A 142,513-nucleotide genomic window follows, 5' to 3' on the forward strand; every position below is an offset into this window, starting at 1 on the left:
TATTTCAGCTCTGACAGCTCATTCTCCTTCTTTCTCCTTCTGTCCTCCTTTTCTGTCCTTTGTTTCTGATCCCATCCTTCTCCTCCACCTCCTCCACCCCTCTGCTCCTGGAAGGCCACAAAGGGGAGTATCCTCTCTTTTCACAGCAGGCCCTTGGTGGAGGCTCGGGGGTTGTATACATGGGAGGAGAGGGTGATCTACACTTGTTCAAGCATCCATATTTGGGCTATTTGAAGGGAGAGGGAGGTTGTTAAAGAGTCAGTGAGGAGGTGACCCCTGACCCTGAAGGCTGCTGTCCATCCGTTAAACAGAGAGGCCGGGTGAATTGACTTCACTGTCGATATCTCTGCAAGATGTACCAAAAAGATGGGATCTTAAGGGATATATTTTTTAACTGCATCACGTAGGCCAGGGCTCTTCACCTCGTGGCCCCCGGCCCGGATATGGCCCTTTTAAATTGTTTTCGTGGCCCACAAGTGGCTACCTAGCAACCAGGCTGGTGTGTCTGCGTAATGATAAATATTTACTAGAAAACAGGCATTTAGCATCTCAACCATAGACTGTTAGATCTGAACCGAGAGCACTGTATGTGCTGTGATTGGCTGCAACAGGATAAGCCCCGCCCTACACCTGCTCGGTTATGCCTCACTTAGCTGGAGAATCACAGAGAAACTTAGGTTAGCCACCTTTGAGCTAACAAAAAGCTACAAAATATTTCTTTTAGAAGCTAAAAAGACGTAAAGTTGATTGTAGAAAGTATTTATTTACTTTTCCAGCCACAAAAAAATAAATAAACATCATTAAAGTGAAAGAAAATGGATACCCATGACTGCTTTGCTTTAATTTTCTTCTTCGACTGCTTGAATTCATGTCGTAGCACCCACTTAGCGCTGTCGCAGCGTTGTTGTGTCGGACTGCATGCTCTCAGTGTGAAGTGTGGCGACCCAGAGGTTAAAGGTCACATAACAGAGCACTGAGACAAAGACTGAACACTGTGTCATCTGTCAGACCCCATGCTGCTGCTAACACTGCCAATTTGAGTTAATCTGAATTAACCAAACACACCCTATCTATCTATCTATCTATCTATCTATCTATCTATCGATCGATCTATCTATCTAGCTATCTATCTACAGGACAATGTGTGTGACAGTTGGAGACAGTGTTAGGGCAGATGTCGGCCTTTGTGCGAGGAGCAATAGACCACCTTACTGCTGCACTCTATTGTCATTCATTTGGTCCTCTGGGGTTTGTTCATTTTTACTGTGAGCAGGCAGACAGACTGCAATTCATCCCTCTGCTGCTGCATATGAACACAAGCAGGACACGACGCACACAAAGGGACACACACTGTACAATGCAGAGCCAATAGAAGAAACACACATGGAGGTATGCTTGCAAAGTCTGTGCAAAATGTTAAGTAAGAGCATTGATGGTGCATTATTTTACTTTTTTTTATGCTCTGGTGGTGAATTATAAAACTTTTTGGGAGAAGACAGCACAAAGTAAAAATGTTCCTTTTGCATTTAAATGTTTACACTTCTAAAAACTAATGCAACCTAACAAGGAGGTGTTGACTTTATTTGTTTGCTTTTAAAAGATGTATTTGTTCTCCAAAAATCCACAAATCAAAAACCAGTAAACAATCTTGTTTCCATGCGCTGATTTTTTATTTGTTTATCATGAAAAAGCAGACGCTTATAGACAACAAACCAGGACACTTGTGATTGCTTGTGCAGCCTTACACGACAGTAGAAAATATTATCATACATTATAAATTAAGAGATGGTATAACATTAATTTTGTACATAAATAGGCTCCAATCTACAATAATAAAAAAAGCTTTGCTTTTAAAGCATTATTCGATGCAAGAAATCTCAATGTTATAGTAATAATAAAACAATAGTTATTATTATTATGAATTACACTGGACTCAAAAAACCATTGCAGAGTGAAAGCTTTAAGCGACAAAACAGACAACATATTTTAACTTATTATAAATAGATATAGACACGTTTTTTCAGGCAATTTAAATGATGATGAGCCTATTTAAATATAGGCCTATTATAGAAGAACGTTTTTATTTATTTAAGCAGCAATTAAATAAAGGAAAACCACAAGATCCTACCTTATAGGCCCTACTTATTTATCTCTCATGGTATTACCACAATGTTCCTGTGTTTTTCTCTTCTCGTGATATTTGTCTGACGTGATCCTTTAAAATCGCCTTTTACACACGATGACAATGGTTCTATATGTCACCGTCAGGATTTAACAAGTAGGCCTACAGTCGAGCTCACTTGGATTAATTCCAGGGCCGATATTCCGGGTTTAAAACTGTTAACCCGGTGTAAGGAAAGTTTTGTCCGGCGTGTTTCTGCATTTTAGGATTGTCCTTTACAAACACGGAGTCCTCCGGTAATCCACTGCCCGGAGTAGACTGCAGCACCGTGCTGTCCAACATTTCTGCAGAGAGGAAATAGCTCGGTTAAATAAACATTTTCCAAGGCGGAAGTAATGCCTTTAAAAAACAAAAGTCTGCCTATAAATTCATAATAAAATAAAACGTGGAATTACACACACATATAGGCTAAAGCATTGAAATGTTTCATACATTTGCAGCCAGTATATTTATACAATACATTATAACTTTTTTTTAACCATTGACGTAATTATAAATAGCCTACTAAATTCAAGGGGTCTGCTAGGCCGATAACATTTTTTATTGCATTTTAAAAATGGTCCTATTTCTTACTTTTGTGACTGTTCATGTGCTGCTGAAGCTCCTTTTCCTCCTGAAAGGTAGCCCCGCACAGCTCGCAGGGGTGCGGCTTGTCCTTGGCGTGAGTCCGCCGGACGTGGCTGTCGTGGGCGGCGTGCGAGGCGAAGGCCTTCCCGCAGTGTTTGCACTTGAAGGGCCGCTCTCCGGAGTGCTGGCGGATGTGTGTGCGCAGGATGCTGGAGGCAGTGAAGGCCTGGAGGAAGAATAGTCCGTTAATATGATAATTTCGCTTTTTCACCCCTTAAGTATGCTAATTCTAATTTCAACAATAATAATGACATTTTGGTAGGCTTAAGTAAAGGGTTTAAAGGGAAGTAATAACCTGTAATTACAGGCTACCCTGTAATTTTAATAAGTAATTTTCGCGCACACCTATATTTCTATTCCTTTTTAATTAAGCTAACAAAGCTAATAGGCAAAAGTTAGTAGGCTACGTCACCTCCTGCACGCTAATTTTATTTTACCGTTTAATTACTTTATGAAAGTATCATTGATAAAACATAAAATGTCATCGAACATTTTTATTTTCTTTTTGGTATTTTTTCAAAATAAAAGCCACGTTGCCTTGTCCGTCTAAAAAGACAGTAAACCGCTGGTCTCGTGCGCATTGCTCTAAATGTCCAGATAAGGAGAAAGGAGATTAGCTTAAACAAAACCCTCTCCGGGTGCATAAAAAGGGGAGGATATCGAGAGAGAGAAAAACAAAAACACTTCTGCTCAATCCAGGGCCGTAGGTTAAAAGTATAATCTCGGCAGACAAAAGGGTGGGTGTGCATCTGGCGATAATTAAGCATGTAAGTGTCTCGGCGGAGCGTGCCCGGCGAGAGAGACAATAATGAGGGGCTCGCGCCAAATGCACCATGAAACGAGGAAGCAGTTAATGGATCCGGAATGCTGCGGGTTTAAGAGAACAGAAGAGAAGTGAGAAGTGGAGGCTTGTAGGTCCTGTGTATAGAACCAGAGGGGGAACTAAAAAATATATTAGAACCGGAAAAATATATTTTTCTTTAATCGTTTCTTAGGCTGTTGAAGCTATTATATCCTCTATTATAGGCCTATGTGTATCATTTAACAAACAATATATATTTTAATAAAACTCCAATTCAAATTTTACTGAATATTTAAAGACATTTCCGTTTTAAACTGTGGCTTGTTTTCTCTAAATAACTCCTTGCCCCCCCAACTTGTAATTGTGCATAAGGGCAATATAAAAACCCGTCTATGAAAGCTAAAGGCTAACATTGCAATAAAGCTTTGAAAAAGAAAAAGTCCTCTTACCTTATTACAGTAGACACACTTGTAAGGCCGTTCTCCAGAGTGCACGCGCATGTGTTTGTTGAGACTGGATGACTGGGAGAAACTTTTTCCACACACGGAGCACTGCGGAAAAATAAGACGTCAGTTTGAGTAAAAAAGATTCTTTCATTGAAATTTGCAATATATTTTGTGAGCTTAAATACATTTACATTTTTGGGAAAGAATTATCCACTTTTAAGAGTTAGATTGTGTTGCCTTTTAAAGGAAAAAAAATACGAGTTTAAATGTAGAATAACTGGAGTTTTCTGATGATAAAAAAATTCATAATTTAGGCTATAAGGAGGGATTAGAGGTCTTACAATAATCAACCTTTTTACAATCCCTTATAAAAACCTGAAGTGACGCTGCAGGGAGCTGTTCTTTCAGCACCACACAACTTCTGCACATAACCTTTACAGCACGATGCAATAATGTGCAGTATTGTATGGATACCCTGCACTAAATACAACATGCACGCACGCGCACACGCATTGTTTCAGTACCTTGTGAGGCCGGTGTTTCTCGTGCACGTGTAAAATGTGGATCCTTAATCTGTCTCTCTTCTCGAACGATCTGTTGCAGAGGTGACAGGGGAACTTCCTGTCGCCCTGGTCCACGCAGCGTGTGTACTTCAGGTGCTTGTCTCTGTAGTACTTGTAGGCGAACACCTTCCCGCATCTGTCACACTTGAAACCCTCACCTGTATCTGAAAAAATATGGACATTTGTTTAGATTAAAAGAGTAAAATGAGGCGATGAGTGGAGCAAAGGTAAAACAACAGAGGGTTAGATTCTAACCTTCAGCAGGTGGAACCGCGTTGTTCTCCTCTCTGGGGTCTTTCAGCGTGAGGGGGATGCCGAGGAACTGCATGTAGCAGTCTCCATACCACACCAGCAGCTCCTGCCCGGGCCGGATCTCTTTGCAGGCCTCATAGAAGATCTGACCCTGGACCTGCACTGCGATCAAGTTCTGCTCGTCCGGGAAGCGAGCGCACTTCACCAAAGACATCCAGTTTCCTGATCCTCCTCTGCCGTCCACAAAGTGACTCAACCGGCCGTTTTCAAACACCTGAAGGAGGAAAAAAGTTTAGTATTAAATAAGAAGTAAAACGACTTGAATAATACGGGGCTTTCAGAGCAATGTCCACACTTTACCTCCCACATTAAAGTGTTGTCATCGTATGTTTTTATCTCGCTGGTGTTGACCAGTTTTCCCTGGAAAGGTCCGAAGCGCGTGCCTTTAGGGATGCTGCTTTTTTCTGTGAAAACTCCACGGTGTGACACGTTTCCCCACGCTGCCTGGATGATGGTTAACCCTGCAAAAATAATAGGAAAACAGTGTCAAATCTAAGCCGAATGAAAGAATTAGCAGAATTTAAGATTATGTTTTGAATAGAAAGTCTTACCCTCTGGAAGTTCAAGCGCCTCTTTGTGCAATGGGAGAATGTGAGAGTCAGACACTGGAAAATAAAACACACAATAAGTCAATTACGAATAAAAGTCTATATGACTAAATATTATTATTAGATACAATTATTATAAGCAATATTATACTGTTAGATCTGGAGTCAACAGACTCGCAGAAACAACGCCAAATTACGCAGTTTTATCTTTTCATAAAGCCACATAAACATCCAATAACTTAAGAAGAAGTCTCACCTGACTTTTCCGGCAGGCTCAGTCCGGATATGGCGTGACCCACGTTCTTGTCCTGGTTGCCAGAATAACCGTACAGCACCATGAACAAATCATCCTCGCTGAAATTATAAGACGTGCGCGTTTTATCTGGCGAGACCTCCGCGCTCCTGACGAGGAACAAACTGTCTTTAGGCGGTGATGTGGTTGAAGAGGAGGCAGAGGAAGACCTCTCACTGGACGGGCTGCTGAAGTCCGAGGACAGCGGACCGGCCGCGTGCTCCGTCACCACGGCAGCCATCTCTTCCGGTTTGGAGTGCAGCGCGTGTCCAGCGGGCAACATCTGGCTCAGGTACGGGATCCCGGAGGCGCTCAACATGTGCTCGTGCAGGACCGAGGCGTGGTGGGGGAACTGAGGGGCTCCCACGTGCAGGCTGAGGGGCAGGGAACCCTGAGCGTCTGACACAAGACGCCCGAGGGATTTGAGCGGGTGGAGGAGGTTATGAGTCCGCGGGAAGAAGTCCATGTAGGGGTGGTGGTGACCGGGGAAGAAGCCTCGAGCCGGGCTGCCCTTCATCATGCCGGCGTGGTAGCTCCTGTCCTTCAGCATGACAGGGATGCTGGAGAGGGACACCGACATGACGGCACGAGGGTGAAGCAGAGGTGCAAATGGAGAAGGTGGTGTTTCCTTTAGAGAGGAGAGAGAGGAGGGGGTGGGAGTGGGAGTGGGGTGAGTTATAAAAGTTTAATGCAAGAAATCTAAAAAGGGAAACATGACATCAAGAGAGGTTGACCACACCTGAATTAATGATTGTGGGAGCTTTTATTTTGGTAAGTCAAGTAGTGCAATTTCCCGTAAAAACAAACAATGTAGTAAAAGTTATGTATTACACCTGATATTATAAAACTACAGATCCTGACTGGGGTTGAATTTGGTGAAACAATCGACTAGCGATGGAAATAATGGGCCGATATTGAACAAAGTTATTGCATACGGAGTAAAAGCATCCTCAGTGAAATTGGACAGCCGATTTTGCAATATTTCCAGCTGAGAGCACTCACACACACACACACACACTCCAGACACACATCAAATGTTCATCAGAGGCTTTAAATGACCAGCAAGGAACATGGTGTGTTTTTTGGGAAGCGTTCACCAATCAGCCGGTAAATAGAGAGACAAATCAGGGTCATGACACTCATTACAGAACAGGCGGCCGGAGCAGAGGTCAACATTAATGAAGCTTTTTATGGACCTCACAATTACCGTACGATCGTGGCTAAAAAGAGACATCAGCAGGGGAATTGTAGAATTAAGAAATATGCTGATTTAAGGAAATTATTTAATCAAAGAAGAAAAACTAAAAGGAATTTAAAAAAATAGTATGTCATGCTTCGTGTTAATTTCCAATGGAAAAACAAATAGGCCTATCATATTCCTGCAGTAGCCTATTTGTAAAACAGTATATATATATATATATATAAATGGGCCTTTCAAAATAAAAGAATGAGTCACAGTTACGTTAGTTAGTACACGGTCATTTGCTATGTAAAGTAGCAGCAGATTTAAAAAGCTTACCTTGTTAGATAAATTAGAGATGTTTCAGAGTGAAGTTGTCTCTGTCATGTCCACTAGCTTCAGTTTTCTTTCCCTTTTTCAACAAATACGGCCCACAAAAGTATGCAAGAAAAAAAAGCCCAGCAGGTCTAAACTTCAGAGTGAGCTGCAGGGTTCTTTCTCTGTGGTCATCTGAGGGCACCTTTACTGTACACAGCGAGGTCTGCAGGAGATGCTTCCCAGCACCTTCTTTCTATTGGTCAGGAATCAGCTCAGCCTCATGCATCTCAATGCCCCCACAGGAATACATCTTCTCAGGGACAACCCACCCCTTTAACTTCTCCACAGCAGTCTGCTTTCTCTGCTACAATGAGGCCGATTGAGAGAGGTCCCCCCTCCCCAACATACACATAGAAACACACACACTTGATACGATTTTATCTGGGACCCCCAGTGGAGTATAAGCAAGTGTTGCTGTAACTTGGATGTGGTGAATTACAAAGAGATAATTAAAATGTTCTCACTGCACCAAACCCCATTCAGAAAATGACCAAAACTGACACGAATCTTTATAAATACGTTCGTAAAGTTTAATTCGCGCATTATAGGGATGTGTTGCTCGTCAGTGATTTTTTTTGTAATTCGGCTTGTAATTGTTTGTGTTTTATGCGGTTTTCTTGGTCATTTTTGTCAATGCTATTTTTGTAGCCTAAGCTAACAACCACAGGTATTTCTTGGGCTACAGGCAAAATGCTGAGATGTTACTACTCTATAAATGTCCACATAAACCTCAAATTAATTAACGAATATATCAACACCCAAATTAATGTATTATTTGGGTATTCGCGTTGAATTAACGTGAATGTAGGCCTATATTAATGGAGAAATGTGTCGTAAGTCTGAACATCTTTATTTTTTCAATTTTTTTAAATCTTAAAATATACACATTTGTTACAGTTAAAAAGTTACCCATTTCAAATGGTACATTTTAATTTTTGTAACGAATTTTTTTTTTATTTGAATTTACAGTTTGTCCAAGGGCAAATTAAAAAAAAAAAAAAGCTGTGACGCAGTTAGCACTTCCGTGTTTAGCCGATAATGCTAAATGCAAAAAGCTCCGTCGGCTTTTATGTTGGAAAATTAAAGAAAATTGAGGTCGTATTTTTTGAAGCTACCTCTTCCTCTCTCAATCACAGAAATAAGAGTCACAATTAAATACTGCAATAACAGAATTCTTTATTTACAAGGCAAATAGCATCAGCGAAGCCATATTAGTTCACAACTTGCATAACTGTGGTTTTAACTTCTCTTGTATATCTAATTTTGCATAAAACGCTCACACACACTAGGGATACAAAGATGGATGCGGGTATACAGTGTGATTCCTGTGAACAATGCAGAAAAAAATATCTGGGGAGGGGGGGACACAACAGTAAGCTTTCTTCAGAAAGTCCATATAGTATTTTACATATTGCTTCAATATCCCTATGTATCATCTTTTCCATACAAACAGTGAGAGAGGGGGGAGGGAGGGGGTGAAATAACAGAGTCTTCAACCCAACACAGAACAGAGAGCAATGATGAGGGACAGAGTCTCCAGCAACTGCGAAAAAGTTGAACAATGTTGCACCCATTCAATATTGTACACAAGTCATTATACAAATTTATACAGACAGCGGTGTAATGTACAAGAACGAGAACGGACGAAATCTAAGGCATTATGCTAGGGTTTTTAGCATTTCAAGGTTGCATCTTAGCTCTAAGAAATTGGCAGACAATACAAAAGGGCATTTAAAGTTCTTCAAAACCATAAGTTAAAGAGAAAAAAAATACTTTTGTTTAGTGGGTCCAAAAGCCTGGATATTTCTACGGGGCAAAATCATTTATTTGCTCCTGTCCTCATTATAAATGCTAAAAAAAAATGCATTGCTACCACATGGCTTTAAATCTTTTTAAAATCTTGACAATCTTTGGAAATTTTGCAAAGGGCTGTGAATCATTCTTTAAAATGGCTCAAAAAGGCTTCTCCTGCACGACTGTATGATACAATCAAAACAGCATTTATCAAAACATGAGATCTCCTGTTGGCCTGCAGCGAAACAGATGCAGGGCATCTGCAATGATGAAAACCAAAACATGAATGCAGACTTGCTTTGTCCCAAATGCTCACCTGCTACAGCTTCAAATTTAATGTTTATAGAAAAGAACAGAAGCAACAATGGGCAACATCCTACCTAAATGCTGAGAAGAGCATGGTGTAACTGCACACCACGCTGTCAACATCATCAGTAACATCCTTAGGCCTTTAATGACAATACATTCAGAATGATTCTCTTCCTGGTTATGCTGCAACATCTACATTTGACCCTGTTTAGTGACATCATCATAAATTTCTTGGTTTTTTTTCCCGCAGGCCTCAAAGCATGCAAACCAACAGGTCGTCTCTCACTATGAAAATAAAAGCTGGTAGAATTCAGAAATCCAATTGAAAGGTGAGGATTATTTGGCTTGCTCCGAGTTTGTCCTGGGTTAAAATAGTTGATATAAAAAGTTTTGTTGTTTGAGGAAAATGTACTTTTTGAGGTTAGAAGATGACTTGCTTAAGATCTTGTGAAGGTCAAACCAAACCCCTACAGGGGCACAAGAACAGCATGTCATTACTGAACACTTTATACTGCCTGAGGTCATAAAATATGGCTAAGTGTTTGTCAGAGCAGGTCTGGTGAACCGTGCAGTCTTAACTCTGACCTCTGCGATAGAAGTGGCTGCATAATCTAACAGGAACGCTGTGTGTGGATGTAGACTTTCTTGGTACAAACTGCAATAAAAAACTGTGTTTAATACTGCATCCAAATGTGGAGCAAAAATGTGTCCTTTTTTTTTTATTCAGGAAACTGTACAAAAATTACAAAAACAAAAAGACAAAAAAACCCCAAAGTGATTCTCAAGTAATCGTTATTGCTTGTTTACATCACACCAGAACAGTTTGCACCTAGCAGCTTGTATGAAGCATTTTTCACTCCAGACAACATAGAAAGCACACTTCTGTTAATTTTTTTGAGTTATTGTATGGCTGTGTTGAAGTTGTTTTTTTTTTTTTGACTTTTTTTTTTTGTGGTGTTCTATGCTAAAGGCAGAGAAGCAAGCGATAATCTGTACACTGTATACACAGCACACCCCCTTACAAAACGTACCCTACCTCCCGCACCCACCCGTGTCTGCATCGTACCAGAACGCGAAGGCTCCCTCTCCACTTCCCGAAAAGAAAACAAATACCTGCTCTGCTTCAAGAGGCAGCTGAGACCAGACGGGGGGGGGACCAAACCCTAAGGAATAAAATAAATAGGAAAGAAAACGTTTTTCTTATCGGTATGTACAATCTCTGTATTTCATTTTTAAACCATATATGATTTTGACATCTTCTTCTGAAACTCCAGGACCAAAGTAGAATCCATTATTCAGGTTAATAGAAGAATCTTCTCAGAAAGAATACAACCATTACTGTTAAAATTATAAAAAAAAGTGCTTCTTTCACACTTTGAGAAATATTTTTTCTTGTTGCTACTAGGATAAAGAATCATCTACAATAATTAAAATGAATCTATACAGAAAAATAAAACTTAATTTAATACACTATATAAACCTCTTGACTAAATTAGTCTAATCATACAAATCACCATTCCACTCAAACCATTCTTCTGCAGTGTTTTTCAAGATCAGTTTTTTCAACCATATCTTCATTCTACATCTTAATTCTCACAACAAGAAAATAAAACAACAACAACAACAACAACAACAACAACTAAAATAATAATAAAATAAAGAACAGCAAAAAGGCAAAACCGGCTAAGTGTTTGAGCTCCGTCTGTAGATTTGAACACAACTTGGAGTCTTTGCTGCCATTTTGGAACTATGCGGAAATGTCACAAATGAGTGAGAAAAAGGTCGTACGTAAAAGAAAAAAAAAAAACATCAGTGTACGTCATTTTTGAGATGAGATTGTAAATGGCCGCTGTCCACTGAGAGGAATACATTCATCAGAACAAGGGATCCCACCCACTGCTGCCCCCTTTAGGTCAGCGCCCCCTTGTCGAGGAGGCCTACAGTAAGTCACACTACGGTGAATGCAGCTGGACAGGCAGACAGATTGGCTCATCTCAAGGCTCTCCTCCAGGAGGGTTAGGCATGTTGGACAGAAATCCACGATCCTTCCCCCCCCCCAGCCCTATTCACGCTCCGGTCTCTGAAGGCCGGGCTCCTCCAGGGGGCCGCTGAAAACGCCCGGCTGGGGGGACAGGCGGCAAACTCGGGGCTAGGGGGGGGACTGACCGGGTCCGGGCATGGCCTGGCCGGTTCAAGGGGCAGTCGGTTGGTTACGTGTTTGTACAATTTTTAAAGGGCCGACGTGCTCCTTGGACCAGCAGATCACTGAGGTTCAGGTTAAGATCTCCATGAGGGTCAACAGTACTTCTGCAGAGAGAAAAAACACATGTTAAAGTTTTTCATCACCCAGCAGTGGTTGGTCTGCCAGAGAGGGTAGGCGGAGCTAAGGGGCCGCTTTCCGGTCTCTACAAGTGTTGTGAGTAAACAGTAATCTACTTTGGCTGAACAAACAAAGAAAAGATGGATGACTACAGATACAACTTCAAAAATAAGTGAAAATCCAAAGGAAAGGAAACGTATCATTATCTCCATAAGGTGCCACGAGGGAGGATGACACTAAAATCTTTGAGAACTTTAAAGTCACGGCGAAACGCAACCCACCAGCACACGTGTTTGGTTAACTTGCAGAACTTCTCTGCAGTAAATCAGCCACATGTGCAAAAGACTTTAAACAATTAGAAACCATCTCCGAACACACCATCAAGCCTTAAACAAGTCGGTCAATCACAAAAGCCTGCACTAATGGGCAAACGGTAAATAATTGAAATTATCTAAGTGCCAATATATTTCTATAATCCTGGAAGGAGGATAAATCAGGTGACAGATATACTGGTGTGTTACAACAGTCTGAAGTGCAGACAATCAAACAGCAGCTCCTTGGTTAAATATTCATGCGCCTTTATTGGGCTTAAAAGCATCACGGACAACAACAGTACAATCCACGCACCGAGCTAACAATACCAGGGAGACAAAGGGAGAGGGATTAACTCAGTCGACATTAAACAATCACCTGAAAAGTAGTTGGCAAATCAAATGGTAATGTGCTTGTTTATGCGCCTAGAGTGTTTAAGTTTCCTATGCTCAGCAACCCAGCTGATCAGTCCAGACGGTCCCGCCTTTGCACACCATACAGTAACGTCCATATAGTCTAAATGGTCTGCCTCTAAAGTGCCCTCTGATAATTACATCATTGTCCTCTAAGTTCAAGTGAAGCATCAGAACTCCAGCTGGAGGACTTGTGTAAACTACTGAGTAAATTATTCACTAGCACGGCTGTTCAATAAGTGTACCCAAACACTTAGGGCCTTACGATAACACAAACAGAAGATAAGCAGCCCACGGTGGAGAGAAAGAAAGATGGACCTTTTAGTTTTTCTAGCTCCCCTGACTGCTGTGTGAAACTTTAAGGGGGCTGATTTGTTGACCTCTAAGGTTTAAACTCTGAAAGTGTTTGACTATAGAGGGCTAATGTAACGGGATATTACTCAGCCACTTGAAAACCTTTAGTCTGGACCGGCCAGCGGAGAAACACTGGGTAATTGTTGCTCTTACCAGCTCAAAATCATATCATCTTTTACCCTTATGTAGAGAATAAATGTGTCAATATTGCCCTGGTGTTTACCTGTTCTTGTCCCATGGAGGGCAAGCCGGGCGAGGGCCCCGAGGGCATGGACGTGACACTCATCTGCCCGCCCATCTGGCCCATGCTGCTGGTAGCCATGTTTGTGGCCATGGGGACGTTGTTGAGGTTCATGCCATTACCGTTGTACATGTTGCTGTTGTTCTGCTGGGTGAACTGCGGCGACGCCTGCTGCTGTGAGAACATACTGGGAGAGAGGAGGAAGAAAAACACAAAAGAAGAAGAAAAGATAGAAAGGTTTGAGATTGAATATTCACTACTGGAGCACAAAAGTGAAGGAAAATTCTATTTGATCCAGAGCCTTTCTATAAGGGCCTGTGTCCACTTCCCACTAACTTTCTATATCTTCTATACAAAACAGCTTTTGGAACACCGACATGCTCATCAATGTCACTTCTCCCTCACCAACCAAAGCGTTCTGAAATGTAGTTTGTTTGCGCTGCCAGCGTAAAAAAAGCGGCAGCAGTGGACACAGGCCCCAACAGTATTTGTGTTTTTTTTGGTATGTGGTTCACATGTTGTTTGTTGTCACAGTTTTTTTTCCCTTATATTTATTAATACTACTGTGGATGTGTGTAGCACTCATATCCAAGACAAATTTACAAACAGGGACAATAAAATTATCCTATCATATAATATCATATTGTATGTTTAGAACTCATTTTAATTTTTGGACATTAGCAATGAAGCTCTGCCATTATGCAGCCTTTGCCATTTTACATTGGACCACCAAGCAACGCCGAGGTAAAGCTGCCGCAGTGTGTGTTTTACATTGTGTTCCGGTGTAAATAAACCGTAACTGTTACTACCTCAAACGACCTCACCCTACCATTCTGTTGGGAGTTTTACATAGAAGATAGAACGTAACAGAGGCGTAATAATCCCACCTTGAACTGACAGTGTAAAAGAGGCTATTGCGTTGAATCATTGAACCACCTGTAATCATAGCGATGTCAATATATGGACATCATATTTGGTCTAGTCTAGTCTAGTCTAAATTGGGCACTATACATGTATTTAAGTCCTCTCCATCTTTACCTGTTACCTCCCATGTTGCCTTGTGGCCAGCCGTTCATGTCAGGGGAGCCCTGGAAAGCAGCGTTTCCTTGGCCCTGCTGCATCATGGGGGACTGCGTGTGGGCCATGCGGGGAGAAAGCATGGGGCTCTGTGGCGTGCCGGGACCTCCGAATCCTCCGTCTGCTTGTTGGCTCATACCTGCGGTGGACGCATGAAGAAAGGTCAACCAGAGCGGACCTGCAGAGACTCGACTACAAACCGATGTGTTCAGTGGAGGAGGAAGTGTAAGTAAATGTCATGCCACAATAAAGACGAGCGGTTTGGCAGAGAATGAGCTACGAAGCAAGCGTGATGATGAGCGTTAGATCACATATCCTTCATGCATATATGCAGAGAAAGGGCAAGGAAGTAGGAAGAAAGGGAATAAGGAGATTAGGAGGGAAATTGGGGAAAAAAAGTTATTGCTCTGTATGATCCCACAGCCAGAATCAGATTAAGAGTTGAGGATAAATCAAATATGTCTTTATACAAATCAATTTAACATGAGATGATCAGATTAAACCCCGATTACAAGCTGCGCTGTTAGACTGACAGGAGGGGCTTTGATTGTTGCTCCTCCTGCTCACAAGCTTAAGAGAGTCAGGCGTCAGTGCGTCTTGAGAGTTAAGCTTTGATTATTGTGCTCCTGGCGCCCTCTGGTGGAGAAGGAGAGTACAGCCAGGACACCATTTTAACAATGCACAGAACAAAGATTATACTGTATGATCACACTCTCAGATAAGAGCTCATGTAATGTAATTTAAGGGTCAAATATGCAGCATGATTCGGATCATTAAATGGCAGCTGATTAACGCAGTCATCAGTGCAGAACATTTACAAATCAGATGATTGCCGCTACTGAAAAAGCATGTGATGCTGTGCAACTAAGTCACACCAACACAGACACAATGGCGCGCGCACACACACAGGTTGTAGGGTGAAGTGTGTGTGAGGCTGGGGGTGTTGGAGCGGGTACCTGAGTTGGGAAACTGAAAGGCACTGTGCTGCAATTGGGGGCTGAGTACGGCCCCGTACTGTCCGCCCATCATGTTTGTGTTTCCCATCATCATCTGTGAGGAGGAGGAGGAGGTGGAGGAAGAGGAGGAGGTGCCATGCAGGTGGAGCTGGGGGTTGGGGGGGAGAGAGGGCAGGCTGGGGGAGAGAGGGGAGGAGAAGGGGCTGGTGGGGGGAGGTGGCGAGGCCAGGCCTGTACTGGTACCGTAGCTGGGCGGGTAGGGGAACTGCTGGGGGTTGGCCTGGGGGATCCGGGGGTTACTCATGCCTCCGGCGGCCATGTTGGGAGGCAGGTTGAGGCCCTGGGCCCTCATGGCCATGCTCCGCTGCTGCTGGACCTGCTGGGCCTGCTGCTGCTGCTGCCGCTGTCGCAGGTGATTACTCAGCAGTTCCCGCTGACGCTGCGCCAACATCTGAGCATTGATGGTCCCCTGAGAGCGGGAGGAGCGGGACGTGTGAGAGGAGAGAAACACAAAAAGAAGGAGCGTCATGGATATTAAGTAAGTCTGCTTGTGCGTCAACATAACAAATACTGATATTAAAGCCTTTAATTTTAGTCATCTGCACACTAAACACTACCCACAGTCATAACAACATGTCCGTGCAGACAGATCAGGCTATGACCTCAGTGACATACCTGGTTTGGGGCACTAGCTCTGAGAGGTAGGTTCACATTCGACACACTGCTCATCTGAGTCATCATTGGCTGACGGTTCTGTGGGAAAAGAGACAGTTAAATGTTATGCATAATGCTATACGAAAATCAGGAAGTTTCCAGATACAGGCGGTGTGTTATTTATGTACAAATATACAATTAAATATGATATCCTTTTATCATTTGGAAGCTTAATGAAATTTATTCAAGTAAATTCCACAAAAGACCAGCAGGTGGCAGGTCGTCTAAAACCTCCAAACTCTTCCTTGTGTGCACAGAAGACCTGCCAAAATGTCAACCTCAAGGATAAACACTCAACTCCTATCTGCATGTCAAATCACACAGCTGCAGATCAAACAGTGAAGTTACATCACACACTAAGAGTCACTTCACAGTCTAGATCCACGTGTACCTGCTGTGACTGCAGCCGGTGCTGCAGCTGCAGCCGTAGTGTGTTGGGCTGGTTGGGGACGACCCCGACGGGCCTGAGCCCGGGCCGGGCCTGCATCCTCATCATGGGGTAACCGGGCCGAGGACCAATCTGGCCGGACATGGGGTGGAAACCTTGCTCCTGCATGGGGGCTCCAGGGTAGCCCCTCTGGGCCATGTGGGAGGGTGGGGCAAACTGCTGCGTGTACATGGGGGGCTTTTGGTCTAACATCATGGGGGGGTCCTGGGGGAACTGGTCCGGCTCCAGAGTTTGGCTCTGAAACAGGCAGACACAGAAACAGATTTAAAACATGTAAAGTCATACAGGAAGGAAAATTTAATGAAGAACAATCAATGATATAAAAGTATAAGTATAGTGTAATAAAAGTGTTTGACAAAGCAGGTTCAGACCATAGCCTGTATAAAAAGATGGGCGACATGACAGCTCCCTAGAAGTGAAGCCAAAACATCTCCCTTTGCAGCATCATCCACATTCTCTCTGCCCCTGTTTCTGTCACTATCCACTGTTCTCTCTCTCAATAAAGGCAAAAAAGGCTAGGTATCCCAGCATGCACTGAGCAGCGAATAAGCCACTTGCGATACACAATGAATGCCATGTTAGTTCGCATTCAGGAGGTACCATAGACTGTATAAAAAGATGGACGACATGACAGCTCCCTCGAAGTGAAGCCAAACCCTCTCTATTGCCCCCTGCTGACTGGCTGCAGTATAGGTAATAAAGCCCGCCTCCTCCATGTTAACAGATGGGACATGAGTCAAACTATAAAATCAAAATACACATCAAATAATTTTTGGTTTCTGTCATTATAGTTAGTTCTCATCATGCTGATTTACTTCCAAGTGTTCATTTTTCTGACAGGTTTATTTTTAATTAGTTATTTGATGCTGTAAAAAGGATGATTGACAGCTCTGTTGACTAATACGGCTCCTGCAGCCGATCTGTTCCGGATTAGCAGAGTCAAGGAGGAATGGTGGGAGGAAACTAAAACAATCACTACAGTCATTTAAGTTTACATATCTGTAAACGTCTGTATCAGACCAACACAAATAAACTGTTCTGCTGTTAAACACGCTGACGTGCCGGATCCTTGCTGTCTTTATCTGTAAGTTAAGTGTGTGTTTTGGTTAGCGGAAGTGGCTACGGTGGCTCCACCTGCTGATCTCTACTGCGCAACTCTGGCTCCAAATGACGTCACCATTGCAAGATGGCAGCGCCCGTCACAGGGGGTGTTTTGGCTTCAATTTCGTTCTATGAGAGCAGATGGAGACGCGCCACCCATCTATATATACAGTCAATGGTGAAAACATATAAATCTCACATGTTCTACCAGAGCAGGGATCCCCAGAGCGCGATCGATCTCCTCAAGGCCGTCGAAGTCTTTTAGTGCCGTGTACAGCTGGGACATCAGGGCCCCCTCGTCTACTGCACTGCCTTCCCCAGAGCTGAGCCCCGCGCTGCACAGCATATCCTCCTGAGCTGCTGAGTGCACCGGCCTGGGCGGAGAGGACACAGAAAATAGACTGAAAATATTTTCTCTGTTAGGACATTTTGTCCTGTACAAACTGTGTCAAACTCTCAGAGGCAGGAAAGATTTTTTTGGTGTTTTATTGATTAAGCTAGGGTAATTTGAAAGCAGGTAGCGTACCTGGTCTGGTTTACAAAAGCTGTCTGATCGATGGGCATCATGCTGTCGGGCCAGGGGGCTGTCTGGTTGGGTGGAGCCTGTTGTTGGGAGAAATGGTGGCCGGCCATGCCGATATCCATATCAGGCTGGGCTAAAAAGAGGAAAAGAAAGAGATTAAAGCAGACTGCAAATTTAACTTTAATGAGTTAAATGATCTGGTTATCTAGAACCCTGAAAAACCGGGACACGCAGCTTCAGGTTGGATATAACATTATGTTCTGGAGTGCTGTACTTTGGTCGCCCACCAGGTGGCAACCACAAGCAAATAACATACTGTCATATGAGTGAGTCGAGGTCTTTACTTGACCTTACTTGAGTTCAGTAAGGGTGAACCTATGACATACAAATACTTTCATTAGGATTCTTTATTAAAATGCATCAGCACCTGATGTATTCTTAAGGAGACAGGAAAGAGCAGATAAAGAAATGGGGGCTTTATTGTTTATAGTTCAATCTGTGTGTCTTTAGGGCACACTGAGCTCTCACCATTGGCCATCATTGGTGACTGGAGCATCTGTCGGGGCCCTGGCTGACTGTTAGGCCTCATGGGAGCACCGTTGGGCCCCATCCTGCCCTGCATGGCACCTTGCTGCGCGGGGCCGGATGCTCCCAGAGGAGGGGCAGAGGACGAACCCACCCAGCCTTCCTGCTGCTGCATGCCCGGCCGTGGACCACTGGGAGTCATCAGTCCTAGAGGAGCAAACAGGAAGATGAGTGAGAATGAGAAATGCTTCAGGATAGACCTGGATCACCTGTGTACCCATGATGCAATTTGTAAAGTAGGTGGGGAATCATCGGTGTACCGTAGGGGGATGCTGGAGGAATGCTAATACGAGGGAGTGACAGTGAGAGAAACTTTGTGCCAGAGTGGGTGACTAAATATTTCCTGTCACAGGAAGTGAGTCACTGTGCCATGACTTGATGTCACAGGCTGAGAGCGCACACACACACACACACACACACACACACACACACACACACACACACACACACACACACACACACACACACACACACACACACACACACACACACACACACACACACACACACACACACACAGAGAAATTGTATTTCCTCAGAATTATAAGAGCAGCAACAAGTGTTAAAAAAAACATACAAAATGAGGCAACTGTGCTTCTTTTCCTGGTTTGCCACCGCAAAGTTACCAACTACACACTCTACATCCTACTCATTTACCCGATACTAAAATATTACAGCTTGCTTTTTCAGTCACTATGAAGAACTTAAGTCTCTTTGTATGGTTGTCTGTAAAGTTAACTGTACCACCATTTTATAATTCAGAACATGTCTTCTGTGATAAGTTGTTTTTGTTTGGGTGTCTGATTTGTTTCATGTTTTGTGACATGGATGAGTGGTGTTGTTATATGGGGGAAGACAGGAAAAAATATTTCAATGTACATTTTACATGTTCTTCATTGCTGACTATCAATAAAAAGACCTTTGAAAAATAGAAAAAAAAAAGGTCAAATTCTGTTGTTCTCAGCATCCTTTGAAATTATAATCTAAGCTTTACAATGATACATGACTTCATGATATTCTGTGTAGATTACCCTCTTTTATACTGTTGAAATGAAAATTAGAATAAGGAGGTATAAATGATCATTCCCTTTAACAGCATGAACCTTATGGAAATTGCGATCTATGTCAATATAAGCAATAAAATTAATCACAATTTTATATTTTTACAAAATCGTTCAGCCCTACTCAGGAGGTTTTCAATGGGGTGCAGATCTGGATTGGGCTACCCATGACATGAAGAGAGAGGTACTGATTTAAGGAACATTTGAAGTGGCCATTTTTATTTGAGTGGCATAATGTAAGTGTTCAGACCCCTAGCAACAGTGATAATAAAGCCCACATTCACACAACATGCCCACACCCACCTGTGTTAACCATGCCGGCCTGGTTAGCCATCATGCCGTGATTTCCCACCATGCCTTGCTGCTGTTGCTGCTGCATAAGAGTGTACGGGCTGGTAGCCCTTATGGGGTACTGTAACGAGGGCTGCTGGGGGGACACATTCATGTCCAGAGACACGCTCCTCACAGGCAGACCCCGGCCTGGCTGGCCTGGTCGAACACCTCCAAAGTCTAAAGAAGGGAATATAAGGATTGATGTGTGGAAAATGAATGAATGAATCAAATTACTTTCAAAGCTACATAAACAGGCTTTAGTTTAAACATAGGCAGAAATCTACAGAGTGCAGGACTCACTCGTTGGGGCCATAACAGTCCCTATAGCCCGGTGTTGCTGCTGTACGGCCACGGCAGGATTGTTCTCGGACATCTGCAGAATGTCATTGATGATGTTCTGTTTGTCCATGGGACTGGGCAACGACACCGACCGAGATTCACAGAAGAGCTGCGTCTGAGCATTCTGCAGGTCGTTCAGGATGTCGTCCAGCTCCGACGACTGGAGAGAGGAAAAGATGTGAAAACAAGAAACAGATGAGCCACTTAACAAACCAATTGCTGCTTTTCCTGCATACATTTACCGAGAGAAAACTTGAGACTGTAAAGACAACAACACTTGCATGAGGAGTCTTTATCCGGGAGATGGTAACAGCAGGCTTGGCCTTGTTTATAATACAGCAGTAACCCCGGGATAAAGTGGACCAATTTCCCTTAAATCTAGGCCACACTTCACTTTGACTTAGCTCGTCTGACACACTCCTCTTGCTTACCGGCTGGTGTTTTACAAACAGTGTCTGGTCTGCTTTTGAAAGTCCCCAGTTTTTACGCACATATTTAAAAATGTCATTAAACATTTTATGACAGTTTTTGTCCCCATTGAGAGAAAACATGTGGCTACAGAAGCTGCTTTCTGCTGAGTAACATGGGTGAGCAGCGTGCGGCGGCAGGAGTTCAGCTGGTGCCAAAGTTTGAATGGCTCCGTGCCCCCCTACCGCAAACAGCTGGGACTGAGCGTGCTCAGTACAGCCCAAGGCTGCATTCATACGCAGCTGAGCTCTGGACTATCTGGACACTTTTTGTTTTTGTTTTTCACACAACTATCTTAAACAAAGACAAGGCCATGCTGGGGTCTGGCTTCACTCGCTGAAGTGAAGAAATGCTCAGACTGTTTTATGTTTTAGGATGCTGCACTGTCTCTTCTGGGGGCGGACGAAATAAACAACCACAAAGAACCTTTTTTAGTCTGTCCTTTCAATTAACTTTATTTATATATATAAGTTTAATTACTTATCAGATTTTTCCTGTATTTGAAAGGACAGTAAAGAGAGACAGGATATAAGGGGAAGAGAGAACGGGGAATAACATGCACCAAAGGGCTGCTAATTGGAGTCGAACCTATACCTGAGGCACATGCTCTACCAACTTAGCTAAACCGGTGCTTTTAACTGTTGTTGTACTTCTGTCTGCATCCGTCAATTTCATTTGACCTTTTTAGTTTGGATTTCTCTTGAGTTGTGTTATTTTTTCGGATGATTATTTTTAGTGGTTAAATTTACTTCTCGATGTGTCTGCAGGTGTTTACAAAGTTAGAGTTTTTCATTCTTTCTCACTCGGGTGTTTACAATCGGTAAATCGATAAGATTTCTGTTTCCTCACTTCTTGTTTTTATCTTATGGCTGAGCTTGTGTACTGATTACATTAGATTTTTCAGGTGTACCAAATGAAGTGGCCGCTGAGTGTACTTTACGACTGTACTGAATACTTACCATACTGTATTTATTTCCAACTTTTATATTGCACCTTACATATAATGCACTATATCTTTTGAATTATCTCTTACTGCTAAAATGTAGCTGCTATTACCCACACATGTCACTTTACATCACACACGTCCGTAACCTTGGTGTCATTTGAACATCACGTCAACCACATCTCAATAACATTGCCCGTCTTCACCCCTCCCTCTCGTTCTCAGCAGCCTCACCACTCGACTACTGCAACAGCATCCTGTACGGCACATCCTCCAAAATCCTCAACTAACTACAATACATTCAAAACTCTGCCCGCCCGTCTTCTCACCCACCCCCGCACTAGAGATCATATCACCCCTGTCCTTCAGAACCTCCGCAGGCTCCCAGTCCAACAAAGAATCCAATTTAAAATCCTCCTCATCACCTACAAGGCCCTCCGCAACCTGGCCTCTACATCACCTCCTTCACCAATACACTCCCACCTGCAAACTCGGATCCGCCGACGCCAACCTCGTCACCCCTCTCACCCGATCCAAGCAGCGGACCTGGGGGGACAGAGCCTTCTCTATTGCCACCCCCTCTTTCTGGAACTCTCTCCCCCATCACCGCAGACACTCTCCCTCACTCCCCTCTTTCAAAACTGGACTCAAAACTCACCTGTTCAAAGCTGCCTTTAATCTGTGATCGGTCATTATCTCACTGTTGTAACTGTTTTCTATTATATGCACATTTTAACTGTATTTTCTGCACCTTGATCGTCTTTTCTGTTTTGTTTTAACATGTAAAGTGTAAAAGAGTGCTTTTTAAAGCGCTATATAAATATTATTATTATTATTATTATTATTATTATTATTATTATATTGTATTTACTCACTTGCTATTTTGTCTTTGAGCTGCTGCAACACCTATTTTCTCCTCAAGGATCAATAAAGAATGAGCTTATCTTAAAGTCAGATTGATTGATAAACAGTCCAAAACAACATAAGTAACACAATTTCCCAACTAACTTTACAAAAGCATGACTGTATTGAATTTCATTTCACGCACAGAAATCAAGGTGGTTAAACTTGAAGAGGAACGTAAACACAGGTGGCTGTAAAGTGGCTGTAGTGCTTTCCAGCGAGGCCTCTGGGACTGAAGGTAAATAAGTCGCAGTGGCAGGAAGTGGCCACAAGAGTGCAGCACACTTGGAAACACAGACAGCTCCCGATCGTGACACACTGTACTGTACAGCAGGAAAACAGACCTGATGTTGTACTCCAATGTTCCAGACAGTTACATGTATCAGTTAAGCATTAGAATGCTACTGAAGATACCCACGGTGCTTAAATGTCTTTATGTTTATAATAAGGAGCAAAGTGTTTAATCTGTCAGTGAATCTTTTACATGAGTATATTGTGTTGGAATAACACGTCCAAACGCACAGCATCAGACAAGACAGCAGCACAACACTGACCGCTGTGAGCCTACAGGATATGTAGGAGAGCTAGAGAGAGCAGCAGAGCGAGGGGAGGGGGTGGGGGGCGGTGGTGGGAGAGAGAAAAGCCCTAATGAGGTCAGGAATGATGTAATGCTCCTGTACGCTCTCAGTTTGCTCTTTTCCTCCTCCTCTCCGATTCTCTCTCCTCCCACTTTCTATTCTCTCGTCTTCTCCGGTTGCTTTTACCCTTAATGGGTCCTATTTCTATCAATCCCAGTTACTCTCCTCTCTCAATGCATGTCAGTGCATGTGACGCAATCCACGGCCTTCCTCTCTCTGCATTACAGGCTGGTATACTGCTGGGTCGAAACGGCAAGGATCTGTAAGGCCGAATGAGCACGATCAAATATTTAGTCTGAAGCTACGTCTCATTTGGAGATCATGATTTAAGGTTTTGGCGTCAGAGCAGCTGAGGACGGATAATGTACGTTTTAGGAAGCAGTTTGTTTAAGGGCATACATGCATATTTTAAAAGTCCTGTATGTGTTTCGCCTCAGGCTCTCTCTCTCTTTGTTAAACCCCCACACCCAGCAGACAAATAACAATCGCTCTATAGTTAAAAGACATTACAATTTAACGTCCGTATGTGGCCCAATGTCAGCGCGCAGTTCAGGTCAGTCGGACCGCTGTGCTGCTCTGGTCTGACCCGTGCAACTTCATAGTAAAAAGGGAACTGAGAAACAGGGCGGGTAAAGCAGAACTGCCACCAAGAAAAGCAAAAGTTATTTCACTCCAGAAACAAGGCTGGAGATTTGTCAGCTAAATAATACAAAACAATTAACACACTATTTTTGGAACTCTAAAAATAGCTACAATTCAATTTGCACTGCAATATTTGATGCTCGGCTGCCGTGTAGGAAGTGTTACCAGTGAGTGCTTCTACTTTCACTGCTATTAGCTTCTTACGTAATGACTGGTTTGTTTCGGATATTTTGGTGCCACCAAAAAGAGAAGTTAAACGCAGCAACTTCAGCAGCACTTGGAGGGTTTTGTTTTCATGTCGGCTTGTAAATAACAATTCCAAGAAGTACGATAAGTCTTAAACGTTCCCTCCCACTGGTACACTGTATTTGGCCGTTGTTGGACCCGATAACATCTGATCAAGCTCCTCTCAGACCCTCCCTCAACCACACTCTCATATATGTAGCTCTTAAGCCCCCCCAACCCTGCAACCCCAACCTCACTCAACCACATGACTTATCACCTGCCACACCACAACAGGGACATAGATGTATATTTACCCACAGAAACCCCTCGCATTTCACTCTCTCCCCTCTCAAGGCCAGCGAGCAGAACCTTTGTTTTCTTTCTTTCTGTGTGATAATTGTGTCGCCTTCACTTTCCAACTGTCTTTACCGCCCTCAAACACCATGTTTTGTATGTGTTGTTGTGTGCATGTTCACATTTTCACCTGCCATATAATGCCCTTATTCTTCTGCTGATGGCAGCATCTATTCTTCAAGTTACGAAGGAGGAGTTACTTTTTCTACACTAGCATCCGTCCAGCCTCGCTGGTCACTTGTTGACATGAACTGAGAGTCTTTTTCAATCCGAACAGCTCCCCTCAAGTTTGTTTTACTTATTACTTAAACAAAGTTTTCTTAAAATGTATTATTATGACATAATGAGACAGAAAAGCTGTTGTTTATGGTACGCGCAATTTAACTGCTGAGCTACAACAACAAGAGGCTATAGTTCTCGATGCAGCAGCCCTTGGTTCGACTCCCATACCTCGGCCGGCGCTTTGCTGCGTCATCCCTACTCGCTCTTCCCGTTTCCGACACTATCCACTGTCCTCTCTGTCAATAAAGGCCAAAAAGGCTAGGTATCCCAGCATGCATTGACAGCTCCCTAAAAGTGAAGCCAAAACATCTCTATCGCCCCCTGCTGACTGGCTGCAGTATAGGTCATAAAGCCCGCCTTCCCCATGTTAACAGATGGGACATGAGTCAAACTATAAAATCTAAATACACGCCAAATTAATGTTTCTCAAACATGGTTTCTGTCATTATAGTTAGTTCTTATCGTGCTGATTTATGTCCAAGTGTTAATTTTTCTGACAAGTTTGGTTTTAATTAGTTATTTGATGCTGTAAAAAGGATGATTGACAGCTCTGTTGACCAATACGGCTCCTGCAGCCGATCTGTTCCAGATTAGCAGAGTAGAGGAGGAACGGTGAGAGAAGACGTAACTAAAACAATCAGTACAGTCATTGAAGTTTATATATCTGTGAACGTCTGCTTCAGACCGACACGAGAAGCTGTTCTGCTGTTAAACACGCCGACGTGCAGGATCTTTGCTGCAAGTTAAGTGTGTGTTTTTGGTTAGCGGAAGTGGCTACGGCGGCTCCACCTGGCGATCTCTACTGCGCAGCTCTGGCTCCAAATGACGTCACCATCGCAAGATGGTAGCGCCCGTCACAGGGGTTATTTTGGCTTCAATTGTGTACACTAAGAGCTGTCCATCTATATATAGTCATTGGTGGGTAGGCTCCGTGATTCAGATGATTACTGGCTCACCAGCTTTTTTAAACTTTTGACATTTACTGTACAAAACACCTGCGTGATGTCTGATACTGTCGGTATATTTGACTGTGAGTGAGCACCAGCGGAAATGACATGTTTGGCATGCAGTTTGACATTATACACCCTCATATATATAACATTAACGGGGGAACTGTAGTATTCAAACCAGCTGAATAAAACAGAGGACCTCTTAAAACAGATCAGACTGTTCTGGATGCAATAAATGTAGCTCTCTTATTCAGGGTTGTTGAGGGTCTGTGGCTATTTCTGTTTATATCTGACATACTTTTAGGAAAAGAAATAGCTAATACTAAGATGAACTGCAGAGACTTCACAAGACAAAGCAATGAAAACCTCATGTTACTCAGTATGTTTACATGACACCATTTGCAGATAATCCTGCCTCCCACAGGACCACGGAGCTAAACGACCATACCTACACTTCCTTTAGCCATCAGCGTCGCCCCTATTACCGCGCTCTGCTCTGATTTCTCATTTAGCTCTGCTCCAGCCATCAATAATTCAGGCCTCAAACAATCATGAGGAGGAGAGAGGCGGAGGGAGGGGAGGGGAGGGAGATACAGCGAGAAAACAGTGGGTGAGGTTAGTACGGAGAGGGATGAGTGGACTTTTTAACTAGTACAGTCAGCTTTCACGCATGGCTGTGCAGCGATTCACCAGCAAGGAACAGAAACCCACTCACACACATGCGATGCCTCTAATGAAGTCATGGCTGTAGTTCATGTCTAATAAATGCCCTTGTTCTGGGCTGGAAACCACAGTCACTGAAATCTGTGAGCACCATCGCTGTTAAACGCTCCAGGTGCTTTAATCACCACCTCTCTGTTACAGCCGGATTTTCATTATGCTACGTCCTGACCTATTAAAATAAAACCTTCAGTATCAAGACACACATATAAACTCCGGATTTTTATCTCCTTCTATTGTTTCTCGTACGTTTCCTAGTTCCACACACGCACCACTCCCTCTCCCCTCTATCTCCATGGCAGCAGAGAGGACATGCAGGAGCATATGGCTCATCATTTTCACTCCGCCTGCCGAGGCTGGGCTCTCCTGGGGGTATCTACACCTCTCTCATCTCTCCTTCTTTGTTCAGTTCAACAGCAGCTCTTATTATCCGTCCAATCACCTTTTTCCTCTTCTTCATATGTACCCGAGTGGCCGAGCACACGCTGTACGTTGTGCACAGCTAGCGTGCACAGCTAGCTGACATTGTGTACCTTCTACGGAAATGTGCAACAAAGACGATGCAAACAATAAGATGGCAACAGCAATGCTACAAAAATGAACCTTTTTTTTAAATGTTATTGACATTTAAATTGCATTTATCTCATCTACTGTCTTGTCTATGAAGAAGAGAAAAAGGGACATCGAAGGTTGCATTTTTTTTTGTGTAATTATGTTTGTGAGAGAACTACATGTGCCAGACTTGTGTCATTAATGTGTGCTTGTTAAAGCGCCTAATACACACGTTTCCGGTACACAAGATAATGGGCTCAACACATATTGATTTGTATTTCCTGCATGAGAGAACGAGCAAGCTAAAACCTCCGCTATGCACAAATTGTGACTTTTACCAGCCGTCCTCCCGACTCACTTCCTTCTACTCTTCCCCTCTCTTTCAGCGCCAGCCCTGACCCGAGCTCGCTGCCAAACCTGAGGACTCCCGGCCAAACGCCACCAGGATCAAATGGCTGGAGAACCGCAGGGGCTCCTTCCAAATGTCACAGTCGTTTGAAGCCGGGCGGTCAGCTTCGCTCGGCTTGTGCTGCCAATGCGTCGGCAGTGAAAGGCCCGGATACGTTTATATATGTGATGTCTTAAGCGTGGAAGACAAAAGTGTGAATGTGTATGCGACTGTATATAAGCCACACATGCTACCTGACCTCTACGCAGCCGGAGCGTATGTGTGTTTAGCTGTAGCGTCCTGTGTGGACATGGGACTTAGAGGAGCAAACATCTGCTACCTAACCCAGATTATCTCTCAGAGACGGGAGGCAAGTGGAGCAAACAGGGCGAAAAAAGTTCTGCATATGGCTACAGAGAAGGAAGTTACAGAACTGACCTGTTCAGCCCGGTCGTATCCTGCGTCTTGTTTCTCCGCCTTCACAAGAGGGTGTTTGCCCCCTTCGACCTTTACCTCCCCAGGCTCCAGCTTAGGCACCTTGTCCTTCAGTACAGTGTCATCTTTATCCAGCAGGTAGCGCAGCAGGGCATTGTCTTTCTTCTTGGGGCTCAGGGGCTCCTGCTTGGGAGTAATATCAGCCCCAGAAGCGGTGCCACCTGCCCCCTGCGGTTGGTCTTGGCCCAGCTCTTTGCCCGTGGCCTCTGCCGTGAGCTTTGCCAGGTCCACAGGAGATGTACTGTTCTGAAGCAGTTGGTGGAGGATCTTGTGTTTCTCCTTAAGGGACGTGGCGTGAGTGTTCCCCCCAGCGTGAGCGCCCCGGACCCCCGCACCGGCCTGGTCCTTGCCGTCGCCTCCCGCGCCGGGGGACAGGGGCGTCTCCAGAGGCTCAGGCTTGGTGGTGAGCAGTTGCAGCAGCTTGGTGTGGCCCTTGTTGTCGTGGAGACGGTTGAGAGCGTCGTTGCCCTCCGAAGGTCCTTCTCTCTCCTCCTTGGGCTCAGTTAGGTTGCCCTCCGTCTGGCCCTGGCTGTGCCCCTGACCCCCCTCTGAGTGAGGTCCAAATGAGTCTCCTGAACCACCAACAGCACCGCCGACACCTCCTCCTCCAAGTTTTGACATCATATGTGTGTTTACCCCTGACCCTTGTGTGACCCCAGCTGGGGAGCCAATCTTTCTGTCTGGAGACCCCAGTGTGTGTGCATGAGGGGGCCCGTGCCCGTGTCCCACACCGTGGCACTCGCTAAGAGCCTGCAGAGCTGACAGAGAGCTGCTAGTGTAGCTGTTAGGATGGGCGCTAGTAGTGCTACTACTCCCTGCGCTTCCAGGCCCTCCACCACACATCCCCACCGGAGAGGGTGAGTGCAGGCCTCCTGCTACACGAGGGCTGCCAGCCCCGCCAGGACTCCCTCGGTGCCTGGGCGACAGCATAGAGTTCTGTTGAGGTGGATGAGGCCCACCGGCCGGGCTGGGGCTAGCACGAGACGGGCTGTTCATCCTCCAGTTGGGGCCCTGCTGTGGAGGCTGCATGCCCCCAGTGTGGTTGTGTGGCGGGGGACAGCCAAACCGGTAGCCCTGCATATGGCCCCCCATGGCTGCTGGCTCTCTGGGGCCAGCTGGGCCGGGAGGGGAAAAAGGCGTGCTGTTGCTGCTGATGGCAGTGTCTTGGCCCTGAGGCCCCGAACCTGGCAAACTGCCTGGGGTTGGAGGAGTCATGGAGGGAGTGGAGGGGTTCATCGGTTTGGGAGCCATCCCAGTGGCCTGACTGCCAGGACCCATATCCTGGCCCATTCCACATACTGTCTGCTCCCTGGAGGTGTTAAAACACACAGGAAACACAGCTGATTAGATTAACAGCTTTAACTACCAAAGAAAGTTTCAAAGAAGTTAGAAAACACAGAACATGAGCTGCTGCATGGTCTGAGTAAGTGCAACAAAGAAGCATGAGCATAGATAAACCCACACAGAACGAATGAAGCCAACAGGTTGTGCTGCAGGGCATTAGCAGGCTAAAACATGTAACCACGTTCACGCAGCAGATTTCTCTCTCTCTCTTCCTGACACAGGTGTAGGTAGCGAGGCATACCTCTGAAGAATGTGCAGGGACATGTAGAGCTGGGGCTCGTTGGTGGCGGGCGAGCGCACCAGTTTGCTCTTGGTGTGGGCCGACACGATGGTTCCATCGGAGAGGGAGAAACGGTAGATGGGGCTGAACGCCTGGCCGTGGCGGAGCACTAAGGACACATAGAACTTATATCAGTAAAAGCACACTTAGACAACTCACTCCTGGTTGCTTATATTTTATGGTTTACATCATCCGTTCAACCGTTATCTTTGTTGAGGGGGGCACGATCCAATCACCACTGAATGAGCATGCAGTTTTCTGTCAACAGCACCAGACAAACCAAAGGAAGTAACTACCAAGAGCAAAGAATTAAACAGGTTCTTTACCTTCCTGCTGATGCCTCTTGGCAAAAGACATCTCTCCATCATTCTGCAGGTGAAACCTCTGGATGCAGCGCCTCACCAGATCCTCCCAGCCCGGCTTCATGGATGCTCGTAGGAGACTGGTATCCAGGGACGTTATCTTACCTAAACACAGAGGAGCGGATTAGAGAGGCCTTAGTCAGACACGCAAGTGTGGGGCTTTTAAACACGTACACAAACCGACACCAGCTGAGCCGACGGGGATTCAGTGTCTCTCTTAAATACAAATATGTAGAGCTGCTTGTTGACAAGAAGATGCTCTTTACTCGGCCACTCTGCTGCGCGACAGCTCTGTGGTTTGATATCAGTTGCAGAAAATACAGAGGATTTACTCTGTTAAGATTTTAATTACAGCTTGTCATAAAGCTTTAGCTAGAAATTTCTTATCTGGAGAAAGTTCTCAGGTATCTTTGGCACTGACACTACCTCTGTATAAACACACGCTGTCATAGTGTAACAGTAGTCCCTCGCCGGGTTGCAATTTAAATGGAGGCAGTGGTGCATTTAACGGGCTGACAAGCAGAGTGCTGCTTGAATGACAGCCAGAGGGACTGACTAAAGACTTGTGACACTAACATTCATAACAGTAGCCTTTCGCAGCACAACACCGCATCAATTTCATGAGCAGAAAGATCACAGTCGTGCAGCCGTACCAAACAGGTAGTCAGATGTAGGCTTGCATTCGAGCACACCTACAGAAGTCTGGGTGGGGAACTACACTAAATTACTATATGCAAGTGAGTAACTATGTGTGTGTTTGTGAATGTGAAGAGCACATCAAAGAGAAGGTGAAATGTAGACATCTGTCTGCATCCATGCATCTGTGTTCAGATGGATACTTTACCTCCCAGGGTGCAGAGAGGTGGGCACCGGGTTCAACGGGAAGTGCGTGATCTTAAGGGCCTTTAACAGGGATGTGATCGTCTTTTAATAAAGTGATGTGCTGTGTGAGGTGATTTATGGGCTGATGACAGGGGATCAGGAAGTGCTGCCCGACAAGAGGAACTATATTTTGTGTTTTTAATGAAGGGCAAAGACGTATTCAAACACCTGTGAGTGTGAAAGCTTGTATAATCGGCACGTTTGTTTTGTCCGTGTGCTCTGGACAGTCTTCACTATATAATTTTGTACTTCCTGGTTGTGTGGCTGACTCGTGTACCTTGCAGGTCCTGGCGCGTGGTAAAGCTCTCATGCGTGGGAAGCATGGGTCTTTCCTTCATGGGCACCCTGCGCGCCACACAGATCAGGCACGACTGGAAGTCTAAAAGAGAGAGAGGAAGAGAGAGAGAGAGAGAGAGAGAGCAGAGGGAAGGTGTGGAGGATAAAAAAGATGAGGTAGAGGATAAAACAAAGAGGACAGGGCAGAGACAGAAGGAATGAAGGGGGAGGGGATTGGAGGGAGGAGTATGGGGGTGTGAATGATAGAGACGGAGGGAGGGAAAGAAAATGAAATGCATGTTATTCCCAGGCAGCATAATTAATACAGTTATTAATGAGCATGGGGATCAGGGCTCCGCTGCTTTCATGAGGAGGAGCAGCGATCGCTGGCAGGGGAAATGATGAAGTGTGACCTTTGAAGGTGCGCGCGTGTGTGCGCCCGCATGCTGCATGTGTGCTTGACTGTGTGCGTCTCCGGCTGGTCTCACCTACAGTGCCATCTCACACCGATGACACCTCCCCTGGCTGAACATTAAAGATTGCCATCGCTCAATAATGACAGTCGCCTCCAACACACACACACTGATGACACGCCAAGTCCAGGACTGGGGTGACCCCGAAAAGTCTGCCATCTGACTTTCCTGTGCCAGTAATAACCACAATCCAACACATGTTTCTTGGAGGAACTCATGCCAGAGCTGACACGCACACGCACACACTTACACGCACACACACTCTTGCATTCCTCATTTTGACTTGTAAACAGAGCCTCTTGGGTGGTCCGGCCCCCTAGAATCTGTGAATCTCTCTAAATTCTCCTGCTTTCTCTTCTCTTGCTCTCCTTCCTTCCTCTGCCTCTGTCTCCTGCTGGACAAACTCCTGCAACTGTAACCGCTGATCCTGGTTTGCTGCTCACACACACATGTACACACACAGAAGCACTCACACACACCTCTGGCCGGGGTCCTAGTCAGTGCATTTGCCAAAGTATGGCTGGCAGGCAGCTGGTGCACAAAGGAAGCAGTGAGGGAGGGAGACAGGTTGGAGGGAAACATTTGCATTTTCACTTATTGTTTCAATCAACCACTAAGTAACTGTTGTTACATGGTTAAAGTGGAAAATTATAAAGCCACAAAGGGAATACATTGATAAAAGTTTTATATCCAAACAACAGGATCTCAACTTCCTTTATAAACACACTTTAAAGCCCAGTGACTCCCCTCTTCTCCTTCTCTGCTAGCATGCTTCCAAACATGTCCAAAGTGTCGATCAGCTCCTGTGTTGAGACTCCTCTAAAGTTTTTATAGAGGATGTTTCAGCGTGATCGTAACAGCTTCATCCTCTCCCTGCAGTCGTACGCCCAGGTTTGTGAGGGATGCGCATGAATTATAGATGGGCTTTAATGACAGCTGCCCAGCCTCACGTCTCCCTCGTGTCACTTAACTTTTCATGGATGCGAGTTGAGTGGCACTGGCTCTGCTCATCATCAGCTGCTTATAACGTCGGTTATAGGGCTGAAAACGGCGAAAGCTCCATTAGCTTATCTTAAGATGTCAGCTGCAAGTGTTTCAAATTCTGCAGCAGGCATGTTGTGGTGCTTTTTAGACCCATGCAATCACATTAACTCTACTTTGTCCTTCAAGGTTTCTGAGCTACAAGATGAGCAATCAGCGCCGTCAGCAGACATCGTCTTTACACTATTTAAGAATCCGACTCTGTAAACCTTCATTCATTCATTCAACGTGCCAGCGATCACTCTGATGTCACGTAAGGTAGAAAGCACACGTTTGTATTCTCATTTAGTTGTCTATTGATAACTTCCAGACCACTTTGGGTTTATTCTCATATTCTAGCTGCTTTTTTCTTTGTGTAATCCAGTGTCAGGGACGATCACAGGCTAATTCTCTGTGAAGCAGTCTTTCATTCCTCAGTCATAAAAGTCTCCTTTTCGTTTGTCATGGGCCGACTCTCATAATGAGCGCACTGTTTTAGAAATGGTTTCACTAATGAGTTGTTATTTCAGGATGTTCATTCACAAGCTCAGAGATCCTTATCCTACAAAGCTGCTTGCATTTCTATTCTTAAAGAGGGGGTGTTATGCTGTTACACATTATATATATATAGATATATATATCTATATATATATAATGTTACAATGTTGGATGTCCAGACTTAACGTGGGTGAAGTTTCAAATCTGTAGGTAAAAGAATGAGCTGAGAAGCCTGGGGATTACTTCAACAGTCTGTAGGCTGCTGTGAACGCCAGGTGTCACAGTTTTTTTCTACATGCTGCACTTTGTGATGTCACAAACTGACCGATTAGAAGAAAGTGGTCTTGTAGGGGCAGGGGCTTCTTAAAGGAACAGAGCTGACAGTTTTTTTTAACTGTAAATTATGCTAAGCTACTCCACAGGAATCACAGAGTGAAATATGAAGCTTGAAATTAGCATAATACCCCCCCTTTAAGTTTCCCTAATAAGAATGAGATTTTAAGATTAATTCTAGAGCAATTTTAAACATTAAAAGATTAAATCTCGAAGATTTTAGTTTCGTTGTCTTTGGCGCCTCTTATGGCGATAAACATTAATTGCAGGAGGACACTTCCTAATTTAACCAGACATCCACTCTTGATTTTCCTCGCTGACGGTCGCTTTCTTTTTTAGACTGTTTGCCTTCATCTGAGCGTCCAATTTGTTTCTTTTTCTTTGGATTTTCACTTCTTTTTGAAGTTGTATCTGTAGTCATCGATCTTTTCTTTGTTTGTTCAGCCATAGTAGATTACTGTTTACTCGCAACACTTGCAGAGACCGGAAAAGCAGCTGCTTAGCTCCGCCTACCCTCTCTGGCAGACCAACCACTGCTGGGTGATGGAAAACGCGTCACTAACTGGGCGCCGCTTTTTTCTGCGAATGTCGGCACAGACACCCAGTGCATAATAATACTATATACTCCAAATGCAAAGGCTTCATCAATCAGTGGGCCATAGGCTCATTCAGTGATAGATAATGACTTAACAGACATTTATATACATGAAAATCTTCTAGATTATCTCTTCAAAATAAGACAAAATGGCATTAAAAACACTGTAATGCAGCTTATTCAGAGAGTTTCAACAGATCCCGTACCGTCTCCTTCCTCCTTGATTGACTTGGGCTCTGACACGGCGAAACACTGCATGGTCTCGTATTTCTGCGGCTGAGGCTCGTGCTCGTGCTGCTCGTCCTGGCTCTCGCTGTGCGGGTTCACCAGCATCCGGCAGTTGAACGTGTGGCTGTTCCTCCTAGGACCCTCGCTGGACCACGGGACGCCGTTCACTGCAGTGGGAGCGAGAAGGAGCATTCTTTAGAGATTTACAATGCGGCTTCCTGGGGGAATTTATTGGATGGATTTTTTTATTGCAGCCAAAACTGAACAAGAAGGGAGAAAAAAAGGGGGGGGAGATAGGGAGCCAAGAGAGGCTACCACACTGCGAGTGAAAGACATAATGAGAGCAAGACAGAGAGAATGAAGGCGGAAAGAGTGTAAAAAATGAGAGAGCAGTTGCTGGGTAGAGATCAGTCATAATGAGCAGTTGGAACCCTGAGCCCTGCGCCATCTATCCACAGCATCACAGCCAGGCCTCCATATGCATGTCCTCTAAAACACTACTGCCAGTCTTTCTTCTGCTCTCAAACACTTACACAGGCGCGAGCATGCGCACACACACTTATACACACACAGTAATAAGAAAAGGAGACATGTACAGTCACACACGCACACACACAGAACTCATTTAACTCGAGCAAACTCCCATCACACTCCATCTGGTTTGTGATCTCATTCGGTGCATTGATAATCTCCCAGTATCTGGGACACAGCCCACTGATCGTTTCCAGGGTGCTCGGCTCTGCGCTGCTCCCCCACCCAGATGGCCGGGCACTCAGACCTCAATCCGAAGCACCGGGAGAGGAGAGGAAGAGGAAGAAGGGACTTAGAGATGCGGTGCGATGACATACATTGAAATCAGATGTGTAGGAGGAATGGAGAAAGGGAAAAGGAAGAAGAGGGCGGATGATAGTCTTGCAGAAATAATCGACCTGTTGTCATGACGTGAGCGACGCTAGGATGAAGACAATGCTTTTCAGGGAGGCTCGGAAGTGGGAAAGCGAGAGCTTGAAAAAATGGGAAGTTGGCGAGGGTGAGAATATCACACAAAGTGAAGAGGGAAGGGGAAGGAAGGGCATGAGATGAGAATATAGGAAGGGAGCGATGCTGCTGACAGGGGAGAGATGCCGAAAAAGGAAGTTAATTAGCTGAAAAGGGAGGGAGGAAGGAGAGCGAGAGCAAATGTCTGGGCTGAGCATCAGCAGGAGAGAAACTGAAGAAGCTATAGGTCTCATGCACGGTGCCAACCCTGTATATAAAGCTTAGATTAACACTTTAATTAAACTTTTATGAGTATAAAAACAGCCTTTGTATTCAACCATTCCGAATACGGAGAAGAAGAGAAGGGAGAGAAAGCAGACAAGCGATGAGGCCGGCGTGTAAATGAGAGAGTTATGAGGAGAGGTGGGAATGATGCAACATAGAGGACATACACGCCGAGTTAGGAAAACACAGAGAGATACATGGAGCGCGAGTGACATGGCGAGACGGAAAGTGACAGGTGGGAAAAAAAAAAAAAAACGAGAGAGCAAAGCGGGGAAAATAAAGCCGGAGGCTAACCGAGGGATTTGGGCAGCAGGTTCTTGATGAACTCGGCGTGATCCCCGACGTGCAGCACGCTGTAGACGCTGGTGTTCATCAGCTCCTCCTGGTTGTAGCGCAGGTACTGGGTCACGTTCTCCGACACGAAGACGATGTTGCCTTCCATGTTCACCACAAAGAAGAAGCCGTCCAGGGCCTGCAGGGGCGAGAGGGTGGAAAATAAGTGAGGAATTCAGAACAGAAATCTGATAGGGGAATAAAAGCAAAAATCTGAGCGAAAAATAGATTCGAACACCTTCATTATACCCTTATACTGCCTGATAATTTGTGTGCAGAACTTCTGTAAAGTTCTGTAATATGCAGCACATCTACATTATGTCTAAAGAGAGGTGATTAGTGCACTGAGTGCTGGGTACATCCATCACCGCTGCAGATGCTCAACATCGGCGTGCCTTATCGAGAACAGGATAAAAGCATGTGCCTGCAGAGATCGGAGGATGTGCACGAGGAGGAGCACTTAATTGAAAGAATACAGCCCCAGGTCAGCCATTACACACAAGATGGTGTCAATTAGGCCATCAAATCACACAGAGCTCTTAAAAAAGGGATTTCTGCTGGTTGTAAAGTTGTAAAATCTTGTCCCAAGATAAGACACTCCTGCCAAAGTGTCTGCTCAACACCTCTGCGTAAATAATCTATACACACGCAGTTTACATTAGATGCATGTACACGAAGCAACGACACACCTCCTTCTGTCTCTTGTAACCACACTTTAGAACATACCTGTAATTAAGCAGCAGGCTTTTGGGTGTAGCAACCTCCTCCATCCCAGATTACACATGATCACACTGGGACAGGAGTTTCTCCCCAGCCTGCATTAACACAGCACGAGCTGAAAATAGACTTAAGGAGATCTCATCTATCACCGCGTGAAGCCCAGCGTGTTCCAAAATGCAATGTTGTGCAAGTCAACCCTGTGTGAAGAAAGGCCGTGTACGCCGGACAAGTAGGGCAAACACCGAAACAGAGCAAACACTCTTTCGGTGCCAACTATTGCCTTCTTCCAGACACTCTTGCATAATGCAGTTAGCCAATAGATGAATTTACAATACTCTGTAGATGTGAGTAAAGCTGATACTAATTAATAAGACGCTCCGAGCCACCATACTCTCAACTCTCCTGCTCTGTTTTGCACCCAGCCTGTTGTCTTGATATATGACTCCATGTTGCTTCACCTCCCACAGCAATATAAAGCAGGTAGTGAATGTTGCAGTTTGGGGAGCAGGGTCCGCTCAGCTCCCCTCTCTGGGTGTTTCCGTTATTTATGACATGATAGTGCTTTTCAAATAGGGTCTCTTGCCACATAGATTCCTGCATTTACAGCATGACAAAGCATCAGTCTTTATGAAACAATTCAAACAGGCCCTGAGTAAGGTAGGAAACTACTAGAACTGAAGCTTAAGACTTTTAGGTACGGACAGAAATGTGTCAGAAGCACTGAGTGTATCTAGATCTTCTGATTTAAATAATAAATTTGCTATTTTTCTAGTTTTATTTCATAACAAATGTACTTTTGTAAATAGGTACGTGTCAAAGTAACATCGACATGAATGGTTTCCCAACCCAAAGCATCACACTGCCTCTGCCAGCTTTCCCTCTTCCTATAGTGCATCCTGGTTGGCTGCCTGGCCCACTCTAAAACAGTTGCTGAAAATGTGAAAGACCCAACACACGATGATATATACAATCATAGATTTATCAGTTTTGCTCCTACAGTGTGTGGAGAGCAACGATTACACCAAAACAGCACACCGCACACAAACAGAGTCCCGACTCTCGACACTGGAAATCTCACTAAATCTCACTAAATCTCTTGAGGTCAAACAAGACTTTAGAGGAAACAAATATTGCGGACGACGGGCAGGAAGATTTTTTGGGGGAAAAAAGAACAAACTGCGGATGAAGTGGTGGAGACGGCGTGAACGTAATACTTAGGTTACTTAATGCTCCCTGTTTGCTTTTGTCGCCATGGCTGTGAACCTTCTTCAGTCAGCTTGCTTCCTCATTGGCTATTGTTTTGTTCCACGTGACGGTTCACAGAGTGTGTGCTAGGTAGTCCTAGTCCCCCCCCCTGGACTCTGTGGTGGCCAATCCATGTGTGAAAATGATGACGAGTCACATCTTTTCCACGACCACAGGATGTCTTCCGACATGGTTGTTTAAGAAATGAGAAGCTACTCACTGCATCAGTTTGGCTTAAATAACTTGTTACCAGCTGAAACATATGAATCACTGCAGTTATTTTCCAATGTTAGGCTCGTACCTATTTGCTTAGTTAAATCGAGAAGGTGACTTTTTTGGCCAGGCAGTGTACCTCACACCACAGGAACATCAGGCAAGACAATCTTTAGAACCATCCAAAAATCAGGACTTTGCTTACGATTGTTGGATAACCTTGTAGTGTGTACCCCGCTTAAGTTACTCTCACGCACCTGATCATCCACATGATGCAAAAGAAAAAGTGATTCATCAGACCAGGCCACCTTCTTCCATTGCTCCGTGGTTCAGTTCTGATGGGGTCAGCATGTGCTCCCTGACCGGTCTGCGGCTACGGTATGCTGTGCCTTGGCCGCCCATGACCCTGACGCTTGGACTACTCCTGGTAGCTCCTGACCACTGCAGACCGGGAACACCCCACAAGAGCTGCAGTTTTGGAGATGCTCTGACCCAGTAGTCTAGCCGTCACAATCTGGCCCTTGTCAAAGTCGCTCACATCCTCACGCTTGCCCAGTTTTCCTGCTTCCAGCACATCAACTTGGAGGACAAAATGTTCACTTTCTGCCTGACATATCCCACCCCCTCAAGGGCCATTGTAACGAGATAATCAAAGTTATTGACTTCACCTGTCAGCGGTTATAATGTGAGGGCACAGCTACATGTGATTAGATGTTTAATGTTTGAGGGTTTTGTAGAGAATCAAGTTTGTAATTCAAAATTCAGGCATCATATTAGCAAAAGTATCAAAAAATGTCCAAACGTGCTCTGCCCTAGTGTCTGAGTGATTCACTGCTGATGTCGTCATACCACACACAGTCACTGTACACAGCAGTCGTAGGAATGCAAACTGTACCACAGTCACGTGACAGAACAAGACCCGCTCCCAGGAGGTTAAAACAACAGCACGCTAATGTTTTTTCACGGCCTTCTCCGTCTGCATGAGAGTGGGCGGCAGAGAGCCTAGGAGCTGGGGGTCACGGGGCGCATTTCCTGCCGACAGCCATTCTCCTCAGAGCAACCTGTAATGAGCCCGGGGGCCGGCGGACGGGGACGAGGCCAGAGCGGAGCGGGTGTGAATGGCCGATCGCTGTGATTTGGGGCCGCTGACAGATGGGAAAGCATGCAGGCTGCGCTGGGCTATATTTAGCCGCGAGTTAGTATGTCGATTTGGTGACGCTGGACCAGGAGAGCTATAAATATTCCATGACAGGACAGATCTAGAGGCAAATGAAGAGGAGATAGGGAGGGAGAGAGAGAACTGCAGAAGAAAAGAGAGAGAGAGAAAGGGAGGGAGGAAGTGAGGGAGGGAGGACAGGCTCAATGGACTGATTCATTCCCCAGGCTGTTGCTTTCTTTCCCATTATACGTAAGCACTTCAGTGGCCCTCCGTGGGACAACGAGGCCATTGCTCCGCTCGGTGATTTACAGCCAATCCAGGGCAGATACAAGATGCTGGCAGCTTTAACTCCATGCAGCTACACCACCACTACCGGCCCTTTTGTGATTGTTCTCCGTGGATGGCACTCTTCATTACATCGCAATCGTGATTTTAAGAGGAGAGTTTATCGGACGCGAGTGTGAGTGTTCAGTGCGAGCGTGTGACACTATGAATAAGCAAGGAAAACCTACCTCCAGCATCATTGGTCCCAAGGCATCTTTGTCAATCACACTTTGGCCTGTTGATGAGACATCAGCCTTCTGCACCTCCTCCTCGTTTGCTGCTGCAGCTTTTTCTGTTCACAAGAGAGTCAAGATAAAAGAGAATATTGATCTTTATGTACTTTCTGTTGTTATTGGGAACAAAACATGACACCGAAACACGCACGTCACACAGATGAACCAAGAAGAAACGATTTTTCTGCCCCCCCCCCGAAATTGACCCACATTCTTTAAAAAGAGGTCACAGCTTGACAAGACTTTTAACAAGTTATCTTTCCGGCTGCAAAGCAAACGCACCTCGTCCTTTTGTCAAAACATGTTGCCATGGCTCAGACCCAAGCAGCGAGCAGCGATCGGAGTGAATGGTTGCTGTAGATGAGTGTGTCAGAGCACGCAGCTGCCACGCTGGTGGCAGCCACTGGATGGATTGCATTGTCATGTGCAAAAAAAAGGGGGCTATTATGGAAACAGTGAGAGTGTGCAAACAACTAGCACCCCTGTTAGAGCAGTAACGACCAGAACTCCCTTTTATGTTAATCAATATATTGTGTGATCACAGTTTTGATAATAGCTTGGGGTTGCCTCGCTTTTGATACGGAGTCTGTAGCTGTGTCCCGATCCAGGGGCTGCAGCCTTCAGAGGAGGCAGTCCACAGAGGCCATAGCGTGCGCAGACCGTTAAAGCTGAACTGAAATGAGACGGTCCGGTCGACCCTTGCGTCCCCAAACGTCGCTTCTGTCGCCTAGCAACAGGTAGCTAGCAAGCATAACTAAAGTCGAGTAAGTTAACCTATTATCTTGGGCCCGGGAAACAGAGGACGCATTAGTCTTAGCCTTCAAACACGGCCTTCAAACGCTGCAGCCCCTGGATTGGGACACAGCTTATTTCTCATATAACTTAGCTGGCAGCGTCTCCTCCTCATGATACTCCTATTGCATTTCCATGCATGGATATAGAGAGCACAGCTGCTGCACATTCAGATACTTATGGTTGATGTTACCAAGCTAGATCTTTGCAGGACATAATAATTTTACAAGCTGATGCTACAAAATGAAAAACGTAGCTCCTTTAAATCCACTGCCTTCCACAAATGTAGTGATCATGCGACTGGTTTACTTAAGAGTATCCTGTGCGCTCCTGTACCTGCTCTATGGTGCTGTTCATTTGTCCATGTGAGTGATTGGGTTAATAACCATGCAGAGAAGCCTTATGTTCGGAGCGTAGGCTGCCCTACTTTTGGAGATGATGATGAGAGGCGGAATATGAGTGGGCTGTTGGGGGGACACATTTAACTGTCGCACCATGCCAAGAAGAGGGCTGACCATATGGTGAGAGAATGTTGTGCTGAAAAGTAAACAAAATCCTGTCCTTTCCTTTTTAAATTTTTTGGGTGGAGACGTGTGAAAGCGACACAAAAGCACGCCCCCCCCCCGCACCGTGGGCTCGTGCAACACCTCACAGACCTACATTCATCTCTTTCAGCATTAATGATGTGTGCATCAGCAGGACCTCTGCAGGCCCAGCGGGGCCCAGTATACCAGCACAGCTGCCCTGGGTACAGACCCATCACTCAATGTCAGCGCGGCCCTCGCCGGCTCTCTGTCTGTCTGCGGAGCGGTGCCACAGAGGGAGGGAGGACCTGCTTATTTAGAAGGGTGGAGTCTTGTAATAACTGCCACATAATCTGTAACTCTATTCTCAAGCAGTATATTTAGACGTTTTCACATATAATGAATGAAAACATCTCTACTAGCAGTTACTGTATATATAACAGCCTGCAGCCAATGAGAGCTGGTGTTTGCTGTGCTGGCAGCACCGCACAGTAAAGGGTGTAAAGGAAGCTGTAAAACTCTTATTTTATAGGCGCTGTGATAAAAGACATCATTACTGAACATATGTATGTTTAGATGCAACAAGCTGGAAAGGGAAAGATAAAGCCGATGCAAAGCACATTTCAATTTGCTAAATGTATGCAGACAGCATGAGAGGAACAAACAGGGATAATTAAAAGCTTTTCGGTAGGAGGCCGTTTTTTCACAGGCAATCATCGCTGCAATGCACTTCTCTGCACAGCTAGGGCACCAATCAGGGAGAGTTATTAAGCCAAATTAGTGTAATTTAATACATCAGAAAGGTCACCATAAAGCTGGAAACAATAAAAGGCCTTTTGAAGATGGATTTTGCACCACTAATAATCCCATACAGCCTTCAGATGACAGACGAGGTGCTGTGGAAACAACAAATAGAAGCGGTGAAATGACCATAAAGAGATCTGAACGAGTGCAGTGCATCCGGGGCTTACAACCAGAGCGACAAGAAAAACGAAATCCTCTCTGATGAGGTGCAGCAGCTCTCTACGTCAGCTAAAAGAAGGTGTTGGCTATTGAGGTCGGAAGAACAAAGCAGGAGAGCGAGCACTGTTTAGCCCTTCCCTCTGTGGTTGCTGTACAAACACAATTACGCCTTCAGAGGCAGGCGGGGGGGACGTCACACTGGCCGAGCGTAAAGAAATGAGAGCGAGGGAAGAGAGGGTAGGAGGGGGGGGAGGATGGAAGGAGGCAGAAGAGACGGTAGCCAGAATTTCGGAGCGATTTTTACATCACATTGTTCACTATTACATAACTCAGAGCAGCGTGAGTCACATAAAGCTGGGTGACATCATCAGCCCGTCTGATTCATGTATACCTCGAGTGGGCCACTCTTTGTCTACCATTCACTCAGCTGCGTTTCTTCTAGGTATGGTTCAAACTTATTCACAGTTTTTACAACTTTTTAAAGCTATTTTTGGACGTGCAAAAGGAAAAATAAATAAATTGATGTTGCTGTGGTAATTCCAACATGAAAAAAAGGTAAAAAGCAGACCTTGGCTAAATTGCACAAAAAACTACTAAAAAGGAGAAGCTGGCAAGTACAAGCGAGCAGCCTGATCCTTTCGCCTGATGTTCTGGCTCAGAATAGAAGTGGGGGAGATCTGCAGCCAACAGGAAACTGTTCTGGTTTATCCACATTATATGATGAAGTGAAGGAGGGAACATTAAATCAATTCTGCTGCCCTTTAATAACAGCATCAATTATTGTGTATGGAGCAGATCCCACATCATAATACTTATGCAATCGTTTCTGATGCTTCTGCCAACAGAGTGCCACCTGTGGCACTTGTGGTTTTATTGGAGCCTTAAAACCACAACAACACCCTAAGAACATTCATGCTACTGCTCCTTGTTCACTGAATTAAAAGCTACTTATCAAACCGGTGTTACGACCATTTCTGCCTTTTTTATTAAAAGGAGCAATTTGTCCCTGGAAAAAGCCACTGTCAGTCAAAGCTGGTGTTCTCTGTAATCGTTAGAAACAATTGGCGCCATAGCTATGGAGAAAGTTGTACAAACAGCTCGTGGTTTCGCCCATTCTACATTCCTACAACACCCAGAGTGCATTGCACCCCTCCCTCTGAATGGAACGATCCAGCGAGAGACGCTGAAGTGAAATACTATCGTTTTCGCTGCAGGCAACGGCTCAGAGCGGGACCCAATCGGAAATACAATGAGAATATACCGGTGGATCATATAAAAAATCTTCAGGTCTGCAGTCTACATTTCAAACCTGACCATTTTGAACGAGACGTGACATCGGAGGCGGGCGTCCTAGGTTGAGTAAGTGTAGTTCAGCAAGCTCCCTGGCCTCGGCCAGAGGATGCAGAGGTTTTCCAGGGCCCATTGGAGAAGCAGATAGCGTCCTCCAAAGGCACAGAGCCAATTTGCTTTTTTTTTTATACCATAATGGCATTAGCTCCCCTAATAGCATGATAGGACTGAGGTTGTAAATCGGTGAACTGGCCCTTTAAGGCAGGGTTTGGTGTAAAACTATGTCGCAAAACTAAAAGGGAAACCAAGGAAAAAGGCAGTATTCTTTTCAGTGTTTCTTTACCACTCTGGGACCCATCGCCTCCGCTTCTCCTTCAAAAGACATAGAAGTGTCAAAGAGATTCACAGGTCGTACCTTGCTCCTTTATTTGTCTGATCTGTTTCACAGTTTCCTTCAGGATTGCACATTTGTCAGGCTTGACATTGAAGTTGTCGATGTCGTTGAAGTTGGCAAAGATCAGCTCGGCGAGCTCTTCGATGTATTTGTTCTCGTGCTCGCGGTTGCGCTTCTCGTTGCTCCGCTTTGGACTAGAGAGAGATAGAAAGAGAGAGAGAGAGAGCACTGGGGTGAGAAAATGCAACGAGGAAGACGGTAACAGCAGGAGGGATAAAAAGCACGGCAAACCTTGGCGTGGAAGAGAGTCAGAAGTGGGATGAATCTAAGGTCAATTATTCTCCTTAAGACTTGAAACATATCCTCTTCATCGGGCCAACATGCAGCACGACATCAATAAAGAAAAGCTTCATTCTTAAGTGCTTATCTGCTGATGAATTATGCAGATTTATTGTACAGGCTGTAACAGTGCCCCAGGGTTAGCTGCGACATGCAGCAGCATACAGTCAATCTTGATGCTACTGTATATAGAGTACAATATTTCATAGGTAACTGGAGCTCGATTTTACTTTAGATATCTGTTAAACTCGGATATCATCTTTGTTGTACAGTTAAACAGCAAGTAATAAATAGAGCAGGAAGATCAAACACACGTGTAATAGAGAGAATGACAGATATAAGATTTCTGGGACTCGTACCGATAAGTTGGAAAAATTTCAACAATTACAGATATGGTCGCCGATACAGTTTTTTTAAGCTGTAATGAAAACAGACCTTTTGCATGTAGACTGAGCACTGAATATAAATATGCAATGGTTCTCAGAAGGTTGCCTAAAAGAAATCACTTAATCCAAAAATATTTAACATTATTAATATTAGGGGCGGGACAAAATATCGATACTGCACTATATCGTCGTCCGGACTCGTGAAATACAATTATCGATTGGCTGGTGCCAAATATGATATTTTAATTTACAGATATATCATGCCCTCAGTGAATTTCGCTGCCATTTTGACTCACCAGGAACTACCGCATCACTCCCTGTAGTGGCGCTTATAACGTGAATACGGGTAACGTGAACGGCAGCAGAACAAAAGAAGAAGAAGAAGCGACAGCGGGATTAAGTCCGACAGCGGTAAAAAGAAGTTAAGAGTTGCACCAGCCACTTTCAAATCCAATTTGTTCTATAGTTCTGTAAATGTAATGTACAGACTGAAACTCGTTCATTGTTTCATCCCAGTTTGTGTCCAATTCTGAGATATAGTTATGTATCAATATATAATTGTCTTGCAATATATCCCTGTATCATGATATTATTGTTATCGTGCGCCACGTATCGTGTATCATATCACATCGTGAGTTACCCTGCAATTCCCACCCCTAATTAATATACATTTTGTTTTATGTACCTGCAGAAATCTACAATATATCTGTATATAATATCGGCTGTATGATATATTTGTCGGGCTTTACTCTGGAGCTGACAAGTGTGTAAAATGAGCAGAAATGTCTTGTAATCAAAGACTTCCTTATAGAAGGAAACCCGCCCTGGGGCCGGAGGTGCAGGTCTTACCTGGGTCCTAGAAGTTCGGTCGAACATTCTTTGCGTTTTCGCGACTCTGCCCTCGCAGGGTCAGATGAGTTTTCACCGACTCCACTCATCCTCAATGCATATCAGCGTCTAAAAAAAACCCAACACAGAGAGAAAAACAAGTTTCATAAAATGTAAATGTATGACATTAGATGCAACAACAGCAGGATTATGTGAAACCACTCATGTACTGTAAGTGTGCAAGCATGCCAACACAGGCATCTGCATACAACGCACACATTCACACAATCCAGCACTGGGGGGCACAGGTTGATCCACTCCAGGAGAAACGAGTGAAAATGGAGCGCAGAAAGAGATTCAATCATTTCTCTCTGATGGTGCGGCTCTCCCCAGAGAGGCTGAAATGAGAACACGGCGCTTTGCCCACAGCACCAGACTGTGCGCTCAACCATGTACCAAGAAAAAGGCATTCGTTACACGATACTGAGCAAAGCCAGCTCGCAGTGAGAGCTGAGAGGCTTTATGTTCACAATGTGCGTCCGTGTATACCGAGCACCACGGAGGATGCTTTACCTGGAGTGGTTTGTAAGTGTCACTCAAAAATTAAGTGTAAGATAGCGTCCTGTCTGTTCTCTTTTAAATCAAAGCCACAGAGCAGAAGATGTAAGCGAGCGAGAAATCATGTTGAGACTGTTTTTTGATATCCAAAGTGACAAGCTTGCTGAGGGCTGTGTGTTTAACTAACAACCCCACACGCTGCTATGTTGGGTTTCACTGCCATTAGGTTATGAATCTGTTGTGTACTTAATCTGCGTCAACAGTGAAACAACTCGAGAGCTCTTAGAGACTCTGGGAAAGTTCGTCCCCCTGCAGATGTTGAGCCTCCGAAGTGACAACTCTTATATTCCTCTCCTCGTCGTACCCTGCGAGTCAGCACAGGCTGAACTTCATGCCACTTAATGAACCAAAATCAATTATTGATCAAAGTAATGTGTTATTAATTACCACCATCATCTGCACCAAAATTCAACGCTGGCTAATGGACTTGGATTTTGATATAAGACGATTTCTGCCGCATAGAAGATGGGAACACGTCCAAAAAAAGAGAGATTTAAAAAATATATGCATGAGAATGATTTCTCTTTGGCGCTTTTACTTTGAAAGGGTCATGGAGGGAGGGGAAGAGAGAGAAAGTTTTTACCCAGCACGGTGCACAAGATTGGGGCATGAGCTGTTGCGAGAGCCAGCCTTACCATGGAAACGGCTGTGACACACACAGCTCGGCCATTACATAAGGCAGAGCAGAGTACAGCGCAGCACAATGTAGAGCAGAGAGCATAGCTTAGCAGAGGCAGGCTAAACTAAAAAAAGGGAGCTGGTGACCATGCAAACTTGAGTCTGGCTCCCTCCTGGCCTGAAGTGACCTACTTTAAGCTAATGGTAGGGTCTGCGCTTAAATGGAAGGAGTCAGAGCGGCTGTGATTGGCCGGAGGAACAGAGGAGACTGTGAAGGGTAAAACCTGTTTCTAACGCTCTGTTGACATGTGATTTAAGGACTGTTGGACTGCACAGTGTTCAAACAGGAAAATTAACACAAATGTCACTCATGCGTCCTTGCTTTACGCTCATCTGAATGCGATCAGGGTGTCTTAATTCTGTGACACTGTCCTGTCCACCTAAATGATAACAGCCTCCATAGCAGAGGTTACGTGCTTTTATTAATGACAACAGAAACAGGCCATTAAACTCTCATAGCTGAAGTGGCACTCTCCGTTCCGATTGGTTGTGCCCGCGCTTTCCAGCACAAGTTACCATGGGGATTCCAGACCTGATTGGTTTTCGCCTGTCCCGCCGGGCAGGATGTGATTGGTTGCCTTCGTCTCCTTGACATGGCAGTAATGACGGGTCAGCGTACGTTGGAGACAAAGACTTGGGAGAAGCGGGCACGTCTCAATGACACGAGCGCAGACAGCCAGACAAGCTCGGCCAGCCGGATGGGTTTTGTTGCTGGGGGGTCCGATGTTCACATGGGCAGAGTAGCGAGGGGATTTGTAATCCTAGTGAATGCCCTGGATCTCTGTGAAGCTATAAACAGCTGGGCACTGGTGTTAGCACTTACTGTAAAGAGCTGTGTCACTGAGTTAATTATCAACATCGGCCACTAGGGGGGAGTTTCTCTTTCCTGCCAAGGCTCGAACAGTAAGTCTGGAGCCAAGTGAATACTGTTGTGTTTAGGACATTGACATTAGCTTTCCACAGCTGTCTGTTACACACTCAGCCTCACACTTAAGCACACACATACAGAGTCGACAGAGACATCAAGGCAGTGACGTTCAGGATGATGACAATGGTGCTGCCGCTGGTGACGCAGATGATCACGTTTATAGCTGTGAATGCAGGCAGGGGTTCGCGATGACGCCAACCAGTTTACCTGCTTTAAATTAGTACAATGAACAATTTAACCTCTAATTTCCACCTTATTTAGAGGTAACCAATGGCGACCACACGCTTTGACTCAGACGACTAAGAGGCTGTAAAAACCACACAGCTCAGCCGATTACTAGAGTGTTCTTCACAGCTTTTAACCCTCATTAAAATGAACCTGTTTTCAAAACAAGCTGTGATTTAAAATTTTTAATGTTCTGAAATTGTGCTTGAAAAATGTTTGTTCCAGCTAATCTGTTCTGTTCTTGCAAAATAAAGTCTTAAGTGCAAAAACCAAAACAAACTATAGGGCATTTAAAGACACCAAGTCATATTTCATGTTACAAAAACACAAGACTAGCGTTAGCTTCAGCTAGCTCGCAGACATGGAAATAAGATACTAGATGTTGTGGTAACCTGGCTAATGAGCCTGAGCGTAGATCCACGCATGCAGTGGTACACCTGAGCTGTGTGCAGATACCCAGAGCGATGTAGGGTGAGTGGGGGGTGGGGAAGTAACCTCATTATGTATAGGATTGATTGACATATTCTGGAAGGCATCTACTGAATCTGCAGTTCATCAAGCTGTCAGCTCATTCAGTGCATTAGAAGTGCAAGTTGAGACATATGGCCCATCAGTCACTTGCAAGCTACCGTATGTCGGTCACATGTAGTAGCGCACTGTACATGTGGAAGCAGCTTTATGAGGCAGGCTGTGATTTCTTAAATGGCTGATTACCATTTCTGCTAGCCTGTCTTTAACGTTGGTTGAAGTTTGACTGACCTGTCATAAATATGTTTATTACTACATTTTGTTAATACATTTTTTGTGTATAATTTTAAGGTTAGAAAGAGACAAATGCTGAATTATTGCGGGAAGAATGGCTTGTATTTGCTGCACTTCCTTAGCTTAAAGAGGGGGTATTATGCTGTTTCACATTATAAGACATATATATAGTGTTACAATGTTGGATGTCCAGACTAAACGTGGGTGAAGTTTCAAATCTGTAGGTGAAAGTATGTTGGAGTAATCTCCAGGCTGCTGTGAATGCCAGGTTTCAGACTGTTTTTTCTATGTGACGTCACAGAGAGCTGGCCAATCAGAAAAAAGTAGGCTTGTAGGGGCGGGGTTTCTTAAAGGGACAGAGTCGACTGAGTCGTTTAAGGCAGAGGCTGTATGACGGCCTGCACAGAGCACCAGGGTGAGAAAAATGATGATTTTAAAACTGTAATTTATGCTAAGCTACGCAGTTATTACAGAGTGAAATATGAAGCTTGAAATTAGCATAATACCCCCCTTTAAGTTCCTTTCTGCTCTTTTCTTTTGCTATAAATGTGAAGTGCAGTTAAAACTTGTGTCAGTGCATGATCACTGTCACTGTTTAGTAGATTTACGCATGAAAAGAAATTAACAGCAACTCTAATTATGGAGGAAGTGTGACAAACGTTCGCTGAGCGCTGAGAGCAAGTATAAGAGACAATCTGGATAAGTGTGTCTGTACCTTTTACCCAATCCAATACAACACAATCAGACCCACTTTGCAGTAATAGTTTGAGATCATTGTGAGGCTGAATGAGAATCGGACATTTGCTGTGATTTTCAAAATGCTTGGACACAAGCCAGTGAAACATTAGCCACTTCTGTTTAGTGGGAAAAAGTAAGTATGTCATCCATCTGTTAAAGGGGGGGGATACATTTTACACTTGAAGTGCTATCTATAGTTTTGGCCGACTGCTTGCTGTTGCTGGCAAATCCCTGGCAGGCTGACGATCACTGGGAAAGTACAAACTGAAGATCTGACTGGAAGTGATGCAGGGGTCACGAGGTTTACTCAAGCACATAGACTTCCGTGTTTGCTACTTTGATGTTGTGACGAGCTCAGGTTTCCTCTTACATAAGTGTAGTAAACACCAGCGACCCAAACCCTTCCCGTCTCTCTCTCACACAAACACGCTTTGCAGACGGCAAACTTAATTGTATATTTGTGTGCCGACAGGTCTGCCCTGCCAGCGTGAACTCAACACTTCATTACAGGTTTTCATCCTCATCACGGTCTATCTGTGAGGCTGACTCAAACGGCTTAATGAAGAGTTAGGTTATTAAACATGGCACATCCACTGCCTCAGTGACACTTCAACGATTTCCCCATATCTGACCCTGTTTATTAGCTCGTACAGCTCGTTTGACCAAACAAGAATAAACAGAATACACACGGATTAAGAGACAAGTTGAAGTTTGCAAAATCAATTGACTTTGAAAGGACTGGCTGCACTTGGGGGAGGTGATCATAGGTGTGTGTCATTGCTTATGTCTTAGGTGTCACAAGAGCAGACTCTCCAGGACCGAGCTGGAGCCGAGCAGTCTGGCGGGGGAGGAATGCAGAGACAACAAGGGGGCTGCTGCTGCTGCTGCTGCTGCTCGGAAAGCTGGAGACGACAACGCTTCCTCCTGTCAGACTCAGCTGGTACAACCTGTATGTGACATTCGGGGTCAGACCGCAAACAAACACCTCGAAAGCACAACTAAGTATACCTGTAAGGTAGTCAGACTGACGTTATTTAAGTGTTTCACAAATATGGCTAATATCCATTAAGTCGGTGTAAACAATGATGCCAAACGACACTATGCTGTTGGAGGACCAAAAACCAAAAGCCAAGCCAGGAGAGCTGTATGCTGCTTTTGTCCACATCTCAGATTTCATCTGTCCGACATGGTCTGTTATGAGCTGCACATGTGAAGTTGTATCACTGTGATGTCATTTCCTGTTTATCAGTTTAACAGCATGTGTGACAGAGATGGGAAAATGCTGATCTCAGTAATGTTGATAGTAAGAGGGAAGCTGTTTAGGATTTCGTGTGTAACAGGTGTTTAAAGGTATAAGTAGGATTGTTCCTTGCATTTTGTCAACAACACATTCAAACTGGGCGCCTCCTCCTGGGCTCTTTGTCACCAAAAGCTCACTCTCACTCTCTTGTGCGAGAACACGCCCACCCCGCCGAGCTAACACTGACAGCATCATGGTTACCGTTGCGCTAGCATGCTAACCACCGGTTAGCTTGTCCTACCCGGTTTGAGGCACATACCTGTCCAACAGAAAGAAGGCCAACTGTCTGAATGGGGCCCAGTTGCTAACTTAAACCACTCCCACACTCACCTTTACGCTGTGATTGGTTTAGGGAACCAGAACAGCACCCCTCCTGAAAACGCCCCTTTCAGAGCAAAACAACAGAATAGATGCAGAGGGACGGGTCTCACAAGGATCTGCACACACACCAACACAAATGTATAGAGGCCCATAGGTGATGATTTATAAGCAATACTTGTGGGAAAGCAATGATGACTTGGCAAACATTTTCAATACTGTCATATACCAGAGTTCCAGATTCTTTCTGTGTAACTTTGCATGTATTTAAGTGTAAAAAAAGTAAGTTGTGTTAATTTTAAGGGCTGTCACGGTACCAAATTTTTTTAAGCGCTGTGAAACACTAACACCTTGCAGTTGGGTGGTTAACCACCGGCCCAGCCCACTGCCGAGGTATATATATATCATTCTGTATGGCAAGATGAGGTGCGTCCCTGCGTAGTTTACTGCGTAGGACGTGTACCTAGCAACATTATTGGGCCTCTGATATATATATATATCTTAAAAGAAAATAGTGTTGATGGCAGTCACTGGGTCTACCCCGCGGTTAGCGTCACATAACCATGGTATTGCGGTCATGCGGTTACCGTGACAACCCTAGCCCCTTTCTGTTAGGAGGCTTTCTGTACCTACTTAATTAACTATGCAATCTATTGCAACTTTGCCATATATACTGTTCAACTGCATTAAATATTTAGACTGCATTGAATATATAACAAGTATATGACTGCTAATAACTAAGTTTGTTAGTGTTGTTGAAAACTTCATTATAATCAAATGTGTTTCCAATATTTCTCTGCTGTATGTTTGTAGATGGGCTTTGCAAAGTATTATAAACAACTGTCAATATAATGCAGGCCAGTCCCACAGCCCAAGCTACAAGCTCTATAATGATTACTGAACACCATCTTAAAACCTCTGTGTGTTGTATTAGGTTGTATTATAGTGGCCTGTGTGTGTTTATTAAAATAGAAAGAAAATCATTTATAAACTGAGTTATTTCTGTCCTATCAGATGCTTAAGAAGACACCTCTGTCTTCTTAGTTTTAATGTGTGTCTAAAATAAGACTTGTTACAATCATGCTTAGCTGCTACTACACAGTTTTCCGATAACAAAGTTCAGCTTTCCAAACCGCACACAGTGAGCCAGGCTGCACGCACATCACCAGAGGGGGGGCTTCAACAACACTGAATCACCCATTCCAGTCATACTGTAATGGAGGGGAAAAAACGGATGCAGAGGGAGAAAAAAAAAAAAAAGTCAGTGTCTGATTGCCAAGGGGAGAGGGCATGTGCCAGTGTGCCATTCCTGTAATCATGTGGGTTAGCAGGGCTTTGATTATGAAGACACACCCAGCGCTCGTGGAGCTCAGAGAGCGCTGGGCATGACTGTGCATTAAACTGCATCAAAAGCTATCGGGGAAGTGTTTGAAGTCTCCTGCACTGTAATAATGAGGGCCCTTCCAGAAAGTGCAAAACCACCGTGGGGCACCGAACAATGTCTTGCTGGTGTGTAATCTGTCCTCACACGGCTTTTTTGCACAACAGGCCCCGAGAGAGAATCAGAGAACAAGAGTGCACCAATAAAAAAAAAAAAAAGCTGCTTCTTGAGGGCTGCAACACGGGCCATTTATTTCCCCACGAAGTGAAGAGGAAATCATGACAGGGGAGGGGCCCAGAGGACTCGTGTATTCTCATCTTACATCTTAATATTTGCAGGGGTGAGAAGAAGTGCTGAGAGAGCCAAAACACACAGAAACATGTTGAAACCACGTCAGAAGGTATTAAACACAAACATGTATTTAAAAACAATATCAGTTTCAACTTGGGTGGGGGTCTGCAGTGTGCTCCGGACCTGCTGACAGCTGTTGCTACCTTGAACCAGATGTTCTGATATTAGGTTTGGGTCGTGGGAGGGGCAGAGGGAGACGGAGGGAGGAATGTGATGATGGATTGAAAGAGATTAAGAAGCAATGAGAATTGGAAACCTTAAATCATGAGGTGAATTTAACAAGATTTGAGCGACAGGCACGTCACGCCGAACACAGAGAGGAATCAGATCAATGACAGAGAGCGAGGCGGGGGGGGGGGGGGGGGGGGGGGGGAGATGGGGAAACAAAGGGAACAAAAATAGGTCATGGGCCTTTTTCACAGAGATGTGTGTTCAGTAGACCCTGAGTGTCACGCTTTAGAGACTCCAATCTGTACAATATTTCCATATGAAGCACAGAAAAGTGCCTTCAGGAAGTTCTCTCCTCAAGCTTGCTCTCTTTCAACCTCTTACGCGTGCTGGTTGGTTTCAGAGGCGGCTAAATGATTTAAACCCCGTAGTTATCTGGTTACTTTGTACACAAAGCAAATCTTCTCTATTGAAATGAAGTCAATGGAGGCGAGGACACGCTATTCCCAGCGATGGAGGAGGCCTGGTATGTGTTTGGCATTAAGGATTTTTAAAAGGGCTGTATTACGGCCAGTTAGTGACGCGTTTTCCATCAGCCAGCAGTGGTTGGTCTGCCAGAGAGGGTAGGCGGAGCTAAGCGGCTGCTTTTCCGGTGTCTGCAAGTGTCGCGAGTAAACAGTAATCTACTATGGCTGAACAAACAAAGAAAAGAACGATGACTACAGATACAACTTCAGAAATAAGTGAAAATCCAAAGAAAAAGAAACAAATTGGACGCTCAGATGAAGGCAAACAGTCTAAAAAGGAAAGCGACCGTCAGCGAGCCAACAGTGGACGTCACACATGCAGCACTGTCTGGATATCTGGGAAGTATGCTCCTGCAATTACCATTTGGTGCCGCCAAAGAGAACAAAACTGAAATCTTTGAGATTATCATTTTAAGCTCGCCGTATCCTACTTCCTGTTGGCACACACAACCTCATGCCGTTTGTGAGCTGCAGGTGTAGTCACTATAAGTAAACGCTCTGTGAATTGTCCGTTTGTGGCCACAGCGTTAATCAGTACCGGGACGAGGTGCCGTTGATAGATAGTGTAGAGCAGCTGATTCGAATGTTTCGCTCGTTACCAATCCCCTGTGACGCTTCAGTTGGTTGATAACGAGCAGATCATTCAAATCAGGTGTGTTAGAGAACGGAGAAACCTAAAACATGCAGGAAGGTAGCCCTCCAGGAGCAAGGTACACCCCTGCTGTAGAGCGATACACGCACTCAAAAGTGGCCTCACTTAATGGAGCGTCTGCCTCAATCATCCCTTGGACAGGATCTGTGACGGCTGCAGCGTCACGCGCATGTTTACAGGCAGGTGACACAGAGTTTGCTCAGAGGTCAGTTCACAAAAAAAGGAGCAGCTTGATGTTTCAGTTCATTTGCTTCTGACTGTTGCACATGTGCACATCGCAATTGTGATTGTTACATGATTTATAGTGCAGCCTTAGTTCGTTTTGTAAGTACAATTATTGTATAAATTCTGGCTTTAATGAACAAAGTTGAAATAAAAAGTCCCCCACTTCAGGATGTCGCAGGACGAGGAAGGGGAGGGCTCTCTGTGTAATAAGCACGGCCTGCCGGGCTCGGGCTGTCACAGAGACACACTGAGAGGAGGAAGAGGGAGGTCGAGGGATAACCAGATTGATTAACTGGTATAAATAAGCACCTCTCCACAACAATCTAGTCAACGGCTCATCTGAGGCCGAGAGCAGTGCCTGAGGGGGGATTCAGACGTCACTGTGGAAATCGCATTATTCTATACGGTTAAATACAGGGACCTTCTGAGCTGATCTCTGTGTTTGATCCATATCAGGGTCAATCAATTACATGATCAATAATGCCATATATGCATCTGTGATCCTAAGTTTATCTTAACCCATTGTGCTTTGTGTATCCTGACAATAATAACACCTTGATTTGCTGTAGAGAGCACAAACGAGCCGACACACTGACAGAGCAGAGCCGCTACAAACAAACAAATCAACTTACTATGAGCAAAGTGTTTAAACATGCTTATTTTGTTCATGACATTTAACTCTGATATTTCAAAAACAAACAGCATTTCAACTGCAGGTCAACTTTAAGCTACGTGTGCACAACGTCAGCTGCATGATGAACCAAGGTATAAATATTAGATTAAGACTCGGAACTCCCACTGTACATTAGAGGGCTCATAGTGTAAAAAAAGTGTGCATATTCTGACTAGGGCTGCATGATTATGACCAAGGATCAGAATTATTTATTAATTTCAAGAACAACAATCTTTGAATGTACATATTTCACATTTAAATAAACAAAGTGATGCTTTCAGTTGCATTTTGTGCTGCGTTCCGAATTTTGCATCAAACTAAGACTAAGAATTTGCTTCTTTGCCTGAATTTGGCGCATCTTCTAGAGGCAAAACGCAGTGAAAATTGCATTGGTAGTTTCAGTCTGTGTTGGGAGTTGGGTGGATAGGGTGTCGCAGTGTTATGGATGTCTGACTTGATGCTGGATGAGGGAGTGCAGACGTTATTTGTCTTTGCTTTCATACGCTCATGGTTGATCAAGTTAGTTGTGTTGCTTTGGTTTGGTTTCATGCACTCTTTGCATATTATCTTTTCTTGTTTAACATCACTCGCCCCAAACCCGAAATACCTCCAAACAATCAATGACGACCCGTTTTGGGGGCACCGGTGTTTTGGCTTGTGTGACTTCCTCTCTTCCTGTTTTAGCGTAACTACAAGCAGCGTTCAAAACGCGTCTGAGCGTCACTACATGACACTTTTGCACAAACAACACTCAGGTTAGTACATTTTGAGATCGTAATAAAACAACAACAAAAAAAGCATTCACGAGGACAGCTGCGTATTCTCTTCCAGCTGCTGTAACTACGACAACCACAGACGCATTCGGCTTAACGTCGACAGTTAACTGAAACACCGGCCCCTCGTGTTTACTCTTCCTTTCTAAACTGCGGCTGCAAGGTGGGAACTCATGACATGACGTGCCAGCTCCCCCAAAAGAGAAGCCAAACCATCTCCATCGCCCCCGAGTGGCTGTGGGAGTTTTAGGGATTAGTTTAGTTTAATGTTAAGATCAAGTCACTCAGATATGGTGTTTTAAGGACTGCTGGCAATGCTGTGATCCTAAGAGACATTATAGTCAGCACACTCTGAACTGTGACCTGTAACAGAACCTTCGGAAGGAACTGTGGTTTCTAGAGTGATGCTTCTTCACACAAGATGGATATCTTAGACCAAAGCTCTGACCTGTAAACAACGCTCTTACAATGTGGCTCACAGGATGACAGCCGCAGAATGCCTGGAAGTTGTTTTTTTATCTCCCATATCACAATCATCGCTCTTCCCTTGTAGAGGAATCATGTTAGAAAAAGCCTCCAATACTGAAGCTAATAAAGCAGTTGAAGACAAATGCTACATGAGAAGCTGTGAGATTGTTTTATAGAACAAAGATCAGATGTGAGCGTTTGTATTTTTTGCTGTATTTCACAGTACAGTTGCAAAAAACCTATTTTGCTGCGTCTGTGCTTCTCACCTTGGTTTCAGTCCAGAGAGTCCCTCAGGCCATTGCTGCAAGACGGTAATGCTAGGAAACCTTTAAGCATCGTCCACGTCTCCCTGCTGGAAGAAACAGCAGCATTACTGGGACGTACAGTACACAGAGTGAATCAGCACAAACTCTCAGCACAGAAGGCAGCACAGTGAATAATAAAGAGATTGTTTTTTAAGAACTTGCTGTAATGTACTGTGCCATTTTGTACTACAATACAATTACTGCAAGCTCCTGCAGTAAACGCTGCAGGCGATCTCGTTGCTAAAAACAAAGCTGTTCATCTGTATCAGAAGTGCAGGTCAACACAATGCAAACCTCATGTGCATGCACCAAAATATTACAAAACTTTTTCAACCAGCTAACTTCAGCGACACCCGTTCAGCTCACAGCTTCAAACTCACAAGGAGTCATCTTATGCAGCGCTAACTGTTTGCATAAAGTTAGCATGGAGCTGCAAGTTCAGTGTCTACAGGGTCTCCTCTTCTCCTTCGGGACCTCAGAGCCTATTACAGCGTGGAACACAGTGTGCCTTTTTAATCACGGCGCACGATTAATTAGACAGGAGAAAAGTTTCAATTTTAAACCATATTCCCTTTTGGATAATTAGAAAATGCAACTTGTGCCTCAAAAAAAGGGGGACTGTGCTACGAGGCTATTTGGCCACGCTGAAAAAGAAGCTCATGAAGCCTGATGAAGGGAGAGGCAGCCAGGCAGCCCCCCTCTTGGCCTGGGTGATTTCTCCTCAAATACCTGCCAAGTGAGCCAGCGGAGGAATGCACTCACATGATGTCATGTGCTGACATAACTGGAGAGTAAACCGATTCCCCTTTTGAACCCTGCACTAGCCCGTAGCTAGGAGCCTTTCGGAAAGGTGATATTCAGTAATGTGAGGTGCTGCACGTTAGCACCTGGACAACTGAAATCTGTGATGCGTCAGCGATGGTGAGCAAAGTTTAAATGTTTTTTTTTGTGCATCCATGCGGGACTAATTGTGCGTATAATTATAACGTTAAAAAGCCAATTTATCATTCAATCTAAGCTCGTTAATAAAATGTCATAACCCCGTATTGCTCAACTCCACCTTCCTCTTTCTTTTTCCCTTTCCTGAACGGCTCCCGGTTCTCAACCTCTGGAGGAATTTCCTCTGAGCTTTAATGCCGTCACATGCTCAGTCTCAGTGCAGCCCTTGATCTGTGCAGAGTGACAGAGCTAGGCAGAGGGTGGAAACACTCTTATTGGACTAGTTTAACAGCCATCACTTTTAAATAACTCAAACTGAATCAAAACAAACGTTGTCAATTGTTACAATTAGATTAGCGTGATCTTTGTTAGTCATTTGCTTAGAAGATCCAGCATTTAATAACAGTAATTTCCTCTCAAATTAAACTAATCAGCAGATACATAAATGGATCCATCACTTTATCTGACACCTAAAGCCTGCAGCCTGATCAAATCAAACACAAGTTTAAAGCCCCCATGTGGGTCAGCAGGGGCAACACTCACCGTCTCAAATATAAGACCATGCAAATGCTTCCTGTGACATCAGGGGTGTGGACCTGCTGATGACATTAGTGGTGCGATGCAAGACCAGTGGCAAGTCACACCACAAGTGTGCATGCGCATATGTCTGCACGCAAGTGTGCAAAGCGTGTGGACACAATGGAGCAGAGGAGCTCCTCAGGAAGAGCCTCAAAGCTCGTTCAGATTCGGAGGAGATTTCTGTCCTTGAATGAGACCTGGTGACACCGAAACAAAAACACACGACCCTGCCAGGACTGCCACTGAGCTTTAGGGTAACATGAAACTCAATTAAAGTTGCTGCTAAATACTTGCATGACAGAATCGATAAAGCTACTTGGATTTAATGATGGAGCCTGTTTCAAGAAGCTTTAAAGCTCACACCTTCTGTGAAACCTGACACGCGATCTAATTTGCCAAATACACTCTCAGTCCAACCATCTGTTGGTGTTTAAAGGGAGGTCAAAGATCAGCGGGGTTAAAAGTTCAAGCTCCCCTTAAACAGGCCGCGGACGATTAAACCATAACTGATGATGGATAGTTTCATTACGCGGTGCAAAAACCTCACATTAGACTTAATGCTGCTCAAATGAAAGTGAAACAAAAATATGTGTGAAATGAAACTGAACAGAAACACGCTGACAGATTTCACCTCAAGTTCATTCAGCTTCACACACTCATCCAGAGAGTAAACAGACGGATCAGAGGTGAGCAGCGATGTTCACTAAAGCTTTCAGAGTAGTCGTAATCCCTTCTTTCTCAGGCAGGCTCCTTCTGAGTAAAAGGCTTTGTCACCCAGGCCGAGCTAACAATGCTAATGAGCTGGCTAATCAGGTTCAGATAGGACAAAGGGCAGATAGTTCATGTGCGAGAAATTGACCATAATGGCCCGGGTCACAGAGGGGGTAAACGCCAATGGATCCCCTACTGGGTGCCTTTTGAATGGCCCACTAATGGCCTACAATTCAATAAGAATCACCGCTGATGTCGACCATAATGAAAACACCTGGCCTTTTAGCTTGAAACACGACAAGGTTTGGTCAAGATGCTCGTCCTAACCAATAATCATTTGATTGGTGTGTTTGAGGGGCGCTGCACAGGAGCGACTGAGAGGTTTGGAAAGCCAGAAAATCAGATTTTTCAGACCCTGGAAGACCCGCTAATAAATGCTGATTGTCTCTTTTCCCACTGCCAGTGGAGTATACTCCTCTCTTTTCTGCTGCATCACCGTATGACGTCACAAACATGCAGGAAACAGGGTTAGTAAACAGTGAAGATCTTTACTGTTTCTATTACTCATTCATTCTACGTATCAAACTCGGGGGCGACGAATTTGGAACAATGTTCGAGCGCGTCTCGGACGGTGACGGACGGACTTTGTAGCTGAGATGACAACTTCAATGCGCGTCAGAGCATCACGCTGGACAGGGGGCGGAGATTAGCGCGCTGTCGACACAGGTTTTGTGTTCCCATCATTGCTGATCGGAGCCGAGGCGATAATTACCCGGATCTACTGTAGAGTTGTTTGACCCGGGTCTTAATGCCGGTTGTAGCCTTTCCAACTAAGCAAAAAGGCCACGTGTTTTTTGACCAGTGAGAAAAGGGGCTTTAGTAGCAGGGTGACAAAGCTATACATGTTACTTGGGATGCGTGATATTGGAGTTTTTGCCGATATATACGAAATGTCTATTTTCCGATTGCGATACCGATATATTAGGCACATATATTTTTCACCTAATTGCAGAGATCAAGTCTCCCCTGTGGTGTAAATTATATCATACCTTCTCTTATTGTAGTGACCAAAAACTGCCACACCGCAGACATCTTGCACCCTTCTTCACGCTTGACAGAAGAGGTGTTGTACAAAAGGTCACGTGTCTGATCACTCACGTTTCTGAATGCAGCATCCCCCCGAAACAGGGCAATGAGGGAGACATGCCCGGGCTTGTTTACTGCTACGGAGACATCAGTGATCGCTGACTGACTCTTTTTATCGTGTGTGTGTCCATGAATATGTAAGTTAGTTTTGCACTGATGTTTATGTTACTCTCTGTTAGCGTCGCCTTTGGCCGTGAATGTATTTTCAGCGTGTGTGAAGTCGTTAAGAACGGTAAAATTACAAGAATGTGAGCTAACTAGTTAAAAGTTGTGAAAGTTGTTTAACTTAAATTCAATGGCTCGAGTTTCTGTGACTTTTTAGTCTTTATTTGTATATTGTTAATAACTTTGCGCAGGCACTAAAGCGCTGTTTTATGGGTGGAAAAAATCAACAGAAAAATCACATATCTGCCGATGCCAATATGTCATTTTCAAGCCATTATCTGCAGATAACGTGCAGATAATATTGTGCATCCCTACAGGTTACGCCACAGATCGGGTTTGTAACAGCTGAGAGGTTAAGAGGTATTATTTATAAGCACAAAGCAGCCGGTTTAAACCCACACAACTTCTCCAAACATCTCAAACTTTACTGCTCAGTTGTGTTGGGATGCCCCAGAATGAGCCACATGATACCCATATACGTAAACAGAGATGCTCTAAAGCAAACAGCACAGGAATGTGGTTATGCAGGATTTCCCCGGGGAGCTGTTTAACTGTACGACTTAAAGGCAAAACACAGCTGAATAAAAAGACACACACGGACTCAAAATCCTTGACAGTAATAGTAAGATCTTTTTTACAAACATCTGGCATTTCAGATGAAACGCATTAAACACATGAATCTACTCCTGAGGCCAATTAACAAATAAACAATTTCAAAATTTAGTATTTAAGAGAAAACAAAAAGTATACTGTAGTAAATAGTTTAAGAGAAGCACAGTTAGAACATAAAACCCAAATTCATTAGATTAAATTATGTAATCATGTTGATTTAAATGTCATATTTCACTTGTGTAGAAAATAAAAGCATCAGGCTGCTTAAGATTTTACGATCCACCTGACATCTCCATACAGAGATCTTCAAATTAAAACACTTTTTTTATAACACTTTGGCACCACGCTAGCAGATTGGAGCACGATGCTGTGATGCAGATGCAGCTCTGCGCCAGGTGCCCTTACATCTGTTGCTAACACGGCAACAGCCAGCTCCTTCAGCTGCGACATCAGGGACGGCAAACACAAACGTGTAAGCACCATAATGAGACTGATAAGACGCGTTGTAAAAAGGTGCGTCATTAAGACGAGGGAAAGTGAGTGTGTGTGGCAGACTTAGGGTGTGGGCAGAAAGAACAATTTGTGTGCACAGCTGATTGTATCATGTTTTTGAGATGATGAGGAGCTTCGTCTTGTGACCGGTCTGCATGTCAACTGTCTCTTTTGTGCCTGTGTGTGTGTGTGGCCACCATCTTTTACTGCCTGTCACAGTTTGTAAGAAATTAGTTCCTGCGGAGGCCCAAGGCTATACAGTGGAAGCGCTCTCAGGATAAGGAGGTGCTGTGTTAGCATGGAGGGGAGGGAGGAAGGAGGAGATCAGCTGACACAACTATGTCACTTTATCAGCTACAGACTGAGACAGTGTGACAGGCCAGACTCCCAGCGAACGCGCGCACACTGTCTGCAGAACACAACTTAGTAAAAGTAGCTCAATTTGGATTCAAAGAGAAGAGAGGAGATGAGATGGAGGAAGAGGTTCATGGAGCGTCTTCGCTCCATTTAAGCGACGTGTGAGCAGGGTAATAAGCTGTGGAGCACGTTTAGGGGGATGCAGTTAAACCTCGGCATTATCTGATTAAGAGCGCTGCTGCTCTGACAGTGGAACATGTAATTGGACCAGACAAGGCAAAGAGCAAAGTGAAGCAGCCTTCCAACACTGACAGGTCAGGTAGAGTCCTCAACTATCTGACCTTTAACCTTATCAGAGAGGTAAGGTATGCGTTACGTGTCTTGCTTTCTTCAAAATAAAGAATATAATATGCATAAAGGGATCAAAAAACTCCACCCAAACATTGAGTTTTGAAATTACGATATTGGCCGTCCCATTCTGCGGCAGGATCATCGCTGTAACCGGCCTCTGTTGTGTAATTTCCTCTCTGACGGGTGCCTTTGTTTTGCGCACCAGATGAGATGGGAGGCGGTTTTTGTTTTGACAGCCCACATCTTCAGGTGCCAAAACCACAAATCTCTGGAGTAAAAGGTATGAATGGGAGCACTTTAACACACACACACACACACACACACACACACACACACACACACACACACACACACACACACACACACACACACACACACACACACACACACACACACACACACACACACACACACACACACACACAGGTCGAGTGGATGTTTTGCTTGGGGGGGAATATGTAATTACATTCTGTAGCATTTCAGTGCCTGCATATATGAATTGCAAACACATTTGCAGATTGTTTTGTTAGCATCAGAAATACAAATCTTCGTCTTTCAAATCTTTCAAAAAGGATCAGGAAGTCAGGAAAGTTATGCGGCAGGAATTATTTCTCACCTTGTTAGCAGAGACAGTAAAAGTTATTGGATTACTGACACACCCACCATCATTACATATCTGGGCTGAACGAGCTGGGCTGTGAGTGCTGTGGTCGTGTAAAGGTTTCCAAAAACAAATGTAGTGCATGTTCATGGTGGTGGAAAAATGTTATTTACCCCAAAGAAAAAAAGTCGTGCCTTATTAATCAGAATTACACCAACAGATCCAAACAACCACCAAACAAAAACCCCTCTGGCGTCAACTTCTAAGCATCACAACTATGATACTGATTATGAAAGTCCTTTCTGATGTCAAACTAGTGCAACAGATCTTACTTAATATCAGTGATCGGTAAAATACAGACAGGAAAACAAGACTTAGTGTTGGGTTTTAGTCAGAAGTGCAATAACAGGTGTGGACATTTCTCTGTGTAGCGTGATGCAACATTAGGTGGTTAATGTAACTGTGGTATTTGACAGACATTCACTGCAGTCTGAGTGTCATATTTCACTGTATATGTGCTACTTTGTATCAAACAGGGCTTCCACTTTGGGGGCTTCATCACTGTTTTTGCTTTTATTTTGCCAGAAGGTGGTTCACTGCTTACCGGGGTCGATCACCACGGTAACTTATGCTGAACACCTAACCTGCTCCAAAGCAGGTTATGTCAGAGATAAGAGATCAACCTGAACTAAACACCGCCACCTGACCAATCAGGTCTCTTGATTTAGGAGCTTTGAGAGCTGATCGTGAAAGGGAGGAGGGAGGGAGGGAGACCGGTCAAACACTTCTGCTTTACCGTCTGATCTTATGAAATATACTCATTAAAGATATATCCATCAAGCTTTACTGATATCTACAACAGAGACTGATAAAAACAATGAAGCCTGAAGTACTGCAGTAAATTGTGGTTTTATATTTATTTTTATTTGCTCCATAGTTTGACACGGCTGAGAGAATAAGACTAAATCTGTCATAAACACCTCATATATACATCTGTGCAACGTATTGATCTAATGTAACACACATATATGGTGCTCTAATGATGGAGCAGTGATATTATTATATTTGAGCATTTACACAGTTTGCTCTGAGTTTGTAAAATATGCCGATCAGCTGACGGCAGACTTGCCCGTGTTCAGATCGGTCATTCGCTCCGACGATGCCCCTTTTATGTGAACGCGCATAGGTTGTCTTATCGAGTTGATAACCAGCGTTGTGTGACCACTTAGCGCGATTGCCTTTGTCAGGTTCAGTGAAGTCGGATCGCTTCGTAGTATAGGCCCCAGGACCTGCTGATGGTAAGTTGTGATAATCAGTTGTGTGTGTAACGTTACCCCAGTCTATTGTCGTTTGTAGATGTTAATTAACCCATATTTCACTAACCCACTTTAACAGCCCTGTGCTGCGTTTAAAAAGTGAAGACATAATCCCGACACTAAAGCTCACTGTGTGTTCTCGCTGTGACTCTCAGGACATGTATGCTGCAGGTGTAACCAAAACAATGATGCACTTACATCTGCTGTGCAAACAGGCAACATGTTGAATGTAGCCAAAAGTCTTTTTGTAGATTATAGCACATTTGCAACGCACCATTATGTAATGTTAGTCACACAGATAATGGTAGCCATTTACATCCAGTGTAGTCTGATTTTATAGCACTTTCCAAATAAAACTGAAAGTCAGATTTGTCCACTTGTATTAACTGATGAAACAGTAGCAATGTTATGCAGCAATAATAATGTAAATGTAGAACATGGCAGAGAAAATTGAGGATTCATTGAGATGCATTGACATAATTCCTTAATCATCGAGCAGAATAGATGCACAGTGACAGTCATGGCTAGCTGAGTGACATGAACGTGACATACAATAGAATAGATCTCCTCAAATGAGGTGAAATAATAGGACAAAAAAATGAAATGTCACTGAACTCAGGCTGCACGATTAATCTTTTAACCATCGCAATTGCGATGTGTGCAAGCTGTTTCTTTGTAAAACTAATATAAAACAAAAGACTGCCTGATATCACATTAGTGCAGCATTTTACAAGAGAACAGAGTGAACTGACCGCTGAGCTGCAGGGTCTGTGTTGACAGTCACCTGCCTTCAAGTGGAAACAACGCTGCCGTCACAGATAACGTCGGCGGGATGATCGAGGCAGGCTTCAGTTATGCCTTCAGGCGGCTTTTCAGTGAGTGTACACCGCGTCCCGGTGCTTGATAACGGTGTTGCCTCATAAACGGATCGTTCACGGAGCGGAGAGCGTTCGCTTTTAGCGGCTACACCTGCAGCGCACTGACGGTGTGAGGTAATGTGTGCCGACAGGAGGCAGGAGACGGTGAGTTTTTGTTTCGAAAAGATACAGTCACCGCGCTTGTCACGCTGATTCAACATACGTTTGGACGTTGTTAGAGACAGTAGCTGACATACAGTATAAGTAACTGCAGCCCACAAGTCTGTATTTATTCAATAAAGAAACGCGACGCTCCGCCTGTCTCTACTTTTTCATAAGGCTGTCAGAGTCGCTGAAACAAGAGCGATAAAAGTTTGTTTTGTTTGTTATTAGAATTTAAGTCCCAAATAATAAAAAGTATTTGTAAAATATTGGGACTTAATGACTAATCCAGATATACATACTGGGTTAGTTTCTGTCCATCATGTACCTTAATGAAGAGCTGATGTACATGCAACCCATGTTCACCTGTTCATATGATTTGTTTCACTCACCATTTACGCTCATTGTGGGAGCTAACGGGGCGTTATACGATGCTCGTGAACCTGTACACGATTTATATTCTCAGCGATTAATGAAAGGACAACAAGCTTCAGCTGATGGTTTCTTGCTTAATACATTATGGATGGAAAACACGGGTCAGCTGAGGAGATTCCCCCTCTGCTGAAAACAGTTAAGATAAAGCAAGCGAAACCATATTATAGGTCACTGAAGGAACACTGCTGAGTCAGCAGAGAGCGAGCGAGAGAGGGAGAGAGGGAGAGGAATCATGCTGGTCAGAGTTTGACCCTCACAATGTGTACAGAAATGAAAAGCCTGAAACTGAATCCCTGCATTCCTCTGGCTTTATGACGAGCGAGTGAGAAATGCTGCTGCTCTGCACATGTCATTCCATACTACCTCACCCGGCCCGCAATGCTGCCGTTCACCTCCTGGCCAGAACGCGATTGTACGCTAGCCTTTTCTCATATTTTTAGACCACCCACCCTACTCTAGAAACAGCCTGCTCGAGCCGAGGCTTCTCTCCCTCCCTCAGTGCCAAGGATCTCACCCAGGGCAGTGGGAAAGGTGCCCACCACATGCTAGCACCCAGTGCCACGGACACATTGTTGCAGAGGGGGATGCAAATCTCCAAGTCTTCAAAGCACAATCCACACCTTTATGTACAACCTGCTCTATGAAGAGCTTTATAATCTACAGGTTTAAATTTTTATACTGCATATTTTCCCACCGTTATCAGAGCAGTGATGATGTAGAAAGAGCGAGTTAAGCCCGGCTCCTGTAAAATGAAAATGAGGTACTTCCTCACAGCACATATTCAAATAGCAACAGCTACTAGATCTACTATATTGTACAGTTAAGCAACACCAGACTCGCATCACAAGGGAAAACAGCTGCAGAAGCATTGTCACACAATCATGTGACCTCTGCTGCCTCCTCTGTTGTAGCCGAGCTGGCTGAGGGAGGGCACCTTCTTCTCAGCGATGAGCGGCAGACACCACAATATCATTTAGCTGAGTGAGATCAATATGCACTTTGCAGTAGCTGACCTACATAAGTGGAGGAGCGTGCAGAGTCGAAATCATTGGATTGCACCGCGAGGCTCAGGATCCTTGGAGCCCCCGTAGGAGTCTCCATGGGAGAAGAGACCCAGGCAGCTGACGGTGTGATGTTACAAAGCTCGGTTTAAAAACATAGAGATATGAATCTGTAATATCAGTCTAACAAGAAGTGACAGGGTTTTACCCCACCTGCAAAATGATCACAGACAAGTCAAGGACGTATACACACCAATGCAGAGCTTAGGGATGAGCCAAATGTCAAGAAATATTATCATGATCATCTTATTGTTAAATATTTATCAGATAGATGGATACATGTATTTTGATAATGCCGCTAGTTTTAAAGGTATCCTGAAGAGATAGAAACCTGAAGAAACCAGACAGTTGAGTAAAAATTTGGAATATTGTATATTTACATCCGCTAGTAATATCTAACAGTCATTTTGTGGGCTGTATTATTAATGCTTTAAGATGATTTTTTGGCTTTTGCTGAAGAGAGACAGGAAATGTGGAGAGTAGAAAGCGGGGGATGACATGCACTGAATGATCGGCAGACCAGGAGTCGAGCCTGCGATCAGTGCGAAGAGTGCTGTAGCTTCTGCACATGGGACGCTTGCTCTGACGACTAAGCTAAACCAGCGCCCCATTATCAATGTTTTAAAGAAAACATAATTAAAGTAAGTAAAAAAAACACTGAAGAAAGCAGTTTCGCGTGAAAAATCAGTGTCTTTCCAACGTTCTTTGGCTGACACAGCATGTTATGGGGTCTGTGAGCTGAGCTGCCACTAGCGATGCACGATATTGGATATTTTGCCGTTATTTTCCAACCCTTTTTGCTGCTTTCCATACTGATATATTAGTCACGTTTTTTCCCCCCTAACTGCAGAGAACATCAAGTCTCCCCTGTAGTTGAATTTATATCATGCCTACTCCTATTGGAGTGGCCAAAAACTGCCATACCGCAGACATCTTGCCCGCTTCTTCACGCTTGACGGAAGACGCATTTCTGAGCGCACTTGAATGCAGCATCCCCCAGAAACATGGCAGTAAGGGAGACATGCCCGGACTTGTTTACTGCACCTACTACAGCGACATCAGTGATCGCCGACGGACTCTTTTTATCGTGTGTGCACCCGTGAAAATGTAATTTGCACTGATGTTTATGTTACACTCCGTTAGCGTCGGCTTTGGCAGCGAGTGTATTTTCGGCGTGTTAATGTTGTTAAGTCCGGTAAAAAGACGAGAATGTGAGCTAACTGTTAGCGAGTTAAGAGTTGTGAAGCTTGTTTAACTTCTATTCGTTGGATTGAGTTTCTGTGACTTTTTAGTCTGTATTTGTATATTGTTGATAACCATGCGCAGGCAGTACGCGCACACACTTGCGCCAAGTTAATGTTGTAGCACTACGTCAAGCTTTTTTAAAAGAATCATCGAGCGTTTACTCATAATTAAAGCGCATCGGCAGGCCATAATCTGCAGGTGCAGATAATATCGTGCATCTTTAACTCAGCTGGTTTTTAGGTTACAACTTTCAGTCTAAAATAAGTCAAACACTAAATAAAGCAGTGTCACTTTAAGAATCAGTGTCTCTCCTACGTTATTTTACAGACACAGGATGTCAGGAGCTAATGTTAGCTCAGCCTGTGTCGGGATAATGAATCTTTCAACATTCATGGTTCTCAAGGCTTTCACCAAAAGAGTTATCACCGGAGGTCTCCTCCTCGTCAAACTCACGACAAAATGGCCAGGAAAAACACTGAATAGGCAGTTTTAGGTTCAATTCAGTGTCACCAAAGCTCTTAAGCCTTTGGGGGCTGCTAGCTGAGCTGCCATTATTTTCATATCACCATTTTTTTTTTCAACAATTTCCTAATGCTTGGATGATAACTTAAGTTCACTTTCGTTTTTTGAGCCCCTCATATACACCCATTTTTCCTTCTTTTACAGGAACTCTGTGTATTTCACATGCAAGAATAAGTGCTGAAAGATCTGCTGATCTAAAGTTAATCATATTTATCAGCGTGAATTCTATCTCATTCCCAAACCAAGTAATTTTATTGACCGGCCCTAAAAGGGATTTTATGTTTCTGAATGTTGCTTTTGAGAGGCCTTCTCTTTCGCCTATCATCACAGATTGAGCCTTTTGATAGGGAATTACTAAATGGTCAAACTTAATGTTGATCCTAAGCAAACCTCATGAATTGGCTTCTATCCGACTGCACAGTGTCCTGCTAAATCTTCAAATCTGTACTTTCCGGAAACCAAAAACAATCAGTGAAGCCAAAATAGATCATGTACAGGCTGTTGTTAACAAGCCAGGACCTACTCTCAGCACAGATAGATGGGACATCTGATTTGAGGTCAGCTAAACAACACAATAACAACATGCCTGGAAGCAGAGAGAGGGAGTAAATACTCCGCTCCTCCTCCTCTGTGTCAGAGCCCTCTCCGCTCTCCATTAACCATCTCTGCCTCGCTTTCGACGTCTCCCCTCCGCTGCCCCTCCTTTTCCTCCCTCTGCTGTAAAAACCTGGCTGTTTCCCCACAGCTCATCCCTCACGCCCACCCAGGACCTGTCACACTGCTGTTTCCATGACAACGCAAACGCAGAGACAGCAGGGTGAGATGCCCAGCGAGATGAGGCGAGCGGATACCAGGGGGAGCGGTGCACTGTAGACCTTACAGAGCATGTGATGGACAGATAACACACTGTAGTCCGATCTGTTACACCTGAACTTCTTGCGTTTGTTTGACCTGTTTTATCGCTCAATGGATGTCTATCTTAGTCAAAATCTTTGTAGGGTATTTTTTTACATTTTTAGAAAACCTAAAAGGGGAAAATGCCAATTCTAAAGTTCTTTATATACTCCGAGCAGTCTTTCCAAAAAAGGGAAACTACACGCGTATTTTCTCCTAACATTTGTTCTGTAAATGAAGCATACAAGAGCAGAAATACTTTACACCATCCCTCTGAAAGCCCAGATTCCTGCCAGCCTGTCAGCGCTGGATGCCGTCATCTGACACTCCTTTTAAAAAGCAGAGCAGGAGTTCACATTAAAGAGCCGGTGAGAGAAAGAGAGGGGTATGTTGTTGTTCAGCAGCTGACCGCACTAAGAGGCAATGACAGGGACGTCATTTTCCAGCCCGGCTCAAATGAGTCAACTTAATGTTGTTAGCAGTGGAGTCTGCTACTACAAGACATATTTAAAGGAGGGATTTCTGGCAGAATTCAAACAGCTCCTTAGAGGTCAGGTTTCGCATCTTTAGATTCAAAACAATACAGCAATGTTTCTCAAACACCTCTTAAAAAGGAGATATTGTCTGTTGATTAGTATTTAACAGAGAATATTAAAGGGGACATATTTTAGCTATGCAAACATTTTTTCTATTATTATTCTATTGTGTTTTTGAGTCACGCTGGTAGGTGGGTAAGGTAGGTAGGTAAGTTGGTTTCGTTTTAAAAATTGTTTACATATTTTAATTCAATTATTTTTCGGAGCCTCTCCTTCCTCCTGAAACGAACAAGCCGTTTTGCCATTCAAAAGGTCAGACCTTAGCCACGATTGGCTGACAGTATTTTGAGTAACCGTGTAGCCCCTCCTCTATATGTGCGACCCCACGTGGGGGAGCGGCCGCCACGACTGTCACTCCAAAATTGTAGAAAACTCGGCTGCTCTAGGATCGGTTATTCAGCCTTACATGTACGAGCCAGAATCATCAGGAGGTATCAGAATGGAAACGACTTGACTACAAGCTAGTGCAAGAAGGCAGTCTGAGGTGAATGACGGTGAATGACGATTGGTCGAATTTCAGTGAAAGCAAGGTTTTACATAGAAACCTGCAGCTGAACGGCCCATTTCAGAGGCGACCTTTTTAAACACGTGATTCTGGAAAATCATAGAATTAAGCAGTTTTCACTTTTTCACTGTGAACAATAAACACCCAAACATGTGAAACCCATGCAAAATATGAGAATATCCATTCAACAGATATGGCCCCTTTAACACAAAGAGGCCCAGCAATGACGTAAGGATGCAACCAATGAATATGTTATTTATTGATAAATCTGTTATAATATAATAGGCTCATTTTTTCCATGCATAATCCCCAAAGATATTCAATTTGCGATCGTAGAATACTAAACCACAAGCTGCAATCAGACAATTCTTTGCATTTTGGATGAGTTTAATCTGACAAAGCAATTAATCCATTATTAACATTGCGGCTAAACCTGATTAATTTTCTTTTGATAGACTTATCAAATGAACCATCTAATAATTTCCGCATTAAATTTCTTCAAAAGCTTAGACATGAATTTTGAAAGATTTGTTCCTTCTCCTAAAAGTGATTAAAATCTAAATGGGTTTTGGTTACAAGTTCAGTTGTAAAGATTAGCTTGATGGCCTAGTAACAGCGTCACCTTGGGATGAAATGTGATTTAGAGATCAATCCCAACATGTGTTAGCCATGGAGCCTTGACTTGAAATCAGTATGTCACCTGAATTTACAGAGCAAACCCTGCAGATTATCCCCCAACACAACAAACAGCTCATGCTTTGAAGCTACATGACACTGATGTAATTCAGGTTAGAGCACCTTAAATTAAATAGAAACGGTTATTCTAGCCTATTTTTTTATACTGAGATCTATAAATCTGTTTATTTGTGCAGACTGTCTTTAACATTGAAAACTGACAGACAGCTACTAAAGACCTGGCAGCGAATGCTACAGAACAACGGTCAAATGATTACAGTATTACTCAGATGACGCAACAAAGCGGCCTGTCACAGGGCAAAAGTCAGTGATTACAAGATGAGAGGCTGCTCTTTAAGTGCACGGGAAAACACTGCTTTCTTTTTAAGGAATTATGAACACACATTTAACACAGGGGAAGTCGGGAAACAAGAGCTAAAGAGCAATATATAGAAAAAGATGGGTTTGTGTGAAAGAAATTACAGGGCTGAGCGGAGCCCGGGCAACTAGATGGATGAAGAGATTGTTTCCAAATCATGTGACAAGCTGGGCTTTACTGTGACACACACACACACCTGTTGCTATAGCTATAGTTCCCCGTGTGTTCAGGAAGGGAACTACTTCTGAGTAACACCCATCATACAGACTACGCCAAGTCAGTGTGAGGAAACCTCCAGTCACCTATCCTTATATAACCATCCACATGCCTCTATACACACCCGCATGAATTCCTGAACTGTCATCATCCCAACACACTCATCCTTCTGGACTGTTGCGTCGAAATTACATCAAACTAAAAAGCAATGCTATGCGCTTAGGAATGCATGCTTGCATCTGTACATGACTGGATTCTTTGTAACCAGAGGAAGGTTGTCACAGGCGCAATACGCACTCTCCGTGTCCTCTTTGAACTCACTTTGAGTTAAATCCAGTTTCAGTTTCGGAGGAAATTTTACTTCTCGTCTTGTCCTGTCTTCCAAGAACAAACAGCTTGATCAGCCACTACGCACAAAAAAGAAAGGCATGTAGAGATGACGTCTTTTTTCACTGCAAAGTTTTTAAAGTAAATAACTTGAGGCACAATGCTTTGGAGATGCACAAGTTGGCAGGAGACGCATGTTTTAAGTGGTTAACAGACAACACATGCATGCAAGAGAAAGGAATAAACACATTATATTTAAACTCATCAACTTATACACTCCAGACCTTTTCTTTTTGTCTTAATGAAGAATAAGAAACACATGCCAACGTCTAAAGAGTTGACTTTGCATGAGCCTACTGGTTGATCCAACTTGAAATCACGTCTTCACATCAGCCCCTGAAGATGCAGCCGAACCGCAGCTGGACAACATGTCACGTTAAGTTTCCTTTCAGTGATGTGACCAGAGCACCGTGCACCATCAGGTGGGCAGAGTGATGCAACAGAAACTGCTCAACTGGTTCCACAGGGTGCGTTCCTCCAGCATTACTGAGAGCCGCGCTGACAATCATTGAAATGGCACAAGTTGTCTGCCTGTATAGTCCTGAATCAGTCAAGCAGGAGGGCCCTTAAAAGGACTCAACACAGGGGCACAACAAAGCAGCACACAAGTCAAACCTCAGAGCAGCATTCCCCCATAATGCGGTGCTTTACATTATGGGAGAATAGGGATGCACAATATTGGATTTTTTGCCGATATCTTCCAACCCTTTTTGCCGATTCCGACATATTCAGCACATATTTTTTCCCCAACAAGTCTCCCCTGTAGTGGAATTGATATCATGCCTACTCTTATTGTAGTGTCCCACTGGCAGATGCAGAAATAACACAATACACTGCTGCCGATGTCATATTTAAGCGATAATAGGGAGATACTGATAATGTGCCGTTAATATCGTGCATCCCTATATGAGAGCATCCTCTGTGTTCAATTAAACTTCCAGGCTTTAAAAGCCTTACTTATGTGTTGCCAACTAAATATGCTAAACATATTACAAGTTGGAAAGCAATGTCACAACAAACTGCAGCCGTTTGCACACTTTTCCTTTTTTTTAACCTCGAGCGAAGAGCCTGAGTTTGTGTTTTCTGGTGTGCAGCAAACTTTGAAAATGCAATTTTCACAAGCTGCTGTTTAACTGTCTGCGTGCTCACGTTATAGCTCTGCTGCTAGCTAGCCTATCAACAGAGCACCACGACCATGCAGAGTAACGCCAGCCAAACACAAGAGAAACATTACTTCAGCAAAAAAACCAGAAAGGTCTCTGCACACTGAACAAATGCAGACATTTATTTAACTCACCCAACTACACAAGCACCACGGAGGCATGGTTAATACCACAACAAACACGGTTAACAGCCCGCTCAAACACATGGTGGTGAGAACTGTCCTGACTCACTCACATATTCTGACAACGACATTCAAGCAGCCAGACTAGCCTGCAGCTAAACAGCTAGCATGCTAACTACGCTCCTGCTGTACTGGCGAACTTATGCTGCGTTCCAGACAACTGGGAATTTGAAAACTTCCCAGTAGAAATTTCCGACTTCCGAACTGTGAAGTCCGGGACGCAGCATTTTTCTGACCTCCGACTAGATAAATTGCTTTTCAAAGTCGGAGTTCCTACTTGTGAACTCGGAGCAGATTCATCTACCCCGACTTCACCTCCGGGAGTCGGACATTTCTACTGGGAAGTTCTCGAGTTCCCAGTTGTCTGGAACGCAGCATTAGTCCGGTGTTGTGTGCACGGTCACCCGCTCACTCAGCACAAAAAACAATCACATATGAAAGTATTGTGCACGCAACATTACACTTTTTATCAACACGTATACCTGATAAAACCACTGACGAATAAAAACAGCTGACAAACATTGCAATAACTCGCTCACACGCTGCCGTCTGATTGAGTTTGCTGCAGAAACAGTATTGACACAGGCAGCGGGCTTAGCCGAGAAGCTAACGTTGCTAATGAGCTAGCGCCGAAGAGAGAGCCTGTGCCAGACAGACACACAACCGAGATTGAAGACCTCACATAGGATCATGGATTTCACAACGAAAACACCACGTCCCATCTCAACAAGCAGCACCAACACGTGTGTGTACTCACGATGTAACACTTTGGGCTGTGTCCTCGCTGTTAAATCCCGGTTATCAGACGCAGCTCTGACCTTCGCGGTAGTGAAACAACATTTCTGCTGGCTGACTGTGCCGCCATGTTTCTCCTGCTGTGCAAACCAATGCTGAGTGTTTATCTGGCTGGTAGCTGCTATCCTCCCCCACACCAAACCACATCACGGGGCTCCAGCAGAATCAACTCAGTCACCGCCGGGGCTCGTGAGCAACACCTCGGTGGTTTACCTGTTAGGATTTGCAATTTAAATGTAATATTTAATAATTTTAACAATCAAACAACCACTGACAGTTACTTAAAAACACCATCGTCATGAATGTCAGTGTTATGGCGGTGGTTTAAAAGGTGGCCAAAGTGTGAACACTATACCAACTTATGTTTCTAAAATCAGAATCAGCTTTATTGGCCAGGTATGTACACATTCAAGGAATTTGACTCCGGTTTAACTTTGCTCTTTATGTACAAATATAAATATTTAAAGCTCCTGTAAGGAGTTTTTCACTGGTCATAAAAAAGACTAAAATTAATTCTGAGTACTCTATATGACCTACAAAAACAAACCAGACCATCAGCGTCAAGATTGATTATTTTTATATAGTTTTTTTTAATGCCTGAAACTGCTGGCGGGGGGTAGACGTCAGACAAAGTGTTTAATTGCACGCTGCCTTTATTTACATTTACCAGGGTCAAAATTTAAAGTGAGTGATGCATGTGATTTTTTTTTTGTTAAAAACCACCATTCAAGCATGTACAGGACAAAACCAAAGAGGTACGGCTTTGTCCACAGGGGGCACCAAAATCAAAACAAACCAAAGTTCCTCACAGGAGCTTTAAATACATATTAGACATTAGACTAAAATGTACAAGCCTAGATTAAACATTAAATATTAAACTAATATGTACATGCTACGAGAGACAATAGTGCAATGATGAGGAGTCCAAAGGATGCTGAAAAAAAAATTTAATTATATTACAGATGGGTTCATTTAACTCAACTCAACTTTATTTATCTATAAAGCACCTTTCATACATACATAGCATGCAACCCAAAGTGCTTCACAAAGGAACAACAGACAGTAAAATAGAACAGAAATTGACAAGAACCAATACAATTTTAAAACCAATAAATAAATCACTACAGTAACCAATGAAGTGTTAAAAATCAATAGATTAGAAACTGTAAAACGTTTTTCAGTATTTACAGTAAAAAAGACAAGGGATGATATTTATATGATTAAAAGTGTGTTCATACAATGAGAAGAACAATCTTGAATTGAAGACAGAAAAAAGTGTATTACAAAATTCTTAATGTTCCTCCAACACAAACACACCAGTAAACACACGGCATACAAAATGAATGTACATTTAAGGTAATAAAGATTTATGTCAACCTACAAAATGTGTAAGTGTGTAAGCAAATAAAAAGGCTGCTTAAAGGAATGTAGTTTGAGCATCCCTCAGTCACACAGCTTAATGATAAACAGCCGTCTAGTCTAGTTAATGTAAAACGCTTCAGCTGTTATTATAATCATAAGTGGCAGTAACAAGACTGATGAAAAATGGGCAACAGTGGGTAAGATTTTGCAACAAACACCAGTTATTTTTAAGAATTAAACATAATGTACTCAAACACGAACAACAGGCTAACATGACGAGCTTTATAAATATCAGAACTGCACGTGCCCTACTTATCCCACCTATTTAGCCACCTTGATTTACTGTGTGGTCAACTGTCCATAGATCACACTCAGCAAGCAGGCGTGTTCTTTCAACGAAAACCTGTGCAACACCGCCACCAAGCGGCCAAAACGTGAAACAACAACAGGGTGGTTTCTAAGTAAAGAAACTATGTGGACACGGTCAACCACGCGATTTATTTTTTCACGTTTAAGTAAAAACAAAACAAAACAGGATAAATAAAATATGACAAACTTTTTGATTTGATGAGACCCTCTATTCGGACCCTTAATTTTAGAGTTGAGAGAGACGAGTTAAGGTTAGTGTCGTAACCTGAGAATATCTGGCATTAAATTACTCTAAAATAACCTCGCTCCCCACTGATTATTGTATTAAAAATCAAAAATGACTACCATAAGTATATTAGAATTAAAATTCAAGTAGCCCGTCTTTCAATAAAACATATTGATTTGTGAAATAGATTAACCTTCAGGCCACGATGAGAAAACCACTTACCCTGCTGATATACTGCCATGACTCACCACTGTGTACCTGAAAGTACTTAATGGGTTTATTCTTTAGAATAAGCCTGTGTTACCTTGGTGATTGATGCTGACAATATAGTCCACTGCACTCCATGGCTTTGTAAATTCATTTTATGGCATGTAAGTAAAAGGCATACATCAACAGTCGATCAGGCTCATTTGGCACAGTCCAAAGATGATGGGGGGGGGAGCTCTCAGTCTGTGCTTTACATCAAATTATTCCTGTGGACATTTTAAGGTAATAAAACAAATACTTTATCCCAATCTACTTAAATGGATGATATCACTAAAGGGATATGTGGCCTGATTTTGTCGACAGTGTGATAGGCAGAACTGCAATTGATAAAGTGGAATTTCAATGCAAGGAAAGCTGCTCTGAACTCCAATACTAAAATGCTACATGAGCTTACAGGGCAGTTTTAAACAATATTGAACTGTGACTCGACATATAGTATTACAGTGTGATGTCTCCTTTTAAACACTCTTTCTAATTCAATCTATGAGTGGATATTGAACATTTTAATGTCGGAAAACATTGTAAAAATGTCTTGCAGCTTGAGTTTAAACAGTCTGGGGTCAAAGCCCAGTCACGTCCTAAAGATGGAGATAATTACAAGACTTAATGTCACTCATGGAAAAATAAGAGATCTATGGAAATTCATAAACTCCATTCAATGCCTGTAAGCTGCAAAAAAAAAGGCTAGCAAGTACAAATACAAGAGGGACAAAATAAAAATAAAACACAAGCTGGAATACAGAGGATTTCGGAAAGAGCACAAAGCACGGGAGAAATATCAAACACTGACGTCATCATTCCTGAAATTTTAAAATTACACACCCTGTACAAAACAATCCGTATCAATAGGCACTTCTTAAATAAGGTCTTTTTTTTTTCATAGTTTATTTCTGAATTTGTTTTCATTTGAATGTGGCACAGCAGAGCAATGATTCTTAAATCAAAGCGCGTGCTGGACGAGTGGCGACAAAGTAAAGCTAAATGCATTCTGGGCCTTGTAGTCCGCCTGGGAGGAGGTCAGTCAGTTTGTGTGTCGGGAGCTGGAAATGCATATCGTGGAGGAAGAGAGAGGAGGAGAAGGAGGTTGGTTGGATGCAACCGTGGAGGCACGCGGGGAGCTGGTAGGGAGTCGGGGGGGAATGTGTTTATGAGGACTTCTCTTTTCTGGCTCTTGGTGAATCAGCTCCATGAGAGTTTACTCCGTTTACTCCGTTGGCTGGAAACAAAGGACACGCTTATATTAGTAGGTCTTTTTAAAATAATAAGACATGTCATTACTCTGGGAAATGTTTCGCTCATCATCACCTTTGTCTTTCTTTGATTTGCTCTTGGAAGGGACTTGTTTCTTTTTCAAGCTCTGAGCCTGGGCGTGCTCTCTCCACCGGCGCAGCTGGAAGTTGATAAATTTCCACATCATGAAGGCCTGAGTGAGGCAGATGGCAGCCAGGACGGTTATCCTAATGGAGAGGGGGAAACAGTCAGTCATTGAAAAGATTTATAGAGACGTCTTCGTGTGAGTCACGCAGTGGATGCTGCTAAAAATTACAATTTTTTGACCTCTCTCAAGCCCTTCTATAAAGTATAGGATACGCTGTTATATTCAAAGCTTCCAGTTATGAAGCAGCTTCTTTCGTTGTTGTCTTACAATCCCCCAGTATGTCTCAATAACGTAGTAATTGCAGCAGAGGAAGTGCTCCATTGGTGAGCACTGTATCTGCTGTATGTATGTATTGTGGTTGCATGTCTGTCATCAAAGCTGGTGGTGAACAACTCTCTTCCTCTTCTACGCTGTTGCCCTTTCTGTATGACTGATGAACTGACAAAGTGTTGCTCTTGTTCCTTTTTATTCTAAAAAGGGGAATCTTCACAGGTAACGTGTTTGAAGTGTATATTTGCCGCGTGTGCCGGGACAGAACCTTCACTGTTATTCAATGCTGCAAATCTCCAGCAGGCGTTCATGCTACGCGAGTCATTTCTGCTGCTCCGTTTGTTTTACACGGCACGTCTATTTCTCCCCGCTGCTGCGCGTCAGTGAAGCGAAAGCCATTGACTCCTATGTAAATACATGCCCACAACAAAGGAATCCATGTTAAACGATGTGATCTCTTTTGGCCATATCAATCCTATTAATTCATTTTCATTTGACTTCTACATCCTACATAAATACAGAAGTTATGCACAATTAAGAAATAAGTCTACAAGTCAAAGTTGTCTTCTACTACTGTTTCCAGCATACTGCACACATTTTGGCGTCACTGCCACCCCTATTTATGGCCAGGAATCGCCATTGGCTGACTGAGACTCATCTTTGCTGTAGTCGCAGCCGGTGTAGGTTGCAAAATAGATGCTGCCGCGACGCTTACGTGTCACACAGACGTTCGTCTGACGTGACAGTTTCGGTGTAGATTTCCAGTAAGTGGTCAACCTGATGTTGACAGAAGATCTTTATAATGGCATTAAATGTTAATTAAAGATGGTTATTAATTTAAACGTCACTGCAGCTGTCGAGGGAATATGTCATCCTCATAGTACGTTTACTTTTGCTCAATGGGAGTTGCTTGCTAAATTTTAGAGCAGAATTAATTTAATAATAGTTTAAAAATAATACTTTTAGGATTAAGAAGTTCTGTTTCTCCTCTCAGGAAAAAAACCTACCGAATGAAAATAATATTAAAGTTTCCTGCAGCCAAATCAAAGCCTTGATTCTCAGCGTTGGCGAGGCCAAAGCCCACAGTGAGGACAGACAGGGACAGGGTGAGCAGCCGTCCAAGGACAAACAAGACAGCCCATATGGTGAAACTGGAAGACAAGAGGGACGATCATTATAAGGCATTCAAGATTTTACAATGAGTAAGCTTTAATTAATGAAACAACACATGAGAACTCACCCTGATTGTCTGTTCTCGTTGCTGAAGTAGATGAGGCGGGAAACGTGGAACAGCAGCTCGACAAAGTAGTGCAACACCAGCAGGACCAGACCCAGACGGTTCAGACTGAAACACACAGCGACAACATTCCCCTTTATTACCACTGTCAGTAACAGCACAGGGAGACACCACAGCTCACTATCACACACATAATTTTAGTCTTTCTTAAGTGGCGGTTCTTACTTCAGAATGTAGGCGCCTGCGATGTGCACCAGGTAGAGGAAAATGTACACAAGCTGGCGTGGAATATCCTCCTGAACAGTAAACAAAAGAGAAAAAAAGGATGGGAGGCCAGAAGTGGTGAAAATATTTACAGAAGGGTGGCTCTGCATGCAGAATTAAGCGAGGGGAGTATGCATCTTTGAAACAATGCAGCATAACCAAGGAAGTCAAACAGGAAAAAGCCTCAGGGTGCAAACAGAAGCTACTGAACATTACACACGCTACACACACACGCGCGCTTACCTTCTTTGTCTTTTGGAAATACAGCTCTGGTAGAGAGTGTAGCCAGTAGCCCAGCTGGCAAATGTAGTAGAATTTCATCTGGAATCTGAAGGATTACCAAAATAAAAGGTTTTTTTGAGTCACACTTGAAGCTCTTCAAAATAAAAGCACATGCAAGAGGTTTTCTTGTCTATCAAACCACAAAGAATTGCTTGAATAATAAACGTACGGCATCAGTGTATGGGGATAATCCTCCCACAGGGTGACGGGATTGGACAGGAAGTTTTCCTAAAAACAAACATTCATATTTCAATAATTGACAGTTTTTCAGCTAGACAAACTTGACACTAAATGATCTGCAAGAACGTACAGAAAGGAGGATGCTTGCGCCCCAACCGAAGGAGAATAAATAGAAAGCGCTGAGCTGGCCCGACTCATTGAACTTGCTGTGCTTAGTTTTGGAGAAGTGCTTCTTCCTGTTGATTTTCTGCAAAGATGAACGACAAGAAACGATGCAGAACCGCTCACATAGATTCAAGATTCAAGTGTGTGTGTGTGTGTGTGCGTCACTTACATCCAGCACGTACTCCTGGATGATGGCGTGCATGATGATGGCCACCAGCATGTAGAAGAAGATGGTGGCGAGGTCCTTAATGCCGTGGTGGAAGTGGTTCACAGCCGTCTCCTCGGGGCCTTCTGTTAGACAGAGACAACAAAATGAGCTTTATTTTGAAAGAAAAATAATCACTTTGAACTGGCAATGGCTTCTTTTATATCCAATATGTCAGATGCACATATTTCATGCAGGTTTTTGATGCTTAACATGAGCAGCTGAGGCCGTTTTAAGCCAATTCAGTCGAGTGATTCACAGGTTTAACAACCTTAATTCCTCAGATGAGGTGTCTGGATTAGTGAGTCTCGACTGTGCGGTGTTACACAACTTTGATAAAGCCAGAGTCATGACTGTCTCAGCACAGAAAAACACACACAGAGCCTTTTCTAACAGTCTAAAGTGACAATATCTATACAGGCTTTGATCATTTGAGAAGGTAATCAAAGACATGTAATGGTTTTATTGAATTTGTCTCTCTCTCTATTTGATATTTGCTTAATTTGACACAAGCTGTAAATAAGTTACAGAGCAAGGTAAGCGCTAAGGTCTCCCAGATAAGGACTGTATCACCAGCTGGCAGCACGGACACCTCCAGCCTGAGCACAAAAAGCTATGAGGTCGCCGTTCCCTTCAACAGCGCCTGAAGTTGGCAAAGAAATTGTTAACCTTGAAACGAGCAGCACTTGTATTGAGAGGCCTATATTACACCTCAGCCCAAATTCACCCGGCACAACCTTGCCACAAGAGAACTTTATAAATCAGGCGGACTAAATTTAGCTCCACAGAGGGTAAAAAAAAGGAGCTCTCAAATGGGTTTTTTGTTAGGCCACGCAAGAACCGCTCTCGAATCCAAATGAGAGGCTTCCAACCAGACAGCTGCATTATTTATAAGCCCAAACATACAGTATTCATTCATTCACCGTCATCATAATCTAACAATTAACTTACCATTTGTTGATATGGTGACGTTGTACTGGACCGTTATGAATAACACTGCAAACTTTGACGTCACCTGTAAATGTGAAACACATATTATTAAAGAGAGTGTAACAGATTGGTTTTATAGTAACCGAATGCTTTATTTTAGCTATTTATTTAATCTATTTTAGGCTGATGATACGCACCATAACGGGATAATACAATATTATTGCAAAAGCAGAAAGAAGGACAGCTAACGTCTTCGTAAGTGTTGTACAACATTGAAAAACTGAATGGAAATAAATTAATTAATGTTACTATAACTTAATAAATCACCTTTTGGATCACAGTTATTCATTATTATTGTATAAAGGTCAAAAACCATCCAACCATTTACATGTATTAGAGGTGCACGAAGATTGCCAGGTTGAAAAGGAAGTTGCTAATACCTCCTTCACAACAAAATAACTACGTAGGCAACACATTGAAACTAAACACCCAATCTAAAGTTAAATGTATACATATATTGTAAATAATAGACATAATATTGAAACCGACAATACTTCCATAACAATAAACTAACACGGTGCTAACAGCTTTTCCAGACAGGAGTTTTAATTTGTAAGACAAAAACAGGAAGTAGTTAAAAATGTAGCGTAGTAGACGCTAATGGCGCTGCTTTTCACTGAGGATAAAACATGCTTGAAATAAGATAGAAACGTGAGTGAAAGTAGAGCAGCATGGAGCAGCACAGGGACAGTCACGCTGTATAAATGCTGTTGTCAGCCCGCATCATCGAGTTACAGTAAAAACGCAGGTCAGCTCCAAAGACAACTTTCAGATTCGGTGTTAGCGGGTTTCTGTGATGACAGCCCTCTCTCTCAGTCGCTGTGTGATTGCCACGTAACACATCTACGCATAAAGTAGCCAAGCCAAGTGTTGCTCAATTTTGCAGCCACCTAGATCGATTTAATGATGCAAAAACGCAGCACACATACATTTTAATAAATTATGTTGCACATGAAAAACTTTGTTTTTATGCCTCGGCCTGCGTATGGTGATTTGAAATTTCGATTTCAACATGGGGAGCAGCCAGATGGGCAGTGGACACAAGTTCCCACTTCACTTAAATGAAGTATTATTAAAATTATTTTTAATCTTTATGAAAACCTCATGCCAGGCGACCTGGATGAGTCGATAATCTTGGAGGATAAAAACGAAAGCGAGGCCATCGTGCATAGAAAACTTTCGATCACGGGAGGAAGTAGAGTGAATTGATCAGACAGCCATGTCAGTGTTAAGGAGAACAGATGGGGAGTTACTCGGCATCCTTTCTGCTGGTTACCTGTCCCTGTGCCAGGTGAGCATCCCTGCATGATCCACAAATAAAACCCAGTCAACATGTGGACAGCACTCACCTCAAAAATCAGCCCGAGGAGAAACACCATAGCAACACAGGAAACAATATCTGCATGGTTCTGGATGACAAACTCATGGCTCAGCACCGGCGGGTTCTTGTTGGTCTTTTTTCGGATCCCCATGTCGACACGTTTCGACCCAACTTTTGCTCTACGAAGAACAAATGTAGTCTGTTTCTATCCGGAATTTTTATTATCCTTCTGTGCGAGAAACGCTCAAAGCTTCCCTCCTGCTTGCTACAAGCACAGGGCCAGGCAGCAGTTGAATGGCGTGTCACTCTTCTACTAGTGGGAGGGTCCACGGCGCGAGTGCCGCTGCGTCTGACCAACGAGACTCTTTACGCACAGGAGACAAACATCTGGGCTCTCCATCCCCACCTACAGGTTTGGAGTACAGGAACAAAAAAAACTCTTGGACTTTTTGGTACAAGCTTTATTTATTCTGTGTCAAAGGACCTTGAAAAAGTTTGTCCACATTTGAAACAAATTAAACTCGGTTAAATAAGGCTGCATGACGAATAGTTTTGACATTTTAGGGAGGCTACAACCAGCTTCGAAAAGCAGATGTACTGGAAAAATGGGATGCCAGCTAGCCTGGCTCTGTGCAAAGGACACAAACCATACCAACACCTCTACATTTTAATGGACATAATATTTGTTTACTCAGAAAAAAAGGTGTAAAAACTGTGGTTTAAAGCTCCTGTGAGGATTTTTTTGCTGGATATGACAGACTGAAATTAATTCTGACTAATTCTTAGGCCTATAACACTTTTAGCTGCCTTAAGGTCTGTATTGACTTACAGGAATACACATGGAGAAACACAGTCATTCAAATAAATAGACCTAAAATGAGACTGTCTAAGTGGCAGTTATGTAATAATGATAACCTGTAATATTCATACCAATGTACTGACTCAATGCAACTTACGCAATACCTCGCTAAAGTTTGGTACCATTAGCTAACATTAGCAACAATATGCTACTAGTCACAGCAGTGGCTAAACCTCTAAAAAGGCTAAGTGTTCTTCATTTCCTAAAAAAAAAATGTTTATTTTAAATTATGAATGCAAAGTTCTTAAACATAAAACATGACTCAACAAAGGGGTGGGGGATATGACCTCAAATTTATATCACAGTTTTCTTTCCTTTTGGCGGTATCAGTATTATACCGCAGTATTACAAAATGAAAATCATCAAAACATGATTCTAGCTCTTTTTACTCAATTGTCAATGTAAGGGAACACATCTTATCAGGGAACAAGATGGCCTTCATGTGTTTTGGGAGGAGTAAGCTGCCCTGTTTGGAGCTTCGAGTGAACAGAGCAACCTGGGTCTGAGCCATAAAGAATATTTGGGGAGGTAATCAAAGACTTTCTTCTTAATATCCTCATTCAGCCCCGTTTTGTGCTCTAATGGCATCAAGATATCTGAATTTAGAAGACGGATGACTGGCTTCACAGAGGAGATATATTCCTGCCCTGATAGTAGAGATGCACCATATTGGGAAAACACCGACACTGTGATAACTTTTTGTTCTGCAATATTTATTCTAATATAAAAAATACAGGAAATTATACCACATAAATGCACTGTGTGTTCATGTACGTATAAACAATTATACTTAATATTATTTGGGACTTTAAAGTATATTTTCTTTCTTTACAAAACAAAAATCCTCTCCTACTTTTACTACACTTTGTTCAGCGACTACAAATGTTCAAAGGTATGTTCAACCAGCGTGACCAGCCCCGTGACGGTAACTTTTGGAAACCACACTCACGCCTCCTACTTCCTGTCGCCAACACACTACCTCACCGGTCCGTTCGTGTGGTCACAGCGTTACCAGCTGACTCGCGTAACTGCGCGTCTGACTCAATCTGACCTGACGTGCAGCTGTCTGTCCCATCATACCTGTGGGCAGTCACTCATTGCGTGACAGCAGCATGATGATTTTAAGTTGACCTCACAACACAAGCCATAGCTTCCCTATCATTACAGTTTAGTTTTGTTTATATTCTGCATTTAATTTTAAGCATCGCTACACATGAGGGGTTTGGCTGGTTACAAATAAAGACAGGTAATTTAATTCTCCCCTTATTTATTGAGGCTGAATTGGAGCTTGGTGGGCCCCCTAGTGGCTACAGGGGCCCTATGCATCCGTATAATCCGCATATAGCAAGAAACGGCTCTGCTTCCTGATCCAAGATGGTATTTTCCACGCTTCTTGTAAGTGCTTGCATTACAGGAAAACTACTGTGGGAGGAGTACAGAGATACACCCGTCTCGTTTAAGATTAATAGGCCTGTGGATACCTGACATTTCATCACTGTTTGTCACCTTAAAAATGTCTTTATGCTTTCAGGATGGAGAACTATGACAGGGAATGTAAAGTATGACCTGTCACCCAGTCACACACACACCTACAAGCACACAGTCTAGCACAGTATCTATTATGTAATCATGCTTTTCCGCTTTGACTGTATTAGTTCATAGTGTTGTCACTGAGGCGGAGCTTGTCATGAGTTTCAAGGAAAGGGACAGAGAACTGTGTGTGTAGAAGTGTTTGCATCTGTGACTCTACACAGTGGTCCGGCATGGACGACAGATTCTGGTAAGTTCATTCACAGAGTGTAAAAAACGAGTGTAATTGAAGGATCAAATTATGATTTATATTTGAGCTCTAAATAATTTTCTTAAAGCCATATTTGCGCTCATTTATAGCTTGATTTTGTTTCGGTAAAGGAATACAAATGTCATGTTTTTAATATCAATGTCGTATTTTAAAGCTAAAGGATGTGAAGAGGCTTATTCTCTGATTCAATAATGGGGTCTGATGTGAGATAAATACATTATATGTTACATTATGTAAGAGTTTGGGCTGTGCAAGGCAGCATGTTATCATGTTCTTATTCCTGCTGATAAAACTATTGATTATTTTTCTGTCAAACACGCAAGTATGCCACTTATCAGGACGCTATATAATAAAGTTTTATGATGGAGGTCAAAGGGCACGAGGCTGTCACACAACAGCTGAGTGCACTTATATGGCAAATATCAGTTTTACATAATAGTAAATCTTCAACTGATTATCATTACTGTTTTTATATCTCTCTTAATGCTTTTACAGATTGACCAACATGCCTCCTGAACTTCTGCCATCCAACATAAAACTGTCCACAGCAGCGTTTCTTCACAACCACCAAAAAGCAGCCACATTTCTACCTCCATCCTAGAGTGAAACCTTTGACTTACAACAAAATGTTTCACTCAGACATTCAGTACACTAAGCTGCGGTGGTCGTTAACCATCGCTGGACTGGTCTTATATGTGGTCGACATTTGGACTGACATTGCTCTGGCGCTGAAATACTTCCAGGAGAGACATTTTGTGTGGAGCGGACTGACTGTCACGTTTGTTCTGGTCGGGCTGCTGGTGACGCAGATCTTCAGCTACGCCTGGTACAGGGACGACATGAGCGATGTACTGCAGAACCCTGAGGGAAAAGCAGCCGTATCAGGAATGTCGAAAGGGGGACTTGCTGCCTTGCACTTGTGTGGCATGGGCATCTTCACCAGGTATGATAAGAAAATGTTGCTGCAAAATAACACGTGCTGCAAGTGTACCCTGTAATTAGGAGTGCTTGCATGTCGAGACAAAATGTGCAGTATGCTAATGGCGTCATGTGGTGGAATGTGCAAACTGGAAAAACCACATTTAGGCTGTAGTTTACCGTCTGACATGAAGCTCGCAAATGCAGACAGTTATGTTATAACACTTTACACATAGAGTAGGTCTAGGCTGTACTCTTTACATTAAAGACCCCCTCCAGTGTAAATCAAGTTTTAACTATTGACTACTAACGTTAACGTTACTACTACTAATTACTAGGGATGCACGATATTGGATTTTTACCTAATTGCAGAGACCATCAAGTCTCCCCTGTAGTAGAATTGATATCATAGCAGACATCTTGTGACCTTTTTCACGCTTGACGGACACACTCGCACCGATTTAATGTCGTAGCATTACGTCACACGTTTTTAGGGAATCATCGAGCATTTAGGCATTATTAAAACATCTGCCACAGCCCTCTGCCACGACCGGCCTCACTAAGAAAGTGGTGAAGAGAGACAAACATAAAGACAGACAGACAAATGTGTTGCTTTTTGGGAACCACCTGCCTAACTTAGCTTTCCCTGTGTTTAACCCTTTTCTAGGTTTTACCAGCTGCTGAAAAAAGGCTTCAAAGTGGTCTGGAAATCAACACATTTATACACCCTGGAAGAGAGGAGAGAAGCTCACCACAGGCTGTTCTGCCTGGCGACCGATCTGAGCATGCTCAAACTGTTCGAGGCTTTCCTCGAGAGCGTTCCCCAACTCCTCCTGCAGCTGTACATAGCGCTGAGTCACGACGGGTGCTCGGTCATGCAGTGTAAGTAGAGGAAGAAGTTTACGGCACAATCATGAGTTTACCGTGTGAATGTTTAACTATATGACTGTGCATTTCTTTCAGATTTATCTATGGTGTTCTCCTTCTTTAACATCGCCTGGGCCCTGGTGGACTATCGCCGCTGCCTGCGCAGATCTCTCCCTCAGATCAGTGAGATGCCCTCTGGCGTCCCCACAATAATCTACCTCCTCTACAAACTCTGCACCATCACCAGCCACATCCTCAGCTACACCCTCCTCCTCATACTGAGCACCTACAGCACTATAGCGATAACAGTCCTCTGGATGCTGTGGACCATCTGGGCGCACCTGCTTCAAACCAACTTCTGCTCATCCAGAGGCCTGGAGATTGTGTACCGAGCAGTCGTCGGAGTCATCCTCACGTTCACCTTTTTCAACGTCAAAGGGCAGGACACCAGAGTCGCCATGACGCTTTACTACTTCTTCTATTCTCTGGTAAACATTTCAGCTCCTTTGCTGCTGGTTTTGTTGGGGCCTGAGACGCAGACTGTCACATTTTTGCTGACAGTCAGTGGTATAATCTTCGGATGTTTAATGCTGGGGCTGGTGTGCCTCGTGCTGTACTACCTCCTCCTGCACCCCAGGGAGAAGTGTCGAGAGGCAGATGAGGTGGATGGCCTGGGAGGGGAAACAGAGACGACGACGAGAGTGAGGAACTTTTTACAGCCTTGATGAAGGTTGTTTCCAAGCACAGAGGAAACGATATGCAATTTATCAAGTCAAGGAAAAATTGGAGCCTGTACTGTACTTCTTATTCAACAAGAAATACTGCTGCTATCAGGATATCTGATCATATTACAAGGTGGATTTTGCTTGTCATTACTGATTAATATGGCTATGAACTAAGGAAGTTAGTGCCTTATAGTTTAATGTATATAATACCTTGTATTTATTCTTGTTTAAATAAATGTCTCGTGTGTTGTTTAAAATAAATAAAAAATAATAAATGTTTAATTTCGTGTTAATTGTTGTACTGTATGTGCAGGTTATTTCCTAATGTGTTTTTTTATGGGACATTTAAGTAAAGAATAGTTTAGCACTAACAGCTGGATATGACAGTATTTGGTGCTCCTTTTAAAGCCTGTAACACACGTTTTAAACACAAGGTGGCGATATTGTCTAGGTTGAGTTTTCCTAGTTTAGGTCCTGCACTGCTGTGTCCACATTAACCAACTGCAAAGAGTTACGCTTTGACTCAGGAAACATGCAGAAAAATGGACAATCTAGACAATCTATTAATCTAGCATCTTCTGATTTAATATTTTTAAGCTCAACTTAGAATGCATGTATTTATCTTTAATTATAAATCTTTACTTAACTGTACCATCCTTGCATCCATTATCTTTATGGCTTATCCTATTAAGGGTTGGAGGAGGGCTGGAGCCTATCCCTGCTGTCATTGGGCGAGAAGCGGGGTACACCCTGGACTGGTCGCCTGTCAATCACAGGGCTGACACATAGAGACAGACAGCCTTTTAACTCACTTTCACACCTACGGGCACTTTTAGAGTTACCAATGAACCTAACGAGCATGTCTTTGGACTGTGGGAGGAAGCCAGAGTACCGGGAGGGAACATGCACGGGGAGAACATGCAAACTCCACACAGATAGGCCCACTACATCTGAACCGGGATTCGAACCAGGAACCTTCTAGCTGTGAGGGGACAGCCCACTGTTACTATAATTTTTTTTGATTCGTTAATTACAATAATCAGTTCCTTGTTAATTTCATTTTGATTTTTAGCATCTTATATTCTTGTAATTTTTCTGCCTAACCTATAACCCATCGGTTCCCAGTCCCTTTTTGGACTCATAGCCCACTTGGAAATCTCAAAAATATTAAATATTTTAAATATTTAAAACATTTTTGAAAATAATTTTATTTAAACCTATATTAACCTATTATATGTATATTTGTATAACCTATTATAACCTGTAATATGGCACCAAAAAAAATAAAATGTGTAATTGGTCCTCACAGACACATTTTTAACAAGTTTAACCAGACCTGGAAAAGCATCAGTCAGGCTTGGGTCTAGGTTCTCCTGTCCGTAGTGGATGTCTTACCATCACTGATTTTTCTCATCCTAATCCCTAAAAAGGTGCTAACTTAACATTTCCCTCTGACTAGGAAATGATGAACACAGGGGGCATGGATGAGCTAAGCTAACCCAGTGCTGATTTTGTTTTTGGAAAATATTGGGTGAGTCAGGCCGAGTGTGAGCTCACCTGGGAGGAACGCTGACAAACCGCAGGGTCGAGGGCGGACAAACCCCCCCCCCCTTCCTTTGAGGTTTCTGACTTGTTTACTCCAAGGGGCCACTTTACCTTTCATGTGTCCGATGTGCTCTGTCAGCAGCACTCCATAAAATAACAAATTAAAGCGAGGAACTTATGTTGCAGAGAAAATGATTCACTGCGAAGTAGTTACCACACAGAATCCAGCTCTACCGTAGAGCTGCAGAGGACTCGCACTCTTTGAGGAAGATATTGCACCTGTAGGAAAGAGACATCATTAGGGAGGAAATACAATGACTTCATCCTTTGCATTTCACATGATAGATGCTCCCCTCTCTCCCCTCCACTGTATATTTCCTTTGGTTCTAATGCAACGTTAACCTGCCAAAGGGACTTTTATAGAGAGAAGATGCATGTGTCCTCCCTCTCTGCCTCCCTTTGCTTTTGTTGAGCTTCTCATACTTTTGGCTGCGACTCACCGCCACCAGCGCTGCCAGGGACAAGTCACAAGCCATCGGGATGAAACGTGTTGAGTAAAGCATTACTTCTCTCCCTCTGTCCAGGGGAAAACAAGCAGAGAGAAGTCTGGCGTTAAAAACCTCTCGGTAATTTCCACTTCTGGCACTGAGAGCTTAATATGCGGTAATCTCTCGCTCTGATCTCGCTGTAATGCACCTCCAAAAAAAGCAGGAGAGCATGGTGAGAATCTGAGGAGGAAGATGATGATTAGTGACAGTGCAAGATGAAGATCCAGAGCAGCACAGGCCTCCATTTTTCCGTTGAGGACAGAAAATCTTGTGTTAAACGCTGACCACGGAGCGCATTTAATCGCAAACACACACGAGTGCAAACGTGCCGTCAGCAGCGACTACATAAACAACTTTGACCCCTGACCTCTCCATCACCGTCACTAGCTTTTCACCGAATCTTATCTTTTTGTTTTCCATCACCACATCCTGTAACAGCCGGTCAGGAGGGGGGCACTCCCGGCGTACGCCATCCCCACAATTTGTACAGACACAATAAACCCGGAGAGGCAGCCTGTTTTTCATTAGGGCTTCAAAGTCCATATAAACCATGATTAATGAAGTCTTGAGATGTTGTATGTCTTTAATTATTATGACTTGACTGCCGCGCCAGTGCCGCAGATGCATTAGCCATGTTGGCGATCTGTACACATCTGCCTGGCTGTGTTCTGACATGGCAGCTTCGCCTCATTCTTGGAGAATTCCCCGAATGTGGAGGAAGACGGGAGGGGGTGTGAGGGTTTTCTTTTTTTTGCAATGGCACAGGAGTTTCTTTAATCACTGTACATGCACACTTACAAATGAGTTTGGGCAGTGACAGATTGGAGAGCAGGCTGAGGATAATTACATGCAGTGGGCTGGTGTGTGTGAGCAGAGCGTGGCATTGCGTTACTCAGAGGGTTTTGTAAATAAAGTCCTCCTGTAATGAATGGGGATTTTGAAGTGCATTATTCTGGGTACAATAGCCCTACCATTATTACTTCATGGATTTCTGCTCCGGAGAAGTTGTCGGTGTCATTTGGACAGAAATGCAACAGAGAAGTGAATAGAGGCTTAAGCAGAAAATATGTTGGATGAGGTCAGTTGTTACCATAAATCTTACATAAGGCACCATTTACCCGCAGTCATACACTATAGATAATTTGCTAGCTTTCCTCTAGGGCTTCAAAGGCCCCATCATAAATTTATAAAAATCTATCATACCAAAATAAATCTAAATCTAGTGCTGAAAAACAGATAATTAACTTATCTTGAGTTATAGTATGTAATAAAAATAGGCAATTCCCATTATCTAATTTAATCAGAATTTTCTGCTGGGGATTTTTTATAGTAGCTGGAATGTAACAGGTAGAGTCCACAGCCATGCTAGCACCTCTGTGAGACTATACCTAAGCATGCTAACATGATGACATTGCTAACAAACTGATGTTTACAATATTAACTCTATGTAAGCGATAATGTACAGTGGGCAGGTTGTTATTGAGGAACCCCTTCATGCTCGCTTCGCGTCGGTGTTCCATTCCGTGATAAAAACCTGATCACTACATTATCCCGCTTTGACACAATATATTCATTTGGAAATTATTTTTTAAATTTAAAAATGATTATCTTTCCATTTTCCAATGAGAGCTGCGTCCATAGCAACGGTTAACTCTGTAGCCTCATTAAAATGAGCTTACCGAGCTGTTTTTACTCACATTAAAATGTTCTGTTTTTTGTTACTTCATGTGCCGTCTTCACTTTTGTAGATCTCTCTGTCGTAGCCTTCAGTTTTTGCATTGTTCAACATTTATTGCTATCTGTTTTTGTCTCTTTTCTTTTTTTCCCTCTGTAAACAGACTGATGTCAAATTTACTGGACTTCTTTTGGCAAATTGATTTGATTACAGTTAGTCCTCCTGATTGTGTGATTAGAGCCGCATCCCTAGCAACAGTCTGTTCCTCCTAACAACGGTCTGTTATCAAGAAATAACTGACCTCACTAACATGGTAACAACGCTGATATACTGATGTTTACGCGGTACAATATTAACCATGTTCAACCTCTTAAGGTTATCCTGTTGTCAAGCTAAAATTCCGACAATATTAATGTGCAAATGTTTGCCTCTAAAGTAAATCTGTTGGCATAACATTTGCTAAGTTGCACGAAACCCAAAATACAGCTGCTGGGAATATCGTTAGTTTTGCAGATATTTTTGAAAAAAAGAAATCCTCCTCCAGTCTAGAGATTTACGTACACTACCAGTCAAAAGTTTGGACACACTTTGCCATTCACTTGTATGAGAAAATGTGTCCTAACTTTTGATTGGGAGTGTATATATTGTGCCACCTAAGCCAGCACACTGGTTTAGGTGGGGCGAACTTTTTATGCCCTGTACAATAACTGTATGATGAGAACAGGTAAGGGGACCAGCCAGTCCAGGAATTTTTATTCCCCTTGAATACGAAGTGGGAACAGTCACACCTGTGAGCTGCCTGAAACAACTAGTCTTATACTGTTGTCCCGAGCAGCTTCATTGGGGCAGTTGGTGTTTAGTGCTCTTTGGCAATAAAACGATACTTGCTGAGGAAGAAAAGTGCGCTACTTAATCACCTCCTGCTTCCAGATTTTCCCAGCCTGTCTATGGATTCAGCTTGGAACTCAACAGTCAATATAAAACCGTGATTGTTTGACATGCACTGTAAATGATTATTTTATTTGTTTGATTCACAAACAGTTCTTCATGGCTAAGCTAACGTCAAATAAATGCTCCAAAAGAATGGCATGTTTGTTTTGAACTCAGATGAGAGACATCTTTAAAAGGACTTCAAAGCATTGTGGGAGTAATCAAACTGAGTGTACTCTCTTCTCTGCGTAATGGTAAGCAGAAACAAAGAGCAAAGATGAAGCTCATTTGTATAATCCTCATTTGGTGCAGGCGGTTTATGTTTCACAGTCATGGACTAAGAGCACTAACATAATAGTGCTACCCATCCCAGCCCTCACACACACAGACGTACACACAGATAGAAAACAGAAGCCATGTTTGTGTTGGGCACGCTCCCACAGCACACAAGATGATGGATTGTAGAGTGTTCTTGTTTATTTATGCTGCGCAGGGTAGAGGAATATGGGCAAAGACCTCATGCACGCAGCGTATGTATAGCAAACACAATCAGCCGTAGAATAAGATTGCATATTATGAATGAGAAATGGGTTCACATGGGCTGCAATCAAACACACCCACACACTCGTCTCTTTGCAGGGGAAGCTTGTCTTGATTAACCTGGCCGGGGGAACCCGACATGTTTTTCCTTTTACGTCATGGCCCGCTCCCTGAGTGGCTCAGTGGAAGCCATCAATTCTAGTTTGTCTGCAGTTTGTCTGTTCGAATTTTTTGCTAATCTGTATTCGTCATTGGCCTCTTACAGGAAGTGCTGAGTGAAGACTGTCTAGTTTTTTAGGCAGACACCAGGCTTTCTTTTTTTGTATACGAAAAAATGCATGTCTCCTTTGCCCTGCCCTGTACCTTTATTTTGAAAGGGAACTTGTTTTATTTTGCTCTTCATAAGAGCAGTAGAAGTAGAGGATTATCAGCCTGATCCATGAAAACAATGAGGAGTAGCCCAAAGCATCTGTGCCTGTGTGACTCTGGGGGACAAACGGTTTTCTCTCATACAGCTACTCTGTGAGCTGCGTTCACCACAGCTTATCACCCCCTTGATAATTTTCTGTTTCTGCCACTATCAGAAGGCCCATACATCTTGAGTGGAGGAAAAGATGCTATGCCTGATTATAACAAGAGGTCAGGTCTTTGATGCTGGTACGGTGAAATTTGTTATATGTTAAGCCAGTGCTAATGTGATTATGGACATTGATCCATTAAATCTACTGTAAAAATGCAGCCTGCACTAGTTTTGAACTCGATACTGAGCAGAAATGTGAGAGGTACTGTGAAACATTAAAGACGCTTTGATGTAATATTTAACCCATCTGCAGCGATGGGGGGAAACGTCCATAAAACGCATTTTGGGACAGAGTAAGAAGGACAGGCCGCTGTGAGAAATGGGATGTGTGATTTTCTCCCTTGTGATGCCGTTGCAGTGTGGGCATGAAAAGGGGCAACTGCCTGTCACGATTACCCCAGAGGGCGTTTTATCAGGGCAATAAAATCAGGGTCTGTGTGGCTGGTGTTCAATGTGGAACTCCCCCGCCCGTCACCTCACTCCTCACTCCTGCCATGGGAAATAAGGGTAAAGTTTATCCAAAGTTTGCCTTTAAAGCAGAGAGCACTAAAGCTGTGAATCTCAGTAGAACATTTTTAAGGGTAATTTGCAAACTGGTTCTAATGGCTAAGTTTATGACAAAAAAGCACCATAATAGCACCTCAAAAATACCTATATGTTTTGACCATCTACCTACAAAACCTGTTCTTCATGCCTTTTTGTTCATAGTGACTAGTTTGTTTGAGAAAATAGTTTTTAAGTAAATTACAGCTCGTTTAAGAGTAAAATGTATCTCTGTTGTGCTACTTGTGTGTCCGCTACGGTTCATATATGTAGTTATATCAGTATAACAGATTAATTTACAATTAAATATGTGCTAAAGGTAGCTTCAGAACATTAGCTAGTTAGCTTAAGCAGGACTAGCTCACATTAATTTCAATAATTTACAGCTCGTATAATAATGAAGTGTATCTTTACTATGGTCCTGTCTGCTATTGTTAATATCTATATCACTGTAATAGATTAATTCACATTTACATTTAAATAAGGGTTAAAAGTAGCTCAACAATCAAATTTCAGTAGCATCAAGCTAGCACTTTTACTAACATCTGTACAACTTGATAGCTAGCACTTGATTAAGCTCTCTCCCCATTAGCTTGCTAGTGTCTGAGACAGAGGGCAGTTAGCACAACGCTAACACTTAGAGTCCAGAGTTTACAAAATCAGGGAGTAGTTAGTTACTGCAGACATGGGCAACAACACAAAGCCAGATGGCAGTAGCTAACAGCATAGACAGAGTGTAAGCTACAATTTGACATTCACTATGTGGACCCTATTTCTAGGCTAGTAACTCCAACTTTTACATTTTCAGCAAAAATGTGTAATAAAGTCAGATTCTGGACTAAATTCTGATGAAATTTGTGCTGTGTTTTGCCGCCACATATAGCCAGGATTTTGTCATCACTTCATGCCTCTACCATCCTGAAGATACAGTGTAACCGAGGACTTCAGCCATCTCTTTCACAGACCATGAGGAAATTACTTGATTTAATTGTGGGTTCACAATAATCTCTAAGAGGGTATCCCACTTTTTTCAGTGTGCATCTTTCTCATTTTGTAATTGTAATTTGTTCAGCACATTGAATCTGATAACATATCCTCTTTAAGACTACTGCCAATGTACTGTATGAGGTAATCTTCAGTTTATCAGATTTCATGAGCCTGCCATGAAGAGTTAATGCTGTATAATGTTGCACCAATGATGCCATATTGTGTTTGATCAAATATTCGGTGATTGATTGGGAATTAACCCGGACTTAGGTGATTAACTATCATAGGAAAGCATTTTCATCAAGGAAATTCTTGCCAATGAAGGTCAGACTGTCCACATTTTTGTAGTCTTCAAAAGGACAGAAATTCCCAGTCCTCATCCATCCTTGAAGTGAACTGGACTCAGATGGATTCTGAAGTCTGTCCATGTTCATTTAGGTGTCAAAGAGCTGTCAGTATGGCGTCTCTTTGGGATGTCCACAGTGCATGGCCTTTTCACTCTGGCCGGTAATGCAACAAAGGTGTGGTGACTGAGTAATCTCTTTAAACAGGCTCCTTGGCAAAGCCTCGGGTTCACTCCTGGGCCCCCGAGCCTCTACCAGAGGAAACTACACCCCCCTCAGATCCCGACTCTGATAAAGCACACTGATGACATCACCGTCTCCCCTGTTTTAAAAAAAAAAAGAAACATCCCAGTGGTCTTTCCTTATTAGCATGTGCAGTGTAGCGGGCAGCGGGAATAATAATGCGTTCCCCCTCTCTCACACCGTCTGAACTATTTGGGTTTAAACCACAAAGCCTCAGGCAGCAGCCAAACCAAACAACAGTCAGAGGGAAGATGGTCAAAGCATCACAATTAGAGGCGGTTTATTTTCTATTCTGCCCATGCCAGAGGGATCGCAGACTATAATTTGCGCCAAAGATGCTTGAGAGTTTATGCAGTTGGAGAATTCTTCGGAAAGTTTGTAAGGCTTTTAGAGAGAGGAGTGTGGTCGGAGGTGATGCTGGGTAAAAGTTGACCAGTGAAGTGGAAATGATGCAAATCGTCTCAAGTGGGTTTGTGTGCAGTTCAAGGAACATACAAAAGTGCAAAGAATGAATGAAGTGCCTTATTCTTAAAGGGGCAACAGGGAACTCCCACAAACGCTCCCATGTGTCCCAATATTAACAAATTATTCTGCGATAGGAGCTCTAACTTCGACTTATGATTATTATTGATCATTTTATGAAGCATGTAAAGCAATAGTATACTTTATGCCACCCAAGGGTCCTGTACAGGCCGGGCCAACCATATATACCCAGAGAGGGCTTTGAGTTCAGGCAGGCGCATGTGGGATCTCCCCCCACAAACACACACACACACATATACACACACACCGTTTCAGCATTATTGTAAGGCTCTGTTCAGGATTTTTGGCTTGTGTACAGTATGTTGCTTTTAAAGCCTGTTGCTGCTTTCTTGACCCACAGGATGAAGTGAGGGCTGTCAGGGCTGTCATGCAAAAATAAAGCTTTAGTTTCTCAATATATGGTACGCCAGAGGTCTCTGAATGGATGCTTTGGATTCATTATGACAAGATGAGATTGTTTTACCCTGTTTCTGTTGGTTCACAAACCAAATGCAAATGTAAGATAAATCCTGCTTTCCATACTTTTGTTGTCTGAACGATGCATGCAGACTTATAATGAGTGTTATATCTGTATTATATATATTTATATTATTAATAGATATTCAGGGAGGTATTACTCTAATAATTGAGAATATCTTTAAAATGTTTAATGGTCTACATTTTTTTCTACTGTATTTGATACTAAATATTTATTATCAGTGTCTATTTCTAAGCTGTAGGAAAACTTAGTTATGTAAGTAAGTTTCCTCTACATGTATAAATAGACAATTCAGAACCAATTTGAAGGTATGTTACATTTTATAGAGACTGCTGCTACTGCATGTCACTGTCTGCAGCTGATATCGGGCCAGTAGATGGCGGTATATATACACGGAAATCCTATCCACCTATGCGGTTTAAGGCCCCGGCCTTCCAGTCACTGGCTGCCCGTGTTTGAGAAGAGGCCAGCGGTCAGAGAGACACCTGATCAGCCTCATCCTCCTCATCAGCACTCCGCGCTAATTAACCGAGCGGGCGACGCTTCACCTGGTTTCAAGCAAACTGTGCTTCGCCTTTTACAGTCATAGATTAATAATAATAATAATAATTATCTTTTAGTCCGTTCAAAAATTAAGCTTGTAACTTGTGTAGCTTCATGGACAAATAACGACATGCACTGTTATAAAATCGCGTTTATTTGTTTAACTGCGATACCGGAAATGCAGTAATTTATGATATTGCAGCACAAAACGGACTAAAAATGTTACATTGAAGGATAATTTAAAATGTAGGCAGAGATAGTATACATTAAAACATAAAAATATTATATAAAATTAATCAGCAGTGCAAAATTACAACTGTATTTATGTATTTGGTATGAGTAGCTTCTAAATATAATGCTTTAATGTCAGCACGATTAATGTTTGTAATTATTACAGAATAGATATTAACTGTAATGCTAAAATATAAGGGAATGTGTCAAACATTCAATCATTAGAAACAACTTTTGATAAAAGCAAAGTCTATTCTTGTATCATTTTTATTAAGGGCTAGGATACATCTAGTATTGTAATATAACATGTAAAATATTGACGAAGCTTGTTTTTCCGCAACTTTATTTCCTAGAAAATCATTTTTTAAATTGTTTATTTTTATTAGCATTTTTTTTTAATATTACATTGTCATCATGGCGATGTGAGTGAATAATTTACCACAATATTATCTATTGATCGACTGTACAAAAAGAAGTGATCCGTGCGCCGCAGCAGCACCGGCTACAGTAAACGTCTCACTCACAGCAGCGAGGGATCAATAATCTCGGCGGTTTGGGACAGCGGGGGCAGGTCACGTGACCGCAGATTCCATGAGAGAGGCAGAAGGACGGGGCCAACCTTGACACTGAAAGGACTATTGAGTTTCAAGACAGCGAGAAGTTCAGGTTTCATAGGTAAAATGAAGTGCTTACAATTAATGAAACCGGAAAATTACAGTTGGTTGTTGTTGATGTTAAATATAAATCAAAGCTGTAACCCCTATACATGAAGAATGTATTTTTTCACAAGTAGATTTTTAAATTTAAGTGTAATTTGCATTATTAATTTAGTCTTTTTTTAATGGTTCACAAAAAGTCAGGGTCAAAAAATGTCAAACATTCACAAAATTGCTGCAATCAAAAGCTCCAAACAACTTTCACACACAAATTAAAATTAAAAATGACTCTCCACTTTTGTTCCGGTCTGTCAATAATACTGTCCTGCCTTCAATAATGTTCCCACCTGTCCTGGAAAGTGATAAAGCTCTACATCTCGCTCGCATGCTTTGCCAGGAAGTGACGGCCTAGTGCTCCTACTTAATGATTTCCACAGGATAGGCTGCGCATGACAGACGCCAGAGAATCAGCCCTCATCACACTCACACACACACATGGACAAATGCTATCTATCAGAGGGATACTACACTTGGTCCAGCGCGTCTCAGTCCTGCCTGTGTTTGTATAAGCTTGATTTTCACAACTGGAAAGTAATAGCCATCTGCCTGAGCAGGCTGGAGGGGTATCATGTGTGAGCAGGTAACCGACGGCTATTAAAATCACACACACTTGCTCCTCTCACTCGCACATACACACACATTTCAAGAGACTAAAAGAGAAGGGGAGAGAGAAAGATGAAATATAGTGAAATATAGAAACTGGCAGGACAATCAGGCAGGCGAACACAGCAGTGATGACGATAATTTATAGGTGTAATATTTGATAAACCTACAGTACAAGATGGTTTGCGTTGCTAGAAACAGGCAGACATGGCGGTGAAAGTGTAGATGACATAGAAAGTTATTTATTATTGACATATATCACATTGCTGAAGCATTTATAAGTCAGACAAACATGTACAAGCCCAGCCAGTCGTGGCAGATGTCTGTCCACCAAACTGCCTGACGTTTTTCCAACACCAATGCTGCACAGTCCTTGCTAATAGGTACATTAAAATATGGTCTCCTCCCATTATTATATAAAGAGTATGGTCTAGACCCGTGCTATCTTGTTGTGCAGTATTAATAAAAATGATTGATTGATAGGACAGAATCGGCCAAACTGGCCTCCGACTAACAGCGACAGGTGAGCGGAGTCACTCAGGTCCAGGTTAGCTCCATTCCCAGGCCTCGTCTCCCCAGGTAGTGTGGGAAGGCGAATCCCCCGCCACCCCTCCCTCGGCCCCTGCTCAAAGGGCGTGTGCGACCCCGTGATGACATATGACCTCTTCAATGGCCCTCCCGAGCCGCATCTGTCATTTCCCACAATCCCCGCTCCCATTTTCATCTCAGGGTAAGCTGGAAATTACAGGAAAGGAACATTGGAGGCTTCCTCTAGGCACCAGACGAGGGTACAATCTGAGTTTAGTCAATATCAAGAGTGGATTTAAAATAGGAACAACTGCATTTTTAATACACACTGTTGGACTGATTTTTGCATTATATAAAGATGATGAAAATGTTTAATCTTTTTGGTTATTGCTTTCAAATCTGGAGACTATCGCAAACATCCCATGTTTTGGATTGGTTGCTCGATATCTTACTATTTTCAACAAGAAAAGGAAACACTCCCACATGTATTACTAATTGAAAAAAAAAATATCTCCACATTTTAACATCTCATTTATTCAGAGGACATAAGGAGCGCTTATTTATTCCCCCGGCTATCTGTAATGGTCTAATTACCCTCTAAAAGCTTCTCCATTGGCGTCTCTGTAATGAGGCCCCTGTAGACTACAGGTTGACGTAAGACTGCCTTCAGCTCACCCCCGCTGCACCTCCAACCCCTCCCTCTCTTGCCCCATCCGGCCTCAAGGGCCCAAAAAAGCGGACTGAGAGGCAGCAGCGGCGGTCCATCTGCACAGGACGGAGGCAAGCGCAGACGGAAGCCATTGAGGTGGAACGTACAGAAGAGGTCCTGACAAGATAAAGATATCAGGAGCAGACAAGGGCAAAGGAACATATTGATGGAGAGGGCCTCTCTCAGGGCGCGCTGACACCAGATACCTGCTATTTAAAACAGTGGTTTCGCTTGCTCATGGATTTGTCCATGCTGCAGTGCCATAACCTAACTGGGAGGGCCGTGAACTCTCTCTTTCTTTATCTCCCTTCCCGTCCGACCCCTCCTTCCCTCCTCATCCTCTCTGCATTAACCCTCTTTTACACGGTGTCAAGCAGGCAAACACAGTCACCCCTATAACTGCTAATGCTGCCGACACAAGGCTCCATCTTTGGCCCCTAATGAAATCGGAATATGTGTTATGCACTTCCAAACTGGATCATATTAAAACGATCTTTTCCCCCCCGTCTTCCCCCAGACTCTTCCTCACGTCTCGACGCAGACTTAACCATTAGTGTTGCTCTAGTCTTTCAGTGCGACAGGGGCCCCATGCTGCTCAGGCTCGTCTGGCCGAGGGCCAATGCCCCTCTGTGGACGGATGCGAGGATCCAGTCTAGCCATTGGCCATGCATTGTGTGGAGCCAAGTGACAGTGAGTCCTGGGCAACAGCTGAAAGACGCTGGCAGTTTGAGCTCCTATGGGGGGAGGGTTTAATGTAGCTTTGAGCTCTGCCTAAATCTCACAAAAGTGGAAACAGTGTAACACAAAAAAGTTGGTGTCTGTTGTAGAAGTTGGGTTTTTTCCCCCCATATTTAGGTTTTATATTTGAGATATACAAAAACTACCTTGCAAGCATCAGAATCTCCCTGAATATATAATGTTTATATGCATTTATTGATTCTGGACTTTAATATATATTTGATAACTTCTTCTTCTAGTACACACACTCATTATATTGATCTGCCAACCACACGTCCTCCTCTCTCCCAGCCCATTAACGCACTCCGTCCTTCTACAGTACGCTGGCCTTTCCTTCCCTTACCCCCCCTCTTCCCCAGTGACGGGCCCCTCCCATGTCCCAAAGCCCATTATAGCCCCTCAGTCCCTTTCCCCCCCCCGTCACCAGCTCTCCTGTCACATACCCCTGCCTCTGCCTTGTCACACCCCTGCACTGATGGATGGTCGGGGTCAGTGGTTCAGCTGTGGAGTTCAAGCCTGCGGGCTCCATGGACACCCCCCCCCCCCAACCCGACTCACCCCACCTTTTACTACTCCTGCTCCCCCCTCCCTCTCGGATGAAAACAATGTCAGAAACCCAAAGCTGGGCACTCAGCTGAGAAAACTCATAACTCTCCCCTCAGCGCCCACCTTCCCCAACACTCACTGTTAACACTTTCATTCCTCGCTGGGCCCTCAAATAGACCCCGGCTTACTGGGGCCACATAAATCACTGGGGGGGTCAGGCTGGGCCCAAAGTCAGGCCTCACCTTATGTTGAATGGGTGGAAGCAGGTCACACACTGTCATTGCAGCCTGAGTTATCTCTTTATAATGACGCCTGTTGGCTGTCTGTGAATGTGTGTGAATGTGGATACATGCTGTTCAGTTTTTACAGCAACTGATCTGATTTTATTTTGGTATTTGAGGCAATTTAAAACACTTGGTTCTGCTACTTTTAGCTAAGAGTTGTGTTAGCTTACCATGCTCTTTTTGGTTTCGTTTACTGTCTGATTGCCTGGCCTCACATCAGTAGAGCTCAGATCACATGATTCCTGATCAACCCTGTCCCAACGACTCCACTGAGGGGGGCGTCTGGAGAGTCTCAGATCCCAGACCTGAATCGGTACTGACACACACTCTGCTCTTATGCTAATCACAATGTTTAGGAACACTGAACTGACATGGGGGTCAGGACAGGGCTGGACAGGGCTTGGGTGGGAGGCCTGACGAATTCCAGTAGTTTTGAAACGTGGCAATTATCAGCATTAGCTTGCACCCCCTCGACCCAAACCGCCAAAGTGAGCGGAAATGGCAGCAATCAGGCCCGATTTCCCTCAGAGATGCTGGATGGGCTGGACACACACATACATGCCAGAGACACGGGCCCTCAGTCAGGGAGGGAGAGCAGCACAAGAGCCCCCCTGACAGATGGGAGCTGAGCGGGGCAGGTCCCGGGGCTGACAGCAATGTTGCCAAAATTGCTCTTGCATTGACTAACAATTAAGATATCAAAAGAGATCACGGCAGCTCACTGACAGCTGCGTCAATTGTTTGCACCTGCTCCTCTGGTGTTCTGCACATGTCTGGCATGGATTAGGCCGACTCGTGCTGGCCACATTTCACCTTTCCACAAGTGATTTACTCCAGAATCATCCTCCTGCCTGGCTGGCCTGTTGAACGCACCCTGTAGCTGCTCTCCCATTAGGAAAAGGAGGGGACGAATGGAGGGTAGCTTAATAGCATCATTATCATCATCATTGCCATTAGTGGCATCGTATGTATCTCGCATCTCTTCTTTAACCGCTGTTTAACTGGTCCGGTAGCCTCTAGATGATGCCCTAATGTGTACTACTTTCAACCTGAACTGTAAGTGATACAAAGAACTTGATGCTTGTTGTGTCAAAATCTACCTAGTTGGACTTCCCAATCTGGGAAATGGGACCAATGTGAAGCGGAGTCTAGCCCACCACGCCGGTTCCATTGTCCTTTGCAAGATAAGAGTGCTTAGAAAGCACACTCGTCAAATCAGAGTATGCTCAGGTGCTGTTTTGATTGGTCAAGGAGAAACGTATTATAATGTCTCTTTCCATGGTGCATCCCTGTCTTTTCTCCCTTGATGTCTGTGTAAAAAAGCATCTGAAGGATGAAGAGTAAGGATCAAACTCATACACACATACATGGATGCACAAGCAAGCAATTACGTATTGGTGTGCGTCCATGTCTAATTGTAATGCATGCAGTTCAAACAGGGCAACTCTCTCCCTGTTATCTGTCCATCAGCTTTCAGCTCCATTAAAACTGCCCTCCCCTTAGTGCACAATAACACCAGTATTCTCTGTGTGCTGTCATTGTCCAGGCCCATACTGCACGGTTGCCTTTTTTACCTGACAGAGCTTCCTCTTTGTGTGCACATGTGTGTGTGCCACTGTGTACCAACAGTACTGCTTATAGACCTGTAGACAAGCCAATTACTTAAGTATGTCCACCAAAAAAATAACAGGAAGGAAGGATGGCAGCCGGTAAACCCCTCCCTCTACCACCTTACACAACCTCAAACACACACACATACACACACCCCTTGTTTGGCAGGGCGAGACAAGGCCAGTTGTACCCACTGCCAACCCCTCTGGAGCCGGGCCAGCCTCGATGGACCCTCTGGATCGTATTCTGGTGAGGGCCGTTGTGGCTGGTTGGTCCCACTGTGTAACTCGAGCTCCGTCTCTGACACAGTACAGGTATGTCCCCTGTGGCCCAGATTACCAGGGGACTGTGTAAACAGCTCTGCTAATCTGAGGAAGTATCCTGTTGGCATATTTGCGAAGCCTGCCTCAGAGACAGGGTTGGTATTTAGCTGTGAAAGCCATTGTGGGCATCATGAGACTGATAGATGAGGAAATATTCAACAATTGTATTTTTAAATTAGGATTAGAAAGATTTAAGAGGTGGAAATCAACCCAATAGGACAACCAAAAAACAAATGAGAACATGCCTTGAATTCACACTCTTTTGTTTGGGCATGACTTTAAAAAGACACACATTCTTTACTCAAGTAGAAGTTTGTATACTTGTTGCAAAAACAATTGGTAAAAGTAGAACCAGAAGTAAACACGTATACGCTCTGAAATGTATCAATATAAACGTAAAAGGTAGCCCTGTTTTTTTGCAAAGCTAACTGAACCTCACACCACGTTCTGGAGAATATGTTACTTGAATTATTCAAACTTCAAAATAAATAAAAAACATAAGATATTTTAAAAAACATCAACTCTGCTTATATGTACAAATCAATTGATGGTCTGTTTTGTATAGATTTATCTTTGTGTTGTCTATTGTCATGTCACTTACGGATACGCTAAGGAGTTTATGTGTTATTGTCTCATCCATTAAGGTTTTTAATCTGTCTTGAAGTTAGGACGTGTTGAAAAACAAAAATCAAAAACCCTAACCCACAAAAATCATCAATAATTCCATTTAAATAACAAGCCTGTTTTGAAATTTTAAGGAGTACATGGGACGTTTAGTATTTAAAAAAAAAAAAGGTGAGTAAAGGGAAAAAGATGTCAGAAAAGTAAATATACTCAATTAAAGTGCAGATACCCGAAAACTCATCAAAGTTAAGTAACAAGTTCAAGTACAAAAAGGTTAAAAAAAAAAGGCACTCTTCAACTGTTTATTTCATTATGGAAATGCTAAAAACATTGACATGTCATGTCTTGTTAAAAACAAGCTGAGTAACAACCAACGCATAGCGACACAAACTGCCTTCTTCAGTTGGTGTTAGAAGTATTTGAACTTCCCACCCCTGGCGATATAACGACCAAAATGCAACTAAAAACAAGCTACGAATTCAGTATTTTTCACTAATCACTCACAGCTGGACAAGCCTTTCTCAGAAGTGAAATTTGGATTTAATTAATTCTAGTTAATATGAACAATCCTTGTATATAATTGTTTTCATTGACTACTCTAAGATACTGAGCCAAGGCAAAGACAGCCCTTCAAACGACCTTACTGAAATCTCTGTATCACCTGGCTAACCTTTTGTCATGGAGAATTCGGGTCCCTGCATCTTTAAGTCACTTTAATCTGCTAACAGCTTGGGCTTGCGCCGCTTGGTCATTTCTTTGGCCCTCTTTCCATTGTCCTATATGTCATCTCCAGGCAGACACTGTTAAGATATTAATGGCTGCATGATGAGATGGCCTCCTTACAAGGCTGCCCTTACTGGATAATTGATCATGTAGTGAAAGACATGATGTGGTTCAGGTTTAGGTCTAGCTGCTCCACCACGGACGCATTATCAACTTATTTCTTTAAGGTGACACCTTCATAGTCTCAGGTGGATGAATTATTGTATTATTATTATTATTACAACTTATTAGATTTGATAGAAATGAAGGGGGATCTCATTTATTCCCTGCAAACAGACGGGAGAACAATCAAGGAATCCACTGGAAAACCTTGAGATACATAAATCACACATTAAACTATAATTCTTACTGAGAATACAAACAAGTTCAAAAGTCTGAGTGGTTTCTTTGATGACTTTTCTGTGTAAGTAACTAATCCCAGAGCCAAATGAGAGAAGTAATGAGCATTCTTTTCTGACATGAGTGTGTTTATAGGAGCTCAACTCTAGCATGTAAAGAGAGACGCTTGGAAGCACTTCTTTTCCTTGGAATAAAGTAATTAGGGATCTGTCGGCCATTTTTTTCTCCTGCTCTCAGCCAAAGAACGTAGCTTTCTGTATGTCAGTCGATCATCGCTGCAACTTGACATCCTGACCCGGACATTTAATTTATTGATCTTCATTTTATTCGGATGCAAGGACCCTTTGCTCTTTTAAATTAATCCAGGTTAATTTGGTCCGGGCCCCCTTATCCCACCCAGCATGAATGGGCCCTCTGTTGGGCAGAGCTGGCCCTGGCCACCCAGTTTTATGGGAATCTGCAGTGAATTAGAAAATCTGTCAATGCGAGAGGAGCTGCGCCGCGCGGATATGCCGTGTCACTCCGCCTGTAAAAGAACTGCTCTTTGTCCATTATCTCCCAGGCTTACCTGAGGAGAGTTAACCTTGAGGTCAATAACATCTCCATGGTGTTTCATGACTGGCTGGGCCTGGGCCGGGGGTCTGAGGAGGGCCATTGTTAACACGGGGGCTGCAGACCCACACTTCCTCCCTCCTTGGCTCTCCCTGTCAAATACCTCTGGGAAACAGATCTGTAAAGAGCAGTGACGGGAGCCATAAAGATGTGATCACTTTCACAGGAAAGAGCAGCCACTGTACTAGTTTGTCTTCATTGTGGTTAATATAAACCGCTCATTTCTTTAAATGAAGTTGCAGCATCCGGGTATGTTCCCTCAGGATGTAATTTCTTGGCATTCTGCAGAACCTTTACCTCGAAACCTTTCAAATTCACTCTCATAATTACAGATAATATATACCTCTACAGTAATACTCCATCCATAGTCCGCTCTGGACCCAAGAAACTAGGGATGTGGAACATTTGGCTGCAAGCTCTCTTCCTCTTATTCCCCCCTCTTATATGATTCATGCTCTCTTAAAGCATGGTCTTTGTAGTTAAGCATGCTGGTATTCAAATCTAAGCATCCCAGATTGGACTATAATTTGCCTGTGCATATCTATTGCTCTCCCCGTGATTATCCATATGGTAGAAATAATTGCAAGATTGTAGGAAAGTTTTAGGCAGTGCGCTAGGCAAATAAAAACTGGCTTGTCGCAGGAGTGCGGCATTATTTCGCTCAATCCCACTCCTGCTGTGAGTAACAAGGAAGATATTTATGTCTACAGCTGCCAGAAATAGATTTAAGAGGACAGAGAAGACCAAACTGTACACTTAAATAACATGTTCAAAGCTCGATTATGGCAATACAAACAATTAGAGATTGTTGTCTTCATGTTATTTGCGTCCGTGGAGACCTTATACAAATTGATGCATAGTCACAAGTCAGTGGAGGGTGTCTGTTTTGAAATGCTCCTCTGTTTAGATGGAGCCATTTGAATAGGATTTGACCTGCATGTAAATGGTGGGTTGGGAGAAGTTTACACTGAAAGCAGGTAGGCAGGTGCAGAGCACGGGAAAGTCCAGGTGCGCTGCCGCCGACAATGACACGGATCCATTCTGCGTGTTGCTGTTTGTCTTCCAGCTGTAAACCAGAGGCGTATGTAATTTACCCTCTAAAAGTGACTTGGTTAAATCAAGTATCGTTTACTGCGCTTGTTGCAGTGACATTTTCAACTTTTTTTAGCCTGTGTAACTCTGTCAGAGCACATGAGGAACAAAGGATTTGCCTAATTTAAGTGGATATTTTCAAGTCAGTCAAGCATTTGTCAACAAAGGCCAACAAAGCGAGACAGACAGCTCTGCGCTACGCAAGCTGACAGCAAATTAAACAGTGCTGGACTGATTGCCGCTTGCTGTCCAACAGGGATTTATTTTACCAAACAAAAGCAGAGACAAATGTCTTTTACTGAGGTGCTCATGGGAAACATGTCCTTTTCCCATACTAAACAAAGCCATGCGTGCCACGGTTCTGCAGAACTTAGGCTAGGCTAATCAGGTTTTGATCCTAGTTGGAGAATAGAGGGCCTGCTTTGCCTGTGCTCCTTTTCTTGGAAAACTATGTTGTCATTGCATTAACTAACAGCCCCAAGGGGGTGGTGTGGAGGCAAGGGAACATGTTGGGCCAAGCACATCACCTGTTCCTCAAACCAAAATAGGACACAACTTGAGATTCAATTTTAGCAGCCAGTGGGGCTAACCGACGGCAGCGACAGGGGTCTAACGACTGGTGATGAGTGATGATCACTGGCCTTCACGCACAATCAGCAGTCCCTCGTGGCCTCATTTCAGTATACCTGCCACTTACTGTAGCCTGCCATCAACCGTGGACACTATTAATAACCCTGGATTTTTGGATTTGGTTTTCTCTCCAGGCCTTATTTGAAATATTTAACACAGCAGAGTGGAATTTGCTGTTTGGGAGAGGTAGTTTCTGTTTGTAACTTTGGGTCGGAGATGTCCTAAAGAAGTTTGTACTGTCTGAGCTTTCACATCTGGGATCATCCCACTACTAAAAATGGATCTTAAACCATTGCTAAAAGGACAGGATAGGCTTAGTTAAGGAAAGCCTTTGAGGAAGTAAAAAAGGCTCCTATTTCCTGTATGTGAGTAACATAATCAAAAGCGTAAAAGTCAAATAATTAAGCTGGATAGTAATCAAAAACACAAATCTCTCTCAAAGCAAGACCTGGATCATTTTCCTTGATTTCAGCAGCCGCATCTTACTCGTCCCTGTATTCAATTTGTGTCTCGTCTCACTGCCATATTAAAACACAATGAACCACAAAACAAATATTTGTTTTTCTTTTCTCCCTAGAAGTAGAGGGCTTTGAAATCCAAACCAGCCGCGTCGTAGCTCAAACTGGTGCTGTGAAATCTAAAGTGACAAAGCATTTTTCTCTCTCCCTCTGAGACTTTTTTAACCTGCTAGGAACAGCAGATGTTTCACTTTTTCATCATTTGGAAAATGTATACCTGCCTTTTTTCTGCTATTGTATATTTAATCTTTTGTGAAGGCTTGTGGTTATTTGCGGTTGTAATTAGGCTGTTTCCATTAAGGAATATTACAGCTAAATAGATCCATTACTCTAGACCTTACTTCGTCATAGGAAAAAGCCCGACCACCACAGTGATTGGAAGGAGGCCCAGACTGGATCTCAGAACAGAAAAGACTCACACCTGAGAGAGACAGAAGCAAAACTGGAGTTCTGTATTATAAACTGAATCCATTTTCTGCTACTTGTATGGGTCCAGGTTACTACGGGCATACAAAGTGGCTGTGACATCCATCTTTTTAGCCATGTCTAAGCAGACCAGCTTAGATTCTTCTTCCCGGTTCGTCCCTCCAACTCTTGCTGGGGATAGTGAGACATTTCTGGGCCAGTTAAAATATAGAAACCCTCAAGAGTGTTTGCTTTGAGGGGACCTTAAGGTTGGAGGATAATGCATAGTAGATACTTGAGAGTGTCCAGTTTTGCCTCTCGGGGAAGCATCTCTGCCTCTTTGCTGACTATGAAGCGCTGTTTCTTGCAAATCTCTTTATGCAAACTTGGGTGGTTTGTAGCAGAGTGTGAAGCGGCGTCCAGATTTTGGCCTTTTTAACACGCTGTCGTAGTAACGAGATGACTGAGCCTTAAAGGGCCAGTTTGCAGATTTTCAACCTCAGTCCTATCATGCTATTATGGGGAGCTAATGCCATTATGGTAGGAACAAAATGCAGTTGCGCTCTGTGCCTTTGGAGGACCCTATCTGCTTCTCCAATGAGCCCTGTAAAACCTCCAGCAGACTACATAAAACATGTCATCTGGCGGAGGCCAAGGAGCTTGCTAAACTACACTTCCTCAATCTAGGACGCCTGCCTCCGATGTCAGGTCTCGTTTAAAAATCCTCAGGTTTCAAATGTAGACTGCAGACTGCAGATCCACTGGTATATTCTTGTAATATTACAGATTCTGTACCGCTCTGAGCCATTGCCTGCAGCGATCAATGTCCTTGACTGGAAAACGGTAGTATTTCACTCCGGCGTCTTTCACTGGGCCGTTCCTTTCAGAGGGAGGGGCACAATGCATGCTGGGTGTTGTAGGAATGTAGAATTGGTGAAACCACGAGCTGTTTGTACAACTTTCTCCACAGCTATGGCGCCAATTTCAAATATTAATGCTTCTATCGATTACAGACAACACCAGCTTTGACTGACAGTGGCTTTTTCCAGGGGCGAACTGCTCCTTTAAGGTTAATTCTAAAAAAGAGGAGATCACAGATTAAACAATCTGTCACTGTATAAAGGACAAAGATAAGATAAGATAATCCTGTATTGATCCCCAGGAGGGGGGAATTCAGGTGTTACAGCAGTACCAAGACAAAGTCGCAAGTCAGTGAATGCAGTATATATATAAAAAAAAAAAAAGAATAGAAAGATGAATAAAAAATATAAAAATACAAGGTATATAAAGTTTTACACAAATAGGAGTAAGTGACAAGATAAGTAAAGGGACAAGTTAAAGTGACAGTTGTGGGATAAAGTGACATGATATGCAGGATGAGTTATACAGTATGGTATAAGCTCTAAGGTTAATGATAGGGTACATGGACTACAAAGTAAGATACAAAAAAGTTGGTCGAATGTGTTTAGCTCTGCTATAAAAGCAACAAAAATTCACATTCATAAAATCTAAATAAATTCTTTCCACAGTACCGCAAAGGTGGAAAAGAATAATTCACTTGTCCTTTCCTTGTATGTTTTTTAGGGACAATCACCCAGGAAAATCGCATCCATCACCATGTGAAAGAGGGCAACAGTTAGCATGTACAATAAGTGGTGCCTTATATAAGACACACATTGTCTTCTTAAGGTCTGTGTTGAAATCTTTGACTCTTTTCCTCCCTGTCAGGATCACGCCAGCATTAACGAGTTTGTAGCCTGCAGCAGCTTTTGTCACTGATACGGCTGTGCTGTCCTCTAAATGGGTGACACTGACACTAGAATGTCACCTGGACTTTGTTTCTTAGCGTGCTTCCACCTCTCCACCCTTGCCCCTTAGGGTGATTCCCAGCCCCAACTCCTCTCACTCCTCCCTCTTGTATTGAGAGACTAAACAATGATTCCAAATGCCTCACGGCTATTTTTACACCTTCAAGCTTTGTTGTCTTCCCCCCCCCTCCCACGTTTTTGTAAAATGTACAGAAATGACAAGGCCGATCAATTGCAAAAAAAATATTTCGGGAACTTTGGTGCATTTGGCCTGCAGGGCTGTTCTACAAAAGACTGACGGCCTTATTGTTGTTGTTGAGTGCCATTACGAGCGTGCCCATAGCGTGACAGCATGATGACAACAGCTCCTTTCAGATTTAATGCTGAGTGACGTATTGTGGAAAACCATGGACATATTAAGATCCTACATGTTGCGCGTATTAGAGACTTCTTTAGTTGGCATATGTCATGGAAAAAACACTGGTATTAAGACAATTATTGCTACAGCGTTTGATTTAGTTGACGGGAAGCACTGTCCTCAAAGTCGAAGTATTACTGGCTCTTTAAAATGGTTCACGTTTTTCCTAAAAATAAACGTACAACTTCGTCACAGCCAACCAAAAACAAACCCCAAGTCATTAGACAATTATTTATATCCTTCAAATCTCCATTGAATGAAAAAAACACAAAAAAAACATGCAAGTCCATAGTTTACTTATAGTATATGAACTTGGCACTCATTCTCTCTAACATTCTGCCCTGTCAGTGAAGCGAGCCCATGGATCTTTCCCTTCATTGTTATTAAGTGCCTTGTATCCTTTACGTGGTCTTAACTGTGATGACAATACTCTCCAAATCCCAATAATTTAGATTTCTGTAAACAGACCACCACTTTCATGTGAGCACAAACTACACAGTGAATACCCTCTAATAGCGCACATCAATTGCTATTAGGACCAGTGGAAAAAGAAGAGGAACAAGGGGGAAAAAACAGGGGGGTCCAATTATCCCTGAGTCTCTAACAGGCCAAATAAATAGTACCATGTGAGTGATTTGGCCCAGAAAGAGACACGAGTCCAGAGGAGTTAGCGTTGTCCAAAAACCATCAGAGTTTAGCAGGGAAGTCAGGGTACCTGCCTTACCTCAGCATCCCCTTCTCATTAAGGGCTTAGTGTCCCAAATGGATTTTACAGTCACTGCTTTGAGAGGCTAGGAGCTGCTCGAGGCTGCACAGCCCAATGAAAACCACTTGTGGGGTCAACAGTGAACTTTTAAATGAAGGACAATAGTCAGCCTAATGCTCCATTATCATTTGAAAACGTTAGCAGTACAATATAAAAGGGTCAGTAACTCCAAATTGCAAAATATATTTTTGCATTTATCCCAAATCCCAGTGGTATCTAACAGTGTGGGTAGTGACAATGTGCCTAGATTTTGAGACATCTCAAATTTCCACCACCCGAACTCAATTTTGGTTTTGGTCCTGACAGCATTCAATAGAAATAGTTTAAAACAAGAATTAATATCCATGCTAGCAAGGTTGTATTTTTAAAAGAGCGCCCTGAGCATGCTGTCAGGATGCTAACCTTTGGAGTACAACATGAAGATACAAATGATGCATGTCTGTGACCACATACTATAACTACTGTTTAACAGTTATAGTCCAACATTTTGGGAAATGTGGTTATTTGCCTTCTTGCTGAGAGTTAGACGAGAAGATTGATACCAAACTTGTATCTGTTTTTCAATATGAGGCTAAAGCTAGGAGCCATTTAGCTTAGCATGAAGACTGTATTCAGAGGAAAGCACACTAGCCTGGCTCTGTTCAAAGGTGAATAAAACCCCCCCTCCAGCTTCTCTGTGTGTTGTATTTTTGGTGGTTATATAAATGACAATCTCATAGCTGGGCGCTGCCTTCTATTTTATGTGCTTGTGGACCAATTTTTTTAAACTTCAGAAACAGCCATTCTAGCAGTTTTACCCTGAATTCAATGTTTATGCTAAGCTAAGCCAATAAACCAAATTAAAATAGATGTATTTACCAAATTTCATGGTAATCATGAAGACATTTATATCATAACCAGCATCATTCTTATGGTGGTGCTAAGGAAGAGTTAGGAGATTACCAAAGTCATTAGGGAACCTTAAAAAGGTTGGACAAATTATCTAGTTAGTCCATTCAATGGTTGCTGAGATATGACTGTACCGAGGTGTTGACCGACAGGCCATAAGTGGTATCCCTGGAGCTTTGTCTATAGCATGGCAAAAAAAAAAGTAAAAATGTCCTTCCAAAAACAATGTCTGGATTACTCTAGACAGTCCACAGACCCACCATATGAGGTTTTCTTTGCAACTACTTTGGAAGAAAAAGTCTTTATAAATGTGTTGACAGTAAGGTCTGTGTATTGTCCAGAGTAACAGGGATGCTGTTTCTGGAAAAAGTTCTCAAATTTAATTTTGTTGTTCGTTGAACACTACAAGTGATATTCAATTTATGTCCCCTGCAATGGGATTGAGGCAGAAATCCTAAGGATAGAATATTCCAATTTTAAAAAGCAAACAGAAAAACTCTCTGCGTGGTTTCATACAATTGGGGTTGAGTGGATAAATATTTTATGTAATCAGGAGAATCAATTCTTTATAAGTCAACCAATCAATTTTCCTGTATATAGCATCAAAGTAACAAAATGTATCTTATGACGCTTACATATAGAGCAGGTTTAGACTGCCTCCTTTGTAATATTAGTCACAGAGACCCAACTCAATCCACCAAGAGGAAGCGCTTTGCAAATGTAACTGTTAACAGGCAGCAAACTGGAGCAGAAGCACCTATAAGAATTAGATAATGATATATAGATACTTGACAACAACCCAGACTATTGGCATGTGTAGATATGACAAGAGCTAAGTGCAAATGTAAGCCTTCAAAATGTGGTTGAACGCATCCCCTCAGGGCACCCAACAGAATGATTTCCTCATCTTGGCAGTCTTCCCATCAGGGCAACGTCTGCCTCTAAAGTCTGCCTCATTTGAGTGTGTAAATAAGCCTGAGCCAACGCCACACTGGGCTCTGACATTGGCAATGGAAATAAACTACAGTGTCAACCGCCTCCAAGCATTTTAGATTAACTTTCTCATCCAGATTTGCTGCCCAATGATGACCATGCTGATTGGAAGACTTCATGGCTCCTGTACGCCTGTCTCTCTCTTAGATTGATGGTTGTGTTTTTGTCTGCCTGCCTTCTGTTTATTTTGCCTGCATAAATCATCTCTTGGAGAGACAGTAAGACACATCCAACATCTGTGTACCTGCTGACCTGCTGACATGAGCTTTTGTAACTTAATATCACAGAGAAAACTGGTGACCTTACGCAGCCATTGGCCTTCTGTCACAGTGTTGCAGGGAGTGAAGTGAAGTCAAGTGAGTCCAGAGAATCTGTGTTCTGCTTCCTAGTCATGGGCCTGAATGTCTAAATGCAGCAGCTCATGTAAATGGCTGAAGTTTTTCTGACCAATAGCCACACAGTCAGTCCTGCTGGAGGGAGATGGAGGCTGTCTTTTATCAGTCCACCATTAGAGGGGACGGGGGGGGCTGGTGGGAGCGTGTGTGCCTGTGTTTGTGTCTTTGTGTGTCTTGCATGAGCAGCCACATTAATCTCCATGAGTGAGCACTAGCAGGTGTTAACCTATGTCACTCCTAATCGTCATAGCAACAGAGTCGTAGCACCTGGAGGTGTCTGTGAGGCTGTGTCATGTTTTGATTATGACCCCGACTTCCAATACGAATACGAACAAACACAGACACGAACACAAGTACGACATAGAGAGACAAATAACGGATGTGTGTGTCTGCATAGTCCGACATTTTGGAAAACATGCTTACTTGCCTTCTTGCTGAAAGTTAGATGAGTAGATTGATACCAAACTTGTATCTGTTTTTAGTATGAGGCTAAAGCTAGCTGCCATTTAGCTTAGCATAAAGACTGTACTCAAACATGGTAGCCTGGCTCTGTTCAATGGTAATAATCCCTCCCTACCAGCTTCTCTAAAACTCTATGTAGCACTGCATATCATCCAAAAATTACTGTCTTGTTGGCAGTTATGTGCCAGACAATCTTTTAGATAGGAGCAGTGACTTCCTTCCTTTTAAGGTGTTAGCAGGAAGATGTTTTTAAGCTATGGAGGGAGCCATTCTTGCCGTCTCTCTCTTAATAGAAGACTCTAAAATGATACATATTTGGAACTATTTTTCTCATGCTGATACATTTTTCAGTGTACTGCTTACAGCGCTAGTTAAGTAAAATGATAAAATAGAAGGTAGAGGGGTTTAACAGCTTCCTGATTCAGACGTCTCCTGAAATAATAAGCCACTAAATACAAGAACAGCATCAAATGCTCCAAGAGCAGCATCAATTCATCCTCTGTAGGCCCTTAAGCACAAGATGAGACTATCTTTTGGGATCAACCTCAAAATATCTTCCTTACAGTGTAATCATTTCAGCTGAGGTCAAGCACTGATGGTTTTCGGAGAGCTCTCTTAATGCACCCTTAAGTCCTCTGGCTCTTTGGCTACGGTCGTCTGGCAGACAGAAGTAAGAGATGGCTTGTGGAGGAAATGCTTGGGGAGGACTTTGGGCTGGAATGCGGCTGGTTGCACTCCCAGAAGGCCTTGCTGCTGAGGCCCAGTGTGGCTGCCACACGCCGTGATTGCCAAGGGTCACTGCTCAAGCCTGGACCGTTCAGCTCCAGACTCAATACGCATGATTTAGGGTTCATATGTCAGAATATTTCTCAGCTTGTTGGCTGACCCCCACACTGTTTCTTCACCCATAATCCTCAGGGACGGTGTGAAGTCAAAGGATGTGTGCTAGCGCGAGAAGATAAGCACATTCAGATCAGAGATAGAGAAAGAAAGATGAGGAACGAGATAGAGTGTGACATGGAAAGCTGCGATTGTGCCATTGCAGTGGCGTTTTTTTATCTTCTGAAGGAGGTGATGGTGAACCCAAGCGCTGCTAGCTAAATGCTAGGTGGCAGCTCTCTAAGGGCGCCTCCCCCCCTGGGCTTTCTGTTGGCTGGCTCAGCTGTCATCTTTCTAATGATTTCTTTATTTTGCAGGAAGAGCTTGTCACCAGGGGAAACGCGCCACTTCCGGCACGGGGGAAACCCGACGCTGGGCCAGGCTGACGCTGGGACCCACTACGTCTGCAGCCACATCACAAGGGACCCTCACACCCTTTCATCCTGCCTGTGTTTCTTTGCTTTCTTTCTCCCTCTATCCACACAGTCATCAGTATCACCCTTTCTCTAAGAGCTCCCATTCATCCTCGGGGGGTTTAACTTTACTTCTCAGTAGTAATAGTTTTCTTTTGATTTCTAAATGATTATTTAGCCATCCACTTTGGCTGCTGATACTTTGATAAGATCTGATGACTGTTGATGATGTCAGTCATCTTCCAAAATTCCTAAAATTTTATTTTGAAAGGCAACACTTCAAAATCTTCATAACTTTCGACAAACTTGAACCTATTATTAACCACAGCTGAATTTATTCCGCTCTTTTTTAAAAGGTTTTTGTAACTTCATATCAGATAAACATACACATTTATTTAATAATTGGCTGCATTAAAATATCTTTAACCACATTTGAACCATGCGATTGATTTTGTAATGTATCTGAAAGCCATTAGCGAGTTTAACCCTGGCCAGTAGGATCGGGGTGAGCGGGGTTACCGGCCTGCAATGACTGATCTCACCCGAGTGAAGCTTCTCTCTGAGGGCGATCCCCTCGCACAGATCCCAAGAGCCCTCGCTTTCTTCCAGCCCTCCGTCAGAAACCTTGAGAAGGCCTTGAAGAAAAGAAAATGAACCCCCCCCCTTCCCTCCCTCAACTCGGCTGAGTCGAGTCAAGCATAATCAGGCCCAGCCTCCCCAATCATGAAACCCAAGTTGAGCGCGACTTACAGCAGTTCCCCCGTTGCTTCTCTCCTGATTGTTCCAGAAACAACAGATGGAAATTGTGAGCGTAAACATGTAAATATTGCAGGAGTCATTGCTGAGAGCAGCGAGGAGCAGAGGTTTCTCTCCGCCATCACGGGGAAAGCTATTACAACATGCAACGGGGCAGAGCCTTCGGAACAACAACCACTTTGTGTCAGAAGTGATAGCTGTCAGGGTTTAACACACAGAAGGATAAACACACCCGTAAACACACACAGTTCAAGCAAACAGACAAAGAAAGACTGAAATCAAGTTTACGTGATTGGTTTAAGGCTTAGTCACATTTTTGTTGATTCAATTTGCTGCAAACAAAGTGAAGATACAACTTTTTGATAGTCAATTTATCAGACGCACTTTAACACAAAACATCTGACAACAAAAAAGAGGAAAGAGGAAGAAAAAAATTTAGTTATCTAAATCTAGTTAAAAAAAGGAATACTATATATATGTCTGTGTGTGTGTGTGTCCTGTATGTAAAATTCCTCTCATTTTGATAGGTCTTAATTGTGGTCTTGCAATCTAACATGGGGCACCTGAGAGTCGAAGCACGCAGCACAGACGAAACGTAAACATTTTCAGAGACTGATTGGTATCCAAACCACAGGACCGTTACCTGTCAGGTCCGAGCACTGCTGACTAGCTTGATGAGATGTGTGTGTGTGTTTGTGCGAGTTTGTGTAAATTTGTGTGTACATGCGTGATTATATATGATTGAAATGAGGCCTGCTCGAGACACCGAAAAAGCTCTGGTTAAAATCAGAGAGTCTGCGCGGCTGCAGACTGACAATGCCATCATATAAGTGAAGTTCTCCCTGATTCGCTGTCTTAAATCACAGAGGGAAAAACATTTTGACATTTGTAGAGAGAGCGAGCCTTGATGAACCAAACAAATGTTGTTGTGTGACAAATGTTTTTTTTGTAAGATTTTATGACAGGCAAAACATTTCAAACTGAAACTATAAATATATTTTAAGAAATAACATTTTTTTTTTATTACGTTTTTAACATTATAAACTATTAAAACAATTTGTCAACCATCAATCAGTGACAGTTTGGGTAATTGAATAATTCATAACAATTTGGTTTGACTTTTTTTCTGTTATAAAATAATATTACACCTGTCTGATTTTGTTATCTTTTTTATCTTTGAAGTATGTTAAAGTTCTATTTTAATATTTTATAGACAACAAAATGAATTAAAATAAGGAAAAAATTATACTCATTTATTTTAAATAAACATCAACATTCTAAAAGATATATTGTGTCTATAGTAAAAAAGAAAAGATTCTGTTGTATTGTTTCACTTCAGGTTTATTAAAGCTCCTGTTAGGGACTTGCGGTTTGTGTTGATTTTGGTGGTTTTTAACAAAAAATCTTACATGTAACACAAAATTACAAAATGTCAACAAAAGCAGCGTGCCGCTACGTCTGACATCTACCCTCCCCGCCAGCAGTTTCAGGCATTAAAATAATTAATTAATTAATTAATAATCTATCTTGTCGCTGATGGTCTGGTTTGCTTTTGTAGGTCATATAGAGTAATCAGAATTAATTTCTGTCTGTTTCATAACCAGCAAAAACTCCTCACAGGAGCTTTAATTTTTATAGAGCTTACAGTCTGTATACTGCGCACTTCATAGTCTTCCCATTGTGTTGTCTGGGAGCAGAGCGCTCCACCATTAAAGCCCAGTGATTGACAGCTGTGCCCAGCCTAGAAACTCTGCTGGGTGCTTTAACACTATGGGGAGGCTGCCATTGATATCCGTTGTGTAATTTTCTATTGGCAGGTGGGTGATGGCTGTGATTAAATCTGGGCTTTGGCCCCTGCCATCAGCATTATTGTGTCGGGATTCCCCGAGTCCCCGCTCTCCGGATCCGCTGTCACATTCTGTCATGCCAGCTTTGGACCCTGCCAGCTGGCCCCGTGGCATGGCATAACACAGACATAGCATGGGCGGGGGCCCTTGTGGGGCTAACATTGTCTAACACACACACATACACACACTCTCAATCATGCACTCTTTCCCACCCTCCATCACCCAGCATTTAAAGCCCAGCGCTGTCATCCAGCAGCAGTCTTTATTTATCTTAGTCTTCCGCTCTCTAAAGCGATGCATCTGTCCATCATGCCTTGCAGATCAGCTGGGTGCAGCAGAGGAGGGTCACACCGGGTTTACGATGTAATTCTCGCGGGCACGCAACGTGGGTGTTAGTGATTACGGCTAAACGTCTGGTTCGTGCAGGTCTCCTGTTGGTGGGCACAGACTGTTGGTGGGACTGCGGCTAAAGGTCAGGCGCGCTAAAACAGAGACGCTTCCTATTGATGTCTGACTGGTGTGTTTGTTTAAGAGCAAGGAGGCGAGGAGAGCCACAGACGCTCTCATTGGCTTTGGCTGGGCCCACTTTACCTCACACACATAATTGAGGAGGCTTCAGAGTGAGTTTGGATCATCTCTGGGCCGTCAACATCATAATTACCCCATTTGCCCTCCAAACTCTGACAAATTATTCTGAGGTAATCCAACCTTTTCTGTCGGGGTGGATTCAGAGATTCCAAATACTTAGAGAAACAAAATATAACTTGCAAAACAGTATAGAAAATTAGCTTTAATCCTATAAATTCCTAAGACAAATTACATTCTTACAGTGTCTCCTAATGCTTATTTAATCTAATTATGTGCTTAGTGTTTCAATCTAAAAATAGACATAAATAGATGACAAAAATTATTGATTTACAGTCCCTTTCTTTGGATTTGTCTAAAGTATTAAATGCCCTGCAAATACATATATATTTACATATCTGTATGTATATAACGATATATGTAACACACTCCAGTATACATGGAAATACTGTATGTGTATGTGCGTGTTAAGTCCACACGGCTCAGCTTCCCCTCCTTCTGTCTGGTGACCAGCGTAGCTTACCGATTCAAAATCAGCCTGCGACACGTCAGGTGCGTCCAGTATATCATCAGTGCACTGACCTCCTGAATAGCACACCTCATGTTGTGAATGTGTCAATATTATGAAGTGCTGTCATCTGATCTAATGGGGTCTGTATCAGTGGACAAGCTGTGACCCTCGGCACACACACACATGCAGGGACAGAGCGCGTGTCACCCTGCCTATTCCTGGCTATTGTTTTAACTAAATTGATTATGTGCAATTCGTCCATTGCTGTATATTTGTGAGTGGAGATATATCTGATTACATTTTTCCTTGCCATAAGACTGCGGCTGACTTGAGCGCTCTTGCTCTGTTGACAGGAGCGTTTTTCATCATATTTGCAGAGTCAGTGACAGCGATTTTATCCCGTCAAGTCAAAATCAAGGCCAGAACGTAAAATGTATCGCAGCCTTGCCAATCTATCCTTTACAGCAACTTGTAATGCAATGAGCCGTCTTGGGGAAAAAGTCGAAAACTGAAGTAATATCAAAATCTGTGTGTGTGTGTCCACGCCCTGTGTGCATTTTCATTCATGTGTGGACACCACAGTGATGCCTGTAAAGCAACAAATGCCAAAACACACAAGAGACATTAGATGTGAGCTCAAAGAGAGCCTGTCTAATTTCAACACTGCAGACGCTTACAAAGACGTGGAAAACTAGAAAATCATCATTATTACCGCTTGTCTGCAGTACAGAATCTGCCACTGATGTTCTCACATCAGACTCTCATTATTGTTTACTTTTAGTATCTATATCTGTTTACCTTGGGTGTGGGCGAGTCCTTTGGGTGCTTAAAATCATTTACCCGATGACCTCATCCAGTATACGCAGTCAGCTGAAGTGAGAGTGGCATCGGTTCATACAACATTTTGGTGGAGGTTCCTTTCTGAAAACGTGGACGTAAATGATATATTTTCTCTCACGGCTGAATAGTGTGGGAGTGGGTAGGGTTGTCACAGAGGTAGCCAGCTCAGCTCAGTCAGCTGGCCATGCTAGCAGGCATGCAAACTGGCAAACTGTGCTTATCTGCCAACATGTCACATTTCACTCCCAACTTGTCCAATACATCAGCTCTGTCGATGGTCCAATTTGTCAAAATATGACGACAGAGATATCCCTCTAGAGTCAGATTTGCAAGTGCAGGGCTATGGGTAAAGTTTGCAGTAATAAATATGCAACATATGAAACTGCCTGGTTATGTTGAGGCACCGAAACCGCCCGGTTATGTTGAGGCACCAAAACCGCCTGGTTATGTTGAGGCACCAAAACCGCTTGTGTTATGCTGAGGCACCAAAACTACCTGGTTATGCTGAGGCACCAAAACCGCCTGGTTATGTTGAGGCACCAAAACCGCTTGTGTTATGTTGAGGCACCAAAACTACCTGGTTATGCTGAGGCACCAAAACTACCTGGTTATGTTGAGGCACCAAAACCGCCTTGTTATGTTGAGGCATAAAACAATGATTTGGGTTTACATTAGCACACATGTACATATGCTAATTCAATAAATAATGTTACATAACACACTGTAAATGACATTTGTTTCTTTAATAAGATATGAACCTTAACTTCCAAAAATGTCAACTTCTTAAAAGAAGTCAGCTCGACTACTGTTTTCATACAGGATTCGAAATCTGGTTTCAAGTCATGTTTATTTGCTTGACCTATCCATCACCCCTGACCATGACCCCAAGCCGATTTTTGGGCTCTTCATACTACAACCTGACTTTAACGCCACACGCACAATAAGCCACAGGACAGCTTCCAGGAACGATGCTGGAGTTGTACCTAGAGCATCATATTTTAAGACTCTGGGCCACTGACCAAGCTGCTGAATTTGACGAGTTGGCTGGCTATTCCTGGAAGGTAATGCTGTCAAGAGGATGTTTACCCATAATCTGCTCTACAACCGTCACCAATACAAACTTATAAGACTATCAGATTTGTTTAAAATAATTCAGTATGATTCATCTCCACATACAAATACTCAGACCCACACACCGGCTGTCTTGGACTCGGTGAATCCCGATGGTAAAAGCCACATTAAAGGTGAGTGTTGTTATTCTGCCTTCAGTCCTGCTAGACTCATCAGTTATCCTCTATGGCCTCCAGGATGTCTGCCATCCCCTCCCTCCTTCCCTCCTGTTTGTTTTAAGAAAAATCTCAAGCAGGAGCACCGAGCGGGTGTGCCTGACACAAAAGTAAAAAACACATCTTTCATGTCCAAATAAACCTGACAAAGAGATGCTTTATGAACTGCCACCTGAAGGCAGTACTAAAAGCCACAGTGAGCAAAGTGGCCCAAACGTTTAATCCAATTGGCTTCCTCGCTCTGAAACCGTCTTAGCAGATGCTCGGCTGTAATATGAAAGTTATTCACCCACTCACTACGGCCGCGCGTCTGTTATATCACCATGTCCTGTTATTCTTTATGGCTTCCATAGGCACTAAAGAGGAGAGAAGTTATTTTCTTTTCATTACTTCTCTCTCTTGGGGGACTGGGGGACTTGGTCCAGCTCTTCCCCTTCGGTCCAGAAATTCTTTTCAATTAAAGGCCTATCCGTGCAGATGGTAGAGACATTACGCTCTGCTGATGTGCCGCCCCTGCAGCCGATGGACAGCCATTTCATTTACCAGGCAGTAAATCTTAAGGCACCTAATGCCCCGCAACACAGGCCCGCAGGAGCCCGACAACACACACCAGCCCGGCTGAAGTGTTATGTGTACCTTTACCGCGCGATCCTCCGCTCTCTCAATCACACATGTATTGTCTTCGCCACGGATCAATTAAAAGGATGAGGTCTAAAAAAAGGGGCCATTTGTAGAGTGGACGTCCTCAGCGGCAGAGAGCATTGGAAGCGTGAATAATTTATCCCGAAACCCTATCACAGTGTTTGTATCAGTTTCCATCATAAAGCTTGCCGAGGAGGAGGAGGGTGGAGAGGAATACATCAGCCGATGTGACAGGCTCTGCAGGGAGGGTACAGTAGAGGTTCTGCTGGGCGACCACATACACATAAATCCACTCGCTGTCACCGGAGGAAGAGGATGAGAGGAAATGGCACAGTGAGAACTTGGCGTAGGGACTCTGCCAAACCAAAAAAAGGCCATTTTTACCCTTTTCTACACCAAAACTCTGCATTTGAGGCAATAAAACCTTTGGTGATAGTTCCATGTGTTGTCACGCCATAAACCTCCTGAGCGAATAAAGTGAACAAAAGCATGAAAATCATCATACTCGACACACATTTGCTCCTATGACAGCCACAATTTAAAGCGCAGTCCATGTATTTTTTATAGAGGTATGTGAAACCACAAGAATCGCCCAATGATACCGGCGATTTTTTAAGGGCTATTTGCAAAAAAAAAAAAAAAGTAATATCTACAACAGCTTCTGCAAAAATATACAAGGAGAATTGAGAAGCTTCTGGAATCACAATTAATCTCTTCCCGTCTTAATCCAGACTTTGTTCAACAATGAGCGGTATGTATCAGTGTCAAAACAGACACCACATACTTCTCCGTGCTCGGGGAACTGGAATGAACTTCTCTGTTGTGAGATACATGTAAGGGAGAAGCAGGGCGTCTCTCGTTGCTCCCTCTGTGTTTTCACTGACATGATGAAAAGATTGTTTTGCGTTTGGGAGCGAATCTGCTCTGAAGCGACGTCTGATTTTATAATACACGTACCAGACACTGATTGCTTATCAAAGGAAATTGCCTAGCTTGTTAAATTTTGCATATGTTTTTCCTCTATCGCTTTAGCTTGCTTTAAATACGAGTGGATGATGGGACGCTGCCTTGAAGGGGGGCAAATTGCAGATATACATATATATATTTGTCTTTTGAAGATGCACAAATACCTCACCTGTAGAGCAAACATCAAAGAGTTAAAAAAAGAGAGGGAAAGCGCAGTTTCCCTTAAGTAACAAAGTGATCTAAAGATGTAAATGTAGCCTTAGCAGCTGATTTTATGGTCTGCATTTGAAGGCCAGTTATTGTGTAAATACTGTCTCTACTGTTTCCTGATCTTAAATGCAGATTTGATATCTGATACCCGATAAATACAAGCAGGATCTCTTATGACTTGTTCTACATCTCCATCAAACGTCAGCTTTAAACAGCCTGGTGTATACAGATACATGCAACTGTATGATATATTTACCCTGGGAAAACTGAATTCAAATGTAGTGTGTTTTGATGAAGGACATCATTGCTCATTTGCTACCCATTTCCTGTCACATTTGGAGACTTGTAAAAACAGAGCTCCTGGTGAGTGAGCGAAAAGCAGCTAGTCTGAGCTCCGGGCCAGCAATCACAGCCCGTAACTCCCACCGTTCCCAGCTGCCGAGACGGGGAAGAGGAGCTGGGGGACCGACTGGCTGCTACTGCCAGCGAGCTCGCCGCGATCAGCGTCTGAAGCCTGAGCCAAACCTCCCCCCCCCCGTCCCAGCGGAAAGTGCCATTTTCTGCAGGAGTGAGTGAAAGTCAGGTTTCAGACGGAGTAGGCAGCTTGTTAGGCTGCTTTCCCTTTGCTCGCTCCTCGTTCAACGGGAGCGCTGGGATACTGGAGGAAATCCCACAGAGTTGAAAAGAGACTCAGTCAAAACAAAGGCTGCTGTCAGGGCCAGAGACCACAACCGTTTTCACACATTGTTCTACCTGCTAAAGGTGTTTGCAGTCACTTTACTTATTTTATGGATGGGTGGAGAGGGGCCTAAGTAAGTCTGATGTATTTTACATCTAAGGGAAAAGTGGATAAGCTAAGCATGAGACTGCAATCAGGAGACGACTAGCTTAGCTTAGCATAAAGACGGAAAGCAGGGAGAAATAACTAGACTCGCTCTGTCTACAGTTTAAAAATCTACCCGCCAAGAACTTATTGGCTGAAAGACAAGGCAAAGAATGGAGACTCCAGGAGGTCAACAGGCTCTGACGCTGGTGACCAAGAAACCGCAAGCTAGCTCCCCTTGCTTCAAGTCTTTATGCTAAGCTAAGCTAATAATCTCCTGGCTGTTTGACGTGCTTCTGCATCATAGAACAGTACAGATGGTATAATAGGCTGCATCGACTGCTTTATAGCAAATATATCAAGCTATAACTAAAATGGGGGCGGCTGTGGCTCAGAGATAGAGTGGGTCGCCGTCCAATTGGAAGGTCGGCGGTTCAATCCCCAGTTTCTCCTGTCTACTTGTCAAAGTATCATTGGGCAAGATACGGATCCCCCATGGGCATCATGTGTCACATAAAAATGATGATAGGCCTTGCATGGCATTGTCATTAATATATGAATGGAACATGTACATTTCAGCCACCTACTTTAAAAAATGTACTTATGATTGTAAAAGAAGTCTGTATTGAAAAGGGATACACTCTCCTGTGCTGTTCTATCAGGCATGTCTTCTGTTTGTCTGATTCCTGCTCCTGTACTAATCTGTCCCGCATGTAAAATATAAAAATTGTCCCCGTCTTTTTTCCCCTCAGACAGAGGGGTTTGAGGGCAAAGTGTCATTTTACTCAGCATCCATAAATAGAACGTGCGGAGCATATCCCCCATGGAGGTGAATGCATATCATGTTAGCGGGGCTGAGTAGGTGCTAACCTGCTGCTGGCAACCTCCGCACTAAACAATACTTGTTACAGAGAAACACAGAAATTGGATCACTGTTGTGTGAAAAGTGAACTAATGTTATGTGGAGTAAAACACAGGAAAGTGTAACGCTATCTAATGCTTATTGTTGTCAAGTGCTGGTTCCCCTGACAGAATTACATTACAAGTAATGGAATAACAACGGGGATGTCTTTAGACTGTGCTGTGTGATAAATCTGATTTTGAATTAGATAAAATTCTCAACCTGAATAATGTTGAAATCAAATTTAACATGTTTTTTTTTAACATTCCAATTTTTTTTTCAAAATTGTAAACTTAACCAAGAATATTCTGAGTCCTTCCTTTTTCTTTTTTCTAGATGTTTCAGAGTTTCCAAGGCTAACTGTGAAGCTAACGTTAAGGCAGGTGTGAAAATACAACACACCAATAATGTACAAATGATACATTTGACCCTAGATTAACAAGTTACCTTTAAAACAGAACATTTAGTGCACCTTTTGCTGATAGCAGGTACTGCTAAATGCTTAACTTGTTTAGCTAACAGCTGCAAAAGGATATAGCTAAAATGCTACCTTAGCAGTAAAGCTAATCAGTAGTTTAGTGTTTCGTGCTAAACATTCAGCTAAAATGCTAGCTAACATTGGCCCAAGCACAAAAGTGTCAAAAACTGAATCAGTAATACTACAGCAAATAGGACCATGCTAACATTAGCCAACATTAACTTGTCATACAAGATAATTCAACAGCAAAACCTAATCCAACTGTTTTATTTCTTACAATTTAACTCTTTCATTTCAAGTGTAAGGATGTGGCATCTGTTCTGCTACAAGTTTGACCATCTTACTTTAAAGATAATGTTTGTTAAAATAAAATAAATTGTAAATGTTTCTCTGATAGCCTACTAGCTTACATTTTTCTGAAGTGCTGCCAAGGTGGAATCTGTAACAAATTATCTGATCCTGTCTGTCCTTTACAGGCTCAATCATCCCGGATCCTTAAATACAGTGTACAATCTTGTGGTTAGGTGAGTAACAACGTGTAAGAATTACACGCATTAAGAGAGTATCAATTACAGAAACCTCAACATTGCTATTAACATGGAACAAACACGCCACCATTTCAAGCCTTGACACGGTCCACGCCCTGATATTTACCTGAGCCAGTGTTGGAAAAGTCAGTCGCAAACCAAAAAACATCCCGGGGCATCGAACAAGCCGCCTGAGAAACCACTAACAAGTCTGCTTCCTTCCGAAAAAAAACGCACCCTCCTCCCCCGCCACAGTAAAAGTCTGCGAGCCATGCCAGCGAACATAAAGACATAAAGACGTGATAGCTAATATAGCCTCGGCTACCTTGGCGTGCCCTGCAGCCACAAGCCTATTGTTGTCGTGCTCTTTTGAAGCCTGGGAAAAATATCAAAGTGTTGGAGGCTGACAGAGCTTTGAACAATTAGATTTTGGCTTGGCAACAGGAAAACTTAACACAACAGGAGGGTGAGGTAGGAGAAAGACTGACATGTGTGTGCTGTGATTTTGGCTCTCCCAACTCCTGACTGATGGGGCGAGGAGCAAAGAGAGGGAACCTCAGATATTACTGCCCTGGAGTATGACAGCTTGACAAGGCAGCCTCCATTTGAAGCTTTACAGGAAGGAGCAGGCCACTCACAGGCCCTGACACATGAGTGAACTGCTTCAGATAGACACATATATGTACAGGAATGTGAAAACTGTGTTCAAAGGTGGACTCAGCGTTTAGAAGACAGGTCAGGGTGGATGCCAAAGACCTCCAATCATCTCATTTCGAATACGAACAAACCTGTCAAATCGGCATCCTCAATCTGACAGACAGGGCGAGAGAGGAAAGGAATAATGGGAAAGGAAGGGAGCGAGAAGAGGAGAAGCTCTGGTCAAGCTGCAGCCTGTGCTGCTCCCGTGTTCCCAGCCAAAGCAGGAAATGAAGAAATAGGATCACATCAAAATATGCAAGCCCTATCATCCCCTCGCACACCTTTCCAAACGCCTCAGACAAGCCAACATAGGATTAAAGAGATTAACTTTTCGCCAGATGAAACAATTCTATGCAGTTTATTAAGAAATGTGTTTAAAAAAAATGTACTGATGACTAAATTAAAATAAACTAGCGGTCTAGAGCGGTCGTTTGTGGGATTTGCCGACAAATATAAAACTTCCATAAAAGGGATTAGGAAATTAAGTGATTATACGAAGGAAGAACAAACACTTATCATGTTTCTAATGGTTTCGACAATGTGCATCACTGGCACACAAGGGCCTACAGGGTGACTTTGTCCTTCATTGCAATAAACTTGGTTAAATTTTGCTTCAACAAACACCTTCCTGGTGCACTAAATATACACACGCTGCTAGGGATGCACGATATTGGATTTTATTGCCGATATCCTATATGCCGATATTTTACAACTCATTTAGCCGATTACCGATACCGATATTTTTTTCCCGCACACCTTATTGCAGGGATCATCAACTCTCTTCTGTATTGGAATTAGCGTACAGTATAATGGTGATACTCTTATCACATTTGTTACAATGGTCGGGGTGACGGGTCTTGAGATGTCTAATCAAGTTTGTAGTGTTGAAAGACTTTGCCTTGGCTCCACCTCGCATCACCGAAGCTGAGCAGTCATTGCAAATAGCAGTTTTGCTATCTATTTCGGACACTTTGAAAAACTTCCACACCACGGACATTTTGGCTGCTAACTCTCTCATGCTGCAGGTAGACACACGTGACGTCATCACCCTGCGCCGCGCAGGTCTTCTTCGCGCCGGGGACATTGCGACGAGGTCGGGCATTTAATCAAGTATGCAGCAGCCCATTATTTTATCGGTTAATTATATCGGCGGATATCGGCGTGTTGGCCAATATCCGATTTTCCATTTTTAAGCCAATATTGGCCGATACCAATAACATGCCGATAATATCGTGCATTTCTACACGCCGCATTAATCCGCCACTGAAAGTAGTCCCCAGCAAATCCAAATTTACTCCTGTTTAAGTCATTTCTAGTAAAATACTGTTTCAGGATATTACTGTACCTTTGCATTACAAAGATTTGTAACCAGTTTTTAAAGATAAGGACATCTTTAGCGAGAACAGAGAAAATGCAAGAGAGATGGTGGGTGGGTGCTGCTTTAATATACAACACAAGCAAAAACTGTGAGCTCGCACGAGGTGCTTTTGGAGCAGGTGGGGCTGTTTCCCTCCTCGTGGGCAGTGATTACTGTTGGCTGAGGTCCACCCAGCCTGCAGCTAGCAAAACATTATCTATGGCTCGGTAAATTCCCGCTTATTTGATTACATTTTTTTGCAGGTTGAGAGTTTCTGCGATGCCGTGACAGAAGCCCATAACGCGTGCTCACTTTGAAGCCTTTAAGTTTAGAACATGTCTTCATAAATCCCACTGGAGTTTGTATGCATTGTGTGATGTTACAGAGGGGGAAGTAGATTACAAAGTGTAAAGATTATTCATGGGAGGAAACATGAGTTTCTCTAGGAGCGGTCTCCTAAATTTCTTCTATATTCTTGTGAAAAATATGAGTATTATTCTTTTTTATTACAGGTCTTAAAGAACTGGATGTTTATGGGATACATGCTTAAAAGAAAAGAAAAAAAACCCACACACATGGGTATCAGCTGGGTTTCATGCCTCTCTTTTCCCCTTCCGTAACTCTTTTCATGGAGACACAGGGAGCTCATAAAGAGGCCGACAGAGAGAGGATCTGGGTGATGTAATTTGCTCTTAGCGTCAGTGAGGAGCAGTCCGGTGATTTAGCGGGAGTGTGCTGAAGACATGACAGAGACTAATTGCTTTCATTAATCACGTTTTTCTGGGCCCATTCCGAGCTAAACTAATTGAAATCCTCTTACCTGTCAGGGCGCCAAGCATTGTACGCCGGGCAGGAGTCACGCGGGGAGGAGGAGGAGGGGGGGTTGGTAAAGGTGCAGGGAGAGGGAGCGGGCAGGAAATGAAGCTCTAACTACAAATAAACCATGTCTTTGTCTAGACAAATCTCTTTTCAAGCAGTAATGCTCTCTGAAATGTGTTAATGTCATGTAAAGTCTTTCAGGGGGCTACAGGGCTGCGGAGAAGCCAAGCGCAAATGTGGCTCGGGGAAGAAAGGCTCTTTTCCAGCATAAAATACCAAATCGAATTATTCCCCTGGCCCAGCTGCCAGTGGCGTCGGAGAGAGAGAGGCTTTAGGCCTTAATACCTTTGTGTGTGACAGGGGCCATTACTGAGGCCCCTTTATGGTGGAGCACAACAGAGACATCAGAGCGGGCCGGGCTCTGCAGACAGACGGGGGAAAGACAGACAGACAGAGATAGAGGAGAGTGGATTCTCTGGACGTCATGCAGAAACACAAACATAAAAATATTTTACACTAACGACTTTGTACATAAACTAGATTTTGTTTTGTATTTAGAATTAATTACACTAAGCAGTTAAAACTTTCAGGTAGATTTTGAGCTGGATCTTGTTGCACATACCTGGTAAAAGAATCAAACCCCTTTAAATATCCACAAGCATAAAGACTGAAGCCAGATTTATAGGTGAAATCAGGACAGGAGGGCGGCGTTCACCTGAATCCACCCGCTTCCATGACTGGCCTCTATTTCTTTTGCTCTTTGCGTACGAGGGGAGATCGAGATTCTTGCTAAATGCCATCAAGACATCATCAGATGGCTAATGTTGTATCTTTAAGAAATACAAAAAGCTTTCATCCACACTGCAGGGCATGGTGGCAGGAAAGCAGTTTAGCACAAATAAAATCAAAATTAAGATACAGGGTATTTCTGTCACATAGAAATGTGCTTGCAAGCTTTGCTTGCACCTTATTGGCTGATAATAGATCAGATATCAGATGTCGGATGTAATGCAGTTATAATTCAAATCAGAATATGGTTGATCTTATTTGGACTTTACCCTTTTTGCTAGAATCCTTTATAAAAAAGCAAGTGTGATTTTTAAGTCCTTTATTCTCCTCCCTGTTGCAGGCCTTCAAAATAAAAGACAAATACAATCGAACTGTAAGTTAACTACCGTAAAATCTGGAATATAAGTCGCACTAGAATATAAGATGCAGTCTGTATTTGGGGTTTCCCAGAGGGAAAAATGTTTTCTATAGCTATTTATTAATAAAAACATGTGTAAGTTATTTTAACTCCATTTCAATTTATTTTCATTTAAAACTCCTGTGAGGAACTTTTGGTTTGTGTTGATTTTGGCGCCCCCTGTGGACAAAGCCGTACGTCGTATCTCTTTGCTGATTTTGTCCTGTACATGCTGAAGTCGTATATATTTTACTCACTTTAAAATTTTTGATCTAGAAAATGTAAACAAAGGCAGCATGCAGATAATCGCTGACACCTACCCCCCGCCAGCGGTTTTAGGCATTAAAAATAGCTACATAGAAATAATCAGTGTCATCACTGATGGCCTGGTTTGCTTTTATAGGTCATATAGAGGCATCAGAATTAATTTCAGTCTGTATCATGACCAGTGAAAAACTCCTCACAAGGGTTTTAAAACACATTCAAAATACACATTAATTACAGCCTATCATTTGTTTTCGAGTTTGCAATCCTGCTAGCTACCTGCAGAGGTATGGTAACGTTGATTGTTGTGAGGGTGGCGGCTGCAATGGTGGTGCATGTCCGTGACGAAGCGTTAGCAACAATCAAGTTCGTTTTCTTAGCTTAAAACAACGAGGAAAACACAAAACAGCACTGCGACCAATTGTAAATAGGAAGCGTTGTAGCACCTTGGACGCGGAAACAATTTAATGCAGAGGTGTGGAGTAACCCAATAACACACCTCTCTCTGCATTTTATGCTGGTATATTGGTCGCACTGGTATAGAGGACACAGCCCACTTTTTAGATGAAAACACAGAATTTTACGGTATTTAAAATATCACATTTTCAGCTACTTTTTCTCACATCTAACCACACCTTTGTCATATTCTTTATTTTCACTTTTGTTATAAGATTTTCAAATTTCTCATTTCATATGTGAAATAACGGTAGCATAGGTTTTTCAAGGACATAAAAGCTAACCAATCATCTGCACATATCTGTCCAGCTTATATATAATGCACCTCCATGGCAATCAGCAAAGGGTTAGGATTTAAAGAAGCGGTCACACCTGCATATGCATAGATACACTCACATGCACACACACACACACCTCTTTTTGGCAGTGGTATTCGGGAGTTGCATAGAGGACAAATCCAAAAGTGATTGCCGTGTGAAAGGCCCTCCTCCTGCCTTGAGAGTGCGTCTCCGGTTACGAGGTCACAGACAATTAGAGCGAGAGGATCAGACGGCCCCACTGTTGTCATGGTGCTGCACAGGGACTCTCTCTCTCTCGACACACACACATACAAAACACTAGCATGTATATATACACGTTTATGAAGACAGTTCACTGCCTGGAACTCCGTCAGCCAACACCTCACACTTCCTCTTCCCCCTCCCTGCGTGTCAGACAGACACTGCCTCAGGCTCGGGACAGCAGACATATTTTGAGGAGGTGAAAATGTAATTTAAGTTTCAGGAATGAATTTATTTGCCAGAAATATATTATCAGTTGATCTGCAGGGTGTTCACTGCTTCCTGAACACCTCTTGTCACTGTGCTGCCTTCCCCTGTGGTGTAGAGAGGGGGAGAAGGGCCTGCAGGGACACGGGCCGACTCCTGATCTTATCGCAGCTACCATCCCGTGTTAGGTTACATCCATTTTTTAATTTAGCATACTGGGAGACAAGTCAGCATTCACAATGAAGCCTTTATGATCTGTGTCAGCTCCAGTGCCAGGGATGACTGTTTACCTGCGTATTAACAAACAGGACAGCAGACCAACTCATTCTGTTTTGGAGTGTTGATTTGACATGTTGGTAATTTGGGAGGCTTTAGTTTGTGATAATGTAGATGATCTAATATAAGGAAGATTTGTACATATTCAGAAGTCCTGATATTCTAGATGATGCGTTTTCCATGTATATATGCAGTTTTTCAATAACAACAATGGCAAATTTGATAGAAGAAAATAAAGCAGGCTTCTTGTTTCTTCCCAACAAATGTTTATTTTTAGCTGAAATGTTGCTTAGCTATTAGCATAGGCCCCCTAGAAAATCTGACATGGTGTTCAAATGGTGTAATTATGGCCTCTGGGGCCATCATGTGATAAAGATTGGCCCAAAGGCCTTTTCCCATCTACTTACATGGTGAAAGAGAGGTATGTATATGAAAGCTATAGTCTGACGACGATATAGCCCAACAACGGTGAACATGTTGGGCACTCCGGTTTAGCCAGCGTTTAGCAATTAGAACTTCAAGCCAAGACTTCCTTTTCCGTGCGCTGCATTGTTTACAGTCCAGTTAGCAGCTTGAGAAGCAAATGTGTTCAGATCAAAATTGAAGCAAATTTTGCCTCTTCATATATGTCTGCAAAATAAACGGCATCTTTTCCTGGTTCATTCCATCCCCCGGAGGAGCGCCCGTTCATCTGTTTCTGGTGAGTCTCAGTTTCAATGTAAGCAGTAAGTTACACAGAGGCCGCACTCTGGCTGACTACGGCAGTATGAACCTGAAAAAGAAACCGATTATTTTGATTTATTTACTTACCGAAATAATAACATCACGATGCAGATTTTAAAATGCTCGTTTGTTGAACGGAGGTCGGATCGATCATTTATGGTGCATTCAAGGAAGTCACAGAAATCTGAACGCTGTCAAGCGAATTTGTCTCAAGTTGAATTTTTGATCTGGAACAGATTGTTAGCTGTTACCATGCAGATCATTGTCAGACGACCGCTGATGGGAGCTGGGAAGTCATGCCTGCTTTTGCTCTCCACACGGACAGTTTTTTCTGCATATGCCGCAGCCTGCTGATACGTGATCGGTGAATACTACTTGGACTACAAACTTGCAGGCATGATGCATCAGAGTTGAAGGGATGGATTTAAAGGATTAAAGCAAACGAGTCTTTGCTCCAAGGGCTACACAACACGGAAGCTTTAAGATGGATCGTCAGATTTTAGATAAAAGATTTAAAATATTTTGACTTAACGAGAATCTTTCATGAGAAGCTTTAATGGGAGAGAGTGGGGCCTGCCTCTGGCACTGTATACAGTTGTCCTTCATGGAGCCATTGTAACACTCCAGTATATTAAAGTTACTTCAATAGTTAGCTAGCTAGCTAGGCATGCTAACGTTTGTACTTTACGTTAGAACAGACAGGCACCCAGTTTTGTCCGATTCTTACACTTTTTTTATTTATATTTATTTGGGAGAGGCGGAAAAAACCCATCTAGTTGCTAACCTTTACAGTGTAGCGTTGCTTGGTTGCTTTTCATTAGGAATAATATCCTTGTAGGTTCCTTATTGCAGATGTAAATATGTGTCAGCTGTGGAGCTGAATAGTCCTGAGCTGTTTATGAGCTAGCAGGAACATTTAACAGAGTTAACTCTGTTTTATTGACTGATGGTTCAGAGGAAGAATCATGAATTATGGATTAAGGTTCAAACGATCCCAACCCCATGTTATTGCAATTACGATGCAGGCCTTTAGATGTAGCGATCTCAGTCATACCTGTGCTGAGTGATGACTACTGAAGAAAGAGCATGGGGGAAAATCCAGTGTCTCTTTATCCTGCCTATGCAGGGTGGAGGTATGAGGGCAGAGAGTGAGCAGGGATTTGCATAGAAGAGGGCATAGAAGGGGGTGAATGTGGGGTGTGTGCGTTGGGGGGCAGTTGGGTGCTCAGGGGAAGGGGAATGGGTGAGGTGTGGGGAAGAAGGGAAGGGGGTAGAAGCCTTGGTTTCCTGTTCCCCAAATTCCCAGCTCCTGTCTGCCGAGTCATCATCCCTGTCATCATCTCTGTCATTATCTCTGTCATCATGTATGTCATCATCCCTGTCGTCATGCCTGTCGTCATCTCTGTCGTCATCTATGTCGTCATCTATGTCGTCATCTATGTCGTCATCTCTGTCATCATTCATGTCATTATCCATGTCATCATCCCTGTCATCATCCCTGTCATCATCTCTGTCATCATCCCTGTCGTCATCCATGTCGTCATCTATGTCGTCATCCCTGTCGTCATCCCTGTCGTCATCCCTGTCGTCATCTCTGTCGTCATCACTGTCGTCATCACTGTCGTCATCTTTGTCGTCATCACTGTCGTCATCTATGTCGCCATCTCTGTCATCATTCATGTCATTATCCATGTCATCATCCCTGTCATCATCTTTGTCATCATCTCTGTCATCATCTCTGTCGTCATCCCTGTCGTCATCCATGTCGTCATCTATGTCGTCATCCCTGTCGTCATCTCTGTCGTCATCTCTGTCGTCATCTCTGTCGTCATCCATGTCGTCATCCCTGTCGTCATCTCTGTCTCCATCCCTGTCGTTATCTCTGTCGTCATCTCTGTCGTCATCCCTGTCGTCATCCCCGTCGTCATCCCCGTCGTCATCACTGTCGTCATCCCTGTCATCATCCCTGTCGTCATCTCTGTCGTCATCTGTCATCATCACTGTTGTCATCACTGTCCTCATCACTGTCATCATCCCTGTCATCATCCCTGTCGTTATCTCTGTCATCATCCCTGTCATCATCTGTCATCATCTATGTCATCATTACTGTAATCATCCCTGTCATCTAGGGCTGCAACTAACAACTAGCTCTAACTGGACTGTAAACAATGCAGCGCACGGAAAAGGAAGTCTTGGCTTGAAGTTCTAATTGCTAAACGCTGGCTAAACCGGAGTGCCCAACATGTTCACCGTTGTTGGGCTATATCGTCGTCAGACTATAGCTTTCATATACATACCTCTCTTTCACCATGTAAGTAGATGGGAAAAGGCCTTTGGGCCAATCTTTATCACATGATGGCCCCAGAGGCCATAATTACACCATTTGAACACCATGTCAGATTTTCTAGGGGGCCTATGCTAATAGCTAAGCAACATTTCAGCTAAAAATAAACATTTGTTGGGAAGAAACAAGAAGCCTGCTTTATTTTCTTCTATCAAATTTGCCATTGTTGTTATTGAAAAACTGCATATATACATGGAAAACGCATCATCTAGAATATCAGGACTTCTGAATATGTACAAATCTTCCTTATATTAGATCATCTACATTACCACAAACTAAAGCCTCCCAAATTACCAACATGTCAAATCAACACTCCAAAACAGAATGAGTTGGTCTGCTGTCCTGTTTGTTAATACGCAGGTAAACAGTCATCCCTGGCACTGGAGCTGACACAGATCATAAAGGCTTCATTATGAATGCTGACTTGTCTCCCAGTATGCTAAATTAAAAAATGGATGTAACCTAACACGATATGTTTGTGTGATCATGTGATCAAGAAATGGATGTAGCCACAGTGAGATCACCCTTTGGTTTGCGGACTGCTCTTTTAAATCCCAGAGTGTTTTCTAGGAGCCTGAAGTGACCATATTTGGACGAAGTGTGGAGCTTGAGAGCAGTGAGTGGTTGGCAAACACCAAGTTACCAAAGCTATATGTTGCAATTCATTAGCTGGTTAACTAGACAGCTTGTGGGACTCGTGTGTCACTCAAAATTGCCCACACCCCTGACTATACATAACTTTAAAACTTGTTTTTTTGTATCAAGATTTAACGTGTTTCTCTGCTATTAAATTGACAAATTTAACATAGGAGTCTATGGGGCTTGACTTTCTTTTTGAGCTAGCCTAAATTAGCCAATCGAGGAACTGTCGTCTTTTTTGCCTTCATGTATAGCGAGGACAGCGATTAGTGTTGGAAACAGGAAGAGAGGGCAGGGATGACACGCAGCGAGGGCCAGAGGATTGTAGTTGAACCCGGGGCTGCCGCATCGAGGACTATAATCTTTGTATATGAGCCATCGATTTAACCTCTGAGCTAAACCAGCGCCCAAATTTTTGCACTTTATCGCTGGCCTCATTTTTTTGCCCGGGAAGTTCCTGCTTGGTGTGTATGCCTAGTGAAATTTTGTCCTACATGTTTAAAGGACCAGTTCATCTGATAAAGAAACTCAGTGGACAGGCTGGTCTGGTATTTGTAAGCTTGGCGTTGGATCTGGAGATGTAGCGCGCTAGCAGCTAGCTTTAGTCAAAAAGGAAGATGGTCACTTAAGCTGACTAGCTAGCTACCAGTGAGCCAACATTGAAGTTGTAATTTTGAAGATCTTGAAGATATAATGTCTGTTTTCTGTTTGTACATGTACTGAAAACCATAGACTTATTGAGTTATTGAGAATAATGTACAATTAGATATTTGCTAATGAGTGCTTATTGTGGTAGTTTCATCACGTTTTCAGCGAGTGATCACAGGCAATTTAGTTCATTTTTCAAGTAACGCTGTTCTCACTTATTGGTACCAAAGCAGTTCCCCCTTATTCTTGATACTCTACAGGATGTGCTTTCAACGGGTTTCATAAGAACTACTTCTTTGTTAGAAAGAAGGTCCAATGAAAACCGTCCACGAGGTCTGCGAATTATCCAAAGTAACCGTGACATGTTGTAAAAATGTACTTTTAAATCTGTAAATAAAATTCCATTAATTTTACAGTGTTCACAGATATCAGAAACATGGGAACCTTAAAAACAAGGGCGCGTAAAATTGCAATGCAAAACTTGATACTGCTGGGGAAAATTTAGAAAATCTGTATTTTATTTATTTCAATTATTCTTTATTGAAATAAATAAAATACAGATTATATGTATGCCACATTTCTCTCGCTGGGTTTCCTCTCTTATCCAAGCCCATACTTCCCCAGTAGGAATGTTAATGCCTCGTTCCAGTCGGCTGAAATGGTTTCTCTGCTCTCTCTGTCTGGACAGGGGACACGCAGAGAGGATGGAGGGGCAGCGTGGGGGCGAGGAGCCGCTGGGACAGGAGAAAATATTCTATATCCTGGGTGACTCCGCTCTTCTGGGGGATTACAAAGGCTTTAACTGGCGGATGAAGGAGAGCAAAGTGGTAAGTGACATTTCTGGTCTGGGAATATAGCAATCAGCAGCATGGAGCCCCGCCAAGTCTCCCTGCCTGGCCAGAAAATGCTAAAAAGGCTAAGGGGGAGTGTAAACAAACGGGGCACTGGCTAGCAGTACGGGAGGGGAAGGGAGGGGAGCGTCCAGGGGGACAGATCTGTTAACCATCAGTGGCTGCCTTTCATCCTGCCGCCCCTCTCCGAGCTCTTCAAGGGAGGCTTTGTTAGTCTACTAGGTGGATAGGGTCTCCATGCACCCCGTGGATATATTTTCTTACTTAGTTTTTTGTAATCCTCATGGTGTCTAGTACACAAATTTTGATGTTCCCAACTCAAAATATTGTGCCAACGGTCCGTTTGGCAGCCATTTTTGCAGCCGTCTAGGATTTCTGACTAAATGAATTGGCATGAGGAATTGATTGAGAGTGTTTGGTGTATTAAAACTTGAAAGATATGAAAAAGTCAGATTAATTTACACTCAAAATCGTACCCCATTTTGTTGTTTTGACTAAAAGGAACAATGACAACTTGCATTGCACTTTGAATTTTTTATGCCATTAGTCAGAGACAGCCTAAAGTGAATCTTTTATTTATTCACAACAGAAACATCAGCAATATCAGATTAAATATATTTTGTTACATTTCCCTGTTATACTCAGTTCATGGCTGCATCCCCAATGTCCTGTTTGATTGTGGTTGCCTTGTCTGTACTTTGCTTTTTCATGTCAAATTATTAAGTAAATCAAGGAGATATTAATTGAGTTACATAATTGATATATTAACATTGTACTGTACAAGAAAACAAGATATATATATAATATTTTTTTTGTTTTGAATATAATGCTAATACAAAAATGTATCTTTTTTTCTTTTTATCCGATTAATAATAGATTAATGGTAGAAATAATCGTCAGATTAATTGATTATCAAAATAGTTGTTAGTTGCAGCCCTAGATGACAGGGATGATTACAGTAATGATGACATAGATGATGACAGATGATGACAGGGATGATGACAGAGATAACGACAGGGATGATGACAGGGATGATGACAGTGATGAGGACAGTGATGACAACAGTGATGATGACAGATGACGACAGAGATGACGACAGGGATGATGACAGGGATGACGACAGTGATGACGACAGGGAAATTCTGCGAGTTTCTTTATCAGATGAACTGGTCCTTTAAACATGTAGGACAAAATTTCACTAGGCATACACACCAAGCAGGAACTTCCCGGGCAAAAAAATGAGGCCAGCGATAAAGTGCAAAAATTTGGGCGCTGGTTTAGCTCAGAGGTTAAATCGATGGCTCATATACAAAGATTATAGTCCTCGATGCGGCAGCCCCGGGTTCAACTACAATCCTCTGGCCCTCGCTGCGTGTCATCCCTGCCCTCTCTTCCTGTTTCCAACACTAATCGCTGTCCTCGCTATACATGAAGGCAAAAAAGACGACAGTTCCTCGATTGGCTAATTTAGGCTAGCTCAAAAAGAAAGTCAAGCCCCATAGACTCCTATGTTAAATTTGTCAATTTAATAGCAGAGAAACACGTTAAATCTTGATACAAAAAAACAAGTTTTAAAGTTATGTATAGTCAGGTGTGTGGGCAATTTTGAGTGACACACGAGTCCCACAAGCTGTCTAGTTAACCAGCTAATGAATTGCAACATATAGCTTTGGTAACTTGGTGTTTGCCAACCACTCACTGCTCTCAAGCTCCACACTTCGTCCAAATATGGTCACTTCAGGCTCCTAGAAAACACTCTGGGATTTAAAAGAGCAGTCCGCAAACCAAAGGGTGATCTCACTGTGGCTACATCCATTTCTTGATCACATGATCACACAAACATATCAGTCTACTGGCCAACTACAGCCAGGGCACCTAGACAAAACATGTTGACGCGATATCAATATATCACTTTATTTTCAATTTGCATGTTTGTCCCTCGAGTATTACTACACAATAACACTCCAGTGTATACAGATGTAGCTTCTGCCAATTTGCCATCTATTCTTGCAAGTATTAAATAATCACCTTGGCTGACGTATTAGTAAGACATAAAGCAGAAGCAGGAAAAAGTTTTACAACAAGGAGAAAAACTAAATTCTATGAGCAAGCATACAGCCGGGCTACAAGCTTACCTCTCCTTCATTTCTACTCATAGAATTAAAAAAACATAACCCATGACTTATCGAGCATAAACAAGCCAAGGTGGGACGCTGGACTGTTTTATTAACCGGATGACATCGAGTTTATTAAACTGGCCGAGAGGCTCTTTCTGCTGCCAGACGAGAGGGAGCTTGGCCCGACTCCGAGACCCAACTTGGGAGAGCCAGCCCAATTAACACCCAAAAGTGAGGTCCTTACAAACACACAAAAGCACACACACTTTCTGAGCACGTAAACACAGTGCATATGCTAACACACAGCACATACAGGGAGGTCTGAAGGGGCAGCAGCAGGCAAATAAACCCTCAGGGAGCTGGTAGCTCACAGCTCTGGGTTAGCTAAGAAGTCATGCACGTGCATACTAACACACACACACACTCAGTTGAAGGGTGGCCTTAGCTCGCCGTATAAATCCCTGCCACTCACCCTCACATGGATCTGTGTGGTGGGCCCAGTAAATATGAGGGAGTGTGTGTGTCTTTGACCGCAGATGCAGGTGCAGTTGTGGTGAGGTTGTGCAGAGGGTGAGCATCGTTCCAGGTCCAGCCCTGGCAACGCAAACTCACTCTCATAACAACTTTAACACAACTAACACAACCTCATGGTGGTTGATGAGCTGTGGTAAGAGGCCATGTAAAAAGTTGTTGCTGAGTTTGCTCAGAAAATGAACTTAAAACGACAGAAGTTGTGGGGAAACATATTTTTTTTCTTGAAGGAGGCACAGAGGTGCTTAAACTTTTGAGGCCTATAAGATTGGCTATGCGTTTTAGAGGGGAAAAATGGGCTGATTACCAATTTGGCGGCTTAATATAGTAAATATATGGGCTGGTCAAATCCATTATTTGTTGATTGTGCCCCATTTTTGGCACAAATATGACTACGCAGAGGCAGCTCTCTTAAACACATAACTTTATAAAACAGCATTCAACATAATCATGAACTGTCCACCAATTTTAGTGCAGATCACTGTGATGCTTTTCTACGTGTTGCAGACATTGCTGACAGTATTGTAAACAATGACAATAATATAATATTATACTATCATAATAATACATATTGTACTATAGATAATGATATTAAATTATTGTATATAACTGAAATGATACTAACTGTACAACGCAAGCAAACTTAGATCTGTGCATAGGCCTAACTGTTAAACAAAACAATGCATACATAAATTCTACAACCACCAACCAATCAAAGTTACCACAAAAGCATCCGTTGATTTACAAAACACTTTAGCTGTGAGCAAAAACGACTGAAGACCTACTGCTAGAGTTAATTATATGGTAAAGCATATTAAATGAAAGTTACTATAGCAACAGACTCCAGCTAGCTAGCAGTGGCCTGCCAGCTGTAGCTAAAGTTAGCCCGAGACACAGCAATTGAGAGAAGGAGCTTACTTTCAACTAACGTCGCAAAACGTACCATGTTTACGCAGCTCGATCTGACAGTCCTCTTCACTGTTCTCCTCTTCATCCTCATGATCCTCTATCAGTGGACTCACCACGTTAGCAGTTAGCATGCGAACTGCTGGAATTAGCCGTTTGTAATCGTTGATAACTACAGTCAATGGTTGACACTGATATTATCTACTTTAACACTGTCCATTATCAGCTGATCAGCTGATTAGCACGAACTTATTGTAATTCGCTGAATCGATTCGACACTTACTCACTCAACTCCTAGACTAGAAACTGTAGAAGCAATGTATGTTTATGTTGTCCCACACTTTGAATCAGACCTAGCAATAATATGAACAGAAAAACATTGAACGAGCAGCGAAGGTCAACGGTCATTAGCAAATGCGTCAGTTAAACGTCATTATGTAAATTAATTACGTACAATTAATTTGATTATAATTATTTTTGTATATATGAATATCTGATGTCTTCAGATTTGTCCATATGTATATATTGCAGTTTTTATTACGTACGTTCTTTTCATCAGAAAACTAGAGTGGCGCAAACAATATGATGACTTCATCTCTAAATAATTTAAAGTACAGTTTTCTGCATTTTTAGAGCTGTAAAACGGTTTTCCTTTCAGTGTATATCAGAAAACACATATTCACTGATACAAATATAAATGATAGCCCCATACTGACCTTATTTAATTTTACCATGATAGCCGATATCGGTTGGGCTCTACAGCCCTTTCCTCATCATCTGGGTACCTGGATGTGTGCCTGACCACCTCGCTGACTAATCACAACCCACTCTGCAAGTCCATTAGTATGAATGTGCAACGTTTTTAGACTCAAACTCTCCACCAACATACAGTATATCATTGTCACGGTGTAGTCTGTATCGTCTATGCGGGACAGGCATAGTTGTGGACACCAGGCCCATTCAGATTAGACTCTCCTGGCTGGGATCCCTGGCATCCACAGCTTCCTGATTACCAGCTGTCCCTGCCCCACTCTGCCTGTCAAATCCCAGTAACTGAGAAATAAACAAACAGTAAACAAAGGGCCTAGTTTAGCACCACCACCCGCCACAGCATGACAACAGGTTTGTAACTCTCCCTCGCCTGCCAGGACTAACTGAGCCGTGCACTCTGGAGAGGAGGAAGAGGCCTGTCTTCATCTGAAAACCACTGGAGGAGGATCTGCAATCAGTGACAGCGGGTTTGTCTATCCTGCCTGAAGACAAACAGCCTCATCTGAATTGAAAATAAAGAAATACAGACTGAAACAACCTAAAAGTGTGTTTTTGGTTTGTAAAATTGAGCAGAAACTCCTTACAGCTCTGCCAAGGATGGGGGCCTTGTGTCTCCCCCCTCCCCTCTTTTCTCTTATTGTCTCAATCTGTGGACATCTGCTCGCTACAGAGACAAATTCCCCTAACTTGAGACACACTAGCCACCAAGAGGAGAACACAGGCCTATTAATAGGCTTCCTGCTCATAAAAAGAGATGTGGCGGATCAGGTTTTTTGGGGGGAGTTTGATATGCATGTAATACAATATTAGTTCAATTGTGATACACCGTCAGAGGCCCCCTCTATGGAAATCTGCATGAAATCACTGTCTGGGCAAGGTCGTAAATCAGTGATGGCATTGTTTATTATTGCAGTACAGTTTTATGGAGGGCGGGCGCTTTGTTGGGACGTCCCAGAGAGGAATGCCCAACAGAGGACCTGCGATGTAGTGGCCCCCTTTATTTCCACAGGGGGGTTGATGGGAGTTCAGTGAGGATCAGGCCTCTGGAGAATCACACGGTTACTGTAAAGCTTGATTAAAGCACAGGAACACCTAAATGCTGGATCTGCGACACATCAAAGGACGATAAATCTCACAGTTCTGGTAGAAAACGTAACTCAGGCCAAACAGACACAATCTAGCTCTTATTTATATTCCAGTCTGTTTAGTACGAGCAGCCAGAGCGGCTGGCCGACATGCCACAAAACACCCACTTTTTCTCTCACAAAATGTCTGGATACGTCTGGGTTTGTCTGCCAGGTCCCCGAGCATCGGGAAAACTTATCAAAGAGAACAAACGTGTACTCTGTGCTGCAGAGAGAGAAGAAGCCAGTCAGGACGTCACACACTACTTAGTCTTTCAGCTGTGCAGAAGTGGGAAAAGCACATTTGGGGTCACTGGTAGCAGCCCGACTCGCCTCGTCCACCCTGGCAGACGCGCGCCCCATCACTCCCACTCCATCTGAAATCATAATTGATCTGGATATTAAACGGGGCCGTGCGGCTCGGAATAAAATTCCACGCATGCCTAATTCTCCAGCGTGGTTTTGGAGGCCGGACACTTTCTTCCCTGTCCGGGTTAGTGTTACATGCTGAACTGTCTTAGCTGTGACCACCTCATAAAATCAGACTCATAAATATTTTTCATGTGTTATTTAAACTAACTCGGCGCTCTTTGGCCTGGAGGAGGTTGATTTATGCTAATCATGCAAGGAGGCTGCTAAGGACATTTGGATGGAACTATTACAA

General features: G+C 43.2%; 4 protein-coding genes across 7 annotated transcripts; 1 reads left to right on the forward strand and 3 right to left on the reverse strand.

Moving 5' to 3' along the window:
• Positions 1-2,305: 2,305 nt before the first annotated feature.
• Positions 2,306-6,352, reverse strand: prdm14 (PR domain containing 14). Its single transcript, XM_069667833.1, has 8 exons — positions 5,737-6,352; positions 5,484-5,537; positions 5,233-5,393; positions 4,876-5,146; positions 4,582-4,784; positions 4,061-4,162; positions 2,756-2,975; positions 2,306-2,466 (listed from the first exon to the last, which is right to left on the reverse strand). The coding sequence occupies exons 1-8, from the start codon at positions 6,350-6,352 to the stop codon at positions 2,306-2,308; spliced, it is 1,788 nt and encodes a 595-aa protein (XP_069523934.1).
• Positions 6,353-11,357: 5,005 nt separating this feature from the next.
• Positions 11,358-73,550, reverse strand: ncoa2 (nuclear receptor coactivator 2). Of its 4 annotated transcripts, none has more exons than XM_069667144.1 (22): positions 73,463-73,550; positions 56,119-56,204; positions 45,089-45,196; positions 43,536-43,708; positions 39,507-39,610; positions 35,619-35,796; positions 34,040-34,228; positions 30,916-31,017; positions 29,721-29,861; positions 29,356-29,503; positions 27,714-29,079; positions 20,172-20,370; positions 19,842-20,048; positions 18,421-18,624; positions 17,896-18,025; positions 17,578-17,743; positions 16,212-16,505; positions 15,782-15,859; positions 15,107-15,575; positions 14,112-14,289; positions 13,056-13,260; positions 11,358-11,740 (listed from the first exon to the last, which is right to left on the reverse strand). In XM_069667144.1, exons 3-22 carry the CDS (start codon positions 45,175-45,177, stop codon positions 11,729-11,731), a joined length of 4,632 nt encoding a protein of 1,543 aa, XP_069523245.1. In that variant the 5' UTR covers positions 45,178-45,196; positions 56,119-56,204; positions 73,463-73,550; the 3' UTR covers positions 11,358-11,728. The 4 variants fall into 4 exon arrangements, with proteins under 4 accessions (XP_069523245.1, XP_069523246.1, XP_069523243.1 ...); XM_069667145.1 differs by having other exon boundaries at positions 15,350-15,575; positions 17,569-17,743; XM_069667142.1 differs by having other exon boundaries at positions 17,569-17,743.
• A 2,233-nt stretch (positions 73,551-75,783) lies between these two features.
• tram1 (translocation associated membrane protein 1) lies at positions 75,784-82,316 on the reverse strand. The gene is made up of 11 exons (XM_069667179.1): positions 82,045-82,316; positions 80,657-80,720; positions 79,670-79,791; positions 79,466-79,582; positions 79,325-79,383; positions 79,117-79,201; positions 78,835-78,905; positions 78,613-78,717; positions 78,380-78,523; positions 77,030-77,181; positions 75,784-76,940 (listed from the first exon to the last, which is right to left on the reverse strand). The coding sequence occupies exons 1-11, from the start codon at positions 82,165-82,167 to the stop codon at positions 76,870-76,872; spliced, it is 1,113 nt and encodes a 370-aa protein (XP_069523280.1). The 5' UTR covers positions 82,168-82,316; the 3' UTR covers positions 75,784-76,869.
• A 2,946-nt stretch (positions 82,317-85,262) lies between these two features.
• Positions 85,263-87,350, forward strand: xkr9 (XK, Kell blood group complex subunit-related family, member 9). Its single transcript, XM_069667731.1, has 3 exons — positions 85,263-85,619; positions 86,262-86,476; positions 86,558-87,350. Exons 1-3 carry the CDS (start codon positions 85,303-85,305, stop codon positions 87,184-87,186), a joined length of 1,161 nt encoding a protein of 386 aa, XP_069523832.1. The 5' UTR covers positions 85,263-85,302; the 3' UTR covers positions 87,187-87,350.
• The last annotated feature ends 55,163 nt before the right edge of the window (positions 87,351-142,513 follow it).

This window comes from Semicossyphus pulcher, unplaced genomic scaffold (assembly GCF_022749685.1).
Source record: "Semicossyphus pulcher isolate SPU_LCO1_2020_fin unplaced genomic scaffold, fSemPul1.0.p SCAF_18, whole genome shotgun sequence".
NCBI classification, from domain to species: Eukaryota; Metazoa; Chordata; class Actinopteri; order Labriformes; family Labridae; genus Semicossyphus; species Semicossyphus pulcher.

Coding starts and splice junctions, on each gene's coding strand:
- tram1 (XM_069667179.1), bottom strand. CDS start 82,167: ATGGGGATCCGAAAAAAGACCAACAAGAACCCGCCGGTGCTGAGCCAT. Junction 79,583..79,669: donor TCCAGGAGTACGTGCTGGAT/GTAAGTGACGCA, acceptor TCATCTTTGCAG/AAAATCAACAGGAAGAAGCA. Junction 77,182..78,379: donor TTTAATATTATTTTCATTCG/GTAGGTTTTTTT, acceptor CCTCTCCATTAG/GATAACCGTCCTGGCTGCCA.
- prdm14 (XM_069667833.1), bottom strand. CDS start 6,352: ATGTCGGTGTCCCTCTCCAGCATCCCTGTCATGCTGAAGGACAGGAGC. Junction 5,394..5,483: donor GGCGCTTGAACTTCCAGAGG/GTAAGACTTTCT, acceptor TTATTTTTGCAG/GGTTAACCATCATCCAGGCA. Junction 5,147..5,232: donor ACAACACTTTAATGTGGGAG/GTAAAGTGTGGA, acceptor TTCCTCCTTCAG/GTGTTTGAAAACGGCCGGTT.
- xkr9 (XM_069667731.1), top strand. CDS start 85,303: ATGTTTCACTCAGACATTCAGTACACTAAGCTGCGGTGGTCGTTAACC. Junction 85,620..86,261: donor GGCATGGGCATCTTCACCAG/GTATGATAAGAA, acceptor ACCCTTTTCTAG/GTTTTACCAGCTGCTGAAAA. Junction 86,477..86,557: donor CGGGTGCTCGGTCATGCAGT/GTAAGTAGAGGA, acceptor CATTTCTTTCAG/ATTTATCTATGGTGTTCTCC.
- ncoa2 (XM_069667142.1), bottom strand. CDS start 45,177: ATGAGTGGAGTCGGTGAAAACTCATCTGACCCTGCGAGGGCAGAGTCG. Junction 39,611..43,535: donor CAGACAAATAAAGGAGCAAG/GTACGACCTGTG, acceptor TCTTGTGAACAG/AAAAAGCTGCAGCAGCAAAC. Junction 20,049..20,171: donor GACTGTTATGGCCCCAACGA/GTGAGTCCTGCA, acceptor TCCCTTCTTTAG/ACTTTGGAGGTGTTCGACCA.